The following is a 111,832-nucleotide window of genomic DNA, read 5'->3' as shown; positions in this document are numbered from 1 at the left end:
AAAAGAATTAGATCAAGAGAGGAGGCTAAACAAAAATCAGTAGGCTGGATTAATGAGAGTGAGTTTGACACTCCAGTAACCATGAGTGAGATGTAGAGAGACAACAAGTGTTATATATATATTGGTTGGACTACTATCTAGTATTTTCACAGGAACATGCTTGATTTACAACAGTTTTAACTCAATGGGCCGCTCATGAACTTAACACGGCTGTTGCCGCAGGGCAGTCTGGTTCTGTTGAGTTCATTGGCCAGCAGGAAATCTCCCAGTCGTCCCGATGGCCACTCCGCCCCTGAGCAAACAGCTGAAAAACAAGCATCCAGGCACATTAATGCACACTGGACTTACACGGGTAACTTACACAGCAGTAAAGGCTTCATTACTGATCAACAACAGCTTTTGGCCCAGCATATGCCAACAACCAAACATCTTTTTTGGGGAAAGTTTCGCTTATTTCAGCAAGACAAACCAATCCCAACAGCATAGCTGCATAGTAATAGCATTCTGGTGCTACACTGACCTGCCTGAAACGGCAGCTGGTTCAGAAATTTATCATTGAGTTAATGGTGTTCAATTGATTTGCATATTTGTATTCCCCTTGTTGCTGCAACATTGAATGAGATTAAGCAATTTGGAGGAAGACGATGGTGCTATTACTCCACACAAACTGATAATCCTTTTTTTTTTTTTTCTTACACCTGTTTCATATTCAACAGTCTCACGTAAAAAATAACTAGGTTGGTCCAGAGCGCAAAAAGGTTAAAAAATTACATCTCCTACACTTTATGGGGTTAAAATTGGTAACATGCCTATTACATCTGACCATTAAAATCTGACAAAATCACTATGCAGTCAAAAAGACTAAAATGAATCCATCTTTAAGGCTCAGAAAAATGTTACATGCTTATGTTTTCGTTGTAAAGTGAAGCATGTTTAAACTTTGCATCGTGTGAAACCGTCACAAAGGTGATGTGGTGCAACTATTACATGCTAAAAAACTCAGTGGAGGCTGAAGGTGGTGGTTGGTGATACACTGTTGGCTGTAACGAAAGAGAAAAACAAGGTTCAAGTCCTGTCTGTGCCTATACTGTCCAACAACTTTCCAGTTTTTTTTTTTTACTTCACTTTCAGATGCAGCTGATTATGTTTAAGCATTAGAAAATACATCACAGCGCTGAAAAATCCCGCCGCGGGGGAAAAAGGAACATATTACATGTTTTCTTGTGAGACTGGGTTGTGAAACATTATTCTTTTATGACAACAAATACAATATTGCATCACTGCTGCTGTAGAGTACCTTCTATGTACTGACATAAACACAAGCTGTGTGCAAAAAACCCCCAAAACTGTTGAGAAATATTTATCAGTTAAAATAATCAAACCATACTCATATTAAGTGAGTCCATTTATTCTCAAATAACACAAACAACTTGTATGACTGACATCACAAAACAGTGCAGCAGTGACTGGCTGCAGCTTGTTATCATAATTAGCGGTTAAGCTATGGCTTAATGAAAAATAGAATAATACTTGAGTTGTACATCTCCCCTCCCCCCAGCAGCAAAATGAACATAAAGGCCAGGTATTTGATGAAGCACCCACATGGATGACTAATGGAAATGAAATAAAAAGCAACATCAGTAATCAAAGGAAGAGTTAAAACAGCAGGGTACGCAGTTGGGTTTCCCTCATATAAAACCACTTTGTGCTATCAAAACATCTTACTGATCAAAATCGAATGCTTTTATGTGCAAATATGGGAATTCAGAGTATAAAGTGCTGTTTCACTTGACATGACTGAGAAGACATCGTTGCCAGTGTGTGAGTTGACTCTATTATCTGTTTTTTAAATCTACATTGTGAGATTGTGTCAGTGCAGAGAAATGTTCAGTGAACTGCTAATGAACAGAAACACAACAGTAGCAGTAAACATGTCGAAACACAAGTTGAATAAAGGCGGGGAACAGAAAAAGAACCAGTCCCATCGGGGAAGAAGATACACCCACAGTCCTCTGCCCCAGCAGGAGGAGCAGGGCAGCCAGCAGACAGCAGGCCTCATGTCAAGTGATGGCGCTCAGGGTCTGGCCTCCATCAGCTGGGGTGAAGAACTGGACTTTGGGCGAGACGAGACCCGAGTTGTTCCTGCGCAGGTTCCCGCTGCTCCCGGCGCTTTTCCGCATGGAATTGTTGCGTCGCATGGAGTTGCGCTTCCGCAGTGAGTTCTGATGCGACAGCTCACTCTTCTGAAGGGTTTGGATTAAAATGGATGGCTTTTCATCCAGCTCTCTGGCACTGCAGCGCGGAGTTGCCACCTTCAAAGACAGCAATGTGCACCGATGAACGTATTTTCTGTCACTCGTTTCACCTCTTTTCAGAGTCAAAGTCAGCCGAAATCCCTTTTTCATATCACTTACCTTGACTGTGTTGCCAAATTTAGAGTAGTCCACAGAATACACGCCCTCCTCCTCTGTTACTATGGGAACAAATCGATGACCCCACTGGATCTCCTCAGAGACGTAGGAGGTTCGGGCCTGCGTTGTGATCCCCGTTGTCTCAACAACTCCTTCCAGGATGACAATCACCTCCAGGTCGCTGCACTGCAGCTCCATGGCTGACAGGTCGTACAGTGGGCTGAGAGCATAAACAACAGACTCACAGTCACAAAACTACACTTTTATAGTGCAAGTTTGTGTTTGTCCAGCAGATGGGGGTACTGAGCACCACACTGTAGATTTTTCCCAGAGGGGCCAAATATTTGACTGTTTTAAGGGTGAACTAAAGCTAAATTAGCTAAAACAATGAGTACATTAATCAACTAAATGATGAGCCGAAAAATCAGCATAGATCTACAATATAATATTATTTTGTTGGCAAAAAAAATCAACCAAATATTGCCTCAATGAGAGGGGTTCTCTCCTCATCTTTGTACTGTGACGCTGTTAAGGATAAATCAGCGAAATGGTAAGAGCTCAGCTTTGAAAGGTGGGAGAATCAGGAGTATAAACTCTCCACAAATGCCTTCTTGCCTACTCAGGTGTACTCAAACCCACATCAAGGATAAAGGAGTCATCTCTCTGAACCTGTTTTTGTCGATGATGTGGCAGATGATGAGTGGAGCGAGGAGGAAGAGGCTGTTGATGGCCAAAGCGCTTTCTGTCTGGACATCGATCTGATGGATAGGGATCACCTCCCCCTCTGGTGTAGTTGTCTTCCTCACCACCTGCACATAATGCAGTAGTTCTAATTAATCAACAGCTTAATTTCAAATCATACTTGGGTACCTTAGCTTCCCTTTTTGAAGAAATTGCTTCCTTTCTTTGACATTTAAGGGACTATTGAGCAGTAATTAAAGCTAAATAGCAAACAGAAGCGATTAGGTGAGATTATAAACATCTAAAATATATAAGTGTATATATATATGAGTATATACAGACTATATATCTAGTGTAAGCAGAATCCATGGTCTGTCCTACTTTGTACTGAAATCTTATACAAACTATGACCCAAATTCTTTCTGACTTAGGTAATCCAAGCTAAGTAAAAGTCCCTGCTATAGTTTTTATACTTATGTGAACTATGGAGCCAGTCTAAGAAATTAAAATGTAATCTAATAATCATTTTCCAAGGATCAAAAGCCTCCAGAGGCATTAAGTTACTGCTACTTTGCTAAACCTGACAAGTTAGCCTTTCAAACCATTAGCTTGTCCAGTGATCCTTTTTTTTCTGTATTATTTTTGGATTTAGTCACTGAAACATTTGCATAATAAGGAAACTTAATTTAAAGCTTTAAAAGAATAAAAAAAATTCTAAAATTAAACCCAAAAAGATGGGTAAAGAAACAGACATATGATTAGTTTGCACTAATGCTAGCAATAGTTAATTTTTTTAATTTTCTTTTGAGAGATTTTTCTTGGGAAAATAATGAAAAATGACTCGACAAAATGTTCTACTGACAAAATGCAAACTGGTTGCAACCAATACAATTTTTTAAAACAAAAGTAGATTTCATTGATGTATTGCAAAATTTCAGATTGACTGTCCGTCTACATATTTCAAAATTCCATCAACAGAATGGAATAAACTTGACAAACGTCAACAGGACAGAATAAACTGGACAAACACCTGTAACCTGACGGTTGCTCCTATAATCATGCTCTTCCTCAGATCCCCGATACGAATCATGAAGCACAGGCGGTTGTTTCGCACCGCGATCACAGCATGGCGGCTGAAGATCAGCGTCTCTGCACGACGATTCGACTGAGCCGTTTTCATGAATATACAACCTGAGGAGAGAAAAATGAACAGTAACCCACAAATTTAACCTGACCAGGTAGAATTTCACAGACCATCTGAGACATTTTGTGGGCTAATCCACATAGTAGTTACTGAGGAATATAATCAATATATGCGCCAAATGTTTGAAGTAAAACAGCTTATTGGTGCTTTGGTTATTGGACAAAAAAACAGAGGAAAGTATTGTAGCTTATTGAAGTTTATAGTTAAAATTAGCTAAACAGCTTAAATGTTTTATCCAAACTGCTGACTTTCATGTTGCTTTATTACTCTCTTGCCAGTTGATACATTTTCTTTCTGTTTTGAAAAGAAATGAGTATTTAGCAACTTTCTCAAGGTGTTTAATTTGAGTATCTAAACTTGTTTGTAATGGAAAAAATGTCTCTACCTTCTGAATTTGCTGAGAACCAGTTTGATTAAGATTTGCTTAAAAAAATGACTTGTGTGTCTGATATTAAACCCTGCATTTCAATACAGTTTAGGCTTGTGACATCAGAAAAAGGCTGTGGACTTCACCTCACGAAAGCAACAAGATCTTTCAAGATCAGTTCAAAGGCGATAAGATAAAAGAAGGAAAAACATACTTGAAATATATAGAGATTTTTTAATTTTGTGGTCTTTCTCCACAGTCTAAGGCTGATGAGCTGGAGACCTTTATGAAGGTCCAGGCCCCCAGATTGGATCACCACCTGCTAACGTCTCATTTAACATGAGTGAAAACAGAAACTGGAACCATTAGCGGAGAAATAAATTAGCGGGAAACGGTTTCTGAGCCTTACCCAGCATGACGGCATTGATGATGAGTCCCACTATGTTCTGCAGGATGAGGACAGTGATGGCAGTTGGACACTGCTCCGTGATCATGCGCCCGCCGAAGCCGATGGTCACCTGAACCTCGATGGAGAACAAGAAGGCCGACGTAAACGACCTGAGGAGAGGAAGAGGAGTTCTTTATTCACAGCTCGTAGAATCAGAGCAGCTTCCTTTATCCCAACACAAACCCCCTGCCGCAGATACAAAACTGTTCAGAACTAGCGATATTGATCTTTCAACCACCCTCAAACCAAGTGTCAGAAGAGACATCTCACTCTGAAATGCCTTGATATGATAAACATCACAATAAGATTACTTCTGGTTTCTGTTAAGGCTTTCATCATTTCCTTTCCTCATCAGTACCTCCACCATTTGAGGCAGTAAAGCAGCCCCACAGCATGATGACACCTCCACCATGTTTTACTGCACTGTTTTATCTTTCTTACAGGCTTCATTTTGTCACGGGGACACCATCTAATATACTAAATTTCCAAAAAGCTGGTTTGGTCTGTCGATAGGACATCATTCTACTAAATCTGTGACAGCTTTTACCATATTTTTATCTTAAGGACATCGCAAACCATTAAGCGAAACTTACTGTAAGACAACTTTCTTGTCTTTATCATCAAGCCATTTAGACTTAATCTATTAAGATTTGGTTGCATTTATTTCAGAAGATCTTAAGAAGAGGGATACTAATCAGCACAGTATGATAGGTAGGTACATTCTAAGAAAGTAAATCCTCTTGCAGCCTTTCTTATGTTTAGTGAATTGATTCCCCATATAAAGAATCAATCGTTCATACTTGTTCAGTGCGAGCATTCATAAAACATTTATAAAGCAACAAAATGACGATAAAAGAACTTCCATGATTCCTCAGAACTGTTTTTCACAATTAAAGGAGAGTAAATAGGTGGAAAGTAAAAATGCTCTTTAATCAGTATTCTAAAATCCTGCTTGTGTAAAAGTAAGGACACAATATAAACGTGCCAAAATATTAGGAATATTAGTGTTGGAGTTGCGGGAGGTAGAGCAAGTTTAACTGAATTACTTATAACCAGCCTCTTTAGTTCCCAGTTTATGGGTCGCATCCCCATAGAAAAAGAGTATTGGTTGAATGAGATGATCATTTACTGAGTACTTACTTTTAACGCTGTTCCGAATGGAGGAAGAAAGGTAGTGATGTTAAGGTGCGAAGGGGGCAAAAGGGATAAGAAAGAAGGGTAAAGTAAGGAGGGGGAGTGTGGGCGAATTAAGAAGGAGGTGGCAAAAAAACTTTCATCTACATCACTCGTAACCATTGAAATAACTCTGTGGAAAGATTAACGACGGTCTCTCTTCTTCCCCCTCTTCCTCTGTGGCGTTTTAAAATGGAGAAAGAAGAAGGATTAAGAGGGTGAAAGTTAGTGGGTTTGAATCAAGTGAGAATGGAGAGAAAAAGAGTGTCAAATACAAACAAGTCACATTAAAACTACTTCAGCAATCTGAATTTTGTACTCTTATGGTATCGAGAAAGGGTTTGTCTGTTTATTACTTGACATCGGTGACGCAGTGGGTCCCGTTTTGCCGATCCGGGTCCAGGTCCCCGTGCGCAAACGCCACCAGCCACCAGCTCATGGCGAACAGCAGCCAGCTGCTCACGAACGTCGTGGTGAAGATGACCAGCGTGAAGCGCCATTTAAGGTCCACCAGCGTGGTGAAGACGTCCTGCAGGAATCTGCCCTGCTCGCGGATGTTCTTGTGCGCCAAGTTGCACGAGCCGTTTTTGGCGATGAAGCGCGCTTTGTTCACGCGGTCCCTGAACACCGGCTTGCGGGGTATCCGGGAGGCGAGACCCGGCAGACCGAACTCCTCCGGGATGATGCTTTTTCTCGCCAACATTCTTCTTCTGTTCTTATGCGTCAAAGTTACTTCTTAAATCCGTCCTCAGTGCGTCTTTACGCGCGGATACAACATGTCCTCAAAACTTTTTTTTTCCTTTTCACGAGCCGTCGGCTTCTGGGGATGGTTGGGAGTGAGAGCAGCGCGTAGCCTCTGCTCAGCTTCTCTGAGGGCTGGGACGGTCTCCACTCTCCTGTTGACGTAGTCCAATTTCCAGGGTCCAGACCCGCTCAGACCAGGGTGCTGCTGCCTTCAAGGACTCCTCGAGGAATGTCGGAGAATACGAAATTACAAACCAATGCGCGCAACAGAAAGGAAAACACCTGGCTGAAAAAAGAGACGGAGACTGAAGTCTTAAATATTTCCATTTTAAAAGCGATTTTAGGGTGTAAATGCGGAAGAAACATCACAATAATAAGATCACTTCTGGTCTCTGTTCTTATTGTGGTTATCTGAGCAGCTTTTCGAGTTAGAGATGGAAGTTCAATATAATTTATTATCACCTTTCGACCGTTTTTTAATATTTTTTTTATAGATATGCAGAACTTGCTGAATTATGCCAAAGCTGAGCACGTGGACAGACAGCATGTTTTGTGGCATGTAAAATACAAGTTTCAAGCATTTAGGTGAAGGTTTCCTTCATTTCTGAAACTGAGTTGGTTTAAATTGTGATCAAATGTCTGTTTCCCGAATTTTAAAAGTGATTTCAATCATTTACGTTTCATTGATATTCCCAAATGAGAAACACATCAATAATTTGTAAATTAGACGAGATAAACTTTGGAAATAATCTCCAATCTAAGTGTTGCTCTACTCTAGGTATAAATCCTTCAAAATAAGTAAGCATTTCATACAGTTGATAGTTGTGAATACAAATAACTACAAAGGGTAGAATATGACACAACTGACGCTATACATTTTTCGTCTGAATAAATGTTCTCCTGCAGCTCATGAAAACAGGTTTATGAGGTCCTGCGCTTCAATAAATAAATGACCCGTATTTCTAAAAAGTTAAAATAGCAATAACAATGTGTAGATTTGCATGATGCTATATTGCTATATTTATATGCTATATGTATTTAATACCAAGACTCAAAAAAACTTTTAAACCCTTTTAGAAAATGTTTCTTGATAAATTCTTTCAAATGTCTTTTTTTATGCTAAGAGCAATATAATCATTCGCCACCAGATGGCGGCATTTAGCAATATATTCCCTATCTGCTGGTTATGTGCTGCAGGTTCAACAACAAAGAGCCTCACGTCACTCAAAATCCCTTTATTATCATTTCAAGCGTAAAAAAGAGTTACAGGCACACAAAATAATATTTTTGTATATGTTTAAAACCCTCAGATAAGCAGGATGATACATACAGAATGTACAAATGCTGAGAATTTATTTTAAAAAAAATCATATAAAACTCTTTAACAGTCAGATGCGAATTCAAGAGAGTCAATAAAACTTTCTGCATAGACCTGATAATGTGCATAACATTCGCTCTGTGCAGGTTTGGAAACACGCAGCAACTTGTTTGTTCCCTAAAATTTAAGATGTTAAAGAAAAAAAAACTTGGACACAATCTGAGAGAAAAGAGCAATTAGTAACGTGTGGGGAAAAAAGTGATAAACAATGAACACATTTGTCACCAGTGAAATAAAACATGTGCAATACTTTTCATTAAACCAGAACAACAACATTAACAAAAATCATCTGCTCTTAGGTGCTGTGAAGCTGATTCAAAGACAGTTTGTGGTGTGAAAGAAAGAATTCATCAGACAGCAGAGTGGAGCAGATTGTGACGGTACAGAAGCTGCATGGAAAGCAAACTCAACCCACAGGATTCATGAACTGTACTCGCAGTCAAAAAATTTACAAAAAAAAAATAATAAAATGGATCAAAGAATAGAGACAACCGAGGAGAAAGTGACTGCAAAGACTAAAAATATGACAATGACGGACAGGAAGACGTAGATGGAAAGAGGCTGAGAGTGAAACCTCTGGTGCAGCTTGTGGACGACACAACACGTGGCAGCTTTTTGAGATAAAACAAATGATAACATAATCTATTTTGGCATTCAGTCTGTACAGTACACAGTCATTTAAAACCTCAGTCAAAAGCAGAGTGAGTATATTCAGTACAAAGTAATACAAAGGGGACAACAGCACCGCTCCCACAGAGATGGAAAGAGACTCTGGAAAAAGTCTAAAAACGTTTGTGTCAACATGGTGGATTGTGATAAAAAGCATAAACACTAATTCAAAATTTAAGAGAACAAAAACTAGGGCGTTTACCTCAAAATTATAATTCAGTAATAATCTGACATCCAATGTGAGATCTTTGAGGTGGTTGTGAATCATTAATAAACACGAGTACTGGAAGTGGAGTACATGTGACCATTTATAAAGCAACAAAATGACAATAAAAGAACCTCCATGATTACCTGAACCTCTTTTAACCCATATTTCTATATTTTTGACTCAGCCGATAAAGCACTGACAACTCTGACTGGAATACTTTGGTACTTTTGAAGTCTTAAAAAACTTGGTCATACTCTTTGGAAGCATTCCGGTTGCATGCAGAGGACTAAACCTTACCCAGTATTAGATATATCTTCCACATGTCTTGAACGTAGACACAAGAAAGGCCCAGAAATTGTGAGCTGGTATTGATTTTCACATGCTTTCATATCAAACCTGAACCACAGCTGTTCTTTGATCGTGAACCTGACTCAACTGCGACAAGCAGCAAAGCACAAAAATGAAAAAGTTGTTGTACAACATTACTTCCGATGGGACTCAAATTCTGCTTCACTTACGAGAAAGTGTTTGATGTAACATTAACATCCATCCTCTCCTCTGTCCTTGTGTTCTGAAGCATGGAATGGTTGTACAATACTACATTTTTATCCCTGAATAAATCTGTAAACTGCTGTATTTGTTGCTGACACGAGCAGTTAAGCAAAAACTGACCAGCTTCTTTCGCAATTTTAGAACATCATCACACAATGTTCGAATGTAATCTCTGCCATTCCTTGTTTTTGTGTTGATCAATCAGATAAAAGGTGGCAAGTCGTAAACTTTCTTTCAGATCTTTTATTACCCTGTGTTTTGTTTTTTGTTTTTTTTGCTTTATTCTGAAAAACGCCATTTGATTTCCATAGCAACAATTCACAGCAAAAAAATAATGTCAAGAGTACTTTCCACAGAGAAACCCAATAATCCCTTTTGAGCGAAACCTTGGTGACCGCAGTCTTACGCAGACAACATCATTAATCAACTGTTCTTTTTTTAAGTCCAGAGTAAAAATGCTCCTCTAACTCCAGCTGGACAAACAATTCCTCTGCTTACAAAAGCTTCCTTATGAGCACAGATGAGTACGTGTCCCCTTGTGTTGACTGGTTGATGGACACTGCAAATTGAAATTTCGTCACAGAACAAAGATGATAGTAAAACATCAATATATAAAATTTGAAAAAATGAAAAAAAAAAATCTCTGGAGTTATCAGGAGCTTGTGTTCAGCGTCTGTTGTCCCAGAAGACAATAAAAAGTTCAGCAAAGCATGACCACAGACAGACAGCAGGTTCAGCGGCTGCATACCGAGCCGTGACACCCTACAGTGTTTGCACTAATGTCAGCATAAAAATACAACTGATAGAGGAGTGAAGGCAGAAGTAGGCCAGAAACAAACTACACGTTTGATTCGATTTGATTTGACTCAGGTATGCTCAATAAGTGCCTGAGAGAGGAATTTAATGTCGGTTTATGATGTTCGCTATAAAATCTAGTAGATTTTATTGATTATTATTTTTTCCTGATAGGCTCAATTTGAAGAGATAAATGTAAATCATTTCATGAGTAGTTCTAAGACAAATCGATAAGGAACAAGACTACAGAGAAAATTGCTCGACAAATTAGTCCAAAACTAAAACAAATGCAACAAGAAAGAATGGGCCGGAACCTCTGGTGGCAATTGTGGTCAGATTACGCTCCAGTGCACTTCCAGTTATCGAAATGGCGCCCTTTTCAAAACCCCCCGACAAAACAAAAACACTGCCTTACACCTCTAAGGTTTGTAAAGCAACCGTTGTTTGAGAAAGAGAAAAAAAATGTATGAACATCTGATGTAACATCTGTGTCAAAAAGTCCCACAATTCTTTGAACTTTTGACATTGTATGTCATAGCATTCTCAGGCTCTTCTGGATGCACTGAGGCTGACTAAATGTGACTAAATTACCTTATTTCATTAACTGATTCAGTCCGGGTACGATTTTTACAAAACTCATAGCCAGTTGTGACAGAGACAGACTAAGAACATCTTATTTTCTGGATAAAAGGTTAAAACGGCACACTGAAATTCTGCTTATTACTCCAACCTTTGTTGCGGTGCCTCAGCAGTATATCTGGGACATATCATGATGTTTCACGTTTTAAGACGGCTAAAAATGTTGTGTCATGTTGCTGCACAATTTTAGGGGGGAACGATTAATGATTAAAAAAAAAAAAAAAAAACAATCAGAAGAAAAACAGTCGAGCTCTCTGAAGTAAACATAACTGATTCTTCTTCTGTAAATTTTTTTTTAAAAAAGTAAAAAAAAAACTGTTTCTGATTTATTTCTGCCTTCTTCACATCAAAGTTGTTAGTCAGCACATGAGGATGTATCGTGAGAGATTCAAAGATGTCACTCCAAACAAGTCTTTTTTCATCAAACATGACTGAAAATGAGGGGACACACAGTTTGGCTCCGAGGTGCTGAATAGTAATTTAAGAGAAACTTTGAGGCATCCAAAATGGCAACATATCCACAGAAGTCTGGTTCATTTGAACTCTTTTTGTCCCCCTCATCCTCATCTTGGCTGTGAAGACTCATCTGGTTCCTCTTAATCTTCTGACGTGACGCGAGCGCCGCCTCAGGTGCTAAAAAAAGCTACAAAAATCTCTCACTGAGTGCAACAGCTTTGTTGTTTCTATCAGTGTTACCTCTGTGGTAGAACTTCCCATAAAAATCAAACATAGTATACACCAAATAAAAAAAAAAAGATATAAAATCCTTTACAGAGAGAAACTTTGTCCTTTCTTTCATATTGCATAATATATGTGTTGAAGAGTATAAACTGATACATGTGGTGCATTATCCAAAAGGTGACAAATGTTTTTACACAAGTTAATTAAAGACTTTAAAATTATTTTTATCAATATAAAAAGTAACACCGACTTCGATTCCACAGTTTTCAAAGCCCCACAACACCGACTGGATAAGGCTAAATTCTGTCGTACTCCCACGAAATGACCAAAAACAATCCATCTGAAGAGAAACCTATAAAGCCACATCACAACCAATTATTTACAGTTTAAAAATGGGTCAACGTGTCCCAAATAATCTGGAAAACAGGTTTTCATCAAACAAAGAAGAGAAAATAGGGAATTAGTTTGGAAATATTTTTAGCGGCGGGTAAATTCACGTCCTTGTGTTGGTGTTCACGTGAGTTAGAACTAATTATTGGTGCATTTCTGTGTGTTCGTAGGTTTCTCTTCTTGTAACAGTCATCCAATGCTACAATAGTGTCTTTGAGACTAGGGCCAACAACATATGCCAACACCATGAAAAGCACAGCACAATTAGTGAGAACACTAAAATGCAACTTGCAGGTTGTCTTACTGACAAAGTGAATATCTTATCTTTTGTGGAAAAGTTTGAAAGGTTCCACGTTGAGACCTAAAAAATGGTCATTCAAAGCAGTGCTTAAGGGCCTCTGCTCCAACAGTACAGCACAGGTGACACTGAGGTATCTACAGTTCTGGTAAAGTCACTTTTTAGTAAACTTTCGTCACTGTAAATGATTTTGTTCAAGTGGGTTGGACAAACGTTTAGGTTTTTTTTCTTTGCGCTACCAAGGAGCTTTGCTGGCTGGATGCACCTTGTGCAGGCGAAGAGACGGGACTTCACCGATGCTTCTGTAACAAAAACACGTGACCGTGTGCGGCTCTCTTCTTGTAAGAAGATGCAGTTATCTATTCATAAATGTCATAAGGCAGTTGTTTGTCTGGTGCACACTCAAATCTATGATCTTCTCAGGGTCAAAACTACCGCGTGGATCCATTTTTTTTCACATTGAACTCATTCCAACTTGGCTGCTCTTTGTGACGCTACTTCACTGATTATAATTGCAGTACATATACAGAGATATTTGGCAAAAAAAACCCTACAAACACTAGTACCGTATTTTTCTGACCATAAGGAGCACTTAAAATCCTTAAATTTTCTCAAAAATCGACAGTGCGCCTTAAAATGTAGTGTGCCTAATGTATGAATTTATTCTGGTTGTGCTTTCTGACCTAGAACCGATTTTATGTGGTACACGGCGCTCAAAAATCTGTCATAATGTTTTAGCACGGTTTAGGTACGAAGCTGCACTGCTTGATGGATTGAGCATTACGGCCACCGTAGTCACGAGCCTCGCAGAGTAATACGATCTGTGCTTCAACATTAAGGTGTGTGCATTCATTCATTCATTTTCTATACCCATGCCACAAAAATGGCTCCTGTTAAGAGACATGCTTACGAAGCGGATTTCAAACTCAACGCTATCAGTCACGCAGTACAACAAGTGAGTTGAATAAAGTTTGACTTAATTTAATGCGCCTTATGTATGAAAATAGACCCATTAGCAGATATTGCGGCTTATAACCCGGTGCACTTTATAGCCCGAAAAATAAGGTACTTGCTACATGTTCATACACTCACCTGAACCTGCAAGCTGCACTTTAAGACTTCTGAAAAGCCAATTGACACCATGTCTGTGCTCACATAAGTTACTCATCTGGCCAACGATAAGCCGACACAGGTAAGACGGGGCTGTGTAGTGAAATGTTCAGGCGGCTACTTATTCAGCCCGGATGGAGCCTTGTGTCTAACACGACAACATGCTGCAAAGTCAGTCGAAGTTTGCATCTCCGAGGTCAAACCAGCTGACTGTAAATCTGGAGTCGAATGATTCTTCCCCGTGGCCCAAAATCAAACAATTTGGTAGTTTCATTTACTTCCTTATGTTGATTTTAAGCCTGTAAAGGACACTGGTAACGTGTTTTCTGATCAATATCCAGTTAAACTTGGTGGTTTTGGCTCAGGTGCAGCACAGAGAGGTGGGGCAAACATCCAGAGAACAGCAGCAGGTGAGTCTGATGAATGCAGCTGTGGGGCATCATTTTGTCGAGGACCTGGACATCTAAACCGTAGCCAACCGCCCTAAACCTGATAAGAACACCAGGTGGATTATTGTTGTACTTTTAACAGCGTGGCTTTGTGGGTGGGTTTACTTGAAGGTTGGCGTCTGGAAAGATCAGTTAGACTGTCCCTGACTACCCTCACAGACATATTCTGATATTAACTCAGTTAAGATTGAGCTAAACATGCAAATTCAATTGATATCACTTAAATCTGAAGGATGTTTAAAAAAAGATTTGAGGCATAAAGTGATCAAGTTAATCTTTGTTAATATTCTACCAATAAGGCCTCATTTAAAATGTTGGCCCGACTCTTATAAGGCAGACACTGTCGTGCACTTCTGGTTATTGTAATATGAACTATACATCCAAATATTATTGTATAACCATTCACATAAGTGACACATATAAATACAAAAATAAAGACTTGTTGTTTGTAATATGATAGAACAAATGCTGGAAATTTAAATAATATAAACGGCCTACATTATAGGTTTAAATACACGAGCATATGTTGAAGAACAGAACCTGAAGACGCGTGAATTTCTGCACATGCATTTTGGTATTAAAAAGATTTGGCTTATTTGCTCTCGTTCATATATCTTTGGCATGCAAGCTGTATGACCCTGTGCATGTAATGAATTAATACCCTGCACTAAAGACGATTAGTCTCCAGCCTAATTGATTCCAGCCTTCTTTATTACTTCTGACTCTTGGTACTGAAGACATAAGAACATCTGCCCAAAGAAAGCCTCATAACAAGGTGAAAACTAAATTACCCTGCAATATTTCCGAGGATGCTGCTGTGAAGTTTTAGTTTCGTTTGTCAGTTTAATGGTAGCGGCCTGCTTTTGCTCAAATCTGATTGGCTGAGAGAACCGGGGGCCTGAGAAGTGCAGTCTGCAGTTGGACTCAAACTGAAGGCATTAGATGTTAAATGAGGGCAACATTCATCAGACTATGCTCTGTTACGTGTGAAGGGGGAATATTAATGGAATAGTTGGAATAATGCTGTGTCTTTGCTTGGATGGAACCCACACTAGTGTTTACACTTTGAGTCAAAAACTTACTTAAGAAGCCGGACACAAACATTTATATTCGAGCTAACCTTGTCAAATCGAATAAAGTTAGCTTGAAGTTCGTTTTATCATACAGATGCAAACATCGTCTGACTTTTCAGTCTCATCCCAGGGATTTCAGGCTCAGTCTCCTATGACAAGTCGGGGCAGCTGAGGCAGTGGCTTGATGGGTTAGACACGAGTTGACCTGGATGAAATTAATTCTCCCTTGAGTATTTCTAACTGCAGACTCATCATTGCTTAGATCAGTATCTGGCCTCAGAGGCAGGCCAAATTTACCCTCTTTCACTCTGCCATAAACAGAGTTTCGCGTGTGGTGCTCACAGTGGTACCTCCAAAGGGATTTGCACTTACAAATTCAACAGCGAAGCCTGATGTTAAGGCTTCTTTTTCAACACTCTGGGCACCAACAACATCTTTCTCACTGAGTTTTGTTTTGAATAAAGAATAAATCATCAAATCTACAGAAAATATCCCCTTGAGTGATTTGAAAGAGTCAATCCAAGTGCTTTAAGACATGCACCGCTGCTGACATTGTTTTTAGTACACTTAAATAACATGTGACAATATCTTTTAGCACGATCAAATCTTTAAAAAAACTGGATAGTCAAGTGCATTTTGTTGCCAGGGAATATTTACTTATGCAAGGTTTGGGAATTAGCATGCATTTCCCAAAATGCACCTGACTGTGTTTGACTTTGATAGGCATAGAATATCTTGCTGTTATCATAGTGAGACCCCTCCAACTGGCTTTAAAGGAGAACGTATGTGTACATATGCTGAATATATAGCGGAAATTTGAGATTTGGATGCAGGGATGCTCTTTTAGTTAGAAATACCTATTTTTCCATCGTAACTCAGATCATTGGCTGAATAAAAAGAAAAGCATACATTTTACAGTTTGGGCATTTGATTTTCCTACATGTGAAAACTGGAGTAAATGATCAGATTATAAATTGGATTATAAAAGCTGTGTACATGTAATATCTCAAAAAAGTCTCATGGGACCGATTCTTTCCGGTGCGACTTGTTCACCACTTCCTGCACGTTAAGGAAACACTGCATTGGTGGCGTCAGTGTTGAGGTGTTGTCTGTCAGAGGCTCGTCCTCCTCCATGAGAAATAATTCAAAGTATAAAAGAGGCGATCACCAATCTGAGCAGTCTTTCAGCTGTTGTGTGCGCTGACCGACTGCGAGTCTACATGTCGGCTTTGACGAACGAAGCAAACATCCCGTCCTCCTGCTCCAAAAGAGTCTGAGGTTTGTCGTACTCCAAAATGTTGCCTCGCTTCATCACGATGACCAGATCGGCTGTGAGTATGGTGTGGACACGGTGCTGCGGACACACAACACAAAAACGATTAGGCTCACACTGTAACACGCATGATCTGCCTTTCTACTAAATTTGGTTGTTGAGACTGATTATTCTATGACTTGAAGCATTTCCAGGCTTGTTTTTATCGTCACTCGGCATTGTATTGGAACCAAAAGTATGGATTTGGTGCCTTTTTCAGGTGTGAAAAGCTAAGCAAGAACACGAAGGCTGGAATGGTGCTCTGCTACAACTACTACTACTCTGGGTTTGGGACCTAGAAATCGTTTACAGCCAAATATTTTGAAGGATATCACAATTCCTAAAATGCAGAAGCTTGTCTGAAGACCTATAAGTGAGGATACACCAGTGTAGACTTTGTAGCAATTTAATCGGCATCTGTGGCATCTGAAGGGGGACGTGACATGTAAATCCCACATTGTAAATTGAGCTAAAAGTATATACTTTGTCACAAATAGATCTAATGTTCATCTGACAGACATGGTTAAATACAGTGGAAGGCTGCAAAAAAAACCCAGCAGCTTGATGATACAGCTGTGCCAACTATCATTTTCCACAAATGTTGGCTTAAATGACAGCTCAGAAGCAAGGATATCTCATTTAGTCTTGCAACCAACATGACAAAATCCCATTAGTGTCAGAAATTAAAATGAAAATCCTGCAGTGTGACTGCTGCTATGACCTACAGCTCCTAATCAACCAATAGGAACGTAATGTGGAGTGATGCGTTGATCAATAGGATGCTGGCGCAATTATGTAAAAAACAAAACAAATCTGAACCTGAACAGTGCAGATGGAAGCAAAGCGAGCTGAACCTAACTTGTAGAATTCAAACAAAGACAGTAATCGGGTTGAGTTGTGACAGCGGAAGTCTTGTTGGTACTATGTGAAAGTCAAAAAAGATGCAACATGGAAAGAAAAAGCAGCAGCGACTGGTGTGGCTGCCTTAAGATACAAAGAGAGGAGCAAGGGGGGTGCGAACTGGGATATGTGATGAGAGGAGAGTCTCGTTTCCTTTGTTTGGCGCCACATCTTTGTCTAGCCTCCCTGTTCCTGTTACTCGTGTATGCCCTGCTGATTTGTTTAGCTTTATTGCTGTAATCTATATAAGTTATTCCTTTTTTTCTCTTCACCTGTTGCCTAAAACTCCACACCTGATCTAAAATCAAACAAGTGTTAAACAAGTGCTAATGATGATTGTACGGGAGATTTAATTTGCTCTAATTAAAGCCCGAGAGCACTCCACGCTTATTTAAATTCGAAACAGATTGAAAACAATATTGGAACATTGCAGACTGCCGCCAAATTCAACTGCATGTAGAGAAAATGTCAATAAAAGAGCATGCAGTAGTTTATTTGGTACCAACCAGGCTGTCAGTGGCAGTTAAGCTTCAGCAGACCCAGACTCAGACTCCAGCTTTGACTCAGATGGGAAAAGCAGACAAAAGTGGAAAGCAATGGAGGACAGTGGGAGTCGTGTAGCGCCAAAGCGGTCTGAGCTGATCCGGGTCTACTTGTGAGTCCTCACTAGCACACTGAAGAGGCTCTCTTCCTGTGCTAGAAGGTTGGGACCCGAGTCACTTTCCACCAAGATCCCAGAGGAGAAGACCAGCACCTGCTCGGCGTCCAAGATAGAGGACACATGGTGCTGGCGGCAGGACGAAGGGACACAGGGGATGGCAGGGGAGTGAATAAAGACGAGGGCAGAGATGAGGAACAGATGGAGATTGAAAAAAGAGGAGGGAAAGAAGGGTAAAATGAAAAGAAATGGATTGAGAGAAAAAGAAAACGTTGACGAAAAGATAGGATGTTAAAAAAGTTGAAGGGGGAGAAAGCAAAAAACAGGACACAGAGACACAAAAGGTAGAAAAAGGAAAGCAGGTAAGTAAGAGAAGTGGCAAAGAGGACTGACTTAACATTAAAAACAATAAATACCAACTGCATTACATACTGCAGGGAATATAATTAGTGTGAAAAGGAGAAAAGATGCAGGAAAACGATGAATAACAGTTACAATTAAGGATAAATGAACATAGTTCTTAAAGCAAAAGAGCCACATATCTGTGTCTGTCAGCAACCGCTGTTGGTTTGTATCCCTTTTGCTTCGTTTGGAACAATTATAACAAGACAAGAACCCAGAATGACTTACTGCGATTGTAACGACTGTTCTGTCTGCAAATGCTGTCATCACAACTTTCTGTAAGATGTTCTCCTGCAGGAAGCCAAATAAAAAATGGAGTTATTTAGTCAAACAAATCAACTAAAGTGCATAAAGACTTTGTAACCAACTTAGAAGCGATTGAAATTATCACAGTGAAGTTCAGCCTCGCAAAGACTGATAAAAGCAAACAAAAGAAGTTACTGATGTGAAGTGACGCTAAACCAAACTGCAGAATCTGCGCACAGACAGGATAAAAGCAACAGGAGACACAACATTTTACATGACAGAAACTTTTTAATTTGTTAAAAAAAAAAAAATGCAGAAAACTGCACAGTATCCATTTATTCAGCAATGTATTTTCGGAATCATCACTGCTAATGGGAAACAGGCGGAGCAGACCTCCCGATGCACAGCCGCCTCCTCCAGCTCTTCTGAGGGGACACTGATGTGTTCTCAAAGCAGGCCAGAGATAGATATTCCCTCCCGCAATTTAAGTCTCTGCCTCCCAGTGGGATATATCTAAACCAACACCCCTGGAAAACTTCCAGAAGGCATCCTGACCAGATACCCAAGCCAGTTGAACCGGTTCATTTCAATGTTAGAGGACCAACATCTCAGCTCCTCCTGGATGACCGAGCTCCTCACTCTATCTATAAGTGTGAGCCCACATACCCTTGGAGAGGAAGCTCATTCAATAGCTTTTTCAAGAGATCTCATAATTTTGGTCCAGGCCATGTCCATAAGTGAGGTTTGGAACAGAAATGCCCCAATCTGCCTCTTAATCTCCCACTCCGTCCTCCCCCCACTTGTGAACAAGACACCGATATTCTTAAACTCTTCCACTCGAGGCAAACAACATATTCCCAAACAGGAATAGGCAGCTCGCTCTTTTCTGACTGAGAACCGTGGCCTTGGACCAGACTTCAAGGTGCAAATTTTCATCCCAGCTGCTTCACATTTGGCTAAAAACACTGCAGTACATGCTTGAGGTCTGCTGAGTGTAATTTCTCACAATTATTAAACTGTCCACTTAGAATAAAAATGGGTGTTTTTTTTTTTTTGTTTTATTATTTTCTAAAAGTAAATTGGTTCACTTCAGCCTTAAGCTGCAGTTTTACCTACTATCATCATATTTTGGGTAAATTAATTCCCTTTAGCATAAAGCTTTTGGTTGGGCCGCGGTGTCATGTTATGCAGTATCATTTCTTCACAGGGATTAGATCACTGAGATATTATGCTTTATGTTTATTTGTGCTATTGTAAGTTAAGAATATGAGCCAAAGGAAAAGTTGAAAAAAGGCTGAATTTCCTGAATCAAAATGAGAAATAAATGAAAAAAATAAAATAAAATCCAACCTGGATATAATCTACGATTGAATTGGTAAATTTGCAAGACGTAAGTGGCACCCTTATTGAAAAGAAGCAAAAAAATAATTGAGATGTGACCCACAAATTTAAGAACAAAATCTCTGTTTTTAAAAAGCTCTGTTTTCAAAGGCGGATTCAACCTCAACAGACAACTTAAATCGTTATAAAACAAGAAATGTTACATACAAATGTTGCAACAGCATGCAACGTCAGGTATTATCATAATAGGTTAGAAAGTAGCATGTTTAAATTTATTTATTTATTTTTCAATGTGTCTACACCTGCTCCAACAAGCTAATTGAATTATTTTCCATTATTCTTACTACTCCATCTCATGCCTTTTTGTCTCGAGTTGATGCTGTCGGTTTTAGAGCCTCTATTTGAGATGAGACATGTACATTTCAGTGTTATTTCCCCATCAATGCCGATCGGAGGCGGAGCCAATAAATACATGCATACATGCGTCATTTGACGCAAGACTGAATCATGCACTTATAATCCATATGTTCATGAGATTTTTGACCAGTTTAAAAGAGGCTTTCGTTACAAGCTTTACCCTCTTATAGCAGAAGCATATTTTTTATTAAAGCATCTTTCAGATGAGTGAAGCTCTTTCATACTTTGATATTTGAACATTTATTTTCAGTGTTCAAACTGAGGAATAATTCAAAATTAATTTGAAAACTGTCTGAAAATAAACTGACACTTACAGATGGACCTTTTCAATAAGAAGCCTCTGAGAGTGTCTCTAAGTCTCCAAGTATCTAATGTAACACAAACCGTGGCCATGTCTATAGATGCTGTGGCTTCGTCCATGATGAGGATGCTGCTCTTTCTGACAAAAGCTCTGGCCAAACAGAAGAGCTGCCTCTGCCCAACACTGAAGTTCTCTCCACCTTCTGTCACAACAGCATCTAGAACACAAACAGTGAACAACATTTAACTTTAACGCTTTGTGCCGATCAATAAATCCAACAAAACTCATTTTTATCTTTATGTGAGGTCATTTATTAAGAGTACCGAGCCCTCCAGGCAGCGCTTTCACCATGTTCTTCAGCTGAGCGATCTCTAGCGCCTCCCACAGGCGATCATCCGTGCACGTTCTCTCGGGATCCAGATTTAACCTGTAACAGAACCGTTTACATTGACGGTAAGTGTAATAACAGAGTTAGATTTATGGAGTCTCTGTTGATTTCATGCGCCTGCTGAGCTCATATTTAAAGACAGACCTGAAGATCAATTCAAACCTACAAAGACACAAATTAAGACTGCTTTTTTGCAACTTGCAACAACTATTACAGTCTTTTATACACTATAAGACACCAAGAGCAACATTTGACCTGAAAAGACAAAAAAAAAAAAAATAAATTTATAGGTAAACTCGTATAAAAATAGATTTTTTTATAGGAGTTTCCCCTCCAGTGTGCAACATTTGTGGAGGGAATTACTCCAATCAGTTATGCAGAGTGGTTTTCTGACCTATGTGAACACAATTCAATGGAAATTGTGCCATTAGTTGCTTCAGAAAAAGGGCATGCTTTAAATTTTGTGTGTTGAGCATGTCTGAATAACTGAAGACTGAAGTCTTCTATCAAGTCTTTTTTGATTTTAGCTCATGAAGGGTATCCTAAATATTTCAACTGAACAACTATTCAGATTCATACTTCTAAAGTTTTGGCAAATTCAATGAAGGAGAACTGGTCTGTTTTCATTCACTCTTTCTTACCAATTGGTTTTTTCCACTGCTTCCCTGCCACCCCCTTCTTTCCCACGCTGTCAAATCTTCCACAGTAATTATTATTGCATTGGTCCAGTGGTCGTCCTACTTTCTTTCTCATGCAGTGAGTCGGTCTCTTATCTGGTCATTTTAAATCTCACTTCTGTTGTAATTTTCATTTTCAGTTCATCACACATATCACCTTCTCCCCAACTCTACCTTCTTAACCCATTGCCCATGATGGAGCCTCAACAGATCACCAGCGCCTCGACTCTGGGCCTTTCCTTTTTGTCAGTCACGTCACATTCTACCTTGTTGTCTAACCATCAAACTTTACTCTTTGTACAACAAACTTTTTCTAATTATTGTGTGAATTTGCATCAACTTTTCATTTGATTGTGCCATTGGTCAATACTTGCTGGATTGTGCTGCTCCTGAAAGACTGTTGAGGCTGTTTAGGCAATGTTTGGCCTTTCTAGTTTGACAGTTTGTCTATTATTGTTGTCTTTATTTAGCCTCCTAGTCTCTGGCATGTCTCTCGTATGAAAAAAAAAAAAGCTTTATGCTTTATGTTTGATGCTGTGTAATATGAACAAACAAGATCCTTGGGCATCGGGTTCCAGTAGTAAACAGCAGGCTCTGGCTTTGTTATACTTGTGACAAACTTTACGGGAGAAAAAGGACTCAGCTCGGCCCATCAAGCTCATAACTGTAAGGATGCGGTCCGTCATGTGCGGGTGTATTTACATTTGCTTGGCTGCTCTCCTGAATGCCATGTCACCACCTGACTATGTTTTCTTTTTGTTCTCAAATGGCTGTGTTATGGTTAATGGATACGTAGTAGTGACAGCTGGAGGTTTAGACAGAATACGGGACATAATATTATGAACCCATGTAAGGCAGAGACAATTGGGGTCAGGGCCATAACGATCTTGAAAAAACTTTTAAAAAAAAGATTTCTTGTGAATTTTGGGGAAAGAAAACAACAGTTTAGTACACAGTAATTACAGTTAAGTACAGCACTAGACTATAAAAAAAGAGGAATATGTGCTTTCCCATAACTCCTTTACCTTCACTATACATCTGATATACATGCTGCACTCTTTAAATTACATTTTTTATCTGAGAGCTTTAGTTTTTTTTTTTTTTTTACCTAAAATCTTCGAGTTATGAAATATTGTGAGATACGTCAACGGTTAAGTGTTACTGAGAAGTAGAGTTGAAATGGTTCAACTTCCCCTTACAAGAAACTATTTTTCCTTTACTTAAAACACCAACATTTGACAGAACCACACTTTATAATGGGTGAACTTGCCGTCATTTATTCCATCACTTTTGTCCAGTTAGGGGGTTTAGATCTTGCGGTCTCTCTGGGCTCAGATTTTTTTCTGAGATTCTGAATCCATCGACTGAGAAAATGATCATCAAAGTAGTGATGATACATTATGGCTTTACACTCGTCAATAATTAAGGGCTCCACCTCCATCTCCGTCTATTACATATATAGATTTACATAAATTAATGCAGAACATAATGATCCAAATGTATTATTGGTCATTTTGGACAGTCTTTGTCACAACCCTGTTGAGACTGAGCTGACTGACTGGAGCTGCAGAGCACTCTCACTGTGCTACCAGAAACTCAATGAACAAGTTTGTGGACTGTGCTTTGGCCACCGAAGCAAAACTCGTGAATTAACTTTAACCAAGAAAGTTTCGAGCAACGTACGAGGACGCGAATCACCGATTCTCAACGGAGAGGCAGAACGTGAGTCAACCAATCACAAAAACAGATCACACCTAACAGAAAATACACCGAGAACTGAAGCACAGTCATTTCGGTGAGTGAACCTGTTTCTCCGACTTAGAATCAGTTTATCTGAACAGCAACCAGAGATGTAACAGGCACACACACTGTATTTTAAATCCATTTTTTTGAGCACCTTATCCTTTCCTATGAATGCCATGCAGCAAATGACAGTCATCTATCTATGAATACTTTAAATATGGCCAACAAAACATAATCGACTTTCATACTCTTGAGAGCGACACGTGAGAAGAATCGCAGCTGCGTTTCGTGTGAGCTGCAGCTGATGAACTATTTCTTGGCCGCTCTCTGTGCACATATAATTACAAGCATCTAAACAGGATGAAACAAAAAACGCTGATGAAATTTTCTGAGTGAATACCAAATATGAAATTATAACATTTTAGGATCTTTTTATTTGTTGGAAACTAAACAACTTGTTTGCTTTCAGCTTTCATCACGGCTGAAGCCCTGGAGATTTGATGACTGCTTTGTAAACAGAACACAGAAAACAAATTTATTTATCTCGGTCGAGGTGGATTAAGTTCGGAGTCGCACTATGCTTAAAAGACATTGAAAGCTGAGGATTACTTACTTGGCCTTTTCAAATGGAAAGCAAATGAAGAAATTCAGCAATAAAAAATAAAGTTTAAGGATAAATCGATGGCTTCATTGTTTTCTCCTCATGTCTCTCTTTCTAATCCAGTAAAGCTATAAAAGAATAATTAATTTCTTGTGTATTTTCAACTGTAAACTTTTGATATTTTGAGAAATAACCGCTGGAAAAAGTGTTTTTACAGAGTGTGTGTGTGGCAGAGTCAAACTGTGTCAGAACATCCAGCAACATCTAAGAAAACAGTGTGAAGCAGTTACTGTCGACCATTCACCTCAGGCTTACGTTCACATAAACAAATGTCGCCGAAAAGACACACACTCTCGCCATTTCTCCCTCTCTCTTTCACACACACACACACACACACACAGCGTATCTGTCCAAACAAACAGCACATGCTCTTTGTCTTTTATAACAAACACAGAGTCAGTGTTATTATCTGGTAACACAAACACAGAGAGGTTGTGAGTGTGTGTGATAGACGAAGAGGAAGACGACACGGGGTCCTTCATCTCTCCAACGACCTCCTCAGTATGTGACGTCCGTGACGAAAGTCACATTAGCCTCAAGCCAGAGTTCCCACTGTGTTTCCAACCACTCACCCTGCAGCTGGGAATCTGCTGTCATGTGACCAACATCTTTCAAGACAAGATGCTTTCGAGAGGATTTTTTTTTGCTGCGCATCGCGTCACATGTTGCCTCAGTTTTAGGTTTCTCTTCAGATATGAGTGTTTTCGTTTCATTCTGTTCAATTACTTTTTTCTTTATCTTTCGGTTTGGAGTTCAGTCTGTGGGGATTCAGCGCAGGATTATCCAGACAAGTGTGAGGAATCAAACAGTGACACCAGCTATGAGGGCTTTCGAGAGCCAAAGTTATGACATCACCTCCTGCCTTGCTGCTGTTCCACGAGATTTTCTGACTCGCGTCAGCTGCAGTGCCCTCCATAATGTTTAGGACAAAGTCACATTTTTCTTTCTGCTCTTCGGTGTAAAATTCCAAATCTGACAATTCAGAGGTGACTAAAGAGCATATTCCATTAATTCATAGTAATTTTCGTACATTTCAGTTCCACCATGTAGAAATTACAACAGTTTCTATACACAGTCCCCCTCATTTCAGGGCACCATAATGTTTGGGACAATTGGCTTCCCAGGTGCTTGTGATCACTCAGGTGTGTTTCATTGCTTCATCAGTGCAGGGATAAGATACCTCGGCTTGCTTCTACAATTTAGAGTCTGTCGTTGCCATTGTTCAATATCAGGAGAGAGCTGTGGCAATGAAAAGTCAAGGAAGGGACATTGGTCAAACCTTAGGATGACCAAAATCAACTGTCTGGAATACCATTAAGAAGAAAGAAGACCAACTAGGCCAACTGATGACAGAAGACTTCTCACTATGGGAAAGAAAAATCCTCAAATTTTCGTTAAGCAGATCAGAAACGAGTATCCACAGAAGACTTCACCAACAGAAATACTCCACTGCAAAATGCAAACTAGGTAGTCACAAAAACAGGATGGCCAAATTACAGTTCGCTAAGTGCTTAAAGGAGCCTGCAGAGTGATGGCAAGAAGAAAGCGTGGAGACGAAAAGGAACTACCAGCTCATGTGTTTCAACACGTGTCTACGTGGTGGTGGGGGTGTAATGGCTGGGGCATATGGCTGCCACAGGTGCAGGTGCACTTATCTACATTGACGATTTAACTGTTGATGGCAGTTGAACAATTAAATCTGAAGTGGATAAAGACATCTTATCTGCTCAAGTTCTAGTAAATGCTTCTAATACTACAGTCCATCACAGGGTCACACAGAGACAAACAACCTTGCACACTCACTATTGGAGTCAATCTGGAATCAATTATAAATCCAGCTGGGTGACATTTATACATACATACTACCGTATCAAGAGTATGGCCTTTATATTTGCCCATGCTTTAAGGTTATCAAAGGGTACATTTATGTACCTACAGTTTTCAAGGAACATTTCTGCACTTTACAAGTTACTTCTCTGACAACTGTAGCACTGTGCACAAACATCCAAACCTTATTTCTCTTTGTGCACAAGGAGGCAAGTGGTCAGCAACAACATGGAGGCTGCAGCAGGACTTGACTGGCAGCAGTAGCAGCAGCCTGGACCGATGAGTTCATGCTGTTAATTCTAATTTATCAGAGCAGGCTACAGTTTTATAGTCTTGAATTCCCCAGTTTTGGGATCTGTTTTTTTTCTGCTGTATTAGCCCTGGACATGTCAACTTTTTTTTTCTTTTAAATCAGATCTGTTGCTCAACACAAATCAGTCCAGCCATTTTAGTCCCTCATCAAGAAGGTCTTTACAAAATGTCTTGTTGCCTTTGTTCAACTTTAGGTTACTGATTTTGTTATTGGTATTGAGGGTTTAAAGGTTTATTATGATGCAAGTTTCCTAACAAACAAGTTAAAAAAAGTTTGAGCCAGTGCTCTGACAAGGAGCACAAAATGAAAAACATCAGCAGGAAGTTGAGAGCAGTAAGGTTTCAAGTTTTACATAACATCTCCGCAGGAAGACTAGGGTTATCAAAAAGAATAAACAGAAGATTTGTGTGTCTGTGTACCTTATTGACCCGCTAAATAACACCGGATCCTGGAGGATGATGGAGAGTCGAGACCTGAGAGTCTGCAGAGGGAGCTTACAGATGTCAATCCCATCAATGAGAATCCTCCCTGCAAATGAGTACACACACCACACCTCTTTGAGTGGAGAGTTTTCTGGACAACACGAAGACAACAGCACACATTCGAATGATTTACGATGACTTTTCTTATGCTGACACGGCCTCACGGGTTCTTTCAGCTGCTTTCTCTGCAGTTGTTTAGTTAAAACTGTTCTGAGGTTTCTAGTCTTTCTTTTGGTGTAGGAATTTAATTTGGTTCGTAGAGTCTGTTTTTTTAATCCTAGTGTTTCTTTTATTCTTCTATTTTTTTACATTTAGTCTTATGGTTCTCCCTCTATGCCAGTTTTTGTGCCTTACTTCAGACATTTCTCTAACTTGTTCTCTCTGTTTCCAAACTAGGACCTTTTATCAACTTAGCAAGAAAACTTTTGTGTATTTGCCTTTTGTGTGATTTATTTTAGTCTTCCAAGAACTATAAAAGGCAATCAAAAGCAGATCCTCTTATTTCTAAACATTCTATCAAAGTGTGGGACCATACAGAAGGTTAGTTCATTTTAGAGGCGGAACAGGTGGCATTTAAAGCCAGTGAAGAGGCTGGATTAAAAGGCTCATAAACAAAAAGCCCGTCCAGAGCGTCTATGAACATCTGTCTCTCGTCTTTTCAGAGCGTAACCTCATCGATTCAGATTGTTGAACCAGCGTCAGGTCTGTCAGGGAGAGACACCATTTTAATTAACTGTTTGGTATAGCTGGAGAATACATCATTTCACCCACTTACAGTGATTTGTCCTTTTTTTTCCACCTCTTCCTTTATTCATCTATCTCAATAATCTGAAGGCTAAGAGTTGCAAGCATCCAACCAACTATTCACAAACCATATCAAGCCTGATTGAAAGTTATCGAGACTTCCACTTTCATTCAGAAAGTTGTAGAGCTGGTTAAATACAACTTTCTTAATAATCTTGGATGTAAAAGAGAGGTTAGAGACAGGTCTGTAGTTGTTCATCATAGCGTCTAGAACCTTGAGGTTGCCATGATTCATGGTAAGGGCTGACAGATGAAAAAGGAGGCCGGCGCTGCCGAACAGCAGGAGCCAAACTGAAAATAAGCATTAGACAAAACCTACGAAAAAAAAAAAATAACTGACTGACAGGGGAAGCAAGAAGTGAGCAATGGCAAAAATTTGGCAATCTAGAGAACTACTGCCTACTGCCTCTTCTGCCAACTTGACTCTCTGCAAACCCCATCCTCATAGTCAATCAGTACATTAAAGTCTTTTTCACCAAGGGAAAGTTTCCATTGCACTGTCTTCAAGAATTTCACAGATAAATCCCCGCAGCAATCACTCGGACACGAAGCTGTCAGATTAATGTTAGGAACTGCTCATCTAAAGAGTGTTTGCAAATCTGCGTGAAATGTGATCCATCTAAGGAAGAGAGAAATGTTTTGACATGGGCAAAAATTCTGACTTCACCCTAATAATTAAGCTTTTTTTTTGTCACACCACCACTTTAAACAGAAATGTATGTCAATTAGTCAGTGTATTAGGTTAAAAAGTGGGTTAAAACAAGCATTCAATCTTCTTCATAAATCTTCCATTAAAACACCTTTACTTGTACACAGTGAAGCTTCTTGAATTAATATTTTTGAACTGTTGAATGCAAAGTTAGTGCATTTCAGAGGAGTGAGGAATGGGTTGTATAACTGTGTCAGAGTGGTTGCTGCTCCGGTTTTATTTCACTGCTTTATAAGGAAATGTTGCTGACACAATGGTCTTAATTTACACTTAAATTAAATGACTGCACAGTTTTGTGTGTGTGTGAGTGTGTGTGTGTGTATGGAAAAAGTGATTGTGTAATCTCATCTTTGCCTGAATAATCTGCCCAGGAGTGTCCATCATCCTTAAGAGCAAAAACAGAACGATACGATTACAACTGGCTTTCAAAGTGCAGTAAATAAAAAAGACAGATTTTAGACTTTATCACCGCTGCCTTGAAAAAAAAACACAACCCAGAGCCTGCAAATGGCTACAAGAAAATGGGTCAAGTCTTTTGTGTCTATCATGAAACAACACACACAAAGAACAAAAATATCTTTGGTTTCTCCCACAGAGGGACCTGCAGGAGTGTTTAAAAAGGATGGTAGATGTTTAGACTACATGACACAGAACAGCTATTACAGGACAAATGTATAAAGCAGTGCTTTAGTTTGAACAAAACTTAAACAAAACATTATCTCATTTGTCTCAACCACTAAACACCTCAAATGCTTATAATATACTACAATTTGTGATATGTTAGAGTGATTAAGGTGACTGTGTATTTTACAGTAAATATATTCAAAGAAACATCTGTATATGGCTTTGTGTTGTAATTAATTTTACAAATAGATGTAGTGGATACAAACTTCCCTGTGAATTTTACATTCAGGACGAGCAGTTCTGATCCTCTGAAGCAGAGGCCAAATTTTGCTCTTTTCATGGATTTGTTGACAATGAATTCCATATGTTGGAGATTTTAGAGCAGATGGCTGAGAAAGTAATGTCCTAATCTGTGAACATTTCATTCAAATTAATTTGTTACTGGACTCGTAACGACTTTACTCTGATGTCTTCTACGGTAAAACATTGCATTTAAGAGGGCAAAAAGTGTGCAGCAGAAAATATTTTTAGTTCAGTTTTATCTTGCATGACCTCAGGGTAAAATTAAAGTCAGCTTAGTTTATTTATATATAGATATGTTTAAAAGTAAAGGCATTGAGCAAAAGTGCTGTGCAACTAAAGGAATATAAGTAACAAAGATCTTAATGTCAACACTCAGTTGGATTTAAATCAAATGGTTAAAATAAGTTTTAAAACAGGTTTTGAAAGTACTGAGTGTTGGACAGATCCTACAGTTTGTTCCAAAGTTTAGTTGCAGGTACAGAGAGAGCCCCATCTCTGTGCTTTCATCTGCTCCTCAGTACAGATGGCACTGTTCCTTTTACTGACTCAAAACACAAACAATAATACCTTAAAACCTATTCTAAAATCATTCGGGAGTCAGAGCAAAGATGTCAAAACAGGTGAAATGTGGTCTTTCTTATGTGTACCTGTCAGAGGTGGAGCTCGGGTAACATTGAGTTAGAAAACACTGCTCAATGTTCTATTGAGTTTGTCCTCATCTACTGTTACTGGATCGTCTCATCTTGCAGGACTTGCAGCTGCAAAATAATTCTTACTTTACTGGGTAAAAAAAAACCGAAACACTTGCTTATTTGTAGCTTTATGAGGATCAATTAAAAGACCTCGATATGACAGTCTTCAAAGAAAAACAAATTTTTGGACACATTTCTGTTTTGTTACAGACAGTAACAGAACAGACTAGTGTTTGGCTATTACTGCCATTCTGACAGAGTAAAAGCAAATATAAAGTTATTTATCCCGAATCATTAATATCTAATGCAGTAGGTACATCTGGGACTCCACACAGAGATGGTAGCAAATGCATTACTGTTCAGTTCTGCTAACATGCCCACTGTAGACGCTTCCACTGGTGTACAGGGGTCAGCTTGAACACTTTGACCGACTACACAGCTCCACAGGCAGCAAGCCATACTTTACATCTTTCTTCTTCCCATAGCATCGATTTAGGTTTGAAGCTTTTTGTGCTTCATTAGTTTTTTTGTGGATTTGAACCACACAGGCAGAATCAATTAGCCTTGTGGACCCATGATCCTGTCTCGAGTTCACCGATTGCTCTTCGTTAGATCACTTTTGGTCGATCAGATCGACAACTATGCAGTTTTTCTGCTTCCAACACATAAGCTTCAAGAACTGACTTCAAGAAACTTCTGATGTTACTGCATCACATTCCAGCTGCCAGTTGTTCACTTCCTCTTAATTTTTTTTCCTGCCGATTTAAGAGTGAAGCAAAATGTCTGCCCTCAACGAACAAGCTGCATTCTGTCCGGCTAAACCATATGAGTTCAATGCATATATATACATTTTATACCAACATCATTATGCATGGATAAAACCTTTTAAACCTGATGCTCCCAGTTCGATGATCTAAAGACCGTACAAAAAGCATTTTGATTTGAAAATGGACTCTCTTAGCAGTTTCTGCGCCTGGTGTTTATTTAAAGAAGAATGGATAACGGCAGCCTCTGGGATGGATCTGAAAATGTATAATCCTGGTGGAATCATAAACATTGTCTACAGCACGCATGGGCAGAATTCAGCCCGTAGACCACCTCAGCCTGGCCCGTAATATCCTGAAATTAAAACAAAACTTCCGAAAAAAAAAAAAGAATGTCAAAACCAGCACTGTCAATACTGCCATTTCACTTCTTTTTTTCTGGAAAAAAGGGCAGTCTACATTCAAATCAGATAAAGAAAATTAAAAAAAAGAGGTTTGAGTTGTCTCTGACTTTTAAGTGCGGTCGCTTTTGAGGAATTCTCTGCAATTATCACTGTGGCTTTTTTTTTTTCAGGCAACCAATCGTATTGGCTGAAACTGTCACCATTGTAAGAAAAAAATAAAGAAATTCTAATAGAATCGCTTGTAAAAGACAAAAAACAGAATATTGGTGGACTGACTTCTCCCTGCGTACTAATGTCAAACTGAGATCTAATGATGGACTGAGAAATATATAATACAAAGCGTAGAGACATAACTGGTTTATAAACGGCGGTTAAAGGAGTTCTTCTAAAAAAATGCATCATTTTACTACCAGCGAGCAGCACTTCCCAGCACCTGAACAGCACTTTCCTGCCAGAGAAAGGGACTATGTGGACATGGGCCCTTAGTTACAAGTTGCAATTTAGTAGATAGGAGCCAGACAGTTTAAATCCGTAAAATCAAGTAGTGATTCTTAAAATCTATTCTAAAACTCTTGGGCAGACAGTGAAGAACCACCCTGACTGGTGTAAAAATGCTTTCTTCTCTTTTCACCTGTTTAAAACCAATCAGCAGCATTTTTAATCAGTTTAAGTCTTTATGAAAGCGCACAGCAAAACAGTCTGGACAAGGTCAAAACATGGATGACTTTGTTTATTTCAGCAAGGGAGAACAACGGCCAGTTTTAGTAACCATGCTGCGATTTACTAAACAGTTTCATAAGAATTAGATTCCTCTTGTCTTAGAGAGGTGGTATTTTCAGTACCGGATCAGAGGAAATACCTGAGAAGGAACGCAATTGTAAAAACTTAAACATGCTCTTTTTCAGGTAAAATCAAACTGAGGATCGAGCGCTTCTCATTTCAACAATCCTAATGGAAATCATTCTGAAATCCTTTCAAACATATCTTAAGAATGACTCCCTTGAATGAGAAATAAACACTTTGTATCAGTTAGAAAGACAGCAAGACAAATAAAGATGAGAGGCGGCAGGCATAGAACCCAAAGCTAAAAGCAACATGAAAGAAGTGGAAAGAACAAAGTGGTCTCTTTCTGTTTGTGTTAACAGTGAGACGGCACACAGACCCACCTTCATAAATATCCACCATGTTGAAAAAGGCCAAAGACAGAGATGACTTCCCGCTGCCAGTGCGGCCACAGATCCCCACCTGACAGAGGAGGAAAGAGAGGTGATCAGTAAGCTTTTTTCCACTTGACGCTGCTGTGAGACAAAAGACACCTGTATGATAAAACAGAGTGGCAGCTACACGCTGTGTGTGGATGATAACCAAGTGCCAATTTATAGTTTTACTGAAGCATGTAGCTGTGAATTGAAAGAAACAGTCAACATTAGGCCAAAACCACAGTCATCTTGTGAGCCTCAGACATTCCAGACAGCACTTGCAAATTTGACTTTGGGTTTCTGTGGCCACTAAAGTCTGAAAGATGCTTTTCTGATGCTCGTGGTGCTTCTCATATCAATCACATACCACACAAAGTTAGTTTGAAATTTGATAGAACATGATATCAAGTACCACGGCGATGAATCTCACGGGTAACAAGCAACCTACAAGTGACACCCTCGAGCAATTTCAGTATTTTGTGGCCTTCGACATGTGTACAGGGGATCCACTGGTTCACAAAAACTCTTCAGCTGGTCTTGGTGAAAAAGTAACTATCCCACCATCTTCACATAGCAAGTAGCTGCAGAATTAAGGTTTAAAATATTGTTTACTAAACCTTTAGCAAGTGTTCCATTTAATGGCCACACTCCCTGTCGAATGATAACTAGGTGGTATAAATGACCTAAAAGTCTGAGACCAAAGCACTGAAACACTGTAAAGCTTTGCCCAAATTAGACATCTAAAGCAGCCAAATGAGGTTTGACATTGAACCCTGGAGTGTTCTGCGACAGCCACGTTCAAGCATACTTAGCATGAAACTGTTAAGCAATATGGGGAAAATCTTGCACACTGGTCTTACTGGGTCACACATCACTACTTTTCATTCCCCTCAATGTGAGGCCCCTTGTTCATTTCAACACTGTGTGAATTACCAGCTCCTGTTTAATATCGCTGCTCTCTTAATAAGGGGTAAATACGCAACTTCAGCACCCAAAGTTACGTAACTTGTCTCAACATATCTTCAGGAGCAGTTGTTGGGATATGATGCATCTGGACTGATGGCACGTCAGCTGAGTCTTCACGGATTGATGCTCATTTACTTTATCTCAGCTGCAATATTTAAACTGAGGATTCCAATGTGAGCCATAATTCTTCTAGTGTTAAAATAATGTATATATGATGTTCTCAGAAATAATCTAATGATATTTGAGGAATGAACTCTAACATTACATGACTATTCTTTCCTCGCCGCCTTGCTCTCCTCACAGCATCATGTTAATTACCTTCTGGCCTGGTTTGATGTAGGCATTGACGTGTTTGAGCACTGGTTTGAGCATTGGATCGTAGCGCACACACAGGTCCTGGATCTTTATCTCACCCTCCTGGGGCCAGTTCTCAGGCACCTGAGAGGTGTCTGAAGGGACAGAAAAGCAAGGGGGGGTTAATCTTCTTTGGGCTGAACAAACTTACTCTGAAACAAACAGGAGGACGGAACACCTTCTGTGGCGTGAAACCCCTGAAACAAAAAACAGACAGGAATCTGTCTGCCACTGTCAGCGTGACAGTCACTGGATGGTGTAAACAGGAGCATATGGAGCAAATCATAACACTGCAGATATACAGTAGCAGCAGAGTTTTACGATTAAAGAGCTGCTCACATTCCCATAAACAGCCCATACCCATACACTCACAGTCGGTTGGGTAACACAAAGACTTCTTATTTTAGCAAAACTTTTAGAGTAACACAGAGCTCTTCTGTACAAATGAAAGGTTAATTTATCTGAAGCACAATAAGTTTAATCAATAGATGTTAATGAACAGAATTGGTTTAAGAACCAGAGCTAATCTATTTGAAAAGAGGCTATCAGCTCCGTGAAGCTCATAATGGCTGTGGTAGCATTCTAATGTTTGCTAATGCGCACAAAACACAACGTCCGGATGAGTCTGATGGGATCGTCATTAATTCTTTATGTGTATTGCGGTAAATCAGGACTGGACTAAAATTCCATTTTGACCTGATGAAAGCACAAATCTCAGTTCAGTGCCGTGGACTGTTGAGCCTATTTTTCACAAGACTACAATAACAAGAATTTCCTGGTTCTGCTGTAGGCTTCTTTCAGTTTATTCCTCTCTGACTTTGAAGGATTTTCTACTTTTATCAGTTGCTGGAAGCTTCCATGATGTCATACGGGAGGATTTTTCTCCTCTCTGAGATTGTTTTATAGTTTCAAGCGTCATCTACTTGTAAGACAAAAAATTGAACACTTATTATGCTAAGACGCAGAGGTGGAAGCTCTATCTCTTACATCACTTTTGTCCTTTTAGTAGAATCTGACAAAAAACAGCTGTTCCGTCTCTTTCTTTCTTGAATTCATTTCTTCATCTTCTGTCTATCCATCTGTCAGGCTCAAGAATTGTTATGTTTCCCAAAATACTGCAGCTGCTCCTACTTGGTGAAACATCCTTTGGCAGATCACTGAGGAGTTTTCCTTTTTTGTGCACATGTAGAATAGCAGGGTTTGGTTAGATCTCATTTAAACTTAGTTAGATATTTGTACTCTCAGTGGTACTATGACGATCAAATGTGGGTTACATAAGGAAAATGTTCCAGCTGCATTTGTATTTCCCCATAGCAACAGCGCATCGCATAAACCTAAAACACAGACTTATGCCTGATCCCAATCACATATGCACTATATGGTTACAACAAATGAGGTTTATAAGTAGATCAGGACATTGTGTTCCAGTTCTTTTGGCAAAGAAAATCCATATTGAGATCTGGTGACGGCATAATATACAACATTTAATGTCAAAATGTTTGGGCAGTGCGATTCTTAATTTATACATTTACATAATTCTGATAAAATCTCGTTTTTAAGCGGTATCACTAGAATGTCCCCGTGACTTTATTGTTATCAAAGAAAAATTTGATTTGATTGTGCTGGGATTAACTGGCACTTTCCGACGTTCCGGCCCCTTGTTTCTCTCTGAGATATCAAATCTGACACGTAAATGAGCATCAAACGTATAGTTCTGCACAACAGTTTATCACAAGAAAAAAAAATACTACGAGAATGTGTAAACAGTGAGATTCATAGTTTCACAAGTTTCAAAGAGTTGTGCATGTGAGTGAGTGAGTGTTAGTGCAAAATATGTTGGACTGAGAAAAAGTTACCCATTGATCCCTCATAGTTCTCGGACTCTGTGCTCAAGAAGCTGTTGACCTTCTTCACAGCTGCCATCTGGACCTCAAGGTCTGCTAGGTTCCTCACAACCCAGTTCAGGTAGTTGGTGACCTGCATTGGAACAACCAAAGAGAACGGATATATGTATATTCATTGCTGAAATGGTGTCTTTCTGACATAAAACACTGAATAGGTAGGTCAGTCTGATCTAACTTTGAAAAGCATAGCATCCCCCAGCTGAACCATGAACTCCAAAACCTGCAAAGAAAAAAAAAAAAAAAAAGAAAACTTGGAATGGCTTGAAAAACACAAGCAAGACAATTCAGTGCGACCGAGCACTGCGGAATTTACCAGAACAAGTCTGCTCCACAGAGACCCCGGCTCGCAACCCACAGGACCCAAAGAATGTGCTGCCAATGTCCCATCAGACACCACAAGACATCCCCAGAAGTTGTGTTCATGCCCCCAACGGATCAGAGTAGCACAAGGATGACCTACACAATTCTCCACCGCTGGTTTCAATGTATGTACAGTCATTAAAAAGAAAGCACACGTCATTTAGTTCTAAGGTTTTACATATAAGTATGAAATTTAAAAATTCACACGGTCCTTTACTGGGTCTTAAAGTGGTATTTTCTTGTTTTTAGTGGGATTTTGTGGAGCATTTATGAGCAGTAAGAGTCTAACCTGCAGTAGACAGCAGTAAGAACTGTCTGATTCAGAAATGATGCATTGTAAAAATGAAGAATGTTGATTTCACTTGAATCGCTATGAAATTTCTGAGGTTTGACATGAAGAACGTTTGTGTTTTTCAGTCATTTTATGTCATTCAGAGCTGGTCTCTCTTGAGTCCTGATTCTTCACTCCACATGGTCACGTTGTTCTTAAAAGCTGTTCCTGTTTTAGGGAAATGAAGATGATGAATGCGAAGATATTGCATGTGACATGTTAAAGTTATACGTTAGCTTCCTGTCATCACTGCAGGCTTTCTTCATGTGTACTCATTCGCTACAATGAAAAGCCAGAATAAGCTTTTTTACCAACAGCCATGATACCACTTCTAACATTTGAAATGGCAGAGAAAAGATGTCAATGGCAATCCGGTGCGCACGAAAGGTCAAGATGGTTCTACAAGATATTGAATCATGTGGCGTACTTAGGTTTTTACATCATGCTTCTGCTTTTTGGCTTAAAATCTTTTAAACAATGACACTGTCATGCGTTGTTGTTCATAAGGGATTCTATTTGGTATGAAACTAGATGATTTGTCATTATGTCCTGATACACTCATCTTTGAAATGAAAGTTGTTATGCTTTCTTCTTCACATGTGTTGCAGCACAGGCTGAAAAGAGGTCATTTTTAGTGTGTCAGTAGAGGCTGGATAAAAGGCCCAGAAAACTCACAGTGAGGGCGTAGGTGAGGCCGAGGCCCACCAAGCCTCCAGCAAGCAGACCGTATCGTAAACTCCATATTGAGGCAACTGCTGCTGTCAGTACAATCACTGCTCCAAGATAGTCCTGCGCACAGATAGGGAGAACATTCAAAAATAGCTGAACAACGTTTTATAAAATGGGTTTAGGTGACAGATCACTGTATGAAGAGCAAAACCAGAGTGGCTCGTAAAAATATAACATACAGGCAGGAATAAGCTGTTTATCTTACAGATCCAATTGATTTATACTATCTGAACAACTGAATGCCTCATTAAGAACCGGGTCCTAAGAAATTTAGATACTGATACTGGGTGTCCAGTTATTTGGTGAATATTATTTTTCAGGATTTATAATTCTTTTGTTGAATAAATATCCAATCCAAACTTTTATTGAGCTAAATTAACTGGCAAGAAAAATTTAAAAGGCTCAATGAAGGACAACGCTGCAAGGGTTTTCTCTGGTTGCATTTCAACTGGTGTCAGAAATACTGAAGTGACTTAATGGCTGACTGGAAAGTGGTAGACAAGTCAGACACAAGTAGGCCAAGTAAACCCGAGCCTGTCCATTTCTCAGTATTTTGTTTAAGGGTTTTATAGGCTAACATTTTCTTTACATGGGCCATGTTTTCACAAATGGTGCTATATATTCAACCAACAGCTGTCAAAGATGGTTACGTAGAAGGAGAAGCTAGAAAATTACCCAACAATTTCAATTATGCAGTTTTCAGTTGCAGCATGTGGATGGAAATAATGATGTTTGCTTTCTTAATGACTATCCAAACTAAAATATGTAGCTGCTCTTTCAACTGAAATACACGTCGAAGAATTATCATAAAACTATTTCTCACCGTTCGGACCTCCAGCCACCGATTAGCAGCAGACAGAAACAGGTAGGCTGTGTTGTTGGTGTCTGTCAGCTCCAACATGCGCTGTTTAAAACGAGCCTCGTGTCTGAAACACACATGCAATCACACATAAGACAAGGACCAAATCAATTCTCCAATCTGTCCCTTCATTGGTGACATTCTCTCTCCGGGACTTTTGTCTTTAGGCATAAGCTGACAGCAAAACTTTTTCCAACCGTTGAGTATAAATAACAAACACAGAGCAAACAGGAAAGAGAAACACAAACAAAAGAGGAAAAATAAAATAAAAAAAAATTTTCAAATGAAAGAATGAAGTAGTTCTGATGCTCTGCAGTTGAGTCTCAAGTTTTTTTTCTGTCACTGAAACCAGACAGGGAGTGGAAGGAGACCAGGGGGTAGTGATAATGGGAACTGTGCACTGATTGCCAGGAATCTGTCTCAATGCCAAATTCATTGTCTGCATGTGTGCAAGTCCCTCAATGTTTGTATATCTGTGTGTGTGTGTGTTTTTTTTTGTGTGAGGAAGAGAAAGGAAGTCCTCAGGGGAGGGAAGAGAAAAAAGCGTGAGAGCTGTTTAATGTTGGATTACAAAAACGATGGGAAAGAGAGTGAGGACAGAAATACAAGAAGAAACTGGAAGCAGCGCCACTGTCAGTACACAACTACTTGCACTGACATTACTGCTTTTTGCTCCATCACTGCTACTTTCTTTGTGCTGTGGACTGTGTTAATCAAGAGTGCTTCTCAATGTACTTCTCACTCAACTGTACACTTCAGAGACAAAAAGATGTTGAGATAAACAACAGGAAATGGGGTCAGCTAATAGACATGATTCATCACTGTGTTTTAGCGATGAAGATTTGATTACACAGTAACATTTTGGGGAATCACCCTCCATCTAAGCAAAATAAAAAAAAAAGCTTGAAAAAATGAATATTTTAGCATTCACAATCCTTTCAGCTGCTCCTTCCCCTCTATGCCACGTGCTGAACAGGTGGTGATCAAGTTTAAAATGTCCTCAAATGTCAAGAGCATTGCATTTTCTGATTGTAATGAATTGATACAATATCCTCCTCCTTGTGCCTGTTGCAGGGCTGTTGGAGGGATCGTCAACAAAAAGTAGCAAAGACTTTCTGGAATGGGGTTAAATCAACAAAAACGGTAAGCTGACAAAACAGTGTTAGCCAACAAGCATTCTTCTTGCACGTGATCATTTGTGGGATTTGTTGTGTGTGTGTGTGTGTGTACATTTAGAGCGATGTTGTGTTGGGCTGAATCGATGTGCTACACATAGATCTTCTATATAAATCAATACATTTGGATAGAAAAAAAATGCACACTTGAAATTTCTGTGTTTCTCATGAATTTGTGTCACTAAAGTGAAAGCCTTCATTAGTCACAACAAGTGTGAAGTTGTCCTTGTTCTGCAACCTCCTGATTTAAAGCTATCCTCTCCTGTTGGGAAAAAGCATTATGACTCTGCAATAGTCACAAGTGTTTATCGGCCCAGACGATGATCGACACTGACTGGAGCACAACACCTGGGTGCATGCCCCTGCATGCTTAGAGACGATCAGCTTAGAGACGATAGCACCATTAGCTATAGTGGCACTTCCTGCGATACCAGCTTTATGTGCGAAAACAAACGTGAGGTGGATCATTGAGCCTCTAATACTGCCTCTCTTACCATCTGTAAGACTGCTGGCAGCTTACTCACAGTCCTTAAGTTTGGGGCAGTTCAGTCGAACAAATGACTAACTAATAAAATAATTAACAAATATATTAGCAAATTATCTGAGACAGTCACGTTTATCAGAAACTTTGGTCTAACTCAGCCTGCAGGACACAGTGTAATAACATCCCTTCATGCTTAGCTTAAAGGTTAGTTCCCTTGGAGTTTGTGGTAGTTACTGGATGTAACTTTAATTTTGTGTTTGCCGTCACTCTCTGCACACTGAGGACAATGGGAAAGGATTTAATCTGCGGTGTAGTGAGTATTCCCACATTTGAAAATCCTGTTAAAACATTTGTGCAAAAAACAAACTCCGACTTTAGCGTCCGAGTGCGTTTGTACCTGAATGCTCTTATGGTGGTGAGACCTTCTGCCGTCTCAGAGAAGTGGCAGAGCAGAGGAAGCTGTGTGGAGTCATCAAGATCCTGCAGGTCCCTGACAAGGAGAGATTTAAAAATAAAAAAAACATTTCTCATGCACATTATGTATGCACATTCGAAGATAACTGATGTTCCCATGGTGCTTTTACCACAAGGTCAGTACCATGTTTGCTTAAAATTCATATCCACATGTTTTCTGTAAGACCGGGCCTTTGTGTGTATTAACACTTTAACAACTGAGTTCAGACAAGCAACAAACAAGATTTTCAACCAGATTTAACGTCCCTATAACTCTAAAAGTTTGACGTTTCCTGTTTCCTGTCGCAAGAAGATGCCCCTCCGTGATCTGTTCAAACACACAAAAAGAAAAGCCAAACAAATATGTGGCAAACTCACTTTGAGGCGACCCTGAAATACTTCTGAATGAAGTAGAAGGCCACTGCCAGGGGAATCAAGGCAATCAGAAAAGCAGGAGTTATGGACGCTATGACCCCGATGGCTGACAAACAGAGAAGCGTGGATCTTGTCAAAGACTCCAGTGTTGGAGGAATGTGCTAAAGCAAAGAGAAAGGATGAAATGTGAGTGCTTTCATGTTTGATGTTTGATGCCTTTAGCACGTATCAAACACTAAACCAAAGACCAAAGAAATATCAAAAATTCTTAATTGTGCTATTTACCTGGTCAATGATGTTGGTATCAGCTGAGAATCTGTTGAGAATCTGACCCAAAGGAGTAACATCAAAAAACCTGTGGACATGGATGAATTTGTTAAAACATATCTAAAGTCAAAAACAAGGTTCAGTAACACGACATCTGACCTTTCCCATCCAAAAATAGATTTTAAGCTAAAATTAAAAAAACTAAAATAGCATAATAAACTTAAAAAAAAAGAGTTAAATTAAAGTCAAGATCTTGCACAGGCGTATATGAGATATGCGCGCATGGTGCATACATTATACTAGACTATCATTCAACATCAGCTCATAAACACACAATACAAACATAAAGACACTCTACACAGGTAGGACAGTGAGTCCAAGACATGACAAACTACATGACAGTAACATGAGAGAATTGGTAGGTGCTAAACTGTAAGCAGTATGTCGGGTCAACGGTAAACATGGAGGAAACTCCAGGGAGGAACCAGAGTGTTAAAAAGCTTTGGTTTGTAAGAGTTCTATGCAAACCCTGTCCTCCGAGATTACAAGCTAATAACAGATGCATTTCTAATGAATTTTTCAGCAGCTCTTCTTGGAAATTTCCATCAGGAATAGAGGAGAACAATTTTCAAGTGGAATTTAGCAGTTGTCTCATGAATGGGGACTCCGCAGGTTGATGCTCTTGGACAATATGATATACAGTGACAACAGAACAGTATCAAAATCATATCAGATCAGAAAATCTGGATGTTTTTTTTTCACTTGCTGGACTTTGTTTGGTTATGTGTGTGAGTGTGTTTATGTGGGTACCTGATGGGAGCGTGGATGATCTTGTTGAGCAGGTTGTGGTGCAGGTTGGTGGCTGCAGAAAGGCCCAGAAACTCCACAGTGAGCGAGGTTATGAGGCATAAAGTGATTCCAGCCGCACACAGGATGATAAAGACGGGCAGATAGTAGCCATGCTGTGAGTCAAATAGACAAAATTCACACTGTCAAGCGCAACGTCTCAGTGATACTAAATTAACCAAAATACCAAATTTCTCTTTGCTAATACATTTGAACATTTTAACGCAAATATCAATATCTCCCCACTTCTTACATTTAAAAGAGGCTAATTGCTAAAATACAAAGTACCTGATGGGGAATTATTAATCATTTTTTTAATCTAATTTTCATTGGATGGATGAAAATGGATCTGATCACCCTGCGATGGACTGGCGCCCGGTCCAGGGTGTACCCTCTCGCCCGATGGCAGCTGGAATTGGCCACAGCCTCCCTGTGACCCTGAGTTGGATTAAGCGGGTATAGAAAATGGACAGATCTGATGTCCTAATTTGAGAAATATGACATCCATCCATCTATTCATCATCATTTTCCACCAATCAGAGATCGGGTCACAGGTCCAGGAAGGAAACCCAGACATCCCTCTCTATGGGGGAATTGCTTGGAATTCCCAGGCTAGATGGAATATATATTCCTTCCACCATGTTTTGGGTCTGTCCTGGGACTTCTTCCCAGTTGGATGTGCCCAAAAAACCTCCAAAAGGAGGCGACCAGGTGGCATCCAAATCAACAACCTCAGCTTACGCCTTTTGGTGCGGTGGAGTAGCGACTCTACTCCAAGCTCCCTCCAGATGGTTGAGCTCCTCACCATATCTCTGAGGCAGAGTGCAGCCACCCTTTTAAGCAAACTCATTTTGGCCGTTTATATTTGAACAAACCAGACACCCTCCTCTCCCATACTACATCTTCAGATCCTGTCCATGAACACCACAACACAAACAGGATTGGTGAGAAGCGGCAGCCCTAGTGGATTCCAACATGCACCATAGACAATCTCGACTTTGAGACAAGAATACAGACACAGCTCTCGCTTTGGTAATACAGCGACTGAATAGCCCGCAAAAGTGACTGGTCCACGAAACACAGTTAGACTGGATGGTCAAACTCCCAAGACCCCCTTAGTAACTCCTTGAGAATGAAGATCTGGTCCACTCTTCCACAACCTGCACAAAAACCACACTGCTTCTCTTGGATCCGAGGTTCGACAAACAGTCAGTGCCTCCTTTCCAACACCTTGGGGTAAACACTCCCAGGGAGGCAAAGTGGTGTGATCTGCCTATAGTTGGAACACACTCTGCGGTCCTCTTGACATGACAGATGGAACAACATAACATAAGTAACAAGACAAGAACAAGAGCCAAATATAACGTCTGTCAAAAGAGGAGCAAATAAGCAGTGATGAGAATAAAAGGCAACCAGTACAGATGGAGTAAATTCCTGAACAGGTTTGTTTCTCATCTATGTAATATATTAGATAGCAATAGATTATTACATTTAACGAATAGCAAGTATATGTACTTCTAGTTTGATGCAGATTGTGTTCAGTCTATATCTGTTTATTTTACTCTGCCATCTGTGAATACTTTAAATCTTAAAATTGATTTCACATTCATTAAACTTTGTGACAAAGTTCATATACTTTGTAAGACTGCTCATACATTTTCCAGTTAACGTGTTTACATTTAAGTCACCTATCTGAACCATTAAAATGTCACAAAAAAATAATACTATACCTCAGCCTCAGGGGTACCAGGAGTAGAAAGTGTGTTGTTGCCGCTGTTAGCCAACATGGTTCCATTGAGCATGTCTACTCCTGTGTCAATACTCCGATTGGTTTTGGAGGAGGTCCAGAGGGCCAACCAGTAATCGATGGCAACGATGACAGAGTGTTTGAGGAGTTTCGAGGAAACCATCATGAAGACCATGAAGAAGCCACCAGAGGACAGGTAACACCAGCACACCTGAGGAGATCAGGGATGAAACATTTGCTGCCGAAGCTGCCAACGTGATGGATCAAGTGAACTGATAAATCAAATCACTTTATCACTCCAATGAGAATAAAAAATATCCCACTTTCTTTTTAAAAATTGTATGAACGCACTTTAAATTCACATACATTCTTAAAGGCTGGGATAAAAACAAGTTATTCAAGAGGTTTAGGAACTTTCTTGTTAATTGCACATATCAGTTCTATGTATTGTATCTTATGGATAAAATTATGAAACAAGAACCATGATTAAATGCAGACCCTCTTACTTTTTGTCTGGCCCTGCTTTCAGTAATATTAGCCCAGAGAAAAGGCAACTTGACTAAACTTGATGCAACTGCTGCGGTGGGTTATTTCCTATGAAATGGTTAAAATTATGCTATTATTCATGCGTAACAGCTCTCTGCTTTGGGAAACCTCTGTTTCGAATAAACGCGTGCTGATGAACGTATTACCTTCCATGGAATTTTTGATCGTCTGTTGGTGGTCGTGGACAAATTGTCGTCATCCTCCTCCTCCTCTTCTTCCTCTGTTGGAATAAAATGAGAGTTAAAATCAAGGGAAGTCATCAAGGGAAACACTGCTGGTTCATCAACACTGGTTGATAAAACAGTAAAAGAAAAAGTCTTTGTACAGCAGTACATGCCAAGTCCAATATTTCTCAAGCAGATGTCTCTGGACAACAGAAATGAGTGTTCCTCAAACAATCCATGTGGGTATTTCAAAATGGCAACACGTGGTTAGGGTGTCTGTTTCTTTGCTCATGGAAAATGAAGAAAAATGGTGTTGGTTTTTGATGGCAACAGTGCCTTTAAAGAGGTTTTTTTTCCTCAAAAATCAAATGCAAATACGAAAGCGCAACTGATGCATGAGCCATTAAAGTTAGAACCACTCCTTGTACAGATCGCAGATCCTACAATTTTAATCACTCATATGCATTATTTGTATAGTTTGAACATAAATAGAAAGAAGCAGCAAGGACCAAAACAAACAACATACAGAACAGCGAAGCATTGAAGTCATATTTAGAATACGTAAATAAGAAAAGGTGAATAAAAATGGTGAAAATAAAGACTATTCGCTAACTTTTGGCTGCATCTGTCAGGTAGCGCGCACTCAGGACACAGATGTAGGGTCTTTTTGGATTCACAGAGGTGTTTATTTTCAAACAAAGTACAGAGAGCACAGCAAGGCAGGGCGATCTCCAGGCAGAGCAAAATAACTGGCTATGAAAATCCTAAGCGCTCTCCTCAGTTACTATGGCAGAGGAGGAGCACAGCTATGAAAGTTACAAAACATAATCTCTCCACACTGGGAGGTAAACAGAAATTCTACAGTTTTACAAAACAAAGACAGGCTCTCCTAACGAGGCGGATTTAACAAAACATAATTTGCACTCTTAACAAAACAGAGGCTCTATGAAACTAACAATTAACTTAAAACTCTCCTTTAACGGAGGCGACTATGAATGGTTGCAAAAAAAAAAAAAACTCTCCTTGAAAACGGAGGAACAAACAAGGCTATGAAAACTTACCAGATTAATAAATAAACTATGACTAAGAATCAGAATAAATTACAAAACAAGATAGCACTGGATCGCTCACTGCAGGCTCGTGGAACTATGACTATGGAAACTGTGGTTCAAAGACAGGCTGGTAATATAGCTCATGGGGAGAGACAACATACTGGCACAAGACAAGGGAAACGCAGACTATTTGAACACATGAGGGACCAAGGGGAACAGGTGGAAACACTTGGGAATCAGGGAAGACAATCAGACGCCTGACACGGGAGGAAGGGCAAGATACCTGAAACGAGAGGGGAAGGTCAGTGATTTTTCAAAATAAAACAGGAAATGACGAGACAAGACATGAAGCAGAACGTAAATCGTGACAGTATCTGTTTCAAGGAAGATGAGATGGGCATTATGGGTATGGAAACAACTTTGTGAGTCCCATCTCACAAAGATTGAAGTGACTCATCAGCTGTTTCTTGTCTAAGCTGGTAAACACACTCATGCTGATGTAATATCTTAGATATTCCTAGATGTGAAAGCTGTTCCTGAAGAACTATCTTCATTTTCCTCCTGAGAATGTCAACCTGTTGATTTTTCCTGCCTGAGGTTTGTTTCCAGTCAGCACAATAACTTCTTCTACTGAATTACAACCACTAGACACATAGCCTATCCTCCGCTAGTGAATGGAAACCTGACTGTTGATTAGTTAAACGCCGTTTGAAAAGGAGGCATTGATGTGGAGGTGGGTAGAATAGGAAGCAATTTGCGTAGGTATAGTCTGCGCAAGTAGTTTAAAAAGAGTCTGAAATTGACTAGGAACTAACTCTTAAGTCAAATTTCAATCAGCTCATTTTTTTAGTCAAAGACGCAACAAAAATGCATAACATGCAGTCATGAGGTCACAGAGATCATGACGATTAGCACCAAAAACTGATTGGCTCAACCATAAAATCCCTTTTTTCTGTCCTTGAGAGCATACATTTGGATGCCTGAAGTCACCAACACAATAACTCAGTACAAGCAACCATGGCATTTTGTTTTGGGCCGATCTTTTGTTCAAATCTCACCCTTAGTTATATAGTTAACCGAATAAATAAATGAGTTACTATTGCTCCACCAGTACTTTGTCAAAGTTTTATATCCTGATAAGGAACTCTGATTTCTAGCTCTGTTCTTTCATTTGCTACCATTCAGAAGTTAGAATTTCCAATTTCCCCATTCACAGCACTGTCACAGCCATTTTGGAAACAAACATGGGTGAAATATCACCCAAAAGTTCTTAATGTCAGCAGCTACAAACTTAAACAAAACACAGAAGAATGAAGCAACAGTAAAGTCCAGAGTTTATGGAGCCGATATGTGATGGAGGAATTGCAACAGGAGTTAATCGGTGCAATTAACCGACCAGTAGCTTTAACAACTGGATGACAAGACCAAAATTGTGCCTAATTGAGGGATCAGTAACCTATCAGCTGTCTATGGTCTGGCTGCAGATGAGGGAAACGTAAATATATAAGAGCAAAACTGCCAGTCAAGTATTTTTTATCAGTCCGGTGTGAGGTCTGAGCTCTTTACTGTATGCTATCTCATACAGTAATAATGTGCTCCAAGGGTCATTGAGTACAACAGATTTAAAAAAAGGGAGACCCTGCAGAAGAAGTCTGTGGAGCGGAGTCTGGTGGTTCACTCCACGCCCTTAAAAGGATCCACTTAAAATTAAGGTCTCGGGAAATGATGTCAGGTTGTGAAAACAGAGCAAAATATGTCTTCTTTAACAAACAAATGTCTTAACAAACAGACAACTTTAACAACCCAAAAATATCATTATATTACCACGAATCTGTCAGTTGTAAAGCTGTCACTGTTTACACATGACAACATAAAAAAACCCTCTTCACTTTGGTGAACATGCCCAAAAATGAGGAAATCAACAGCAGATTTAAAAGCAAAGCAGCTTAACTGAGCACACAGTTGGACACCAACACGGGATAAACTGCAGTCCATTTAGTGTTTTATTATCTTATTTGTCCAAAAATGTTCTGTCCAGCAAGAGGCACTTTGTTTTTTTAGATTTGTTTGAGAAAGACGGTGTCGGTCGAAAAGTAAAAGATATCTAAAATAACAAAAAAAAAAAAAAAATGGGTAGGCTTTAATTATTGTTCTTGGAGAGAAAGAAAGAAGATCTGTCTTGGCAGGTCAGAAAGTTTTTCTATTACCTTCATCCTCGTCATCAATTTGATTCTTGGCCTCTCTGGAGTAGAAAGCTCTCCTCAGTGTCTTCCTCTCAAGTGTTGTTTGACTGTCCTGCTGTATGTCCTGCAGACAAACAGCAGACAAGAGAGACATTACATGGGATAAAGCCCTTGCTGTTGCGCTCTGTCATTCAGGAGACAAGCCACAGCTTTAGAGTCAACTTACGCTGGATAATGTCATCAAGTTCACAGGTTACAGTTTATTTAGTCCTATGCTGAATTCAAGTCATGTTACCTTCTCCATCTCCTGGTCATTTCTGTTCATCAGAGTTTTCCAGTGATCATAAAGCTCAACGTCATGAGTCTGAATGTCCTTCAGGGTTCCCTCTCTGAGGACAGAGCCATCCTTCATTGCTATGATCTGAACAAAAAAAAACAAAACAAACATGATAAAGACAAGCCTGCATGTGTTCTACAGAGTAGTAGAGTCCTACTGGGCTTACCCAGTCTGCATGGATGAGATATTGCAGTTTGTGGGTGACGAGGACCACTGTTCGTTTATCGTCCTGCAGAAACTTGAGAATTCCTTCCTGCATCAGGTGATCGCTGAGGTGGATGTCCAGCGCTGAAAAAGGATCATCCTGTGAGAGGGGGACAATGGGAAAGAGATGAAACGTTTAACAGTCCCCCCCGACAATAAGTCATGCTGCAACAAGAAACAGACTCGTGGTTTCAACAGCCTGAAACACAACAGCGTGTTCTGGAGCAGTTTGTGCCCGGCAAAAACCTTGTTTCTGTATTAAACAATTACTGATTTACTGATGAGAGACGGTGATCAGTCAACGAGCTGTGCCTCATATGTATTTATAGGAGTTCTGTTTCCCGGGAGCAGTGTGATTTACAATGGTTTGTGGTAAGTAACCACAAAAGGAAAGCAGGTTGTAACACTTATGTTTGATGTGGTTGTGAAAGTTGGTGAGAGGAGGAGGAGCTGCATTATGTTTCCATGTTTCACGCATCCCATTTCTTCCACCACTCAACCTCCTCCACTATCCCAAAAAGGAGCCTCAACAGAAACCCTCCACCAGCGTCTCGACTCTGGGCCTTTCACGTCATCTACCGTGTCACGTTCTGCCTTGGTGCAACATCAGGGGTCAAACCGCCAAACTTTATTCCAACGTTTTCTAAATCATTGTACCCTAATAAATTTGTGTCAACCTTTCATTTGATTTCTTCTTAATGAAAATGTGTTGTGATGGCTGATATGGTAGAGCACCTCCACTCATTTTCTGAATTTACAGCACAGCACAGCACAAACTTTACAAAATCTGTAAAACTTTCAAAATTTGGTTTTACTTTTGATTATCCAAGTAATATAAGGAACCACATTAGCCATTTTCTTCTGAACCAAACATCTGCAACTTAAGGAACACAGGCAGTCTGACTAATCAGATAAGACTTTATGAGAAAGTTTGTGCTCCAACACTGAGAGACGGATGTGAGTCACCAAATCTGTGGCAACTCTGGCAAAACCAGCTTTGAATCAGGCAGTTGCCTGGTTTATGTCATATCTTATCCAATGCAGGGGTTTCAAAGATTATCAAGGACAAATGAGTCATCATATGGAAATATAGCTGGAATATGTCACAGACATATGCTCTCTTGTACTCTATGTCTTCATTCAGTCTGTATTATTAAAACAATTTGTTTGGTTGTTAATCAAATGTAATTGTTTTTCAGGGCAGAAAAAAATGGAGTTCATAAAAATATTTACATAATTACATAAAAATAGCTGGAAATGCCTTGCTTTTATGAATTTCCCCTATATAGTCATTTACCTGTTGTACATAGACATATTATCAGCTCACCACTGCGTTTGTCACCAAATCTTTATATTCATCTGCAGTATGTGGACATTATGCCTCCGGATAACAGCATGTCGGAAAATGCAAAGAATAGCCCTTTACTACTACTGGTGACTACTGGAACAGAAGAGGGGAGGAGGAGATGACAAATCAGACACAAACTCTGAGAAGCAGCAGACAATGAAGGAGAATAGACGGAGAAAGTAAAAAAAAAGAAGGATGTAGCCGGAGGTATGATCGTGTCTCTAAAAAAATCTTTGCTCCATAAAGACTAAAAAGTAAACGGCAGCTGATTTTTTTTTTTAATTTTGTGTTCGATCCCTAACATTTTTGGCTGAACTGAATGAAAAACTGAATGAGAAGCTGAGTTTTTTTCCTCGATCTTGGGCTACTTTTGCTGCAAAGGTCACATATTTTCCGGCCTTTCTCAAGGTTGTATACAACAGTGTTTATATTGTGTCAGGGTGTGAGTTCTGTTCATTTCCCTTCTCTGGCACCCAATCCCATTTTGAAAATTAGCGATCTAGCCAGACTACAAACGTCTGCCAAATGTCCATTAATGTCTGGCATACTACATGGGTGGATGATACAGTATTTGTTCTATGGCACATTATTGGATGCCGTGTTATGATTACTTCTTGCGTGATCGTGAGCGCATGACGTATATATTCCATTTCTAAGATCAGATATGAAAAGCACAAGCGGCTACTATTTCAAAGTTAACTGATGTCATTATACATGACAATTTCATCAGTTTAGTTTTATTAACCATCCTAGACATTACAAAGTGTCAGGAGGGTAAAAGAATGCCAGTGATTGCTGTTAATGTGGAATGTATGCCTGATAAGCGATTAAAGCTGCATGGCAACAGGAAATTTACACGATTCAATTGAGAAAGATAAACACATGGCATCATAGCAGAGAGACACCGAGTAGGAAACAGACCTTATTCATCCCAACAGCCAACAAGAACTACATATCGTATCATACAGCACTGCATGATACAGCCAATCATGAAGAAAAGGAAGGGCTGATTCTATTTCTAATTCAGTTATACACAGTCAAGCTGGAGTAACAAAGAAAATATTTGACACTAAAATATGTCAGAGGAATTAGAGTTGGAAAACACCCTAATTGTTCTTAGTTTTTACTGATGAGAAATGAAAATAGGAAAAATGGGGTGTAAAGATTCAGTTACTGTCATGGTCAGACGGTTTTTGTGTTGGTATTCCTTGGTTCTGTTTTCTTTGAATTACGTTAGTCTTGATTCTTTGTTTTGATAAGTCTTCTGTTCTGGGTCTAGTTAATGTTCGTTCTTTATAACTAGGTGAACTTCCTGGTAAGTAAGTTTTGTTCTCTAGTGCTTGTCTTTCTTTGGTTACCTCCGTTTTATTTCTGGATGGTCACACCTGGGATTCAATCGAATAGCCAGAAGTATCTGAGCAACATGCTAAAAGCTGACTGAATTGTCTGACTTAAGGAAATGCACTTCCTTTATTATCTCCCTTAGCACAGGAAACACTTTCACCATTCTTTGTGAAAGACGTTAGGTAATTCCGTCCCACAATCCTTTGCAACCGGAACTTTAAAGCAATGCTCAATTATGTTCACCAAGTCATACTAACAACGATTTGTGTGGATAATCATGAGGATGTGAGGCTTAAGTGTGAGCAGCCTGGAACAACAATATCTTTCACTTTTGTGCCTCAGATCACAAAATCTGATAATTAAGTGGTATCTTATATCTTATCTCGCTAAGATCATCTAGTCTCCATGTAAAAATGTCGTAAGGCAATCGCCTTAGAAAAAGCATCGAAAGCGCTATTTGCTGAATTAATTTTTGAACATCCGTAGTGTAAGGGCTGCAGACTCACATCCCCGATCTTTTCTTTTCTTGAGTCCTTTTGAATTTTTCCTGCCATCGTTCCTTAACGCCATGATATTTTCAGAAGTGAATTTTTAGGAAACGATAAAAAATTTGAATGAGTCCAATAACAGGACTCCACGTGTTTTTTGCTGATTACCATCTCACCATTACGATCCTTGTTCTTTGTTTGTCATTAGTTCCCCTCAGCATGTATTCATTGAGAATCCATTGTGAGTGTTTCCCTTCTCTCAGTTAGTTCCTGCCCAGCTCTGTCATAGTTTTTCCCTGCCCTCTTCTATGCCTTTTGTTTACTTGAGGAAACAAAACCAGCCGAAGGCCAGATTCTAAAGTTAAAAGCTGTTTGACTTTTGTCTGTGTCGCTCTACCCTCAGGAAGAGTAAAACATTTCAAATATACAATCAACGCAGACGTACACGCGTGCAGTAACCCTTGGGGAGGACACTACATGTAGGTTGAATGCTGATGGGTTGAAAGTTTGCTCGAGCTGTGGGAGGGCTAACAACAACAGATTTCATCACAAAAAGAAAGAAAAAACTAAAACTTGAATTAACAAAGAGAGACAACAGATGCACCGGACAATCTTCGCTATCTTACAGTTAGTTTCACTCCACTACAAAGAACATCTCTGTTCACTTTGACTTCAGTCTTTTCCACAGCAGAGCAAAGCTAAAGCACCAACACAAGCAAAAAACGCACACAGCTCAAGATTGTTGATGACTGCTTTTCAATTCAATACAATCCAATACCTTTTTTAATCCCTGAATGGAAACTATATAATTTATATTTCTAAGTTTTAATTCAACATTAAGCTTTAAAAAACATTGGCCATGAATAACTTTTATATTTCCTTCAAAAATTGCACCAGACTTTGGTGCCAGCTCCAACTTGAACTGGCATATGTTCAAAATAATAGAGAAAAGAAATGAGAGAATATCCCCTTTTCTGTACTGGATTAGGCCTAAAAGTATTTAGTGTTTATCTATTTTTCTCTTCTTTATCTTAGAATATAAGTGTGGCGAACAAGACAAATACTTTTTTAAACTAAAAAGATCTTGAACTTCAGAAGTATCTGATACTGAACACAGAGAACTACATGCATGGTGTGTTTACTGGCAGGAAAAAGAATTAAATGAAATAGATAATACTCAGGAAATCAATGATGAAACTGGCCCATTAAAGGTTGAAGCTGATCAAGCGGAGAAACTTCTGATTCGTGTATTCTACTGCTCAATCAGTGCATCCCTGTGTGATTCATCTACGCAGTATTAGTTGCCCTGGTAACCAGGAAAAAAGGTCAAAGACTGGGTTCTGAGGTTGTCTGTCAATCCGGACTTAAACTTGATATGTCAGATAGAAACTTTCACAACACAGACAAGGAACATTTATGGGGGAGCAGATCGCTGGATGTTACTGATGAGTGTTGAACTTTATCACCATATGAATTACAAGCTGGAATGTGAGTAACATGACTGTTAGTACAGCACAGCACGAGCAAAAACAACACAAGATTAAGACGTGGACATTCAAGACTTTTTTTTAAAGACAATCTAGTAAACCATGTTCCTAGATACATCTTGGATAGTCATGTAAGGGAAGAGGTACACATCACCAATAAATACAAGTTTAACTTACCAAGAAGACAATGTTGGTGTTCTGGTACAGAGCTCTGCCCACACAGATTCTCTGTCTCTGACCTCCACTGAGGTTAATGCCCTGACACAACAACACAACAGAAAACATCAGTTCAGTACAAAGAAATCATGAAAAAACTTCAAAGGGGTTATGATAATAACTCATGCGTGCGCCTACCCTTTCTCCAATCTCAGTTTGGTCCCCAAAAGGCAGCAGGTCGATGTCTGGCTGTAGAGAGCAGGCATCGATCACAGCTTTGTACCTGATGAGCACAACATCATGAGCAACATCATTAGATGGACCTAATAAGAAAAAGGCCTGAGACAAAAATGTGAATGCATCCACAGCATCAACAAGTAAGTAATTAGCAGGCAAGCAGAGAAGCGTGAGGCAGAAAGCTCACTTATTTGCTTTGAATTCAATTGAAAATAACCAATTATATTTGGTCACATATGGTGTCGTTCAGGCATTTTCCAGACTCCAGTGAGCATGCTCAGAAGAAGTCCAAACTAACTGCAGTGCTTCTGATTAAGACATGTTTCAGCTTCAGGGTAACAGTGCATGTGTGAGAAGAACTCCGTCAACACAAAAGTGCTTTGAACTGCGCCTGGTGTGTTTACCTTTGTTTGTTGAAAGGGCTGCCAAAGGTAATGTTCTCTTCCACTGTAGCGTTGAGCAGCCAGGACTTCTGAGCAGCATAGGCCACAGAGTTTCTGTTCTTGCTGGATGCATCATGGGAAATAGAGGCAAACAGATACCAGGTAAGAACTACAGGTTCAGTATTCATAAAGCTTCAGAGAGCAGGAATACAGATCTGCTTCCCTACAATCATATTTGCTCTTTTCTAAAATAAGTCATCAAATGAACTTGTTTTTTTTACTTTTTTATTTGCAGTGCAACAATTAAAGATTTTGACTAGGAGGAACAAATATACTGTAAGATTACTGACGTTATAGTGAATTGCTTCCAAAAATGGGCCTTGTTGAATATTGTTTACCTTGCATCCATTTCTATATATGGTATCTGTGCTTGCCATCTATACCATTTATTCCACCACCCTAATCAAGTGAAACCTAAAAACTTCAAGTATTTGGTCATATCAGTTGTAAAAGAGGCCGGACAATGTTAATTAATATTGTCAGCGCAACCGGTCAGTCTATTCCATTCATTTAGCTTCCAATCTGAAAATTGTGCCAATACACTGGCCAGTTAATATCAGATCAGTACTCCAGTTCTAATCAGCTTTATGAACGCATCACCCAAACATAAATGAATGAAGACGGAGGAGGAGGAATTATGTTTGGAAAGAAGCTGTCAAACTTCACCCCAATGTCAAAAACAGCTTGTCAGATATGAGGGATAAATATGGATCAAGGATCGGGTTAATGATGAGCTGTAAATGGTCAATGGCAAAATAAAAAACAGCACCAGATACAGCAAAAAAAAACATAAATGAAAATACCAGCGAGGACAACAACCACTGCAGCACTCTGCTGGGAGTCTCTACTCAGAACGAACCTGTTGAGAATGTTACACATCGACAACAACACTGTTTGGTAGTGTATAACGCTATACAGTATAGTGTAATGCTAACTTTGCTTAGTCAATGATAAATACATCAATTTAGACATTGCTAAAAAGACTTAATGTGATCTGTATCAATACATAAAAATAGCTGCAGAGCTACATCAGATATGGGTTCCCAAGACATGTTGGTTTATTTGAGATAGGGCAACGACTCCCAGCATTAAAAGCACAAACCACTCCAAGATCAGACAACACAAAATGAATGATATCTTCGATGGAAAAACAGAAGCATGATGAGAAAATAGTACACTCTGAAGGCTGCAGTTGCTCCTGAACACACACATTAACATTGTGCTGCTGCATCAAAGTGCTCCAGCAGTGGAGTCTCTCTGTTACAGAAACTTCACTATTTAAAAAACCCAACAACCTTTTTCTTTACTCTTTATCAGTTCAGTTTAACCCTGTTTCAGGATTCAGCAAATGGTACTTTGTTACTTCTCCTCCCAATTAGCATTGCCCTCTCCCTTTTATTTTACCAACCTGTGCGCAATCTCTTAATTACTTTCATTTCAAATGTGGCATCACCTACCTGTAAGTCGCTTTGGATAAAAGCGTCTGCCAAATGCATAAACATAAACATTGATACAGGATAGACCAGTACATCCTCACATAGAGCTCTCTGGAAGATTTCCTCTCTTCTCTAGGTGCTTTTTAGTTATCCAAAAACTTTAAGGGATATCATTTCTGGGTCACAGGCAGGGTGACGGCTCTAGTGTACCTTGTGTTCCACAGCCCTCTTTGTATGCCTCAAGGGGCTTTTTTGGACTCGTACCTGGACTTTTCCTTAAGTTCTTGCTTGTTTTGGTGACCATGCAAACTTTCCCTCTATGTATGACCTGTTTGTTCATAAAACTTTGGATTTTTTACACTTCTGACCCTCAAATGCAGGATCGGGTCTTAACCGGTTGAAATATACTGGAGATTTTCTATACTTTATGGAATTTTATTGTTTCCTCCTTGTTTGCAGACAAAAGACCATTGTATAAGAATGCAGCACACTTCAACATAAGATAACCAAAAGTGAATGAACTTATTAATAATAATCTAATGCATATGTTTGTGTTCATTAGCAATACAGCCCGACTAAAGGAAATCTTTTTGAGTGTAGTACAAAACAGTACTCTTGTCTGAGACAGGCACAATAACAACCATAGAAGTTGATGAGACAAAACTGATGAGACAAAAGGGAGAGGCGGATGACGGGTCAAACGGTCACTTCAGGCCTGAAACAGAAAGCAGGAGACCAGAAGACGAAGGTGTACCTTCTGATGTCTTCATCAGACTCCTCTGTCTCTGACCAACTGTCAAAGTCAGTGTGTTAGAATTAGCCTTGTGTCATCAACAGTGTGTATAACTGTGTCTGTCAGTGGAAATATGCAATAAAACCAGGCAAAATAGCAAAATGGAATAAAACACAAAGACAGAGAAAAGCAGAGAGCTTTCTTTCTTTGGGATGTGCAAGAGAAACAAATCAAGATGACAAATAGATCAAACCCCAGATAGTGAAGACATGGTGTTAGCCCGCCAAATGTTTATCAAATTAACCTTCCCACCCAAAAAAGAAAAGCAGTGTAAGTGATGCAGTCATTGTCTGTCTGTGATAATTAGGTTTTGTGGCTTCTTCGACTCTGATGTCTCATAGTTTTGCACCTGAGGGAGTTAGAGGAGTAAGTATAATCAGAAAGCCCTCACAGAAACAGTCTACAACTGTGTAATCAGATTTAGCAAAGTTCAAACCTCAACACTTCAGCCTCGACACTTAATAGGATCAACAGTCTTTCTAAAGCTTGTGCAGCATACTTCAGCATCCTATGTTTACGCAGTCTTTTCTATCTAAATATGAGGCAGTAGTGAGACCAGTTTTAGATTGCTAGAAGTGGCTACTGTGTCTTAAACATGAGGGTCAGTTGAAGGGGACTCCCAGTTCCTGTTGCACCAACATTTTCAAACAATTACACTTGGATAAAACTGTACAGACACATGGCATCGGAATTTTGGTGCCCTGCTGATGGTTGATGCAACAGCAGACTTAAAGCAGAAACAGTGAAGGGAAGGCCATGGTGACCACAAAACATTCAAAGGCGTTGCTGCTATTAACTCTTACAATGGCAACTTCAGCTGTGAAGAATTACATTTCACCTCTTAACAACGCAATTTATTATCCATTTGGACTTTGTATTACCATCCAAGCAGGTCAGACAGTGTAGATTTGAAATATAGACAGTATATGATATAAAATCCATAAAAATATAAAATATAAAATTGGTCAATTAGTAGGTTTCTGTAACAAAAATATCTATAATATATCACAAAAAGCACAAACAGTATAACTGAATGAAAATTTGGACACTGTTAAATATGACAAAAGTATATAATTCTCTGAATGTTTAACATGTACTCATCTGCGTAAATGTACAAATTGGAGCTTTATGTGTTCTTGAGGTCTGTAGCTGTCCCTTCGACCATCACAGCTTTAAGTCCCAAATGCTAGCTGTGAAGGTAAAAACAACTTTTCCAAGATCATTAATGCAGTATCAGCTATCTTGACCTCCACAATTATCTACCTTCTACCTCACTGAACACCTTCGGGATTAAGTTAAACCCTTCATCCATCCAGTCACAGCCAAAATCTGGCTGCTCTTATCAGACTCAAACATAGTTATTTACATGGTGTCTACTGTGTGAAAACCTGTTTAAACTGGGCGTATTTCTTCTTTGAATAAGTCGGTCCCCAACAGATAGCGAATGCGTCACCTGACTACAGCCTGGATATCTAACTAAGCAGCCATCTCGCATGTTCTCATGTGGTCAGAACTGTTTCACTACATTTCACTTCAGATCATGCAGGAAATAAACCAAACTGCAGTCCTATTAACAGTCTGTGTGGATGAATGTTTTCAGAAAAAAAGACACCAAAGAGAAAAGAAAGTACCTTATGTTGCCCTCGTGGAGCATCTGACAATCAGGCTGCCTGATATTGCATGAAGGCAGGGGGGTAAAGTGAAACCACACACACACACACAAACAAACAAACACAAACACACACACCCAAAGATGCACATAAAGGTTAGCGTGTACAGCCCTGGAAAATGCAGCCTGAGAAGTAAATCCAACCTGCAGATGAACATGTGCGGAAACACTGGAGTTGGCATTAATATTTCTAACTAGACACGCTGAACCATTCATCTTTCCTGCTAGAACACTCAAAAATTGTGCAACTATCATAGTGGTGGATGAATCTTGATGTAGCTTCTGGTTACTGATATCCCTCGATTCATATGGCAACATTTCTCCAGTAAATCTCTACTTACAGTTCCCTTAGTAAGCCAATAAAACCACAACATGTTTTAGGCTATTAAAGTGTGCAGTGATGTTCAAGTGTCATTATATAACTAATTGTTTTAAAAGATCAGAAAGTGGTTGCAGTAACATTCAGGATGTATCACTGTCGTTTTAAGAGTGTCTTCGTTTATGGGTTTGGCATGCTTTTTGGTCTTTAGTCATATTTTTTGGATCTCCGTGCTCTTTATTTTTAGCTGTATCTTGTGTTTGAATTTACAAACAGTTTCATTTAGCATTTTTGTGAGTGTGTGTGGGGGGGTTGCTTCCTTTCTGTGTTTTCACATCTGGGTCCTGTTACTGACTGCCATAACTGCCATATTAGGAGCCTGCACTGGGACCTCACCTTACAACTGCACACAAACATCCTCCGTCCTTCAACTCTAAACATATCTTGGCAAAAGTTTTGATGCTGGTGTAAAGTGAAATGCCTTTGCATGAGATTCTCGCGCAAGAAGAAATGGCTCTAGTATATAAGAGGAAACTTAGATATGACCTGGTAATTTGAGATTCTTTAAAGTTCATCCCACATAACCCTTCAGCTCATTTATGAGCCAGAAAGTTACCATTATGATAGCAAGAGTCGAAGCCAAAAACTGACAAATAGTGGATAGAATTTGTGAGTATGCTTAATATTGCTATCCAGCTATATCAACGTTCCCACATCATTATCGCAGCTCTCAGGAACAACCAGCAGGTTGTACTTATGACTGCAGTCTGAAGTAGTAGTTGAATAGTAAACAGGATATGAGATAATCGCTGACGAGATAGAATATTCAGAGGGTTAGTGTAACTCCAGCAGCTTGTGTGTAACAGCCGGCATGCTGTGGTGTTCGGAGGAAAACTAACTGAAGAACCACAGAGTTGTGAATAAGGCTTTTTACTTGTAATGTCAAGGTGTCTGCAGCCACCTGACGCTGTGAAACTCACAAAGGAACACATTTTTTATGTTCACAAACAGTGCTAAGAGACACTGAAACAAATTCCGGTGTATGATATGCTTTATACATTTTTAAAAAATGTTGTCACAGTGACTTACTTGCTCCAGTAGACCATTCCTTCAATTGCTTGCATCTCACCAAGCATGGCCAGCAGCAGAGAGGATTTCCCACAACCCACCTGACCCACAATCATTGTCAGCTGACCTGAGGTCGAAATTAATGAAAAAGCAGGAAACTTTTACTGAAAACTGATCAAACAGCACTAAAAAGAACAAATTTATTCTCCGGCCTGAGATCACTGTAATTCGTTCACGTTTTCACTTTTTGAAAACAAAACACATTACATGAACTGTAGGACGAATTGAAGTAGTGCAAACTGCTATAATGAGAATTTTTAGACCTTCAAGTGAGCTCACAGAGCAGTGATGCACTGTTACACACCAAATACAAATCTTTGAAATTCTACACCTCCAGTGACCTCTCTCATTTTCTTCCATTTCTAAATCTAAACATCTGCAGGATCACTAGCCTCTTGAAGAATGTTCACACTTTATAAAACAAAACCAGGGATATGAACACAAAGGCACAAAATTCAGGTACTCTGAGTATAATCCCACCATCGCTTTGGTAGAACTATAAATCCTGTCTTAGTAGCAGCATGACTGGGATTGCAAGCGAGTTGCTTCCCGTGGGACGATCCAAGTGAATGATATATTACACGGTCCATCTGTTTGGCAACCTCTTAAACATGGCCCGGTCTCCTGACACTTGGTATTTCAGTGACGAGCGTGCAACATGACTGTAATTCTTGACGTAACATCAGGCCAGCACATTTCACACAGTGTGAGCACGAGCTCCACGTTTGAACTAGTGACCTATAATCTGTCAAGATAAACTGGGATAAAACCATCACAGAGCACGTCCAATTGTAAAAAAAAACAAAAATTCAAACAAAGAGAAGAACAATCCAAAAAGAGGATTTAATACAGAAGCCTTGTGCACAATCTGACAGTTATACTGGAGGACATTAACTTTTGGCAGCATCATAGGAGAACAGGTGATTTAGCTGAGAACATACATCACTTAATGGTTGGAAAACAATATATGAGTTTCAAACTGAGTACTGATTGTTACAGAACAGGAACTACGTTTACTGTACTAATCCTCAAATGCTCAACCTCAAATCTGAGGCTGAATGAAGGAAAAATTCATCACTTTCTAAGCCAAAGTTAGGACCTATTAAAGGCCCCGCTGGTAAGCTTCTCCGTGTTTTCTGGTTTATCTGCAGTGTTCAAATGATGTATTGTCACCTTAAATAAAAAGAAAAAAAAGGTATATACATGTTTTAGTATTTTAAAGTGGAAGGAACTTCATGTGAGACTTTTTTTCTACAACTTTTCACTGACACGTCCATGTGAGTGAGGCAGATTTTCTTTCAGGCAGTGTTTGCCCATGGGAACGTGGCAAGCATTATAAAAACGTACCCCAACATGAACAGGTGATGCGCTTGTACTTTTCAGAGCATGATACTATGTTTTTGCTTCTGAGTTTCTTTAAGAAAATGTGATTTCGGTTGTGAGGGTAAGTTGACTCTTTTCTTGATCAGCAACACAAAGAGGAAAAGGTTTGGATCTATTCTCTACACTTCATAGAAGACTGTTTTATGAAGTAAGCTCAGTAAGACACTCACTTTGTAGGGAGACTGAAGCTAAAAGTCAAAGCTGTTCCAACACTAAAAGGGCACGAGTGGTGAGAACTGCAAGCAGTGAGTCAAACTGTTTCAAATGTCTGTCTTGTGTTGGCATTAGACATTTTGAATGAAATTTACAGAAAACTTCACAGAGAAAATGCAGCTAAGGGGGCTAATGGTACTTGGTGTTAATAAAGTAAGACACAAGACAACCATTTGTGGTTTTTACAATTATTCTGAAGCTACAGCTGGTTCGAATTCAGCTTTCAGACTTCTAACTGGAACCAGAAAAAGGCAAAATATCATCTGTTCTTGCTTTGCTCCACTGGCTCCTGATTAAATGTAAAAATTGTTCTTAATACTTTTTTGTATGTCTTTAAAGCTCGACACAGGCTGGCAACTGAGCGCATTTCCGAATTCCTCTACCCTTATTCTAACTCCAAAGAGATTTTGTTCTCCTTGGACTTTAACTGCATTTAACACGCTTCATATTTTTATTAATTTATTTCATACTTTTTAAGGAAGTCATTTCTCCAGGTTTTACTTTCTGTTTCTTATGTGCTTTATGAATAAATTGAATGTTATATTAAACATCTTAGGTATATAATTTTGCTTCATACTGATAGATCAGCTTTATCAAGCCAGTGCTGTTACTTGAATATCTGCTAACAAGACAAAACTGTTTTACTGGCACCGATATAAATGATAGCTAACTGAAATGTCAACTCCAATTGACCTGAAGCCTGTTAACAAGGCTTATAAATTATACTACTGAAGAATTGTTGAAGAAATCCAACATAAATTCGAACAGAATAAAAGATTTGCAGAAAATGCCGTGATTTGATCTCAGCTTATAAAATCAAAAATATCAAACGCGTCACAGTTTTAAAAGCTCCTTTCTTACTATCGTAAGTGTAATTTAATTTCCAAAATATGGGTACAAGATAGAAAAAGATGAACACAGCAGAACACATTGTATTTATCTATTGATATCGCAATAATATCGATATCATAAATATTATTATTATTATTATTATTTGCCCTGATAATCGGATAGTAAAAATATACAACAGGCCCACCTCGAACCTCACCTTGAACCTCAAATCAAAAGATTTACACTGAACATTAGTGCCCATTACTTTGCAGAATTCGCCTTAAAACAGCATCTGAAACTGTAACTAAGTGAACTAAAACATGTTAGATTTGTTGACCTGACCTTAAATCCTGTGCTCACCATCGGAAACGACTCATTCTTGGGGAGAATATGATGCATGTGCTGCTGTTTCTGGACTGAAAACTTCCAGTCATTATCAGAATGCTCCAATCTGATGAGCGTTCGCTTACACTAATGTGTCACTCCTCTCACTAGAGTGAGCAATCAGGGGTTTCAGTCCTAAAGTACAGTTGAAAATGTGCCAGTCTTTGTCCAGAGCACAGAGCAAACTGAGGTTTTCATTCAGTGATACTTAGATTTAAGTAATTTATAATCTGGCAAAAATGTTTGCTTTACCTGTGGGGATGCGGATGTTGATGTCTGACAGTGTCAACAGGTTACTTCCCCAGGTGAAGGCTCCATGGCTCACCTGAACAAAAACAAAGAAAGAGTTAAATCAGAGGAGTTTAACAACAGTGTTGTGGATTAACTCATTCTTTGCAGTGAATATTGTATTCAAATTATGCAACACATGTGCATGCTGTGTACTTCCACTTGAGCAAAGCACGTAACCCATGTAATGCCCCCACCCAGAGTTTGAGAAACCCTAACATCATCATTAATCATCACTAATATCCCATCTAAGTTCTGTGGTCTTTGTCCGTTCTTGTTACTATTATTCTTTTGGATTTCAGAATTATATTTTGGACTTCCTCCCTTTCCACACTTTCTGTTTTCTCTTGTCAATAAATTGCGTTTTAGATCAACCTCCCTGCCAGTCTGCACTATGGTCCTCACCATATTAGAAAAAAAAAAGTTTACGTTTAGGAGAACAGTTATTTATAATAAACATAGATATTCAACCCTTGTGTATGGTGAATAAGAAGCTGATATAGTCGGCATGTTCTGAAGCCCTTCGTCCTGCTTCGACTCTGTTTACATTCTTCCCATCTGCTGCTTTTTTCTTGTTTATTTTATCTGACAATCCCCTGAAGCTTTTCCTCCACAGCTCTCCATGTCACTGATCCCCAGAAGGCTTCTACAGAGAGGAGCATCTTTGTTTCTTTGAAAGCAAATGCTGAAGATGAGCTTATTTAGAATTTCTTTGTTTTCACCTGTTTTGAGGATGGGAGAAAATAATACTCTATCAACACCTGATTGTTTTATGTTTTATGAGATGTATTGGGTAATTGAACAAAATGGTTGATTATATACAGGCAGTGGCTCCTTTTATGATGATTACATCACCGATTTAATCTTTATTTTAATTAATTATTTTTCTCCACTTGTGATCATGAAACAGCTTCACTTCAAATAAACATTATCCAGGCATCAGCAGCATGAACTAAATTGCTGGACATCACAGATTTTTCAAACCAAAAAGAAAAGACGATTGTTCAAAGGAAGATGTGGTACAAAAATGGAAGGCCAGATCAGATACAGCAAACAAGTGTTAGGGAGGGAGAAGGGAAGTGGAGAGGAGATACGACAATAAGTAAATATGGGGTTTGACTAAGTGTCAGTGATGTAAGAGCAATTGAATATTATCTAATGAAAAAAATAAAAAGGAGCTGCAGAAAATGGCCCTTGATACTCTTAAATACCACAGAGAATTCTATACCTCAGAATCTATGAGAAACCACAACCTTTAGTTGGAAAATATTGTATTTCACTTAAGCAGCAGATTTGCAGGTTGCTGTTAGCAGCACAAGCTCAGAATCATCCAACCTCCTCCGACCTCCCACTGGATTTGCTGTACCTCGGCAGTAGAAGTCGGAGCTCTATGACTGTTTTGCTTTGCTATTAACAGTGAATTCCCATCTGCAGGTTTGTAGTTAACTTAAGAAAGTACTGTTCCAGTCCTTTGTCAAAAGAGCTCTTCATTCTCAAAGCATTTGCCTGCTTTTCATTACCAAGAACGTTTCCAACTAGAATGGGAGAAAACAGGTTTAAGTTTTCGAGCCCATTTCTTGTGAAACCAGAGCTTATGATCTGGTTGATCTGTTTTTTGTTCCACCTGTGTTAACATTCCTTTACTTTTCACCCTTTTGTTTTGACAGTATATTACATTACTGCCATTTGTAAATAGTTCTATAATCTTCCATCATATATTCACTTGTTATTTCTTATATTGGCTTTTCTTTTACATCCTTATTTTATGTACATTTTTACTTTGCAAAGCCCTTTTGGTGTTTGAAAAGTGCTATATACATAAAATTGAGTTGAGTTGGTGACAAAAAAAATGTGGTAAATTGGAAATCATTTGTAAACTGTCACCCTTATAAGCAACACTTCTTCATATAACCTACTGAAACTTATTTAAAACAAAGAGGAATGGAGCAACTTTCCATTATCTTACCTCAGTCTTCCTTTCTGTGGTGCTGTGTTTTAACAGCACTTCAAGACTCAAAAACGACATAGTTCCTGAGATGGAAGATGGAAATCTAAGTGTTTGAGAATAAAACTGCCAATCAAGCCTTGCTTTGGTGGTTGGTAATCTGAGCTCCATCAACTGTGAGTGCTAGTATGAGTTATTTACAATAAGCTTCAACGGTTACTGAGTGTAATTTGTGTCCAAATATAAGTTTGCATGGTCGCATAAAATCACAACCAATCTCAAAAGTTACACACGCTGCAGAATAGAAGAGCTGCTATTAAAAGAGCTGTAAACACATGGTTGAAAAGGGAGCTGTTGTACTGTATCTCTGTAGTTTTTTAACCAAAGTAAGAAACAGATATTTCATTAAGACCTCAAAATTTGTGTGAGCTTGTAAAATAACTCAGATTAATGTGGTATATCTCCTTTAAAGCTCAAGAATTTAACTGCATTTTAGATAGGCAGGTTGCCACAACTTTGTTTCAGTAGTTTAGAGAAAGACCCACCCTTTGTCAACAAGAAAATGGTACAGTGCGAAGCCAGGTCCACAATGGTGAGTAAGCCTACTGAGCCCAGATCTCAGACTATGTAAGAACTCTGCATGAGCTGAAAACTGACTTTTGAGTGTTAAGAGAAGCTAAAGCTGTCCCGGAGGAGAGGAGGGTGTCATACCTATAGGTGCCCATAACAATAGCAAAACATGTAGTTTTGAGTACTACTAACTCAAAGTGATATTAAAACTAAATACAATACAATGCTACTGACAAGACACAACAGACTGTGTTTAGTGTGGGAGAGAAATAACATTTCCAACTCTAATTAGTAGATGACCGTCTGGAAGGTGGTGTCACTCCGCAGGGATGAGACAGGAAGAGCAGCCTTTACAGAGGCACTGAGAAAATGCTGGACACATTCACAGGGCCCTTTAAGGGGCAACAAATTCTCGTGTGAATTCTACACTTCCTGAGAGGACAGAGAGTCCTTGCACACAAACAACGACTCACACAGATACACCCACAAACACATGTCACATGTTTGGTCCTCCAGACCCATGGATGTACAAAGAGTCAAGACATGAAACATCTGCTAACATGTGTGTCACGTACATCAACATACAGTTGTTATCTTTATTCCTTATGATCTATTATTTTTGTTAATTTCTCTTATTGAGGAACCCCTCATTTCTTTATATTTTCTCTCAAACTTTCCAAGAATCTTTTAAAGTAGTCTTAAGCAATAGTCCAGGTTTTCTGAAGTTTTTCTTTTGGACATTGGCTGCTGTTTCACCAATTTTCAGTCCTTTAAATCCTTGTACCTGAACATTTTTAGCTGTATTAGGTTTTTTTTTTTATTTGAGTCCAACTCAAACTTATCAATCATTCAATTATAAAAAAGCCACCTAACTGGGGTGAAAGGATGAACCAGTGTAAGATCTACACATAACATAACATAACTTAGCAAAAGCAACATTTTAAATAGTATCTGAAGGCACTGTCACAAAGACATCATGTGTTCTACTTTGTTTTGTTGCATCTATGAAAAATACCAAAGATAACATAGCTGACAGACAGAATATAGTATTTTTGCTGCAACAAGGTGATGCTCAAAGAGCTACAAGCTGAAAACTTGGCATTTCTCAGCATAGCGTGCAGCGTGTCCTTAAAAAATTGCGGGTACAAAGGAGAGGACAAAAGAAGGGGCAGGTCTACAAAACTATCTACAATAGATGAACAGTATCTGAAAGTATTGTCCTGAAGAAATAGCAGGACACGGGACCAGAGAAATGCATGTAGACCTTCAGTTGGTCGACTGTTCACTGAAGCCAAATCAGAAATGGTCTCCATAGAGAGGTGGCTGTCAAGAAGCCATTCTTAAGGAAGGGAAACAGGGCGAAGGGGATGAGTAATGCCAAATGACACAAGAACTTGAGTGAAAATCAGTGGCAACAGATTTTGGACCCTTCCCAGAGCCCAGACCTCAACATTATTCAAGCAGTGTGGGGTCGTCTAGACAGAAAACGTAACAAAAGGCAGCCAACATCCAAAGAAGAGCTAAGCCTTTAGAACTGTTCCAAACAGATAATTAAAGAAATGACAAGAAGGCTTATCTAAGAGGGTTATGACTGTACTGAAGGATAAAGATGCTCATACCAATATTGACTTTCAAGTTTGTTTTTTTGCTTATACACTCTACTTCTATTTATATTTGCACGTTTCAATAATTCACTAGACCCATTTCAAGTTTTTGTGGTAATAATGTAAAGATGTGCGGTGGCTAAACACTTTTCTCTGTATCTGAAAAACTGTCTGTTTAACAACATTAACGAGAGAACAGCTGAGATCATTGCTCCCGAACATGTCACACACTGGGAAGCCTGAGGAACATCAACATAGCTGATCTTTATAAGTAAAGACCTATAAGATGCCCCTGATGTAACCAACCACTTGTTTTTTTCTTGTGCAACTTGGAGTTTCCAATTCTTACACCCCTTCAGTTGTTCCCCAATTTATGAACTTTGACTCTGACCTTTACAGCCACATCCTCTGTCTCTGTGGGTCTCATCTGCCGCCTGCTCGGCTGCTCGTAGTTGTCCATCTGGTAGCGCATTGGCTGCTTCCTGTTGATGGCTTTGGTCTTCAGAGGGATATCAAAAGGACAAGGGAGTGATGTGGGAGTGAAGGGGAAAAAAAAACCCAGAGATTTGAAGTTCGCATTTACTAATAAACACACAACGTTTCTGCGTCCGTTTTAGTTCCTGGGGGAGAAGAAAATGCCGCCCCACTGGTTTCAATCCCATCACTATCACATTGTGTTTTATTGTTATCAAGACATACAAACATGAAAGACAAAATTTACTTTGTGCTTAATTTGACGTCACTTGTTATCCCTGTGGAATTGAGTTCAATTTCCGAAATTATAGACAGTAATGCTTCTTCAGAAATAGTTGCAAATGGAAAAAAAGAGTTTAAGAGTTAAAGTCTGGCAAGTTTGAACCCAATTTGCAACCTGATATTTTTCATGGGAAAGTGATGGTGAAAGTAGAGTAAAGGTCTTCAGCTCATTACATAATGTGTATCTCCTGAGGACTATGAAAATTCACACAGATATTTCTATGTATCTGAGTAGAAGCTTGTCACATACATCCTAAAGACAAACAGAGTCTGACGAAGCACAGAGAGAGACAAAGCCACATGAAAATTCCATGAATGTTGACATTTAGCAGGTGACTGATTTATCACATTCCATATCCACAAAATGAGACACATTGCAAACTGAGCCTAGAAAAACACCATGTAAACATGTTGAAAAGGTTGAAAACTTTATTCAAACCTGAGTCGCTCTTTAAAATGTAAATAAGCTGATTTATGACGCTCTAAACGAACATTCTCAAAAGATTGGATTGCGTTAGAAGTGCAAAGATGTTTTTCTTATTTACAAAATCCAGTTTTACTCACTGTGCATCTGTGACCTGCAGTTACATACAGAGAAACCAAAGGCTTTAACTTTAGTTAAATTTTTCTTTTCTTACACAGATTTGAAGCCTTGAAACCTTTAAATGTTCCACATCGAAATAAAGACAGATTGTATTTATATGTCACTTATTCAGGAAGAATGAGTTATGCTTTACAACCTATTTGAGTTCCATAAGTTGCTTGGCTTTTTGTGGTCTGACTATTTATTTTAGGCACAAATGGTGATAATCCAATTGCAACGTAATATTCACCACATGACTCGATCACCTGAAACCTCAGATAGCAATAAGATTAAAGTCTGGGAGGGTACTGTCCCGTAGGACTCCACACAGCCAGTTAATTAGTCCCTCGGAAATAACATATGACATACTGTGTGTTTATATAATAAAGACAAAATTTTTTTTCACATTTTAGAATATTTTCCCTGCCTCTGGGCCAAAACAATGAAAAACAGTCAATTTATTATGTTAATGCATTAAAAAAAAAGTGGCTGAATTTTTACAGCTACTTCCAGGAAGGAAACATGTTTTTTCATTAATGTGAGCATTGGTTGTGAGCATGTGAGCAAGCTGGTTTGAAAAGCCTTGCTTTTAAAAAAAGAAGAGAATTTTTATGTACAAATCAATGTTGACTACAACAGAACTCTAAGCTGTAAAATACACTAAAATACACAGCTATTTTTACTCTTTCTGTGCCCAATTAAGAGTTTTTTTTTATCATTATCATGCTTTTTGTTATAATTAATGCTCACCATCCCAATGTGTTTCTTTCCTCCTTCCAAGGAAACAGATATGTCTCCATTTCGCCAACTGTCATCTCCAATTTCATCACTCTGGAGAAACTCACCAAGCTTCTGGACACTGTAAGAACACAAACAGAGTCACAATCAGCATGACTGCTAAGATTCCAATACCGGCAATCTCTTAGGAGTTTAGAGTTTCTCTTCTCAGCTGTCAACTTTCCATGAGGTTCCTTTAATTAGATTTACCACTGTGGCCATCTCCAGTCAGTCTACTGTGTTTAGTCCTGTTTATAACAGTCACAACATCCCCATCAGCTGTCCTCACCAGTTAAAGACAACTTATACAGCAGGTGCATAAGTAAGGATATCTTATTAACTCACCTCACGAGAGCCTTCACTGCAAATCTAACGACGGTAGAGAGCAGGAAGAGAGGAGTGACCAGGATGTGAAACAACGCCAGCGCTGCGAAGGCCTCAGAAGGACTGGGACCCGTTTTATTGATGAAATGATGCATCACAAAGGTCTACCAGAAAGCAGTTCACATTTTACATTCCCTGATGTTCAGATGCTTTCACAAATCATATGACAGTTGAAGCAGTTTGAAGGAGTTCTAAATACACATACAGTGGTGTCTCACTAAAAATTAAGGGAAATTGCCTTACCGCAAGAACAGCAGCAATGGGAATAGCAGCATTCATGAAAACTACACAGAAAGAAGAAAAAAAAGTTTCACTGCAGAGCTTTACGCAAAGCAAGGGAAGACTTTAGTTAAGATGCAACTTTTACAACATAGTTCAAGTTCTTTTTTAACAATACTTTATCAAGGCACCACATTAAGTGTATTAACTGTAGAGAAAATTAATATCCATCAAATCAGGCTTTAATAATAGGTCATTTATGTAAAATATAGTACAAATCAGGAAGCAGTGGCTTGAGGCTGGAGAGGCAGCTTGGAATGTGAAGGTCGCTGGTTGCTTCCTGACTGCTGTAACGTAGCTTCTAACTTCTATGGTTTTTAATGTGTGTGTTCATGACAGCAGATCTTATTGGGTTAACTGCATAGGTCAAATTTCTATGTGTGAAATTATATGCTGGAAAAAGAAAGATTGTTATATTTTTTTTGGACACATCTTTCCATTAATTTTGAATGCACATCAATACTATCCATTCCTGATTCCTGAGCTGCTGTACACAAAACAAAACCATTTCCACTGTGTACTTTCTGCATCATGCACTGTGTCATCTGTGCTCAACCCAGGCACCATTTGGAAGTATTTCCAGCTCTGAGAACCTCCATTTGAGAATCCCTTGCTGCGAAGATCATGTGTGAACAGCAACTGAGAGCGCTAATTCTGTGCACATTCTCCTAAAACTCTCAGGTGTCCATGTGTGAAAACAGCTTGAGTGAAGAAAGAAAAGGCACATCAGGAGCAGTCTGCTCTGTAGAATACAATAACTCTTTTTTCTGTGGACTCTGGGTATTTGTAACACTGCAGACATTTTACATACAATAAAAGCTACATAATAAACTGAAGAAAAGGCAAAAACCCTCAGATTATGCTCTTACTGGACATCGATGTATAGAAAGCGAACGTCCTGAGGCTAGTGAGTTCTTTGCCTCTGGTCTCCTCCACGCTGTCACAGAAGATATTCTCCCAGGCGTACAGCTTCAACAGCTTTATGCCCTTTAAGATCTCCGTTGTCTTTTTCAGCCGGTCTGTGGAGTGTTCCTGAAAGACACAACAGGATCTATTGTACATCTACCTAACATCGGAATGCAGTTAGTTACCAACTGCAATAAAAAAAAATCTGCTTTTTCTGCAGAAGTCAATGTGATGCAATCCAAAGCGGAACAGTTATATACATTTACTGCTTACAAGTGTGCTTTTCTGTGTGTCTGCCAGCTTTGTAGCTATAAGGTACTGGACTGGAGCCAACAGAACTATGACGGATGCTCCCACCAAGGCACTCCAGCCCAACAAATAGTAGAGCAGAATCACTCCCATCACGATCTGCAGAGAAAGGAGAAGACTTGACTGAAACATTTTATCATTGGATTAATGAACCTATGCTTGAAAGTGAATTTACAGCATTAAAAGGACATCCAGTAATTTTTTCGTTACCTGTACAGGCATAGCCCAGAGGTTGGGGCAGAGGAAGAGGAACCACATCAACTGGTTGGTCTCGATGGCCACGAGGTTGTTGATTTGACCCAGTGTCATCTCCCCCATAGACATGTTGGAGGTTGACAGACGCAGGATTTTGTTGTAAATCATCGCCTAGTTGAAGAAACATAACAAATGATCCACCATTTGTACGATATAATAATAAAATGAAGTCCTTAATTGAAACAACAGGTGCTAAAAAGCTCATTCCTACATTTTTTTCTGGTTTAATTAGTTTATGTAACGCTCCGTGTACTGGCCTACCAAAAGATAACCCGATGCACAAGATGATTTCTTAGATAGAAATCATCTGAGATGTCCATGGTAAAAACAGAAAGTCAGGCCTCTGTCTGTGTAGCTGTGTTTTCATCTAGCAATGAAGAAAAGTTTGAAGCAAATTTTTAAACTGTATTTTCAAAACACACATCAGGCTTTTTTCCATTACCTATTTCAGAGGGAATACACAAGGCTAAGGAGTGTTAACAACTGGCAGATGTAAATGTTTATGGCTCTTTGCTCTGTGCTATAATGAAAATTGACCTGAGCATAACCAAACCTCTTTTTTATTGACAGTTGATGTCCACCTGGGAATTTATAGTAGAGGTACTAACAATGCCAACTGCCCTGGTTCTTTACCTGACATCAGCCCCATAGCATCAATGATTGTGGTAATGTGTTTTCTTCAGGCACTCATCTTTAAATATTTAATTGGACCAGCACCATTTGTCTCATTTGTCTCTGTGTTGGCCCTGTGATGGACGAGCAACCAGTGTGTACTCTGCCTCTCGCCCAATGCCAGCTGGGATAGGATTCAGTTGCTCTGTGACCCCCCAACTGGATAAAGGGGGTATTAAAAAAAAGGTGGCTGGATGAACCTGCATCAAACAAAAGTTCTAGAATAATCTCCTTGTCCAATGCAGATTGGTGGAAGAAAAAAGAAAATGGCCAAAGGTTTTCTGAAGTACATTTAAATTGAACATTTTTTTACAAAATAAAAGCAACATAATGATCATCATTCCAGTGGGGTTGATCTATCATTTTTACGAAGGCTTATAAAAATTGTGAATGAACAAGTGGTCATGAAGACACAAACAAGACAGGTCACTTTGGCCATACTACAATATGGAGTTATATTCACAAATGCCACTTCAAACTTCTCTGTGCATAAAGAGGGAAGCGTTTTGTTAACCTTGTCCAGAGACATGTCCACTTCTCTGGGCTCGGGGGTCAACTGAGATGGACCATCTCACAGATTATGTGCTCCAAAGACCAAAATGACCATCCAGACAGTAATCAAACAGCCAGGCTCTGTGATGGTATGGGCTGTATCAGTGCTCTTGGCAAAGATCATTTATACTTCTTTGATGGCAGCATTAATGCAGAAAACTGAGATTTTAGAGCAACTTATGCTGCCTTCAAGACCACAAATTTTCCAGGGGCGTCCACATATTTTTCAACAAGAACATGTAAAACTACATTCTGCACACATTATAAAAGCATTGCTGGGGAAGAAGAGGGTATGGGTAAGGAAGTTGCCTCCCTGCAGACCTGACCTGTCCCCAGAGGAGAATTTTGGAGAGTTTGAAACAAAAAATGCAACAACAACCCTGCTCTGATGCACACCTTAAGATGTGTTCACAGGAAGAATGGAGCAAAATAAGACATGAAACTCTTCCATCAGTGTTATGAAGAACGAACAGCAACATTACAAAGTGGTAAAAGCTTTGCTGTCTTTGTGGAATATGCAGCAGGCCAGAAATGCAAGAATGGATGAATGTTGGGTTCACACCATCCCAGTTTTTTCTGTTTAGCGGTTGTATTTTGTTTCATGCTATCTACAGTCAAACACTGTTACTTTATTCAAAACTATGGGAAGATTGTATCTAAACTGACTCAAATGCAACAGATTACATTTTTTCATGAATATATTCATGACTAGCAGTGGTATCCAGTCGTTTAATGGAGAATTTGAACTTCACTGTCTGAAATGCCAGACCCCTATCAAGTGACTCATTAAATAATTAATGGTTGAGAGGATTTTTAATGCACCCCCTATTTGCGTTCGCATTTCTTGGGGACACAGCTTGTCTGCCACAGATCCTCTTCATACTGTCACAATAAACTAACTGTTCTGTTAACAGTTCAAATAAACTGCTGTCAAATCAGGTGGTTAAAGTTTGTCAGAGAATAACATATAACTGTAAGAACTTTGATTCGACTCCAAAACATTAGACGGATCATTCATGAGTAACTTTTCAAAGCAATACATCTGCATAGAAACAAGGTGTCTAAATTATATTTTCTATGATGCTTCACTCACCAACAGAGCTCCCCTCAGGTTGATGCCCGTTTCTATGGTGACGTAGTATGAGGCCTGCAGGAAGGTTCTCTGTAGTACTAAAGCCAAGAAGAGGAGAACAGCCAGGACTGAACTGTTCTGCAGAAGCTCAGTGGAAGACATGAAGTAGACTCCTAAATATGTTTCCTACAAGCACAAATTCACAAAAAGAAACATTATGTTTTAAAGATTAACATTAAGTTTCTCATGCAGGTTACAGACATTTAGGTCAAACCAGTCTGTCACATCAGCTACATCTTCCAGAAATCCAGAAAACTACATATCTTTGTTTTAATATTTCATGAATGAAAGCAAAAATTTTAATATTTTTAGAAGCCCACTCCAGAGGATTTACTTATCCCAGGAAATATCTGAACATTCAATCTTTTGACAGAATATTAAGTCTTGACTAATATTTTAAGAAACTCTTTAAAGTGTTTTCTGTATCATATTTGGTGTATGACAATATTGGCAGACAAAGAACTTTCAAAATAAATCTGTATATACACTGGTAATTCATTCATAGATCAGCTGTGAAGTGTTTATGTTGTTTTAAAGATATGTTTGAGGTAATTTACAAATGCAGCTGCTGGCCAATGTGAGCCCTAAGCTGTCAGCCGAGGAAATGCAATGTTTCAGTAGTCAACATTGATATTACATAACATATATAACATTGATTGCTCCACGGTGTTTAACTACATAATTTGGCCTGTCTACTACATCTAGCAATTATCCAAATGTCCAAATGTACTTTCATGAACAGTTGGGAGGGCTGAAGTCACAGCCTACACAGCAGATCATAGAGAAATTAGTGTAATATTAAACAATTAACAGGTTAACACTTGCCCTTCTTGTGGGCGGTACCCAATCCCCCCTTTCAAGCTTGGTTCCTCTACCAGAGGCCTGGGTTCTCTGAAGTTGTTCCTGGGATCTGTTGGACCCACGCTCCCAGTTTGGGAGTCACAGACCCAAGTGCTCTAGTTGCCACTGGCACCACTGTTGCCTTCACATCCCACATTTTTCAACTTCCTCCTACAGCCCTTTTTTTTTTGTTTGTCCCAGGACCAGGACGTGTGCACTCATCGCCTGTTCATCAGTCTGGATCTGGAAGTCCCACAGGATCTTAGCTGTGTCATTCAGCAACAACCTTTGAATACATCTTCCACTTTGACTTTGAGGCTTCCAACCCACACTCGGCACAGATGTTCCTGTACACCTTTCCTCCCACTTGGTTATGTCGTTCCATGTATACTGTACCTGCCTGCATCTCACACCCTGCTACTTTGTGCTGGACTATCTCAGAGGTCTCTCTGCACAGCCTGCACCTGCGGTCCTGTCTGGTGTGATGGGGACTGACATGGGATGGATGTCAGGGCCTGTTCTTGAGCTGCCATGATAAGTGCCTCTGTACTGTCTTTCAGTCCAGCCTTTTCTAGCAACCGATGGGACTTCTCGATATCAGCCATTTCTTCAATCTGTCGCTGGTAAATGCCATGCAGAGGCTTATCCTGCCATGATGGTTCCTCCTCTTCCTCCTCCCTTACCCTGGGTTTCAGTTCCCTGAGACACTCACTCACAGCTTATCACTGAGGGCTATCTTCCTGGATATTTGCTGTTTCATCCTGGATAGCATCTCTAATACTCATGAGCCACCGGTCTCCATCCTTCTGCTTAATGTATAATCTTAGGGTGCTGGACTTGGGTGAAACCCTCCCTGCATTGTGAGGAGCTTTCTTGTCCTGATATCAGTGGCTTCTATCTTCTCCTTTGACCAGGTCATTATACAAGTGAGGTATCTAATGACTGGCAGGGCATATTTGTTGATGACTTTTTTCTTCCCATTAGGTTAACTCCTCAGGACCTGCTTTACTCTTTGTAGATACTCGTTTGTGGCTGCCTTCCTTGTAGATCCAAAGGTATTTGTAGCTTTCCTGGACATCTGCTACGGTGCCCTCTGGTAGTTCAAACCCTTCAGTTGTGATCACATTGCCTTTCTTTGATATCAATCTGCCACATTTATCTAGTCCAAATGACATCCCAATGTACTTGCTCCACATCCAAGTGTGGTGTATAAGTGATTTGATGTCTCCTTCAGTCATACAGCTTGATGTCATCCATGTAAAGGAGGTGGCTGATGGTTGCTCCACTTTGGAACCAGTATCCTCAGCCACTCTTTGTGATAATGTGGCTAATGGGGTTCAGGCCTATGCAGAACAGCAGTGGGGACTCCTTGGTAGATACCACACTTGATGTTAACTTGTGCAACTGGCGTGGAATTGGCCTCATGGGTTATCTTCAACAGTCCAATTGAGATCTTGATGAAGATTCTTAGTGTCCTGTTGATGTCATAGAGTTCCACGCATTCCAGTATCCATGTGTGTGGCATTGGGTCATAGGCTTTATTGTAGTCAATCGAGGCAGTACACAGATTTGTATGTCTGATCTTACAATCTTGAGTGACAATTCTGTTGATCAGTAGCTGGTGTTAAAGCTCCTCTGGTGTTACTTCCAATTTCCCTCTAGGCCCCACTCATGTATTGAGCCATGAGCCTACTCGTCTTATCAACTGTAATGACTGACAGGAGCTTCCATGTTGTACACAAGCAGGTTACTGATCAGTAGTTTGATGGAACTGCCCCCTTCTGGAAATCTTTCATGATCAGGATTGTCCGACCTTAGATTAACCAGTCTGGGAGGGTCCCAACCATTAGCATTTATTTTTACTGGTAGGCGTTCATAGAGTGCAGTTAGTTCCTTTAGTTTCTTCAGTAGGTGTGTATCATATCAGGGCCTGGTGCAGTCCAGCTCTTCACACTGAGAGTCTTTCTTGGATTTCTGCCACCATGATGACCACTGGTTCCTGCTCTGGGAGATTTCTGAAGTCAGCTCTCAGATCCGCTAGTCCTGGAGGATTGATATTATGTGATGCCTCTTTCTATCTTATCTTCTTCCAGTATAGTATAGTCTCAGGGTAGGTCTATTTTAATCTTATTACCCTGCCACTGAGAGTGGAACGTCATATTTATTCTCCTGGCTTCAGCTTCTCTCATGGACCTTCTCAGGCGGGTTGCCAGAGCTATGAGTCATTCTTTGGCAGTCAACAGTGCCTCGGGTATAGAGTTTATTGTATTTCTTATGGAGTTCCCTCTTCATTGCACCTTTCTGAAGCTCTGAAAGCTGACTCTAATCCTTTGTCTCCATGGGGGGGTACTGCCCCTTACTGTTCCTTGTATTCCTTGTAGTCAAGCATCACTGCAGTGGATCACTGCAGCTGTGGTGTACATCAGCTTATTTGTCTCTGTGATGGTCCCATTAGGTAGTTCTGCATTCACATCTTCGAGAAGACTTTCAGAAGGTATTTTGTCTCTTAGCCTTGGCAGAGGGCTATACAGTCTCCAGTGTCCAGGTTATCCATCACAGGTCAGCTGCCCTCACGTTGAGGTTATCAGGACTTTATAAGGGGGCTTGGTACCCATTTTCAGAATGTGGGGAAGATGATGCGCCCCCCCTAACCTGTTGCCACATCCCCCTTGCCGTAGCATATTTGTTGTACCTCATGGTAGCTTTCTTTTGCAATAAACAACTGACTATGCGTTTTGTTTAAAATATGCAGACAAGTAAACATTTCTTTATGGTATTAGTTAAATAATCAAAACTGTTTCTGATATGATTTTGCAGGAAAAACTAATAAAACCCCATTTACATCTGTGTTATATATGACTGGGTGTTAGTATTCAGCATCAAAACTGCTTAAACTGCTCCATCTGATCTTACAGAAAATTATAATTTAATATTGTGACACAAAACACATGTTAAGAAGTTGTTCTTTATATAGCTGACTCCTAGCATTGTGAATATGTATGTAACATGGTGTCCATGCTGTATATATGTATAAAACAAAATTAAATCGCATTCACACAAACACACACATAGGGACATACAGTTCACTGTAAAAAAATCTCAGTGTGATGCTCAGCAGTCCTCTCTGCATCAAACCGACACACAGAGTGTGAGCTGAGTGGGGAATTTTCCATGTCACTCAGAAATGCAGCCCTGTTCTGTGTTCTGTCTTCACTACCTATTATACCCACTTAAAGAGGAAGGCAAGTACCTGACAACAGCTCGCAGTCAATATAAGCTGCATCATCCAGCCAAATGGACTGAATGAAAACTCACACTCATTACAAAAGCATCTGTTCAGCCTCTCCTACAAGCTCTGACTGCACTGTAACCTTTGGGAGAAGCTGGCATGAATTAAAGAAGAGTTGATGTCTGAACTCTGCCAGCAGATCCTCCTTTTGCAAATGAGCTGTCTCTAAGAGTGTCTGCTTACTTTCTGTCTGCTTCAGCCTCTTCATTGAGCTGTCTTAGGACGAAATTGTCTGCAATTACTGTGTAACACTTACAAGTTTGGACTATGCGATTTTGATTGATCAAAAACTTGTGTTGATCATGACAATGAAGTAACCTTTTTTTGTCAGCACTGACCAACAAAAGAAGCAACAAGCTGAACAATAATTAGATTATTCCAATCCAACTCCTAAAACTGGCATTTTGGCATGAAATTGCATATATGTCTACTTAAATTAAGTGAGTGTAACAAGTTAAAAACAAAATGTACAAAAGTTGCACACCTATTTATGAAGACGGCTACATATAGACCTGTGGTGTCCATGTTGATTTTTTTTTTTTTTTTTTAAATCTCATTTGTCAAGGTAGAGTGCCTGTGTAGAAATCCCTCCGTCAGCTCTCCTATAGCTGCAAGTAGCCACATAACAGCACCTATGAGCTAACAGAGCAATAGTACACATTCGTTCATTCATTCTTCTTAAAGTATTGGTGAAATAAAGACAGATAAAGCCTTATTTAGAGGCCACATCATCCCTGCCCCATTAACTCCGTTATATGGATATACGCCGATCGCAAGTTTTCTAAATAGCTTTCGAAGGACGTCAACTTTCGCCAAACTGTTCTCGGTGAGTAGATGAACGTATTTCATACCAGAAATAAGGTCTAGGTTTAAAAATACCGGAGTTCCCCTTTAATTTCTCTTTATCAGTATTCTGGTGGTCTTGACTGTATGATACGATATGATTTAACTGCCCGAGTTCAAAGGTCTTTCTGCTTACTTTCTCATTCGGTCAGTCAGTCTCTTTTCCCTCCTTTTTAAATGTCACTTCTGCTGTCATTCTCCTTCCAGTATGTGCGTCGCGCATCCCACCTCTTACCAAACTCCATCTTGTCCAGTTGCACAAAACGGAGTCTCAACAGAAGCCAAGCACCAGCATCTAGACTCAAACCCTTTTCCATCAGCCATCATCTCACATTCCACCTTGATGCAGCATTGGAGTCAAACTGCCAAACTTTTATTCCATTTCTTCATACACCAAACTTTTTACCAATAAATTTGCATCAACCTCTAAGTTGATCTCTCGTTATTGAAATACAAGGCATTTTATGTCTAAAATAATCACTCTTAGCTCCACCCTGATCAAATGCGCTCACTTCTGGCTCCAAAAAGAGAAAAGTTAGTGATGGGTAAACATTGAACATGAAGGGTAAAAATGGCCATTCACAAACCACTGGGTGATGTTAGAAAAGATTTTGGGTCTATGCTTCGAAACCAGAGCTTTCTTGCTGTAAGGTGACCGCTGATAATCAATGTATTACATTTTAAACAGTGAAACAGAATGTTAGAGCAGGTAGTCCAACAATCGGAGGAAAGAATGCAGAGCCCCACATGCCATGTGATGGAGAAGAAGCAATCTTAGTATAGAATTGTGAATCTATGAATAAGTATGTAAATGTGAATGGGTAAATGAGGCATGTAGTGTGAAGCATGGTCAGCCAAATTAAGATTAAACTGAGGGGTTACCCTTGTATTCAGGCTGGTTGAATGAATTGTGTTAAAATCCAACACATGTATAAAAGCACAAGCGTCTGAGTAATGTCATTCCAGTAAAGGTGCATTGTATAACAAATCTACTATCAAGTTGCAAATTCCATCACAGACTTAGACATGCAATCACACAAACTGGTGGCAACACGAAGACTGCGACCAACGGCTCGGTGACATCGCGTTGGAAGTGAGTCATCCAACGGTTGTCTGGACCACCCAACTTCTCCGTCAGCCACTGACACGATTTGTGACCCTAACCCCAGCACTTAACAGTCTGATGTTATGTAAACACCTAATAATACTTTGGTCTCACTGATGACTTTGAACATCACCATCGCCCGAATATGGGTTTGAGTTTTAAATGTGACTACTTTAACGGGAGGACAACTGACATAAAATATCAGTCATCTGAGACTGTTTAAATATTACTCTAAGTCCTGCAATACTCTACATCACTTCCAAACTACAATCTTCTACATACTGTTATATGTATATGGTACAATGATAAGAGTGAATTCGCCATTTAAAATGCACTGATGTGTCTAAATTTTCCTCCTTAAAAACATCAATGATGTGTTGTTTGCCAAGGCTGCCTCTAAATCCTTCCACACGCACGAGACGGTAAACTAACCTGATGTAGCCTCACTGATTCAAATACAGGTCAACAATATTAAGGTGTGTGGCTTTTATTATCTTCATGGGGTTTTAGTTCATAAGTTTTTAGTATTGTATTTTGAGTTTCTTGGTGTCCCAAGTTATGTTCACTTAAGTTATCTGATCAACCAACACTGCTTTGGTTTTTGTTCAGTGCTCTGGTTTGGTTATTCTTAGTGCCTTGGTTTAGTCTCTGCTCTGTGTTTTGGTTAAAGACTTGATGTATTGTGTGTGAGCCCTATTCTTTGTGTACACAGACACGTGTGAGAGCTCAATATCATCCCAGTATTAGCGGCTGCAATGACCCTGTTTTCCACCGAAACAAACATCTCAATGTTTTTCTATGAGTGGATATTCCAGATCACTTGAAATGTCACATATGTCTTGTGATGGTTTCATTGGACAGGAGGACAGCCTTAAATTTGCAGTGCTGTCTCATCAAACATGTGGTTTATTGCACTGAGCAATTACTTTGCAGTCTTATATGTGGCCATTTCTGTGCTTTATTTTTCACAGATGTTTTTTTTTTTAAGGGTTTTTCCTTGCAGTAATCTTGGTTTATTGACATGACTGGGATGTAATGTCTCAAGGTATGTTGATGTTTAATTGGTTAGGCTTCACACTGTCAGCTGTCCTACTTCTTTCTCCTGGATTTTGGAGGCTGATTAGTGTTACCATCTCCACTCTTCTTAAGATCTGAAGCTTTGCCCTGTTTTTCCTTTCATTTCATTCCATCTAATCTTCCATCCATGCTAAATTTTCCTTACCACAAAAAAAAAAAAAAAAAAACAGGGATCACGCACTCCCACTGTCATACCACCACGGCGGGTGTGCCCCACAGTTTGAGAATTACTGGTGTAGATACTGGTGTCTTCATGAGCCAGGAAAATAAATCCAGCTGTTTTCTTTTCAAACACAGAATTGCACTGAGGGAAGTAAGGACTAATGTGTGCTCGTCAGTAACTACAACCAGAGGAAAAGAATTGTCAGGAAGCACGACCCAACAGAATGCACAAGGGCAGAATAGTTAAAAAAATAAACCAAGAGATAAAGATAACACTGGAAACATGGAAATGCATAGATAGAAAACCCTAACCCTAACACAATTGGCCCGAGAAGAGACAAACAAAATACCTTATGAATGCCGACACACCCACCTTCATCTTGTCTGCTGGTGCAACATCATCTTTATCCTTCAGGTACTTAACAATGCCAGAGATGCAGAGTGGCCCAGCAAAGCCCAGCAGGTCCGCCAGATAGCGGAAGGTGCTGCTGAGCAGGATGGGCCGGCCAAACGCTCGATACATGGAGCGCCAGATCGACGGAGCTCGTTCGGGATCTTCAGCTGTCTGTGCGGGGGAAGATGGATGGAGAACAGATGAAACAGCACGAGTGTAGCTTTATTTTTAAACAGCTCAACAAAAACACAACTTCAATTATTAGAACTGAAAAATTGCTTAACATCAGTTTAAGGCCTCCATCTGCTCACCCTCTGATCCTCATAGGCATCTTTGAGCCGCAGGTAGTTGGTGAGAGCTCTCATGGCAATTGGTAGCTTGCCGATCTTCTTCAGCTCTATCGGCCTCTTATGGGCCCCGATTATGAGAGGATTCATCCACCAATATGTCGCCTAAAATATGCCAGATACTGTGTTTCACTTTCTGTGATTTGCTGCCAACTATTGTTCCAGTAAGATTTCCCACAGTCAACAATGAATCGGATAAAAATAAGCCAGACTGCGCATCGGTTTTTTAACTTGTTAGTTGTCGGAATAGTATTTTATACATACTTTTAGAGCTGCACTGTAATCTGTTGGCGTGGAAAACTGTTGAGAAACTGTACCTTAGAGAGCAGGTTGACAAATGGCTGCAGAAAGCGAACCCCCAAATCCTGTAAATCTTCTGGTGGTTTCACCTTCTGAGGGTTGGCAAAGAATACGTATTTCTACAAGAACACACAGGAACAAAATAAATCTAAGCAAAACAGGCAGAAATATGACTGTACCAGCATGACGAATGTCACACACACACAAGTTAAGAAAATAAACATATCAGAAAATGGAGCATGCAATCTGTCCACTATGCCTGTATCTCATATTAAAAACCATAAGAACCAAAACTAGCTTGTTGTTTGTCTGAAAAATTTAACTCTTGAGAATGGCAGTTGGAAACAAACCCTGACTCGGATGACGTTGATCTCCACGCCCATGAGAAGTCCATAAAGGATGACTAGCGCAGCTGTGATGCAGAACCTCAGATGCTGGGGCCCAACATTGAACTCTGCAAACTTCCACAGTTTAATGGACTTTGTGATGAACGCCAAGACCCAGTAGATGAAGAGGACTGCAAGATAAGAGGAAAGTCATATATAGCGCGATGTTAAACAACGTTCTCTTTGCTGCTGCAGCAAAAATATTATATTACAGTTCCACAGACAGAAAAACGTCTTTCATAGTTTCGATAGTGACGCGTTGCCTGAACTGGACTGGGGCCACACCTAAATTCTAGCTGATTTCATTTAATCTGAGGGAGCTAACCTTTGTGTATGTAAATGCAGAAGAAGAAGAAGTGTCCTCCTCCACCAGCAACAATAATCAGTCACTCTTGTCCCGTTATCAGTTTTGGTTTTATTAGTTCATTTGAGAAGCTTGAAAATGCCTGCATCTCACAGGACTTTTAATTCCTTTTTTTGTCCTACGTCCAACCATTCTTATTTTCTCTTTTGTGTTTTGTAAACACCAAGTTTTGTACTATAAGAAACTGTCTGAACTGATGTAGCCACGTGGCATCTCATATGTTACACATTCATGAGGGTTAGATTTAAGGATTATAACCTGGATTCTAACTAAAATATCAGTTTTTGGGCTACAATCACCACAAAAATGCTACAGGAACGCAATGCTACCTCAGTTGTGTCCTTTTCTCAGTTAATTAGAGTTTCCAGGAAGGACTGGAGTTACAGCAGGAAACAGAGTAGCTCCCATCCTCTTACCAAGCAATAGTTTGGGGAAGTTGGATGTCTCTATGTTGTGGTAGTAAACTACTGATGTTGTAGCTGCTACGAAACCCATGAAAGCTGGCATGAAGAGATGAAGGTGGTTGGTTGTCATCACACTACAAAAAGAAGCAAAAATAACATGTATATTCAGCGCAGAAAATTAGTGATATTCCACAAAGACAAAACCAGTTTTACTAACACTACTTTGAATATAAGACCATAGCTCTTGCATTCTACGGGTTTGGCGTTTGACCACTAATACTAGTGAGGACTCACTTGTTGGAGACGATGCCCTCTGCAAACTCGCACACATGGACAAACAGCAGCAAGAAGGTGAGGATCCACCGCATGTTGTGGCCGGGGAAATGAAGCCATGTGTTATGATGTATCTGCACCTTAGAGCTCTGACTGCCCCAACCTGGCGCACAAGCACACACAGATAGACGGAGGTAATGAATCTGAACGTCCTGAAAAAAAACAGCCTCAACACAAGGGAGGAAATGGGAACCCATTAAAATGAGAACGGATGCAATAACTGGTTCTGTCAGGTACCGGCAGGACACAGGACACATGTGCAGGCTCTTTGCAGAATAAGGTTTATTTTTCAACTTCTTAACAAGTGCTTCCAATAGAGAAACAAGAGCTATGAAAATTCTATGACACAGATCTCTATAACTAAGGTAGAGACAAGTGCCGGTATAAAACTTTATCAAAATAAACATCCACTACACTCCAGGAGGAAAACGAAAAACTATAAAAGATTATTATTTAAATTTCGCTGCTCTCTTCTAAAGAGGCATAATAAAGAAAAATTCTCCGTCTAATGGAGGATCTAGAGAATTCAAAAAAGGAACGAGGTCACGCAACCACTCCTATAACAGAGGTGTTATTAAACTTACAAATCAAAAGTCACCCCTAAATGGAGGAAACCAAATCAGGCTACACAAAGTTACAAAAAGCTAAACTGGAATACTCATCAAACGTTAACCAAAACAAAACTCTGAAGGAGATACTCTCAACTTCAGTGATCAAAACAGAGATTCTGAGTACAACAAGATTCAAATGCTAGAGGTTTGGAGGCTGGGGTGAAGACTGAGAGTACGACACATTGACACAGGACAAGGGAAGACGAAAACTATTTAAACACATGAGGAACCAAGGGGAATAGGTGGAAACACTTGGGAATCAAGGAAGACGATCAGACACTGGACACGGGAGGAAGAGCAAGTTATCTGAAACGAGAGGAGAAGTTAACCTTTCAAAATAAAACAGGAAATGACGAGACAACAGATTTCTTAAAGTGTTCGGGGATCATGACAGGTTCGAATTAAAACGGGAACTGTTTCACTGCATTTCAAATAAGCCTTCAGATTTATCCAACATTACATTCATGTCATGAGGGAAGCTGACACTTGTATCGCATCCTTTTCATTTAGACCAAATGTTGTGTGGACTATACCCTGCCAAAATCTGTATTTTCCACAGATTTAATCTACGTGTGAAAGGAGCAGCTAATAAAATTACTTTTAATACAGCCAAAGTTTCAATTTGGGTTCTAATTTAAACCCGACTTGCAGCAAGAACAATCACCTGACCGTAACCCTTTATTCCTGTTTACGATAATTTACTTACCTATCATTGAGTATAGGAGGTGACAAAATAGTAACCCAATAAATATAGCATCTTAGAACATTGTTTATTAGACATAATAAACAAGTGTCCAGAGGAATTCATTTGTCATGTACTGTAATAGTAGAATTTATGTTTCAACTAGAGAGCCTATAGTGACATCTTCCAATGTGGTATTTTGTTTGATCAAGAGTCTGTTCCATTCAAACAGTAAAATAAAAAAAAGACCTCAACAGAAAACGGCTTGGGGTTAAGGAAAGATGACAGGAAAAAATCTTAAGATCTTAGATAAAGACTACGCTGCAGTGAGTGTCCAACCACACTTGCACTAAAATGCAATGTTTAAAACTTGTCAAATACCTGTCAATTATGCCTAAAAATCAATTTGAATGATTAATCAGTTGTCAAATTGGTTTCCCTGTAAATCAAGTCCAACGCAAAATCAAAGTCCTGATTTATCACAGGCCTCTGTGCTTTCTGCTGACAATGTTTATTTTATTAGGTTTATTTCCGCTCTTAACTAAATGGAGCCGAGCCATTTTGGAAGCTCAGAACATAGAGGGAGTAAAAAAAAAACAGAACCAGGAAGCATCAATTAGTGAGTCCTTGGGGAGCAGGCCAAGGGCTGGTACACATAGTACACACGCACTTAAACATACACACATAAGATAACCAACGATGCCTCCAGATAAAGTTTTTCTCTGTAAAGTAACACAGACACACAAGTACAGGGTAACCCAAAAACACTCTACAACCTTCTTTTATTCCTTTTTATTAACTCCTTCCTTTTTTCCAACAACCTTCATTCCTTTTTCGCTCTTTCACAACTTCTCATTCGCATTTTGTTTTCCTCTTTTCATCATTTAACACATTCAAGGAGACACATTATGCCCCTTTTTCACAGGTTGACACACTTTCCAGAGGTCATGTCACAGACAGACAGAATATAATGGAAACATATTACAACTATACCTTTTTAAAACTTTTTGCCTTTCTTTTTTATTTGTGTTGAGTTGTTGTTGGACCCCGAAAACAGGACTAAATATGCAGGAGGCTGGTAAAAGAAACCAACAAGCTTTATTAAACAGAGACCAAAACCAAAAAAATGCTGCCAAAACAGGGAGTCCAGAAAAAAGCAGGAAGTTCAGGTGATTACACGAGTTGATGCAGGTGAGTGAAGAGTAGCGTGGAACAGGTGGAGACATGATGATCATTACAAAGATAAGGGTAGCTGGGAAAGTCTAAAACAAACAAACTACAGGTGAAGCATTAAAAGCTCATTTATTTCTTCCTTCACTTAAGTGACAACTTTGAGCGTCCCAATTCCAAGGTACAGTGAATGCAGCATGAGTTGAACTTGAAGACAAAGATGAGAAGGCTGAACAGCTAAACTCTGAGCTGGGAGTTGTGATGTACTTTTCCCCTGCAAATTTGATCCCGCTAAACGAATGATCTGAAGTATTTTCAGACCTGGGGGAGTATAAATAAAGTGGTAGGGTTATGGTTTTTTTTAAAGGATAATAACTTCAGACTTCAAGCGCAGAAAAAAAAATAGCATCACAGAACATTTGATAATATTTGTGGGTATTTTTGCACTGGATCATTGAATCCTTGTTGTAATCCAAACTTAGCTGCTCTTTAAAGCTGCTTAGCGTTCTCACTAATGACAATAGAAGTGCCAGTCACTGCCAGTGTGTACTTGTGCAACTATCTTTATGAGGACTGTGTCTGGTAACATGGGGAGGATTTGACCCTGAGAATGATTTTCTCCAATTTTGCACCAAGAGAAACTGGGGCAAAAGTCAAATTCCTTCTAAAAATAATTTGCCAATAAAATTTCAATTCAAATTGAAGAGGGTGTGTGTTTGTCTACTTGTACAACTATCTTTTTGAGGACCAGTTTTAATCCTTACTTTTAATGTCACATGGCGTTAAAGAGCTGTTGAAAACTTACAAGGATGGCCATACAAATGAGTGAGTGTGTGCGTGTGTGTGTGTGTGTTTCTGAGAAAGGCAGATAGAAAGACAGTTAATAGCACATCTGCTCTGTCGGTCAGATTACACAGAGTGATGTGGGCCTAACAGATTACAGTAACACAGGTCAGATGAAACCAAATGCAGGATTTTAACATTCACTTCTATTCCACAGAGCAGTTTATCTTTTTCCCCACCTTCTCTGACCATACTGCTGTGAAAAAAATTCAACTAAAAAATCTTCAGTTGGCCTTTGCCAGCACTTTTATCAAGTCTGTATCACTTCAAAACTATTTAAAGGCAGATTTCAATATTTGGTTAGAATAATGTCAAACAGATGAGCACAGAGAGCTCAAATGAAACCAGAGCTTAGAAAGAAATAAGAAATATTCTCCAAAAAAACTAATTAATATTTATAACTATGCTAATAACTAAAACTCCAGCAGTAAATAAAGGCTTCTCACGACAAAATGTCAAGTGAAATGCTTCATAGCTTAAATGAAGTATTGGTTTTAATGGCTTTGACGAATAGTATTCCTCATAAGCCCTTCATTCTAATGGACACCATTCCTCAGCAGAAGAGCAGAGCTCATAGAGGACTGGCTCCAACCGTCCGGCCTCACCAACCAACGCCACAAAGTCTCAGTGGGGCTGAGTCGAGAGTTTTAAGCTGTATGTCGTGAGAAACTGATCAAGAGAGCCGAAGGAAGGAACACAACGGAGAACAGGGAAATACAAGGTGCATCTCTGTGGTCTCTTACCACAGGGTTTCAAAGGGATCGTACCAATAGCTGCAAACATGTGGGCTGGAGCTTGTTGTGAGCAACAGAAGGAGCAGTCCTGGTCAGATATGTTGAACTTTAAGCAACTGTAGCCAAATTCTCTGCCATTGTAAATTCCAGATGCCATTGTGGGGACTGTTTAATATTTACTTTAAGGATAGATGCAGCTCTCTTCGAGCTGGCAGCTGCGAGGAAGAGAAGACAGTTAGGAAGACCTACAAAATGGGGAGGACAAAATAAGGGATAAAGATTATCACTGCTTTCAAGGTGACACCCAGCAGTAAAGCTGAAGGCAGCTCCAGCAGGGCCAATAAACTGAATCTGTTTATGATCATTCAAAAAGATTGGACACACTGGACTGTGCCAGATCAAACAATTTGATCTTAATCACTAAAGTTTGACTCTGAAATCAATATTCTGTGGATACTTTGACAAATCATTGCTTCGCTAATCAAATCTGGCAGCTTTCAGAGTGGCCACTGATTGACAGCCGTGATCGGCTCTGCGGCTGCTGACAGTTTAAAACTCCCCACACAATCATATAAAAGTGTCACAGTGTGCTGGGTTTTATTTCCGACAAAGCAAATTTAGATTTGCAAAGAATGAATGTCTCACTAGACTGGGGCTTTGGGGAAAGACGATTACTTAGCAGCAGCTGAAATAAAAAGCCACCAGCCACAAAAGCCATTTAGAACACTGGCTGAAAATGTAAAAGACTGCTGCCTGCGATTTTGTTCATTGTATAATAAAAACGATTCCAGAGATTAAAAGAAATGGCTTTCTTAAAAAAAAAAAATTAAAAATCATAGAGTTGCTTTGAGTTGCACAACAATGAGCAATTTTAAAATTTTAGCTCACTTCTGAAGTCAAGTGGACACAAAACAGGGGCTGACTGACAGCGCTCACACACAAATGGACCAAAAAGGACACAAAACGAAGTCACTCCTTCAAGCTACACGCATTAAACACACTAACCCTAAAACAATGAGGAGAAAAAATCAAACTGTGTGACTCTGATCCAATAAGCCTCAATGGACCTGTTTCAGCCCTGAAAGCTGCTTTGAACTCTTGAAGCTTCCCAGCAGAAAAGCTGCAGTTTTAAGAGACTTGAGCAGGAAACACTCAAACAGTCTGTCAGAAAGCACATAACATGCAGAAAGTCTTCGGTCAACTTAATCTAGGTAATTATGATCCAAAACACACCCAACAGCTTTGAATATTTACTTATGACAACATTTGCTCTGTATTTTCAAAAAAAAAAAAAAAGTGGATCTTTTTAATCAAGTGGCTAATAATGAAAGAACGCACTGGGTTATGAATAAAAAGAAGTGGTGTGTGTGTCTATTATCCAGTTGTATGGGGGAAGTGGCCTCACTAAGAGCTTAATATAGTCAGTGTTCTGTTGAGTACCTGCAACTTATATTCATGTGACAAGGAAACCTCAACTGTGCTGCGCTCAAAATATTTTCTATACAGGAGTCAGTTTGACCTTTTCAGAAAAGGAGGAGGAATAAATGAAGTAATTTCACTCATTTCTAATCATCCATCCATCCATTTTCTATACCCGGACATTTGACATTTGACTTTGCAAACCTAGGCTTGTTGTGTCATCTTCCATGAGAAGAAGCTTTCTCCTGCTACCTTTCCAAACAAGCCATTCTTGGGCAGTCTTTTTCTAATTGTTCTGTAATCAACTTTAGCATTTAACATGCTAACTGAAGCCTGTAGAGTCTGAGATGTAGCTCTTGGACTTGCGACGACACTTGCTGGGACGTATACTCCTGGGAAGATTGGCAACTGTCCTGAATGTTTTCAACTTGTAAATATGTTTCATTTGTAGAATGATGGACTTTAAATAGTGTGGAAATGGCCTCTTGATGGTCAGCAACAATTGCTTCTTGAAGATCATTGCTGATGTCTTTCCTCCTTTGCATTGGGTCAGCACAGACCTGAATGCTCCAGACCAGCAAACTGAAAGAGCATGTACTCTCTTTTCAACATGGCTATCGGAAAGTTGTATTTAAATCATGCAGGAAAACTTAAAGAACTTCCATTTTTTTAATTGGGTCATACATTTAGTAGTTTATTTCCTACCAATGAAAAGGATGGGGAAGGTGATGAAGAGCAGGAAGACATGGGGAACCAGGTTGAGGGCGTCCACGAAGCATCCATTGTTCAACACACCATTCTCCACACTGTAGGCATTGAGATCCTTGTTGTTGCCACAAAACGACAAGGCCATGCCACCAGCTCCACACAAGCCTGGAGTCAATCTGTGAACATAAGAAATGCATAGATGAAACTAGAAATCAGTTTACACAACAGAAACTTAAAAAGCAAATATTAATTCTTCTGTGAAATACATAATCTGATGTTTTCTCTTTTCAGGAACAATTTTGAACACAGGGCGAGACATTTTTGCGGCACATTTTTTTCACTCACACAGTAACACGACCTCGTGTTAGGGGTGAGAGCTATTTCAAGGGCACTGCCCTCTGAATTATGGTGGCTTGCTGTTAGATAAATATTATGAGTTGGAAATGTTGGAAGTTGTAACAATCCCATGACATCATAGTTTTAAGAACAGAGCAGATCTTAAAAAAAAAGCTTATTTTCGCTTGACTCAGAGTAGATGTCCTTTTCCACCTTTAATTAAAGTGTTATAACAGTTGCAGGAGCCTTCATTTCCTGCAAACCCCGTACATTAATGTATGTTTTCAGTTATAGCAGACTGTCATTGTTATTGTTGCTATGAAAAGCATCTTTATCAGCACAACTTGCCTATCAAACATCTATGCTATTCGTTCTATTTCACTTAATTAGATTAGCCCTTGAGGCACACGTCACTGAAAACACCTGTTGTGACAAACTCAACACGTTTACTGGGATCGTGTTTATCAAGAAATGCAGCAGATTAAACAGAACTTCAGCTTCCTCTGAGAGGGCTGAGATGTGACTGCCACTGTTGAAAAGTCTGTAGCCATCATGCATTTACACACGGGCTCACCTCATGACAGGATAACTTCCCCCTATAGTGCCTGTTTCTAAAATAGAGTTGTAAAAGACCTCAAATAAACATCTTTTAAGGAATTAGAAATTGTGCTTAGGAGAAAAACACCAAAAATCACCTGCCAATTTAGCTCGTTATACTAGTAGCATGTTATACTTCCTCTTTATTGTGATAAAAGAGTTGCTCTGTGGTGTTAGCGGTGGGAGCCACATTTCAGTTTATTTCTTTTTAGATCATTTATCAATTTCCTCCATTCGAGTTTGAAGGTCGTGAGGGGAAGAGGAAGTGGGTTCCAGCAGATAGTGTGTCTGATCTCAGCCTTGGTGCTGTGCCAGGGAATACTGCGGCTGATGAAGGGCATTTTTTTCTCATTGCAATTGTGTATTTGGCAGTAAATTCTAAGCTAGTGGTTTCCAGCCTTGAGCCTCAACCTCCACTTTGAGGTTTGTCAAAATTAGATCGGAACAGGCATAAAATTACAACACATTTACTGGTAAAGACAGAGAGATGTGTCAAACTAAGCAGCATAAAAGAATTCCTGTCAGTACAAAACTGCTGACGGATGGATTAAAATGCCATACCTTCCAGATACATCTACTCTCTACAATGGGACAATGTTGACATTGATTGAATCAAGTCACTTTTTTCCCACTTCTCAGTGACGGACCTTTCATTTCAGGATGTGGAATACCTTCATCTTTGAGGATGACTCTCCAAACACATAGTTTGGAGGGACATTCCCCAAATCACAGACTTCAGCAACCTTGTCATAAAAAGCAGAGCCCATAACGAGCTGTCATCAACATCACACCTGACATCTAAATCCCTCGTAAATCTCTTTTGTGGAAGAAAAACTGCGAATGAAATTTGGGCATTTGCACGCGCTTATGGCTTGGCGTTGGGGTAAAAAAAAAAGGTTGGGACCCACTATTCTAATCAACTGTGAAGAGAAAGACTGATGTACTGTACCAGGGTTCTTAGTGTGGTACAAACAACAGGAGATTTGAATCGAGACACACGCAATGATTAAGGTGTTCTTGATTGATTTTTTAAAATTCTGCTGCTGATTCTGACTTCTATTTCTACAACCTATAACTGACAGCATGCAAAATCATTTCACAAATTTTTGTTTAACTGAAAATTCAACTGTGTGTTCACGATAAAACGCTTTAAAAAAAGGATCTCAAAAGAGCTTGAAAAGTTTTCTCCAAAACGACTGCAGTCTTCTTTCTATGCCTGGATCTCTAAAAATAGATTACAGTGAGTGGGCAGACAAATCAAATAAGTCCTTCACCTTTTTCTTTTATACAAAAAATGGGATGTGCAGGAGAAGACTTTACACAGCAGTTCAACTCTCACCTTCAAGCACAAATGTTTGAGGAAAATGAATAGAAATGAAGTTGTGACAGTGCGGAAACTTATCGAAACAACGCCACAGCGAACGTAGCTATAAACAAAGACAAAAGAAGGTAAAACAAAAACAATCTCAGAGTGCCACTTTTTTTCCAGCCACTGTATAAAATAACAGACCTACCTATTGGCAAAGCTGAAGCATCACATTTCTATAAACCTCTATACTTGACTATATAAAATATTTGTATTTTTTTTTGGGGGGGGGGGGGGGGGGGGGGGGGGCAGAACTGTCAGAACTTTCAGAAGCTGCAGCTTTTGCTCTCTGTCTGTTTATATATAATCATTTTCAACTGCTTACATTCACCATTTAAAACAATGTAATGGACATGATGCTATGAGAAAACTGTAATTCTATAAGGGTCTTAAAGAGTTTTGTGTGCTGGTTTGACTTCCCTTCTGACAAACAGCAGACAGTGAAGAGAAGGCACTTTCAGATCAAGTAAAAGACCCCCAACTACGCTATTCCTGTGGCATAATCGTGAAGACAACAGTCAGTACATTACATGCACAGCTGAGTTGAAAGCTTGTAACGGTATACATGCATCGGAGGAGAATCAGGCTATTGACTGAAATACATCTGACACCACGATGCTGTGGATTGAGTGACTAACCCTAACTTTCTCTGTACATGTAAGTATAGCTAAATTCACTGCACATACGTTGTCTTTGAGTTTCTTGAATGATGACTTTGTAAGATAACTACGCTTAAAAAAAAACAGGATTTTATTAGGACTTTACGAGACTGCGAGTGGACACGTAGTTTGCTGAAAACTTCTGTCATGTGTAGCCATCTGACAAAAGAAAGAGGAAAAAATGTGCACAACAAAATTGACCTCATTTGAATACTTTAATATTTGAATATGAACTCTTCAAAAAGTGTCCAGTACATTTGTGGGAGTTTACGTCAACCTTTGATGACGAGGCTCTGATCGAATCATTATTGAGACATTTGTACCGGATGTAAAACAAACTACCTCAAAGCCTTCATGAGTTGTAGTTTTTACAAGAAATGGACAGTTGGACATCCCAAAACACAAGGTCACGGCTACAACAGGAAGTGGCTGAGCAATTCTTGAACCACAATATCGTATCACTTCAGCATGAATATGAGATAAATACAGTTAAAACATCTGCACCCATGTCTCACGAGAACAAACTAAATGTGATTCACTGGTCAGTCTTTTGGGCAAAACAACAATCTAATATAACTGAGTAGATGTGATGATTCAATTTAGTTTACCAAAAAGCAGAAAGTATGTGGGCATTAACTTCGATGCTCGTTATATTTTGCCTAATTTAAACATCTTGTTCATGTCTCTATCAAACCAAAGATGCCGGCAGCCATATTTGTTTGGGTTGACAGACTCACCTTGAATTTTAGTGCCTCAGTGTGGAGAAGCTGTACATAGTTTTTCTTTAAAAGTCATTTAAACTGCCAAAGTCCAAGTTCAAGTTTCTGCCTGTTGCTCTCATATTTACAGTTATCACTTTCTGCCACGACACTGACACTCAATTAAACAAAGAAATTTGAGAAATAAAAGAAAGTTTAGCCATCTACCTTATTGACATGATTGGAGTTTGAGTTCACATAGTGATATTTGTTAGATTCCAAACCATCCAGACTATCTTTGTTCCAATTTTTATCCAAAGAAAAAGCAACACTTTGATTTAAATTATTGTTCAATTCACTATAACCAAATACTAAGAAACACTAAATGGAGCTCCTTTAAGATTCATCAAACGGAAATGCTGTAAAGTCAATAAAAGTCGTTCAAATTAAGCTCCTATCACCAGAAAGACCACACTGACTATTTTGAAGACCAAAGTGTCTTACCTCGGGATAAAGTAATGCTCCTCACTGACACCGTTTCATTCCGGATGGCTGGATTTTAAAATTGAAGACAGCAGACGCTGGCAAGGAAAAAAAAGAAGAAGAGAAATAAAATACAGTCAGAGTTGCAGTGAAAAAATTTTGATTATTTTTAGCCCCGCAAGTCAAGAGCTCATCAGCTGCTCCACTCAATGCTGCCAGTCTCTGCCAGCGGTGTCAAGTTAGAGTGACTACGACAAACAGCTTCCGGTAAAGTCCTTTAAAATAAAAACCTAGTAAAATCATGTTCACAATTACAAATATCTCTCTGTCAATGATAAAGTTTAGGTAAGTAAATCATAAGTCACTAAACTAAATAGCATCTATCTGCAGTACTGTGCAAAAGTCAGCCACCCCTCATTCCTTCATACCTTGCCTGGAACACAGTTAATATGAGTATTTAAAACATGTGCAGCATGAATAGAGATACAGTACATAAGAAAGGATTAGAGTTTGTACACTACCAACAAGCTTGAAACTACATATTTGGAATGAGTAGGTAATTCCAAAACTCTTCTTTGGATGTTGGCTGCACATCTAAAGATACAATAAAAAAAATAATTATGTTATTATGCTTAGATAACAACATTGGTTCATCCTTTGAGTTAGGTCCCTTTTTCATGTTTGAATTATTCATAGATCAATGTTAAAAGAATTAACAAACAAAAAAAAAAACATTTATCTCTTAAGGGTCAGCCTGAAATTGATCGAAAAAGAAGCCAATGTCTAACAAAAGAAAAAAAGAGTTCAGAAAGCCTGTAGAACTGTTGCTTGGGATGATTTTAATAGATCACATGAAATCCTGGCTCCTTGGAAGCAAAATGTAAAGAAATGAGCAATAGAGACCATGTCACATTTTTTTTAATGAAATTGTATACGTCAGTTTTGCTGGTTTCGTTTATACATATATATATATATATTAAACTGATTTATTTAATTTACTTTAACCTTCAGCTTAAAAGTCTCAATTTAGTCATGCCTCAGAAGAACCTTTTTTTTCAACTGAATGTTCTGTAACTTTCCAAATAATATAATCCAATCTATGCCGTGAGCTAGTGTCGTTTTATTTTGAATATGTATTTTCCATAAGTTCCGGTAAAAATCCCGAGAAACTCATCAAACTTGACACAACACAGCCTCATATCAGATTTCCAAACTTGAACGACTTTGGCGGTGAGAGGAGAAGTTATAATAGTCCCAGCCGACGCGAGGGTCACAGTTAAAAAACCTGCTGCTGAGGTAATATGTAAGGTTATTCATCTTTTAAACAGTAAAATATTCTTCCTTTTTTCTAAATAGCTTTCAGAGAAAGCTCCAAATGAATATTTGAATGACTCGCGGTTTTCTTTTGTATTTTATTTTAGTGAATGTGTACAAATTTGGTCACTACAGCTATTTTTCTAGTTTTTCTTCGAGCTTTATATTACCGTTTTTTGCTATAAAGGTCATATTTTTGCATTGACATATTTATTATGAGTTGCACTGCGTTATAATCTGGGGTTGTGGCGATTCACGGGAAAATTATTCCTAAAACCTGACTTAATCCGAGGGATTGCGGGATTCACACGTCAAACCACGCGCATCCTTTGAGATGCAGAGGAGGGAGGACCTTGGATGAGGTCGGCAGGGTGCACTCAAGCGAACACTATTAGCTGACGATTTTTATTGTCAACAAGTCATGCTATTCATTCCTTGAGAACACTAATATTCAGGTCCTGCACCCACGTAAATATCAAAAGAAAGCGATGAAGAAGTGATCAACATGATTTGCCCGGTCAGTCAACCCACTATAGTCGTCAAAAATACCTTTTCAGAGAATAGACCATTTAACGTTTTGGCTCATACAGACTAATATAGACAAATATAGTCTGTGTTTGTGTGTTTTTCTAAACAAGCAGAATTTAATCTTATATTCGGCATGGACAAAATAACAAAAAAGGACGTTTTTTTCTTGTAAATAATACAACTTTTTTTTCTTTCCTTAACGGTCTTATTTACACGACAATCCTGCTCCACAGTAAGCAGCAAATTGTACTCCATCTCACACTGAGCTGAGATAAGTGCTCAGATGATTTTATGAGTACCGGCATTAAGAAGTGTGTCTTATTTATTCAAATATCATATGAAGTCAATTTTCATGAAAATATTTCTCCCCCAGAAACGGGATTAATTTAAATTCCTATATTTTTAAATGAAGTCTGGCGTCTTCACCATATGACACTGTCCTCACTGAACAGAAGACGTCGTTTTTCACCGGGCTGTAGATGCTGGAGCCCAGCTGTGAGACTCAGGCATATCAGAAGGGAAAAAAAAAGAAAACCTAACGCGAACACTTACCCGATCTCTGACGCAGGTTTTGGGGTCAAAGCGTCCTTTCCGGAACCTTGTATTCCCGCGCGCGATTTCTCATGATGTTGAGGTTCATGCTGAAGGAACAGCGACAGGAAATGCCTACTATATTACAATTACTCTCCTGTCCTTTCTGAAAGACTATTATGGCGCTCAAGCAGCGCAGAGGACACACACGCACCGACAGATGTGATGTTTAGCAGTGAAATTATTCGTAACACATGGGACGAAAATGGGTCAAACTAAAGCCGAATAAGCACGACGGAACCGAAGAGCCAAAATGGTTTCGTATACATATTTTTATGTTGGTGAGGTGGCTTTAAATTAACTGTAGTCACATTTATCACCAGGCAGTGGGAGCACTGATACAAAACACGGCAAAAGGCAGGAGATCTTAAAAGCGCCTGTCCTGATTATTATTATCTGGCAGGTTTTTTTATTTTATTTTTTTATTTACAGGTGCAGGTAGTTTAGGCTATAAATAATTATGATTTTAAAGAATATTGATAAACATGAGGGTTTAACCCTTTTTTCTATTCCTGGTTTCCTCAGAGGATGAGAAATAAAATGTTTTGTTTAAGTTTTTTAAGAATATTCTCAGGTTTTTGAAGACCTTTTTTAAACAAAGCCTTTTGTCACAACAGAGCTCCACTGACTAGGATCTGTATACCTAGTGGCATGAACTGCTCATTACAACCAACTCTATCTCAGGTAACCTGAAACTACACTGGTTTAAAAAAAAAGAAAAAAAAAAAAAACGCAAAATGTTACCTCTTGAACCAGCATTTGGTTTGTCTGGGCTGGGGGAGTGATGCTGTGGTGCAACCTACAAGTCTCTCGATATATATTGCTGATTAAACTTAATTTGTCACAAATGCATAAAGCAAACCTCATTTTTTACCAAGTAGTTTCTTTTTCTGAACCTCAAAAGTACATGGGTTTTGGTGTCTAAATGAAATGATCACTTCTTGCAATTCTCAGAAGAAAAGGGATGCTCAGACCTAACTGGTAGAATGCATAATGGAGGGTCGAGGGAAGCAATTGGGACTGGGCCTTAAACTTGCCCGGAAACACTTCAAAACCCTACAGGAGGAGCTTGATGTGCAGACTAGCTTGTTTCGCCTGTAGCTACACAAGCCTAACATTTTGGTAAAGGACAGAAAATTGATAAGTGGAGGCTTTTGTGCATGGTGTGGCAAAAGGTGCAACACCATGATTTCTTTTACTTCACAAAGGAGGAACTTTACTTTCCAGTGAGTTGATATATTCTTTAGTTAGGTTGGTCATAGAATTAGAGCTCTCGTAAAAAAATATAGATGATATTTCCTGTTGCAGTGAAAAAATGCCTCAAAAAGAGAGGCAATGCAAACAAAAACTCAAGGAATTACATTTTTCAACCAACATCCAAGATCCCTGCTCAAGGGTTAGGAATCCTGGCTAAATTGGTGGCTGCTCATATTATATATACACCTAAAGTTGCATTGTGGGTAATGTAAAACAGGCGCAATGCTTAATCTGTGTGTATTATTAACTCCTGAAAGCATGCCAACAATGGCCAGTCCGCAAATACAAAATGTTTTGTTGATGAGCTGAATTCAGCTTTATCAGAGGACAAAAATGCCTTTGTACGTGAGTTTTCTCAAGTTTTCACAAAAATTGTCTTACAAATCCCTGAAATGAATGTAACTCTTGCCCTCATAAGGGGATCAAACCTCAAGGATTGGTGACCAATGCTCTGCAGACCCCAGTAGTGCTGAGACATGTTGAGTAAAGGTTACTGATACTGGATAAAGAGCCTGGGACTTCATTTAGTGCCGTCTCCCAGCTGAGAGGACGCAGCCTGGGGGCCACAGTCGAACCGGGGGGGGGCAGAGGTGGAAGGATAAATGTATGAGTGTGCGTGTGTGTGTGTGTTAAGAGTGGAAAAGGGGTTGTGTGGGAGGATTTATCTAAAGGGAGATATCAGTTGGTGTGTATGTATGTAAACAGCACAGGAAAGTGTGAGGAGATTCCCATCCACAAGTGTTTCTCAAGATCTGTGAAGGGAAGAGGTTGACCTCAATCCCCTACACACACAGACACACCAATGCAGTTTACAATAATTTTATCAAGACTTATTTTATCTTATCGTGACTGTCATGACTTATCATGACTCAGCATACCCCATAAGCCAAACCTTAAGTCTTCATATTCAGTTTTATACATCATTGGGTTTTACTTTATGTCCAAAAGAGAATGTAGGCCCTCACATCGTGATCATATAAATTTAAGCCTCCACACATAGAGTAACACATGTTCTTTCACACACACACAAAACAAGCAATTACACTGTGGTCTTAAATCTCCCCAGAGTTTTCACAAGCACTCCCCCTCACCCTCTCTTCCTGTTGTACATGCACAGAAACACACTCGCATACAGTAGGAGAAGAAAATCAAACAGATGTTCCACTCTCACCTCTGACCCTGGTGTCACCAGAAGAGGAAGTCGCACTTGTGACCCATCATCACAAGACGACCTGCAGTGACACCCAGGAAAATGAGTGATGAAGAGAAAGTGGAGTTTAAAGCTCCTCTAAAATAAACAGTGATTGTCCGGCTACGTGCCTGTGGTCACTTTGAAAATACGTTAAAGCCAAGATGATACATCAGCACTTGAAATATTACTGTGTGTGCTTTAAATGTGTGTGTTTTCTTTGCTGTGTTTATGTATCCTGCATTAATGTCATTATTCTGTGTGTGTGGTTTTTGTCCACAGCGTGAGAAAGCTCTCCCACTGACGGAAGTGTGTGAACAGAGTGTCGTCCCACAGCAGGAAGCGGGGATCGTTCCCCTCTTGCAACACACACTTGGACTTAAAGCCTTATGATCTGTTGCTACCATGATGCTCTTCCTGACCTACTGTTCATTAAGCTTAGCCAATCCACTTTTAATTTGACGTGGTTAAAGTTTAATGAGTGGAGTGGACCGCACCTCGAGGAAACTGAACAGCTAAATGAGAGAAGAAAACTTTGCCTTTTCTAAAAGGCAACAAAAACATGTTCTGTAATTTAGTACAAGTTGTACAGAATGAGGTCTGACATTGTTCTGCTGACATAACCATGGACCTCCTGGGAAAAGACATAATTTTGATGGTAGTATAATGTATAATGTATTATACATGTCACTTTATCAGGTACACCTGTTCAATTGCTTGTTAACGCAAAATGCTAATCAGCCAATGGCATGGCCGCAACTCAATGCATTTAGGCATGTAGACGTGGTCAAGACAACTTGCTAAAGTTCAAACCGAGCGTCAGAATGAGGAAGAATGGGGATTTAAGGGACTTTGAATGGCATGGTTTTTGCCAGAAGGGCTGGTCTGAGTATTTAAGAAACTGCTGGGATTTTCACACACAACCATCTCTAGGCTTTACAGAAAATGGTCCAAAAAAAAGAAAATATCCAGTGAAGGGCAGTTGTGTGGACGAATATGCCTTGTTGATGTGCGAGGTCAGAGGAGAATGGACCGACTGATTTGAGATGATAGGAAGGCAACAGTAACTCAAATAACCACTTGCTGTGCGTTCAGAATACCGTCTCTGAACGCACAACATGTCGAACCTTGAAGAAGCTGCTACAGAAGCAGAAGACCACACTGGGTGCCACTCCTGTCAGCAATTCGCACAGGCTCACCAAAATTGGACAATAGAAGATTGGAACAACGTTGCCTGGTCTGACGAGTCTCGATTTCAGCTGCGACATTCAAAGCATGGATCCAGCCTGCCTTTTATCAACGGTTCAGGCTGGTGGTGTAATGGTGCGGGGGATATTTTTTGGGCCCCTTAGTACCAATTGAGTATAGTTTAAATGCCGCAGCCGACCTGAGTATTATTGCTGACCATGTCCATCCCTTTATGACCACAGTGTAACCATCTTCTGATGGCTACTTCCAGCAAGATAAGGCACCATGTCACAAAGCTCATATCATCTCAAACTGTTTTCTTGAGCATGACAATGAGTTCACTGTACTCCATTGGCCTCCACAGTCACCAGATCTCAATCCAATAGAGCACCTTTGGGATGTGGTGGAACGGAAGATTCGCATAATAGATGTTCAGCTGACAGAACTGCAGCAACTGTGTGATGCTATCATGTCAATATGGACCAAAATCTCTGAGGAATGGTTCCAACACCTTGTTGAAAGTATTCCATGAAGAATTAAGGCAGTTTTGAAGGCAAAAGGGATCCAACCTTTTACCAGCAAGGTGTACCTCATAAAGTGGCTGGTGAGTGTAAATCTCTGCATTAATGTTACCTTCATACTTATGAAGTCACCATGAAGTCAACACTGATGCACTCCCATACCATCACAGACGCTTGCTTACCTTTCTGATAATGGCCTGGGTGGTCTTGCTTATCCTCTCAATAAAAAATAAATAGATTTCCCTAAAGCAGCTGAAATATGGCCTCGTCTGAGCACAGAGCACATGTTCACTGTCTCTTTGTCCGTCTGAAATTAGCTTGTGTCCAGAGAATTAAGCAGTTTTTCTGCACAGAGTTGATATATACAGCTTCCTCCTTGTGTAATACAGCTTCAGGTTACATTTCCGGATGCAATGGTGGACTGTGTTATATGAGAATAATTTTTCAAGGTAGTCCTGAGCTCACGTGGCTGTATTGATCATGGTGGGATGATAGCTTCTCATGCAGGGCAACTTGAGGGCTCAAAGGTCATTCAACAGTGGTTTCTGTTCTTGTCCTTTACACACTCCGATTTCCCCAGACTCTTTGAATCTTTTAAAAATATTCTGCTGCGTAAATGTCAAAAGAACAAAGCTACTTGTGAACTTGCACTGTGAAATATTTTGTGGAGCTTATTGTTGCTCTGAAGGAGTTTGCACATAGTGGTGAGCCACGGCCCATTCTTGCTTGAAAAGACGAAACTTTTGGTGGATGCTCCTCCTATTCCCAATTCTGACACCCTCACCTGTCACCAAGGAACTTGCTGATTGTAGAATCTTTCAAAATGCTGTTAGTTGGATATGATCTGCTTTGCATCTCTCAAAACTTTTAAAAAAATTTGGTTGCTGGCATCATTTTTGACATTTTTTAATATTTCATAAATACATTGAAATTGGTCAGTAAGGACAATGAAAACAATTTCCTTTGGATGTTTAAATGTAGGTTCAAATGAATAAACGCATTATGGATTACAAACGTTTTTGTTGTATTTTAGAAAACCTAAAATAAAATTTTATGGAAATGGGTTTTGTACTCTGACCTGTCCAGGGTGTCGCCTGCCTCTTGCCTAATGACAGCTGGGATACCCCCCAGCCTCCCCACAAACCTGTTCATGTTGGATTAAGCAGCTTCAAAATATTCAATATTCAAAAACTTCAAAATATCTCAACTCCCCCCCCAAAAGTTTACTGAACAATTCCCTCCTTCCTAAACTGCTTTGCTGCTTTTTCAGACAGAGCAAGATAAAAATGCTTACGTTTAATGGGTACAACATGTACCATCGTAGCTATAATGCAAAAACTTACAAATAAAACACTAAATACAATAACTTCAGCGTTAACAATTCAGAAATAGTTGGTCTTTGCGAATTACACATCACCCTGAAGACTAGAGGATGGTAGTCCACCCTGATCTGGTTGGGAGTATTTCCTCATATCCAACCAAAAAGGTACCATGCCACTAGTTAGAGAAAACAAGGGTTTAACAAGCTCACTGAAAAGTAATTCTTTCTAAAAATGCCCTCACTTTGCAAGTTACCATCACTTTCTCAAAGTAATAATGAAAGTGAAGATATTTAGGTGGATGACACATTTTGCAAAAATCTTAAAAACATATATAGTTTTCAAAAATATAAATACTAAAAATAGAACTTTTGAAGATTTTGAAAAGCCATTTATCACAAATAATTGATCACAATCGTCAGACTCTACCAAAATGTTCGTTCTCCAAAATTGCTCTTTATAAGGAGCCCCGCTGATGACTTCAGGGCCTTAGGGGGATAAGAACTAACTGACATTTGGCATCACATAACGCAGAGATACATAGAGCCAGACACACCATTAAAAATTAATTAAAATCACCAGATTACCCAGCATGCCTGCGGTTGGACAAAACTCTCACAGCCCCACAAGATCAATAAATTGTCAAATATTTGCCACAATTTCATAATGCGCATTTTTTTTAGAATTCATTTGTGGCTACAACTTTGAACTTTGAAAACAGTGTACATCTGTGTGGGCTAAAATAAATTAAAATGTGATGAAAGTATATGTGGAGAATGGGATGGAGGTAACGGAGCGATACATCGTTACATGTGGATGCACAAAAAATATATGATATATGCAGTCTCCAAGGTTCCTCCAGCTATTATTTGATAAAATCAAGAACTTGCCTGGGAAATTCTGTGTATTTAAAGTGAGCATTTAACGATTAGGAGAGCACTACCAGCTGCTACAGATTAAAATGAAACGTGCTCATGCAACATGCTCTGTAGCCTTGCTGAGGGATCTTTGAGGAAATGTCTGACCTGCTAATGATACAATTTGAAGGATCTTTCTTTCGACATCTTTGATATCTAAACAACTACTGTTGAGTGTAGCCCTGCAAAACTGGTGAAAAGGTTAAAAGTGTGAATTGGTATTTTGACCAAGACCATACAGAAAGTTTCGTCCAAAAAAATGACACTGCTATCCAGCTTTCCTTTTACTCCTAAGAGACTCTCTATGGCGCTCTTTTTACACCCAATCGTGTTATTAACCTTTTGCTAAAATGTTTAATATTTTTCATGAAACCACAAAATTTCTCTTTTTCAACATATGATGTGATTTCCATGTTCTATTGTGAGTAAAATAATAGTTGATGAGATTTACAAATCATTGCATTCTGATTTTATTTCATTTTAAACAAACTTTTCTGGAATTCCGTTTATAGAAAAAATTTTATTTTAGAAAAATGTTCTCAAAGCTGAGCCTTCCCTTACTCTAATCTTGAAACATGATAATGAAGATCATTGACACTTGAGTTCTAAATATGTGATGGTGTGAACATTTTAAACAGTTGTTACGGTTACATATGCAGACAGATTGGTTATAGGACTTTGCTGCCACCTTTAGGGGACTTGATGATTGTCATTTCAGACTTTCTGACCTGCTCCTGCAACGACAGATCAAACATCCCCAAACATCCAACTAAAACCAGCCAAGAAAATGATGGTGCGTTATTTTCATTATCTTCATTTCAGGGCTGTCAATCAGATAGTAGAGAAAAAAAGCCATCAGGAAACACTGACAGCGAATTCAAAACCTTTCTGTTGGATTGTTCCAAACGAGGAAGCCTTTTACTCTACATTAGTTATCTGTTAAAGTCTATGATGACAAAAACAACAATCTGAGCCTGACTTGATTCCTGCAGATCAAAGGATTTAAAAAAAAAATTGTGATTACAAAGAGAAAGAGGAGAGTTGGATAAGAAGGGGGTGAGGCAGAAAACAAACATCCTGTTCATTCAAATTTACTTTAAGGAAGGTAAACTATTTAATTACCCTTCAACTCATTTGTGAAGTGGAACTGGACACACTTATTGAGGCTGTCAGACTTTCTCTGCATCAAAACCACCATTGTTTGCACTGTCAGACATTGTTATTCCATTTAAACTCGTTCCCCTTGTATTTTCTTTCCATACATCCATCTTTCTCAATGCAATACATAATGTCAAACATCTCGTGGCAAAACCAAAGGCTCATTAGAATGTTTGATGTGAATAGAATGTTTTTTTTGCCTGCTTTATTTTGAGAAGCTCCAGTGACCACAAGAGTGCGCTTTTGCCTCAGTTTAGATAAGTCGAAACCTGCTTCAACATAAGCTTCAACTGGTCCAAAAGCATCATTACCAGAACCCGTTCTTTTCACCATATCACCCACATCCTCCAGCAGCTTCACTGGCTCCCGGTCAGATTCAGAGTTACATTCAAGATCCTTCTCCACACATTCAAGGCCATCCACAGGCCATGACTCTTTACCCCTCTTCAAATCAAAACTCAAAACCCATCTGTTCCAAGCTGCATTCTCCCTCTAGCCTCATTGCTTTTTTAACTTGTATCAGCTTATTTATTGGGTTTATAATGTGTTGTTAAGTGTCCTTGAGTGTCAAGAAAGGCACTTTTTAAAAAATAAAATTTATTAATATTGTTGTTATTGATGGCATCCTTTCTCCACAGTGCTGCTGTGCCAGCAATTGCACAATTCAATTTGCTGCTTATTTATTTTGGATGTGAAATGTGGGAGTTTAGATATAAAAGACGTCTTCTTGAGACAGAGCCAACAGATGCGCACTTACAGCTGAAAAAAATGATAATAACGTTTTCATGAGCTGGACATGGAGTGAACGAGTGTCTTTATTGATCTTAAAACTGGGTTTATCATTGCATCATAATGCAAAGACACAAAAATATAAGAAATGGAAAGATACTGAACCCTAAAAATTCTCCTGTTGGTTGTCATGGGGACTTTATGGCGTGGTTGTTTATATGATTTTGTCGCAGGGTTCTTTTCACAACTCCTGTAAAAGTTTTTTTTAAAAAACAAACAAAAAACACATGTATGTCAAGAGGTAAAACTATGATGATATTTGTTTTCTCAGCTCATAAACTGCAACGTCCACAAAAGAACGACACAGACAAGCTCCTCAGTAACTTCAAGACTGGCTGTTACCTGCTCTGCAACTCACTCACCTTCTAACACTCGTCCAACAAAAACATCTAACACAGCTTAGGATAATACGGACGGACGCAGGCTCAATCCTTCATTCGTGAACACGTTAGATGTTTTTGTTGGATGAGGTCCAAGGTTTAACTGCGGGACATTGCGTTGAGTGCTGGAATTATGAGGCTAAAGGCCCTCACTGACACCATGTTTCTTTTTTTTTTGTCCTGACCATCTTCTTTCTGAGAGAATTCCATCTAAGAGGCTGCTATTGATTTAAATTTCTACATTGATGTTGCATGTTATCAACAGCAAAATCATTTTTTAAATCCGAGCACTCATTACAACATATCCAGCTGTTCTCTTGACGAAATTAGCACACCAGTTTTTTGGGGGTTTTTGTATGTCATTTCTACGCATTTTAACCTTCGTGTCCTCTTACATTATTAACACTATATGTAAAATGGTGAGTTTAGGGCCCTCCCTGAACAGGGTGGCACATAATGACGCACAGGAAACAAGCGCTGCAGAGTTGTAATGTGTTACTTCACTTGTCATGTCATAGCTATGCTATAATTGTAAGACCAAGCTAACAATTTGCATGTAATTTCAATGCATTTCAAACTTCCCACATCAGGTCACACCATGTTCAGTGCGGGTGTAGAGGTCAAATACCAAGACCAAGGGCAAAAACTAGGTTTCTTTCATCTTTATCTTAGCCTACCCTCAACACATAAATTAACTGATTGCTCTTTGTTGTTGGCCCCTCCTGATACCAAATTGATATTCTTTCTTGTGAAGTCTCCCTAGGCCCAACTTCTAAAATGAATCTATCATCCCTTTGATTGTTGTTTTAGACTGAATTTGGTGCAGCAGCTAATGTGTATACATCTAGTTTTTAAATTGATGAAAAGCAAAGTTTGTCTTTGGTTAGAAAATAATAATAATGATGATAATAATAATAAAAAATGGATGGAAATTTCTTGCTGGTTGGATGTACAATTTAGGATCCATTTTCTGTCATGAAATGTTCTGTATCACGAGAATCATTATTACCTTCGCATTATCCACCGTATATGTGTTGAACTCTGCATGAGTAGTAAATCAAAGAATTGAAAATTAATCATCAGATGCAGAATATTTAGTATTAAGTGGCTATTTTAGACCTTTTACCCCCTTTTGGTTATAAGATAGAAAGTTTCTCTTTTTAATATCATCTTTACTGCAGCTGCATGAGACACCTGAGCTCCATATCTGGTTTTCACTGTCTGCAGACTGTTGATTCTACAGAGGGAATGAAAAACATTTACTGGTGGACAATTTGGCCATAGACGCTGGAACCTGAGGCTTTAAATGTTTATTTTTACTGTGACGTATGTGATTTTAACATTGGGGATTTAATCTATTCAAGCGCCAGATCCAAGAGGCTAATCAAGGAAAAGCCATTATACACACTTTCACGGTGCCTTCGTGCTTCTCTTTCAAAGTGTGTTGCTTGGCTCCCTGAGAGGACTCTTAACCCATCGTTGTTCCCTCAGGGTTCTGTCTGATCAGCGTACCAGTGTTATTCTTCAGTAAATATTAAACCAGCATTCTTTTCTCAAGAAGACACTAAGCATCCCTTATTTTGATAGAATCAAAAATATTTATTCTTTACTTCACAAACAACAAAACCGACATATAGGTCTTAGTTTCTGACTTCCATTTTACTAACATATGAAGACAGTAGCACCACACTGGTCTGCACTTGTCATTAAAATAAAAGCAATTCCTTAGACAACTGAATGAATCAAGTTAGGTGTGCAGATTGTTTTCAGAGTACTCAAAGATAGTCAGCTACAATTTTCTATTTCACCAAATTCTATGCTTCCGAATCCCTTAAGATGCAATCATAATGCATTCATCAATTTGTCCACCCTGATTATTTTACTGCTCCTAAGACAAGGAGGAAATGTTAAAGGCCGAGTCTCCAAACTGTTCTAAATCAAACACTGATCCTTTTTCATTGTGTCACAGGATTCTGAGAAGAGATTGCAGTGAAGACAACAAAGACGTTATTGGACGCACTGCAGGATAACGCCTCCTTTGGTCACGACCCACAGACGTCCCAGGTCATAGCTCACATGGCTGGCGGATGTTTGGATGTGGGACCAATCTGTTCCCTGTGGAGTGCCAGAGGAGATGCCGGTTCTGCGGAGAGAGGATGTGGATATTTCAGTCAGTCAAATTATAATTTTCAATTAAAAAAACTATTAAATGAGCACCATCTCTCTGCTGTTTCCTATTAATTTAAGATTTGAGTAAAACGTTTATGCAGGTTTGAAACATGGCTAATGTCAAATAAGTATCATGCTATTACTATTGATTTTTAAGTTACTTTAACCGTAGGTGAGGAGAGCAAAATGTTTTTTAAAAAATCATTGCAAGAATCTGTTTTCTTTTACTAAAACATACACGCAACAAACAGAAGAATTTATGGAGATCTTGGATTTTGACTATGTGGGATTTAGCTGGAAATGGAATGTATGTAAAAAAATTCCAAAGTCAACAACCTTCAGTGTAAAAAGGCATCTAATTTCATTTTTTACTGAGAAAGTGTGCAAGACACTGATTCAGAAAGTTGATGCACAGAGAGTCAGACGGTGAGCAGAAAAAAAAATTACATCATCGTTTTTTTTCCTCTTTTGGTTTACCGTAACACATATTCCAAAATCACAGTCTAAAAAATACAACAACTCAGATTTGAGAGACAGTTTACCTTTGGAAGACGTCGCCACCTGAATTTACCACGAAGACGTTTCCATCGGACCCAACTTCAGCCATTACTGCAACCCCTGGCACATGTACCCATCCACTGATCTCACATGTGGTTGGTGATATTGTCTGAGAAATATAACAAATGTGATGAGAAGTCACAATCAATGAGACAAATAACACTGAGAATAACACAGTTTAGAGTTAAAAGATATGAGTGTACTGTGAAGTAGATCGCTCCACCACTGTTCACTCCCCAGCAACTGTTTGTTGGGCTGCAGCTGAAATACTTTAAAGCCCCTGGCAGCAAAGTCCAACTCAGAGTGCCCTCTTGCTTAAAGGCTGAAGCAGCGCTACTTTTCAGGCAGTGGATGGTGTCAGATTTGGTGACTCCCACTATCTGACTTACACCTCCAGCATCCACCTGGCTTAAAGTTTGACCTGCAGACACACAGGTAGAAAGGATACAGTCACCAAATGGTTGAAAATATGTAGTGTGTAAAAGTAAAATATATTATCTTGATGTCAACAATAATAGTCACCATTTGAAAGAACAAATTCGCCTGCTATGTATTTGTAGACTTTGTTGTCGTAGTCTACCCCCCAGATCCCTGCATCTCCCACTGAGACGTGCTTAAGGTAAACTGAGCCCAGTCTGTACCAATGGCATCCACTCAGGAAATAGGCTCTTGAGTGTCTGTCTCTAAGTACAACTTTCCCCTGTCCAGCATCAATCTGTTCTGCTTGACACTGCTGGGGGGCCTCTTTGCAGGTCCAGCCTGTAGAAAGAAAACCATCATTGAAAGTAGTAGATACCCACAAGTCTTAAGATTTCAAGAACAAGAAAATATAAACAGCAATACATAAAAGTGTAAAAATGAAAAAAAGAAAATGTAGTAATGTACAGGAAGATTACAGATAAAGTAGATGTGGGAATATTTTTAGCAACTGTTATATCATGTAATTGATTCAAAACATTCCTGTATTGCTTTTCTTTCCTTTCTGTTTCTTTATTGCTTTAGTTAATTTTCAAAAAAACTTTTGCTTTGTAAATTTCTCCAGAGCTTTAGCTATTTCTCAGTAGCTTTTATTTTTTCTGATTAACCTTTGCCATTATTTATTGGCTTTGCATTTGTAATTTTTCATTTTTTCTTCTCTGAATTGTTGTTTTCCTTCTCTATGTTCTTTTAGTATGGAAAGTGTGGAAAGTAATAGAAAAATCTTCTGAAAGCCAACTGAATCATAAGTAAAAGAAAAAAAAGCAATTGCACAACTGCACAAGCTGTACTGGAATTTTAGATCAATAGCTAATAAAAAATTTAAGCAAAAATAAAAAAGTACAGCAATGCAGAAAAATTAGGAAAAATAAGACAATATAAATAAATCAGCTACATCGAATAACAAAAAAACATTTCCACATACATTTTTATTTAATATAACCTTTCTTACTCAGTTAAACTACTGATATCTCATGGAAAAAAGAATGGAAAACAAATAAATAAGTACCTACAATGGCCGAGGGACAGGCAACTCAGAAAGAGCAAGAAGACTGCAACTGCTTTCATTTTTCTGCCTTGAATTCTGCCGTCCACCGTCAGATGTGTGACTGCATCCTTGATGCTGGGAGACTTTTATAGCATGGAGCTGTGACATTAAACTGGTTTTGCATGTATGTCAGAGAAGTGATATATGGAAGTTTTTTTTTGGCATTTACAAACAAGTAGACAAGGTTTCATTAAGCATTGAATGTTAATTGTCCTACAGTTAATCAATGCTCAGCTAAAAATTAAGCTTAAATTACATACTTCTGACTGACTTTTGCTTTGTCTTTATATTGGGGTTTGGAGGAGGTAAATTTCAATTTACTGTATGAACTCTCCAGGTGCTTAGTTTTGCTGACAGTAGAGTCACTGTCATCATCTTTAACCAGTATTATTAGAAACTACAGAAGAGAAGAATTGAAAGGAAATTCTGCAAGGATTTTCATGTTCTATTGTAAGTTGATGAGATTTACAAATCATTGCATTCTGGTTTTATTTAATTTTACACAAACTTTTCTGAAATTGATTTTATAGAAAAAATGTTATTTTAGAGAAATGTTCTCAAAGCTGAGCCTTCCCTTACTCTAATCTTGAAACATGATAATGAAGATCATGGAGACTTGAGTTCTAAATATGTGATTGTGTGAACATTTTAAACAGTTGTTACAGTTACACATGCACACAGATTGGTTATAGGACTTTGCTGCCACCTTTAGGGGACTTGATGATTGTCATTTCAGACTTTCTGACCTGCTCCTGTAGCTACAGATCAAACATCCCCAAACATCCAACTAAAACCAGCCAAGAAAATGATGGTGCATTATTTTCATTATCTTCATTTCAGGGCTGTCAATCAGATAGTAGAGAAAAAAAGGCATCAGGAAACACTGACAGCGAATTCAAAACCTTTCTGTTGGATTGTTCCAAACGAGGAAGCCTTTTACTCTACATTAGTTATCTGTTAAAGTCTATGATGACAAAAACAACAATCTGAGCCTGACTTGATTCCTGCAGATCAAAGGATTTAAAAAAAAAATTGTGATTACAAAGAGAAAGAGGAGAGTTGGATAAGAAGGGGGTGAGGCAGAAAACAAACATCCTGTTCGTTCAAATTTACTTTAAGGAAGGTAAACTATTTAATTACCCTTCAACTCATTTGTGAAGTGGAACTGGAAACACTTATTGAGGCTGTCAGACTTTCTCTGCATCAAAACCACCATTGTTTGCACTGTCAGACATTGTTATTCCATTTAAACTCGTTCCCCTTGTATTTTCTTTCCATACATCCCCCTCATCCATCTTTCTCAATGCAATACATAATGTCAAACATCTCGTGGCAAAACCAAAGGCTCATTAGAATGTTTGATGTGAATAGTTTTTTTTTTGCTGCCTGCTTTATTTTGAGAAGCTCCAGTGACCACAAGAGTGCGCTTTTGCCTCAGTTTAGATAAGTCGAAACCTGCTGCTGTTTAATGAAATCTGAGCATTTGAAGTTGATTGGAATCGTTGCCCCTCACAAATCCCTTCATAAGCTTCAACTGGTCCAACACTCTGCAGCCCGCATCATTACCAGAACCCGTTCTTTTCACCATATCACCCACATCCTCCAGCAGCTTCACTGGCTCCCGGTCAGATTCAGAGTTACATTCAAGATCCTTCTCCACACATTCAAGGCCATCCACAGGCCATGACTCTTTACCCCTCTTCAAATCAAAACTCAAAACCCATCTGTTCCAAGCTGCATTCTCCCTCTAGCCTCATGGCTTTTTTAACTTGTATCAGCTTATTTATTGGGTTTATAATGTGTTGTTAAGTGTCCTTGAGTGTCAAGAAAGGCACTTTTTAAAAAATTAAATTTATTATTATTGTTGTTATTGATGGCATCCTTTCTCCACAGTGCTGCTGTGCCAGCAATTGCACAATTTAATTTGCTGCTTATTTATTTTGGATGTGAAATGTGGGAGTTTAGATATAAAAGACGTCTTCTTGAGACAGAGCCAACTGATGCGCACTTATAGCTGAAAAAAATGATAATAACGTTTTCATGAGCTGGACATGGAGTGAACAAGTGTCTTTATTGATCTTAAAACTGGGTTTATCATTGCATCATAACGCAAACACACAAAAATATAAGAAATGGAAAGATACTGAACCCTCTCCTGTTGGTTGTCATGGTGACTTTATGGCGTGGGTGTTTATATGATTTTGTTGCAGGGTTCTTTTCACAATTCCTGTAAAAGTTTTTTTTAAAAAACAAACAAAAAAACACATGTATGTCAAGAGGTAAAACTATGATGATATTTGTTTTCTCAGCTCATAAACTGCACCGTCCACAAAAGAAAGATACACACAAGCTCCTCAGTAACTTCAAGACTGGCTGTTACCTGCTCTGCAACTCACTCACACTCTAACACTCGTCCAACAAAAACATCTAACACAGTTTAGGATAATACGGACGGACGCAGACTCAATCCTTCATATGTGAACACGTTAGATGTTTTTGTTGGATGACCAAGGTCCAAGGTTTAACTGCGGGACATTGGGTTGAGTGCTGGAATTATGAGGCTAAAGGCCCTCATTGACACCATGTTTCTTGTTTGTTTTTTTGTCCTGACCATCTTCTTTCTGAGAGAATTCCATCTGAGAGGCTGCTATTGATTTAAATTTCGACATTGATGTTGCATGTTATCAACAGCAAACCAAATTGAGTCCTCTGGAAATCAGTATGTTTTCTTTGCATGCTCTCCTGTTCGTTCCACACTATCTACTCATAAAATCGAACAACTGTTCATGCCTGAATCTTACCACAAAGTCTGAACTACATGTTTGAGGTTTGAAGTTGAGGTAATTGTGTTTGGATTTCAAATGAGGGATGGATTGAGCAGAGTCTGAAGTCTTCATGGCTGCTGAATAAACTTCTTTAGGAAACCTTGTGTGCTGGTTAACAGCTTAACTACAATCAGGCATTAAGTCGGATTCAGGTTCAATATTTTGGAATATTGCAATATTAACATTATCTTATCAGCAATATATGTGAACTGGCTGATTAAAGCTTTGAAGAGCAGAGTCTAATGTTATCCACTTTCAGCTTTGATTTATCACACTAAACATGTTTGTACAGTGCAGCATTACCCTTGTAGAATACTTCACACTGGCACCGCTTCAGAGTAATTCATCAGAAAGTTGGCTTATTTTCTGCAGTTCCTGGTTGGACGATTGCATTGCAACCCTAAAAGGCTTTGTGGAAAGATAACTCTTGACTACATTTCAGTGTGCACGCTGCAGTCTTTTGCTGCTGAGAAAATTTACTCCATTTTTTAGTTAACAGCTCGGCAGTATCAGTAAATGCAGGATATGACTTGTACATCTAACTATCTGTTACACAAATCTAATGTAAATGTTTAATTGGAAATTAATGAGATCTCAGAATGAAAGATGGAATCAAACATTCGTAGTTCTCAGGGTGAAAGCTGAGAACCTCACCCTGCCGAAGAAGTGAGGTACCATTAAATTTTTCTAAGTCTGGAGTTGGTAAATCACTTGGGTGTACCCTGTTCTCATGAGAACATACTTGGTGCCTCTGTGACTAAACTGCTAATGCATGCAGGTGATGGTGATCCTTTTCCAGCTGTGGAAAAAAGTTCTGAAGTTTATTTTGACACTTCTGATCACTTCGTGGGTAACTCGGTGTTCAGGTGTTGCATACGTTTTGTTTGCTTTAGGAACATGTTGCACTGTTTTAAAACTTAAATTTGACCGTAGTTTATTCCTTTGCATGTTGTTAGGAGTTTTTTACATTTTATGTACAGTCTGCAGTCCTGAAAACTTAGCTGCTTGTC

General features: G+C 39.2%; 3 protein-coding genes across 5 annotated transcripts; all 3 read right to left on the bottom strand.

Moving 5' to 3' along the window:
• Window positions 1–1,409: 1,409 nt before the first annotated feature.
• On the bottom strand, window positions 1,410–7,233 carry kcnj8 (potassium inwardly rectifying channel subfamily J member 8). Its single transcript, XM_072377126.1, has 6 exons — window positions 6,641–7,233; window positions 5,073–5,221; window positions 4,123–4,283; window positions 3,081–3,220; window positions 2,415–2,631; window positions 1,410–2,312 (listed from the first exon to the last, which is right to left on the bottom strand). The coding sequence occupies exons 1-6, from the start codon at window positions 6,985–6,987 to the stop codon at window positions 2,061–2,063; spliced, it is 1,266 nt and encodes a 421-aa protein (XP_072233227.1). The 5' UTR covers window positions 6,988–7,233; the 3' UTR covers window positions 1,410–2,060.
• A 9,163-nt stretch (window positions 7,234–16,396) lies between these two features.
• Window positions 16,397–95,075, bottom strand: abcc9 (ATP-binding cassette, sub-family C (CFTR/MRP), member 9). 3 transcript variants are annotated; one of them, XR_011909938.1, is made up of 44 exons: window positions 94,989–95,075; window positions 92,616–92,692; window positions 88,453–88,631; window positions 82,250–82,391; window positions 81,968–82,089; window positions 81,152–81,318; window positions 80,819–80,920; window positions 80,466–80,606; window positions 80,134–80,325; window positions 72,406–72,570; window positions 70,044–70,199; window positions 69,798–69,932; window positions 69,488–69,650; window positions 68,583–68,623; window positions 68,301–68,443; window positions 67,929–68,037; window positions 66,231–66,338; window positions 61,685–61,757; window positions 58,583–58,688; window positions 57,137–57,175; window positions 55,467–55,505; window positions 53,238–53,339; window positions 52,795–52,879; window positions 52,618–52,698; window positions 47,736–47,873; window positions 47,528–47,653; window positions 47,257–47,356; window positions 43,980–44,053; window positions 43,271–43,498; window positions 41,505–41,656; window positions 40,713–40,782; window positions 40,431–40,588; window positions 39,997–40,089; window positions 37,905–38,007; window positions 37,028–37,141; window positions 35,614–35,734; window positions 33,722–33,852; window positions 32,405–32,483; window positions 26,876–26,984; window positions 21,171–21,274; window positions 20,931–21,064; window positions 18,771–18,833; window positions 17,989–18,269; window positions 16,539–16,624 (listed from the first exon to the last, which is right to left on the bottom strand). XR_011909938.1 is itself a non-coding variant. In XM_072377124.1 (43 exons), the coding sequence occupies exons 3-43, from the start codon at window positions 88,598–88,600 to the stop codon at window positions 16,487–16,489; spliced, it is 4,794 nt and encodes a 1,597-aa protein (XP_072233225.1). In that variant the 5' UTR covers window positions 88,601–88,631; window positions 92,616–92,692; window positions 94,989–95,075; the 3' UTR covers window positions 16,397–16,486. The 3 variants fall into 3 exon arrangements, 2 of the variants coding, with proteins under 2 accessions (XP_072233225.1, XP_072233226.1); XM_072377124.1 differs by lacking the exon at window positions 17,989–18,269 and having other exon boundaries at window positions 16,397–16,624; XM_072377125.1 differs by lacking the exons at window positions 17,989–18,269; window positions 94,989–95,075 and having other exon boundaries at window positions 16,397–16,624; window positions 92,616–92,784.
• Window positions 95,076–105,752: 10,677 nt separating this feature from the next.
• Window positions 105,753–108,048, bottom strand: LOC140282563 (fish-egg lectin-like). Its single transcript, XM_072377014.1, has 5 exons — window positions 107,963–108,048; window positions 106,995–107,231; window positions 106,676–106,893; window positions 106,457–106,581; window positions 105,753–105,888 (listed from the first exon to the last, which is right to left on the bottom strand). Exons 1-5 carry the CDS (start codon window positions 108,015–108,017, stop codon window positions 105,753–105,755), a joined length of 771 nt encoding a protein of 256 aa, XP_072233115.1. The 5' UTR covers window positions 108,018–108,048.
• Window positions 108,049–111,832: the final 3,784 nt, after the last annotated feature.

This window comes from Leuresthes tenuis, unplaced genomic scaffold (genome assembly GCF_036924035.1).
Source record: "Leuresthes tenuis unplaced genomic scaffold, fLeuTen1.0.hap1 SCAF_23, whole genome shotgun sequence".
In the NCBI taxonomy this organism is placed as follows: domain Eukaryota; kingdom Metazoa; phylum Chordata; class Actinopteri; order Atheriniformes; family Atherinopsidae; genus Leuresthes; species Leuresthes tenuis.
The sequence above is the reverse complement of the archived record's forward strand: the minus strand, read 5'-3'. Positions and strand labels throughout refer to the sequence as shown.

What these genes read in the sequence shown, in the direction of transcription:
- kcnj8 (XM_072377126.1), bottom strand. Translation starts at nt 6,987, where the DNA reads ATGTTGGCGAGAAAAAGCATCATCCCGGAGGAGTTCGGTCTGCCGGGT. An exon ending in CATCAATGCCGTCATGCTGG is followed by an intron (nt 4,284 to 5,072) that starts GTAAGGCTCAGA and finishes TTCTCTCCTCAG; the next exon opens with GTTGTATATTCATGAAAACG. An exon ending in GAGCAACCGTCAGGTTACAG is followed by an intron (nt 3,221 to 4,122) that starts GTGTTTGTCCAG and finishes CATTATGTGCAG; the next exon opens with GTGGTGAGGAAGACAACTAC.
- abcc9 (XM_072377124.1), bottom strand. Translation starts at nt 88,600, where the DNA reads ATGGCCTTGTCGTTTTGTGGCAACAACAAGGATCTCAATGCCTACAGT. An exon ending in ATGACCAGGAGATGGAGAAG is followed by an intron (nt 47,357 to 47,527) that starts GTAACATGACTT and finishes GTTTGTCTGCAG; the next exon opens with GACATACAGCAGGACAGTCA. An exon ending in AGCGCTGCCTGGAGGGCTCG is followed by an intron (nt 21,065 to 21,170) that starts GTACTCTTAATA and finishes TTTGTGTTCTAG; the next exon opens with ATGCTGTTGTGACAGAAGGT.
- LOC140282563 (XM_072377014.1), bottom strand. Translation starts at nt 108,017, where the DNA reads ATGAAAGCAGTTGCAGTCTTCTTGCTCTTTCTGAGTTGCCTGTCCCTC. An exon ending in TTGCCTGTCCCTCGGCCATT is followed by an intron (nt 107,232 to 107,962) that starts GTAGGTACTTAT and finishes TTCTTTCTACAG; the next exon opens with GCTGGACCTGCAAAGAGGCC. An exon ending in GGTGGCGACGTCTTCCAAAG is followed by an intron (nt 105,889 to 106,456) that starts GTAAACTGTCTC and finishes CTCTCTCCGCAG; the next exon opens with AACCGGCATCTCCTCTGGCA.